General features: G+C 44.1%; 3 protein-coding genes across 4 annotated transcripts; all 3 read right to left on the reverse strand.

Moving 5' to 3' along the window:
• Positions 1-1,721: 1,721 nt before the first annotated feature.
• Positions 1,722-61,167, reverse strand: SPAG6 (sperm associated antigen 6). The gene is made up of 11 exons (XM_066628116.1): positions 60,881-61,167; positions 58,717-58,812; positions 41,076-41,242; positions 37,129-37,312; positions 32,466-32,671; positions 31,078-31,251; positions 26,918-27,070; positions 23,454-23,645; positions 12,407-12,523; positions 9,956-10,101; positions 1,722-2,622 (listed from the first exon to the last, which is right to left on the reverse strand). Exons 1-11 carry the CDS (start codon positions 60,903-60,905, stop codon positions 2,556-2,558), a joined length of 1,527 nt encoding a protein of 508 aa, XP_066484213.1. The 5' UTR covers positions 60,906-61,167; the 3' UTR covers positions 1,722-2,555.
• Positions 61,168-92,352: 31,185 nt separating this feature from the next.
• Positions 92,353-102,950, reverse strand: BMI1 (BMI1 proto-oncogene, polycomb ring finger). 2 transcript variants are annotated; one of them, XM_066631198.1, is made up of 10 exons: positions 102,395-102,950; positions 97,574-97,707; positions 97,141-97,237; positions 96,468-96,523; positions 96,319-96,369; positions 95,946-96,054; positions 95,821-95,866; positions 95,230-95,328; positions 94,542-94,622; positions 92,353-94,450 (listed from the first exon to the last, which is right to left on the reverse strand). In XM_066631198.1, exons 2-10 carry the CDS (start codon positions 97,683-97,685, stop codon positions 94,106-94,108), a joined length of 996 nt encoding a protein of 331 aa, XP_066487295.1. In that variant the 5' UTR covers positions 97,686-97,707; positions 102,395-102,950; the 3' UTR covers positions 92,353-94,105. The 2 variants fall into 2 exon arrangements, with proteins under 2 accessions (XP_066487295.1, XP_066487296.1); XM_066631199.1 differs by lacking the exon at positions 102,395-102,950 and adding an exon at positions 98,414-102,289.
• Positions 102,951-106,742: 3,792 nt separating this feature from the next.
• Positions 106,743-111,893, reverse strand: COMMD3 (COMM domain containing 3). Its single transcript, XM_066631201.1, has 8 exons — positions 111,727-111,893; positions 109,289-109,400; positions 109,135-109,198; positions 108,997-109,031; positions 108,681-108,741; positions 108,535-108,591; positions 108,377-108,436; positions 106,743-107,143 (listed from the first exon to the last, which is right to left on the reverse strand). Exons 1-8 carry the CDS (start codon positions 111,857-111,859, stop codon positions 107,084-107,086), a joined length of 582 nt encoding a protein of 193 aa, XP_066487298.1. The 5' UTR covers positions 111,860-111,893; the 3' UTR covers positions 106,743-107,083.
• Between the last annotated feature and the right edge of the window lie 32,286 nt (positions 111,894-144,179).

A 144,179-nucleotide genomic window follows, 5' to 3' on the forward strand; every position in this document is an offset into this window, starting at 1 on the left:
ACTGCACATATGCACCGATATTGCAGCATGTCTGAGCCCACAATTGGGCTCATGGTCTGTTGGAGCAGCAGGCCAGGAAGATGGGGTAGAATTGCATGACCATTCCAGGCTGTGCTACTCCACTGTCTGACCTCTCGTACAGGCCAAGGAGGTTACTCCCTGACCTCTTGTACACACCAGAGGCTAAAAGCAAGGATAGTGCCAATTCCTGAGCTCCAGCCAAAACCAGGACATGCAGAACTTTCACCAGCCAACACAGATCTCATCCTCTTCTCCCAGACTTGCTGTTCTGTTCTTTACATACATCCCCTCATGTGATCATCCCCAAAATTACATCCCCTAATTTTGTCAGGTTTACACAAACACTGTGCAACACTAATAGTCTAATTAGCATTCACACTAACCAAAATTATACAGCTGCCTGCAGCAGGCGATTTCTTATGCCAGCACCAATATTATTTTTCTTTTAAACAATACTTAAATAAGAAACTATTAATTTTTATACAATAGAGTGAACGCTGGCAGTGTCACTGGGATTCATGCTGGATTGACTTGCCTATGTAAATCTGAGCCTGCTTTCAGAATTTGTAAGCCAACAAAAAATGGGGCTGCTTCCACAAGCACTGGATCTGATTAAAATTCTCTCTTCAAAAACAAAAACAACCCAATAGCTAAATTCTCCCTCTCTGCCTTCCAAGTCATTAGTAATTTGCTGGTTTACCAAGATTTTATAGGACAGAATTTAATTGCTGGGAGTCAGAAAGAAACAGAAGGCTGAGGCAAAGCCAACTGATGTTCTGGTGAACAGGAGAAAGTATCAGAAAGACAGTCTACTCCCTCTTGTTGTTGTTGTCTCCCTCTCCCTCTCATTGGGGCAGGAGGTCTGGTCTAGAGGGTAGAGCCTCCGTTAGCCCGAAGATAACATCAGAAGGTCGCCAGTTCGAGGACACTGACAGCTCCCTGAATGGCTGAGAATGGCGAGAACTTGAAGCAGCTGACAAGCCGAGCTGACTGATTCAACCTGCTCTTGGTGTGAGCAAGAAGCGTCTTGGCTGCCCTCCATGTGAGAGATGGAGCTGCTTGAGAACTGGAGGCCAGAAGTGAGACCAAACCAGGAAGATCCATTCTGAAATGTTGTTGGTTCTTGAAAGAGAGAACTTCTATGATTGTAAAAATCCCCTTGAGGGATTTAGAAATGCCTGCCTATGTAAACTGCCTTGAATAAAGTCAGTGGAGTAATCCGATGACCAGAAAGGCGGTATATAAATACTGAGTTAATTATAATATTATTATTGTTGTTGTTGTTGTGTATAGTAAGTTCAGTGGTGAAGACCTTAAAAGGCATTCTTGGTGGGTGGTCCACATCTCTATAACTGCTGGATATTCATCAGAGTCCAAACATCTTTCAAAAGAAATATAAGACCTCATTACCAGGGATTCATTTCAATGCTCAGGGCTAAGTATAAATTTCTGACCAACTGGAGTAACCTATACTAGCCTAGAAGGCAGATGAGAATGAAAGGGTGTTCTGGATGTTAGCCCTGTTGAGTGATTTTTATACAGAGCCTGGTGGAAGTAACATCCCCCTTTCCAAATACCCTTTGACTCGCTCCGATCTGTTACAGGATGCTTAGGCAGGACTTGACACAGAGACAAAAGAAAAACAGCATAAGATGCTGGCTTAATAAACTGATCATACATTGTTTCTATTTTACACAGAGTTTTATTTTGTATTATCAGATGCCATTGGGTCGGGCAATCAGGAGTGTGTCAGGACTGTGATAAGTATTCTTTCTTTCAAGAACTGGGGAAACCAAAGCACTAAGCAATTTACAAGCAAGTTGCAATGCTATGCTTCCTTTCAGTTTCTCATTAACTACTTACCAACCCTTATAAACAGTCTGCTACCCAAATAACAAGTCTCCTGAAATCCATTCTTAAAAGCTATAAAGAGATTAATCTGTACCATCAAAACCCTAGATGCTAAAAGGTTGAACGCCCATCAATTTCCAGTCAGACATTCTTCTTCAAGGTGCGAGGGAAAGAAGGGGAGGTGGTGGCAAGGTTTGCCACTTATTTGCAATTCCATCTAGAATGAGGCAAGCTGCAAATTGTATCTCTGGGTCAGGCCCACTGAGGCTATACAGCTTCAATGCTTAGCATATGTATGGTTCCGTAATTGTTCATCACAGTAATATTTGTATTTGCTGGAACTCCTTTGCCTTAAAGGTCTGATGTCACAAGTGATCCAAAGACAGCTTGTATATCCAGGAAGAATGCTGGATCCTCTGTTCTTAGACCCTTATTCTGAGAAATTCCTCATTCTGACAAATTCTTTCCAAAGGTACATGGCAATTTTGGCTCATTGCATGAGTTTTCAGAGAACCAAGTATGGATTAAAGGTATGTCTTCCTGTTGTCCGAATTGATTGGTAACAGAAGAGAAGGTTAAATATCTCCCAAACTAGAACTTCCCAAACTCCATTTGCTTGCCACTCAAAAAAGAAAGATAGAAAATAGGGGAAAAAAATTACTCTTTCAGAAATGCTGAAGAGTTTATAGGACTGGCTGATAATGTTCGACCCTTTCCAGAAGTGCTTCAGAATATCCAGGGGAATAATACCTGAAAGAAAAACAAGCATTGATGAAAGACTCATTTGTGCAAAAGATTGAATGTATATGTTTTTTCTTTAGAACTACTGGTCTTCCTCATAATCAGATTTAACAGAGTAATCATTCCCAGCCCGATCCTATACATGTTTATTCAGAAGAAACAACACAAGTTCAGTGAGACTTACTTCCTAGAAAATGTGTGTACAACTGTAGCTGAAACTTACAAAAATGCATATGATAAATGTACTAAGATTAACTAAATAACAGCCGCAGCGATTACTCATCAACTGCGCTTTCCAGTTGCCTTTTGCCTTCTGTATTTGTGTCCTTATACCAAAAAAAAATTGCAGATTTAGGATCAGGATTCTCTGCATGGACAGGGTCTTCTCTCTCTCTCTCTCTCTCTCTCTCTCACTCACACACACACACACACACACACACACACACACTTTAACCTCATCACGAGTCAAACAATCAGACCTCTCTACTTGCAACTATTACAAATGGAACAGCCCATGGAGCAGCTTGTTATCTTTGCCAGATTTTTTTAATGCTTCCCTGGAGCCTCTTTCTCAATGAACTGAAACATACCAGGGGCAACAGGGCCCCACTCCTTCATTTTCCTCTGGGTACATACAATTTAAATGCCAAGTTAATTCCTAGTGCACTTTGAACCTGCAAGTTTTTCCTTAGGATAAATCAATGACAGGAAAACTAGTCTGACTTCTTGTCCTCCAAGTTATTCCACAAAAATCTGTCCACCAGTTACACAGAAAGGGAAACTGCATTTTTACTCAGGTTCTGCTATTCAGAGGGAATCTGCTATTGCAAGTGCTTGTCTTGGAGAACAAAACAGACCAAGCACATTTTTTTTCCGTTGTACCCATTTCCCCTGAGGAAAAACGTGCATGTTCAAAATGTGCCAGGGATCAAATTGCATTAAACACTGATCAGATATTCACTCATATTTCTGCATCTTTGCACTGTGTAGTGTGGGCCTGGTTGTCTACAGTTTGATGCTATTGCTTAGAAACAGAACCATTTGTGCAGGAAAGGCACCTGAAAACATTTTAAGTGGTGCATGCAGTGGTGTCGCTAGGGGGGTGCAGGCCGCACTGGATGACGCGTGCAGGGGGGTGACGCGCACGGGGGGGTGACACGCTAACATCGTAGTGGTTAGGAGTAACCCCATCATATTATAAACCGTTGGATGTGGAATTTTGAGCAGAATGCAATGCAAAAAACCAGAGTGAAATATCTCCTTTCAATCAAAAGCTATGGCCAAAAAACTGGAGAGAAAAAAATGCAGAGCCCTATGGAAAGTGGAAGTGAGCTGTATCTCGCGTTTACTTGCGAGTAAGCGAACATGCCTTAGTCTGTTGGAAAGGGCAGGTTGAGAGGAATCCAAGGACACCAGAATGGTCCTGATCCAATGAATGCAGCCCCCAAAAACACCTGAGAAAAAGTCCCTCCCTCCAAGCAGATGAATGTACCGAGTCCTGTGGAAAGCGAAACTAAGCCTCGCGGGTCACATTTACTCATGAGTAAGCAAACGTGCCTTGGCTGGTGTGGAAGAGCAGGTGAAGGCTACCAGAATGGTCCTGATCCTATGCACCTGCAGCTAAACAAGTGCTCCAGAAGGCAGCCTTCCTCCCCCACACACTAAAAAGGATCAAAACAGAAGCTTCAGCTGATAAGGTGAACTTTTTTGAGACCTACAAAGCCAGGTGGATCCTGACAGTGATCTGGTTTAAACAGAAGTTCTTAAATTGAACTGGGCACTGGGTAGGGCTGAAAACCTTACTGGTTTTAAAGGGGGGTGTTATTGCAAGCAGGCTACAGAGGAAATTCACTTGGTGGAACAGGGCTGGCTTCTACTTATTTAATTATTTGTTTAACTTTAATTATTTATACTTATTTATTTTAATTTGCCTGATGATGTCACTTCCACCATGACATCACTTCTGGTAGGTCTTGGACAGATTGTCATTCTAAAAAGTGGGTCCCAGTGCTAAATGTTTGAGAACTGCTGCAATAAGGTGTTAGTAAGGGGTGTGTGTGACACCACTAGTGACCTAAATCACTAAAATCACAGTCTGGAAGAATAATACCATCATGTTATGTATCCGTCAATGTGTAATTTCATGCAGAATGTGTTCTATCTTTGTTCTGTCAAAAGGTACAGCCAAAAAACCAGTGGGGATGGTGTGATGGTACATCACCACGCCCACCACCTGGGGTGTTGCCCCACCCACTGCATGGGGGGTGATGCGCTGGCATCCTGCACCGGCTGACGCGAACCCTAGTGACGCCACTGGATGCATGTGAGATGTTGATTGCCCGACCTGGCTTGCTTCTGCTAAGATATGTCAAGGAGATTTTCCCAGAATGAGGACGGTTGCACACTCTCCGTCATGAGGGTACTGGTTAGAGAGGGCAGGTGTGGGTCAAGGAAATTCTTCCAGAAGTAAACTCTGCCTGACAAACATGCAAGAATTGTAGCATTCATAATAGTTGCAAGCAGAGAGGTACTGTCCCTGAATTGGCTGGTTTTCCTCTCTCCCCCCTCCCATCCTTTTTGTATTGTTTCTGTTACAGTGTGAGCCTGTGGTCAAGGTGTGCCCGGCTGCTTTTCCAATCTACATACATTACCTGGAAAACTTTAGGAACAACAGTGTATTCCTCCAGAGCACCCATATTCCAGGTTATTATAAAGCTTACACAGTAAGCACAAGAAATGCTTATAAAATGTACAATGCTTTGCTTGTACTTTCATCTTGAATATATATCCAAGAATGGGCCTCTGACCCTTGCTGTGAAATGTGCTTCCCCCAGCTCTATCCTCACTGAATCCTGAAACGGCCTCCCTGCCTCCTTTCTGCTTTGCTGAGAAATGACGAAGGAAAACAAAACTGCCCCAAAACTTTTCCCCAGAGAATCTGCTCCATGTTAAGAAAATCCCTTAAAAATTTCACTTGGAGGAATTTACCGCTGTGTGACGATTCCTTCTTGGGCAGGAAATCAGGGTATAAAAATGTGTCCTAGCTTCCGTCAGAAGCCAGCATAAAGGACAGATCTAAGAGCAGTGCGTGGCTTATAACTAGGCGAGGAACTAGTTTCCGAATATTTCAGATCACATTACTGTATTATTTCCTTTACAAAAACATAAACACACTGTGAATGCAAAAATGAACAGTAGGCTTAGGGTCAAACTAGATGATATACAATTCTTTCCTGTGCTTGCTTTTTTAAATAGAAATAATTACTCTAGGGAGGGGGCAAGCCAGACTGGTACTTCAGTGTCTATGGAGGGGTGGTGAGAGTGACCCTTTCCTCCTGCAGTATTCTCCCACAAAAGATCCCCCCCCCCCCACTGCTCTTTGCTTGTGAAGGTGCCACTTGCTACAATAGGAGCTTTGGAATCAGTTTCAGTGGGAAAACAACAAGGAGGGAGTGTGAGACCTCCCTTCCCCCACTACAATCCTAACCCAAACTGCCCACCCCCCCCCCCGCAGTCGCTATATAAAAAAAAAACCACACAAACAACTTTTAAGTGTTTGTTCTTATCTTCTAGGAGGTGAAACTACAAGCAATGATATAAAATAAACAAGATGTTCTTTCATCACCTTTTGATATCAAAGTAGGCCAGCTTTTGAGTTACACAGGGTGTGATGCACATTAATATTGTTTAAGTGCTATGTAAATAGAAAGCTTGCATCATTTCACCTACTTTACTAGTAATTTCACCATCTGACTCACTAAGAATACAATTCTATGCATGCTTTCTTCAGAGTAAGTCCCACTGAATAGGATTCCCTTTGGGATAAATACAAATAGATTCAAACAACATGCTTAAGAAAAAAAATAAAAAACAAAATCCTCGGTGGTACCTTAAGGAGCACACACAAAGAAATAAGGTGGCATTTTGTGCAGTTTTGTGTGTGGTTTAGCAAGTACCTAAGGATGAAATCACACATCAATTTTATATGTAACATCTTGCGTAACTCCTTGCACAAGCACAAAGCCAAGTGAGGATTCTGTTTGAACCTGTCTGTGCAAGAACCCTGCACTATTTATTTACTACTTTTTCTAATATGCAAAGTAGTTTAAAACAAAGAATAAAACATACAAAAATAAAGACATCAGAATAAAAAACACTAGAACCATTAAAACAGTTTAAAAATGACAACAATACAGGATAAGATTAAAATATAACACAGCTGTAAAAAAACAAAAAGGCAGCAACAGAAATTAGGAAGGGATCACCAGAAAATACCTCCCTCCTTAAAGGCCAAGTAGAATAGATGGGTCTTCAAACCCTGCAGGAAACTACAACGAGGAAACCATCATCAGGTCTTGTGGCAGCTGATTCCAGAGGCATGGTGCCACAGCTGAGAACGCCCCACACCTTGCCTCCACCCCCTTGGCCTCAGATGGCAGAGGTACCCTGAGCAGGGTCCTCCAACAATCTCAGGGGATGTGCAGGATTATACAAGGGAAGGCAGTCTTTGAGGTATCCTGATCCTATGCTATATAGGGCTTTAAAGATAATCACCAACACCTTAAATTGGGCTTGGAAATAAATGGGCAGCCAGAGTAGCTATCGGCACAATGACATGGGCAATTTAGCATGGTGAACTCTGTTGACCAACTGGGCCACCGTATTCTACACTAACTTCTGAACCATTTTCAAGGGTAGCCCCATGTGGAATGCACTACAGTAGTCTAAATGAGATGTCACTAGGGCATAGACCACAGATCTGTCACCAGATCTGACTGATTCAGGTACGGCCTCAGCCAGTGCACCAGTTGAAGCTGGGCAAAAGTTCCCCTGGCCACAGATGCCACCTGAGCATCCAAGGACAGCTGTGGTCCAGGAGGCCCAATCGTAACTAAACTGTGCACCAGCAGAACATGTGTTCAACTGGCGCAGGCTGCTGTAAAGCAGCTGTAAATTGCTTTGCAGCAGCGCAAGTAGGCGTTATGCTGACATGGATCAACGTGGACATGTGCCAGCGATATCAGTACGTATGTCCCCTTAACCCAAGGAGACCTTCAAGCAGGCAAAACTCTTCAGCAAGATGCAGCAGAAACCACACCAGCATGGTTGCATTGCTGCTTGGGGAGTGACGTAGGATCGGAGAGAATCAGGCTGCCTGACTCCTTTGTGGGAAGGGTTCAGATTATGTTATTTTATTTGCTTAACAGGTTTCTCTTGGCAGAAGTAAAAAGAACTATGCTGAAATTTTTTTTCAATTCTAGGAGTGAGCTGCCACATGCACTGTGACTTCAGTGGACTTCTCACACAGATGACCAGCAGGGGGAGTGCAACCACTTAATATTCTTGTGATCCAGATGGAGCATTCCTTCCCCCTCCCCCCAGGAATGGCCAACATTTTCCCTTTGGTGAAATACCTGCTCCAAGAAGCAAGGCTGTGGGAATATGAAGAAAGGTTGGGTCGATCCACTTTAGGAACCTAGGACTTAGGTGAGTAAAAGCTAATATGAGCAATTTGGGGATGAAGACACAAAGCTAAGAAATATAGCCACATCTCCTTTGTCTCACCACTCTTCTCAGTTGGTTCTTACGAGTCACATAAGATCTTCCTGAAAGCTGAATGCTATCTCTTGGCCACTTGTTGGCCATCTAGACCTAGCAAACCTAGAATCCCGGAAGACCTCTCTCCTCTTTAGGGTTACAGTTGGAGACTCCTGATGGTCAGTCAGTTCTCTAACAAACACGTTAGGGTCAAAACCCACCCGCTGCATTGTTGTTGTCTTCCAACCCTCTGTGCTATAGTGGGTGTTGTACATAAAGTAATGTTTTTGTTTTCTTTTGTGCAATCATCCTGAACACTGTGGCTGAAGACACCTTCACAGTCCAGAAGTATCAGATACGTCATATGCACACAGGCCCTCTATTCCCACATGCTTGATTTGCAATTGGTTCTACGCAACTACAATAAAAATCTGTTTTGTTGTAATAAATGCTCTTTCAGTCTTACCCCAATATATGCTCTGTAATGTGGAGTGTATTGGCTGCTACACAAGAACTGTGCGTCTTGTGTGATGTTATACCAGCATTACAAGCAGACAAACCAAATAGGTACTTAGGATCAAGATGCAGCCAATTTATTAATTCATTTTTAAAAATCTTTTCTTTCTCTAGGGAGGGCAGGCTGGCATATGCATAGTTCTTCCCCTGTCCATTTAATCCTTATGTTAACTTTTTAAAGTAGGTTAGACAGATCGTGACTGGCCGAAGGTTTGTGGGAATTTGATCTCTGGTTGTAGTCTAACACTTTAAATACTATGCCACACTGGTTCTCAGCATCCCAGACAGTCAGTTCAGAGACAATCATAGATTTTAAATACTAGATCAGAGAGTCCCAAAGTGTGGGTCACAACCCACTGGTAGGTTGCAAGCCCATGTGTGGCGGATCACAAACTGGGCCCACAGAAGCATAGAGGCTGGGCCCGCCTGCACCTGTGTGTGTTTGGCTGCAAACTGGAGCCATTTCAGAAGGGAGAGTGCTGTCTAGCAATGCTGCTCACCGGAATGATTTACTGGGCACCTCCAGAGACTTCTTCAGGGTAAGTCACACACTATATTGGCCTCTGTAAGCCTCAAAATGGTCTGCAGAAGTGCCCAAAAGCTACTTCTGGTTTTTGGAGGTAACTTTTGATGTTACTGTGGGCCATTCTGAGGCCTGCAGAGGCCGATAGAGGAGTCGCTGGCCTGATGTGACCCAGAAGAGGCCTCTGGAGGTGCTTGGTAAGTCATTCTTACTGGTGGGTCGCGGCCCTGAAAAGTTGGGGAACCCATGCTCTAAACTGCATTCTTACTTTTGGTTTGGAAATGATGGCCAGGATCCAAAGGGACTTTTAGACCCACCTAGGTCTTGTATGTAGTTAATTGGATGTACAGTTCCTTCTCTTTGAACAACAGATCTCCATGCTGAGACACCAATCAGATTCAAAAGCAGCTTGCTATGTAGCATGGCTGAGATAGGATGGAGTTGCTGTTCAAGAAACACAAACCTGCCCACTCCCTTGTGTGCATGGAACTAGTTGCCCTTTGTTTCAGATCTTGGCTAGTGTTTCCTTTTAAGAAAGTAAATAATATAAATACCACAACCCAAGTCAAATGCTCTCTAAACAGTCAAATGCTTGTGTAACATTAACAGTTCTGTTCCTGTGTTGTGCTCCTAACTGCACACCATTGTTGTTGGACTGAAGAAGAAAGTCACCTAAGGAAATTAAATATAAGCCTCCCATGTTTTAGCAATGCTTTAAAGAAAATGTAAGTGAAACTTCAGCATCATTTCCCCCTCCCGCCTTACCTGACTATTTCCTCTGGATAACAATTGTTAATTGTATTGATGTACTCTTGAAGAAGTGATCCAGGGTCTGCTTTTATCTCTTGAATCTTTTTAAGACCGCCACTTGTGACAAAAAGACGCCGGGCTTTGGCATCATGAGGCAGAACCTGTTCAAAATGAAGCACATAACAAGACATTCAACCTTTCAAAGATTCATCTCTGCAGCAACCAATTAATATTAGAACAGAAGTTAGGAGGTACAGAGGGCACAATCCAGCAGGAATTTTTCCTGTGCAAACCTGAAATTAAATGGAGCAGGACAAGAAAACTTCAACAGGGCTTGTGTAGGAGAATTTTCCACTGAATTGTGCCCAGAGGGGGCACAAGAGGAAAAAGGTGCTATTCAGAGTATTTTCATACATGAGACTTAAAGCAGGTTTTGCTAAAAATCAATTTGTAATGTGAATACACAACCTACACTGGCCACAATGCATGTCTGCAGGATTGGCAACACTGATTTCATGTTCACATGACAGCACAAGACAGCCTCAAAGGCCATTCAAGCCGGGCATGTGCCAATGCCATCAGTCAAATACAAAACACTGTTGGGAAATGATTGTTGTTTTTAATTTGGCATTCCCTAGATACCATTTCTAAATCAGAACTGTGGGAATGCAACCCACTCTTGGGAAAGAGACTTCCCTAACCTGAACTGTTTCAGTCTGCTTAGCCTGCATTGCATAGTCGCTTTTCCACTTGATCCAATTCATGCCATAACCCAGGTAATAAAATCTTAAAGGCAGAAAGCTTATTCTTTATTTCACCTTGCCCTGTGTGATTATCTCTAGTAATTTAAGGTCCACTGAGCACTGACACCAACCTGTAGTACTCAGTGGAAAGACAGATTTCACTGAGGTTACTGAGGGTCAGTTAAGATGTAGAATAGAGTGAAAAAAATATACATCAGAGTTCCTTCAATATTCATCTTTCCTTCCCACCTCTCAAAACCATCTATGCAAGAACAGGCGCTAAGGAACTGGGAGAAGGAAAACCCCTTTCAAAATGGATGACCCTCAATGCATGAGATATTGGTAACACTTATACCACAAAACAAAGCCTCAGCAAACCCTACACAGGTGCTTTATTGAGTGAGAATTTTCCCACTGAGGGCTTGCTCAATTTAGGAAATAAGGTCTAAATTTATTCACTATACCTGGAGATAGAGGAATAGCCTTTATTTATAGCGCTCAGGTAAAAAACATATCAGAAGAGTTACCACTGGTTCTAACTATGAGATATTTATGCTTAGTTATGGAAATACCTTTTAAAAAAAAAAAGAACACTTATTCAAAAGCTTATGTGCTTTCAAAAGAAAAGTGACTTGTTTTGGAGTTTTGCAGGTTTTTCACTCCACAATGAAAGCATTCAATCCTAATCAGGTATTTTTATTTTTAAAAAAGTGTGTCCAATTTGTTGCTATTTTTACAAGCCTGTTAACAAAGCATGGGCATTGGTTGTCAGGAATTCTGAGCCCTGAACCAATGAACCTTACAACCGGAAACCAGAAACTAACCTCATGAGTGCCCAGAGACTATGGTATATTCAGACATCATACCAAACCATACCAATCTAACCATAATTTAGAGCTCAAACCATGATTCCAAGCCTACAAACAAAACATGGTTTAGAGCTGCTTGTTTGATTTTGTTTTCTATCTGCTTAGCACTCATGTTCATGAATTCTTATCTTTACTCCTATCTCTATCGTGTACCAGTCACTTGAAGTGAAAAAATGGCAACAGTTGTGATTTGCACAGCTTGCAATGTGCAATGGCTTGCAAATTCAGACATAAGCAGACTACAGCTGGTTTACAAAGCAGCTTCAAACCATGGTTCAATACCTTGGATTGACAGCTCCACAAAAACCTGGGTTTGTGAGATGACATAGATTCAGACGCAAACACAAAGCATGGTTTGGGTTTGACATGATGTGCAAATATAGTCACTGTGTTCTCAGGCCTTACAGTTCTCTTTAGGCACTGGAAGGAGCAAAGATTGATCCATGCAATGGACAGGTAGTGGAAAGTCTCTTAAATGGGAGCCAATATCAATACAAAACATGACCTTCTTCCCTCATCTGGTGCACAAAGCAGAACATTCTTCCTCCTGCACTCTCAACTGCCAGTTACTGATCTGAGAGACCCAGAGCTGGAGAGCAAACACTCCAGAACTGGATTCAAGGACAGCCATCCACAGGATCAAAGACAGCTGTAAGAATTCTTCAGCACAGAAAGAAAACAACTGCCTAGATTGATCTTTATTTATCAAAACACATTGGGAATAAAGACCAATCTAGGCAGCTGCTTTCTTTCTGTGTGCAACAGCTGTTTACAGCCCTGGCTATCCATATTGGTTTCAGAAGGGCTGGCCAACCGTGGAGCCCTAAAGGAGTAGAAAACCAATGCCCTTTTACCTTACTGAACTGCCCAACGACATGCTTCAAAATGTTGGGAGGAGCATCATGCAGCAGGGGCTCAAGAGCTGGCAGATGAGTGCATTTCTGTAGGATATTCTTTAATGCCTTCTTAGTCTATCAACACACAAAACATTCACTGTAAATTTTCAGATGACAATCATAATTAATTCATCAATAGACCAAAGCCCAAGTTAGAACAACAATGCAAAAAAAGGCAACATATCCTTTCCAGTCCTTTAAAGTAATTAGCAATGTTGAAAGTGCTTCTCGTATATCAAACAGCTTAATCCTAACCAGCTTTCCAGCACCGATGCAGCCACAATGCAGCCCTAGGTAAGGGAACAAAATTCCCTTACCTGGGGGAGGCATCCATAAGTGCTGTGGTATGCAGTGTGTGCCCCATTGGCATAGCTGCATCAGTGCTGGAAAGTTGGTTAGGATTGGGCTGAAAATTGTGAATAGGTAGTGTGCCCAGTTAGTGTTGGTGAGGATTCATCTTGAAACTAAGCTGAAGGCCCCAGGCAGGGAAAGAACTAAGTGAGTGTTATTCTGCTGTGTGTGTCTGGCATTGATTGATTAATTGACTGCCTGATTAAGCTCTTGCATAATCAGCAAAAGGGAAGAAGAAAGGCAGATTTCCCCCCTCTGGGAAGAGGAAAGAGGGGGGAGGCTTTCTCCGTTCACTTGTTTGCTTGTGTGAGAAGAAGCTTTGGAGGAGATTTGCCGAGCTTGTTATGGAAATATGAGAGCATAACTCTAACTTTACAAATCTAAAACTCATTGGATTACAAATTAATCATTTTGGAATATAAACTCTGCTTTGGAATGCTCAGTCTCATTTTCCTGTGGAGATCTTGGAGTGCCTGTGGAGAGGGCTGGAGATCTGCATTTCTTTGTTTTGCAAAAGTGGTTTATTGTTTTGAATTCCTCTCACTGTCTCCTGGAATGGAATGTGGTTGAAATAGCAACAAACGTAAGCAATAGAATCAAAACAATAGAATAAGAAGAATAGAACATTGGGGACATCTAGTGGATTTAAAAAGACATTGCAAGGACAAGAACAGGATTGACAAGTGAAGTAAGGAGGACGATACGCTGAGGACATCTAGCGGTGTTAAAAATATTGCAAGGCAAAGGTTTATTTGACTTAAAATTCCTTGTGTTGGTTTTTATGGGTGAACAGTTGATTTCTCGATGATGTGATGTGATATATGGGTAACTGATAGTGATAGCCAGGGATAGCCAGGGAGACAGACCAGGGACAGACTGCACTTGCTCCCGGTGTGGAAGGGATTGTCACTCCCGGATTGGTCTTTTCAGCCACACTAGACGCTGTGCCAGAACCACCTTTCAGAGCGCGATACCATAGTCTTCGAGACTGAAGGTTGCCAATACGATAGTGATATATGTGATAACAGATATTTGAGTTTTACAGGAAAGAAGACATAAGAAGGAAGAAAAAAGATGACAAGAAAAGGAGCGAAAGTTAGGGGCTCTCCCACCCTGGAGTCAAGCTTGGGAAAACTAACACAAGAGGAACCGAAAGGAAAAGATTGGAAGCAGACATTACAAGACAATATAGAAAAATTAGTGGTGATGGGACAGCAGCACAAAATTTCTGCAGGTTCAAGCTAGTCTGGATGTTTTAACTACATAACTAAATGATCTCAGTGTGCAACTGAAAGCTGCTAAAGGCCAAGCAGATGAGAATACACAAAAGATTAGAAAATTAGAAGAAAAGACAACAAAAGATCAATCTACAATACTGGAGATAAAACAGAACCAATATGATGGAGAGGCAACTTTAATGGAAATTCAGATGGAGAGTGCAGCTCAAGTGGTGAGAACACAAAATGTACCAGAACAGAAAGGAGAAGATACACGACTTCTGATTGGTGATTTAATATCAGAGTGGATCGACACACCAACAGAGGAGATACTCATGGATCTGGATTCAGCGAGAAGAGTGAGCACTTTTTATCTAAGAAAACATGAACTACCAAGAGAAACCCATGTGAAATTCATCTTTTTACAGAGATAAAATATTGAAGGCCTCACAGGAAAAGGAATGGATGGTGGAGGGTAGCAAAGTGAAAATTCTGAGACATGTCCCATGGAGAGTGAGAAAGAAAAAAGAATATGAAGAGCCAGCAAAATTCTTAAGAGGAAAGCAAATACCATATAGATGGCTTCTCCCAGAAGGTATGTTTTTTCAATTCCAGTCACAGAGATATAATATAAATTCAACAATGAAAGCAGAAAATTTTTTGAGTACAGTGATGAAAGGTGAGACGAGAAATGAAGAAACTGAGGAATTGAGAAGAAAAGAACTAGAAAGTGTAGAAATGGGAGCTGGAAGAAAAGAAATCAGATGATTCAGAGATAACTGAGGAATCAGAAAAGGAAGAAGCTAGAGAGGCAAGGAGGCATGCATGGATAGCAACAAGAAGACAAAAAAAGGTGAATAGTAAAAACAAACATGATGCTTAAGGGAGGATGGAGTATTTGACAACATAAATGGCTTAAATTCACCTCAAAAACAAAAGAAAGTTTTCCTTCAATTGTAAAAGTTAAATATGGATAGGTCATAATATTACATTAGAACAATGGGAATAGATTTGGAAATATAATATAAAATTTACTAGAGCAACAAATTTTAAAGAAAATGTATATAAAATGTTTTATAGATGGTACATGACACCAGTAAAACTGGTAAAAATGAATCAGAACTTATCAAAAAATTGTTGGAAGTGTAAATGTGTAGAAGGGACATTTTATTGTATGCGGTGGACGTGTAAAAAATGCAAGTATATTGGAAAATGGTAAGGAATCCAATACAAGAGATTGTTGGATTTACGATATCGCTGAAACCAGAGTTAATTTTGCTTAATATTACCTTAGATATTATAGATAAAGAAAATGTGTGTTTAGTTATTATGATATTAACTGCTGCAAGGATTTTATACGTTAGATACGAGAAAGATATTAAAATTCCAATGAAAGATGAATTAATAGAGAAAATAATGAATGTGGCTGAGATGGATAGGTTTACAGAGATTTTGGATCAATAGCGCAAACCGACACAGATAGAGCAATGGAGACCATTTTATGCTAGGTTGAAAATGAAGTTGTAGATGTATAAGATAGGGCATTTTGATGAATATATTGTATACATGATATACAGGATATGATATGATAGTTAAATGATATTAAGAGGCTAAACTAGAAGAGCAACAAGATTAGAAGATATGTATTGATTGATTAGATATATTGATATATGATTGCCTGCATCCCCCAACAGTGTGTTTCTGTGTTTTTGTGTATTGAGTTTGTGTTTGTTATGTGTTTGTTTATATTTGTTGTTTGTTTTTATTTTGGAAAATAATAAAAATTTTTAAAAAAAATAAAAAGATTTTATGGAATACAATGTGTGTTACAGCCCAATGAAATCAACAGGATTTGGGCTGCAATCTCATGCTCATTTATGTGAGAGTAAGCCTGACCAAACTCAAAGGTACCTACATCAGCACAGGCATGTGTTGGATTGCACTCTACAGTCTGCAGAACTCTATGCTGAATTGTGGCTATTACATTTTAGAACTCCAATGGAAATGGAGAAGGACAAAGCAACGGGTGAAATGGTGATCGGTCTGACTTCAGTTACTTTCAATATAATTAATAGGCTAATGTTTATTCCAGTGTTATTACATAAGTGGAACTACAATAAAAATGATCACCTATTTTACATTTTTAAAAATATTTTTACACTACCCTTATCCTCCCAGTGGAAGTACAGGCATCACTAGGTTTTGCTTCACCTGGTGTGAGAGCTCATTGTGTCATCCCCATGATGGACCTCGTCCCATACCAGACCTTGTAGAATAAATTACCAGACCTTCCAGAATAAATACTCACAGCCTAACTGCAATGGCATCACTAGGGTTCGTGGAACCCCCATTAACTTTATTTATTTTAATATATAACAGTACAGGTCACCCAATAAATCATTAACCAACAAAAAAAAAGTAGCCAACTTGATGACACTCACACAACTGACAGAGTTCTAGTACTAGCACTAAGACATTGAAATGACAGCTGACTCATACTAACACCTTATTGGTTCCCTGCTGTGTCATAATAACACTTCATTGGCCCTCAGAACAACCAGTCTCCTTGGTCAGTTCTGAGTTAAGAAATCCACTTTTTCTATATAAGCAGCTGTGTTTTCTTTTTCTGGTTATAGGGCTGTAGCGTCTGATCAAATACAGATATTTCTATGCTGTTTGTTTCATTGCATTCTGCATTAAATTACCCATCAAATGATATAACACATGATGGAATTTTTTGAAAATACCAGGATTTCACAATTTTGGCCAGCAGTGGTATCACACATACACCCCTGTGCTTCACCTGGTGCCAACTGCACCCCCTAGCAACACCACTGAGTGAAAGGCAGGGGATTGCAGACAAGTTAAAAGTGAATTCCAACAATAATCAAATTAAACCATAACAAAATAACAAAGGCAAAGAAGCAGCAATATACTACCTTTGCCCCTAATAAAGTCTGCATATGAAGCTATAGTGTTGAGTGGGCCTAGGATTAGACAGTCACTTCACAACCTCCTCAATGCAAACCACCCAGATACAGATATGACCTGACCTGTGTGCAGTGTGCTTTCAGGAGCAGTACACACATAGTTCGAAATATGGAATCTGGTGTCTGGTGAAGACATTTGGATTCCTGAAGACTTCAGACCCACCTATCAGCTCCCATTTAGGTTACTAGCCCTCACTGTAGACAGCTTGGGAACCACACAGACAGTTTCTGCAAAGCATTTCATTAGTCTAAAAAGCAGCTTCTGTATCCTGTGGGAATACCTGTCCCTCGCTCATGACCTCCTGAGCTCTCTCAACTTCAAATGTAATTAGATAATGGCATGATATTCTATCCCTCTGTACTAATGTTGCAAATGGGATTAAAACGCTACAGTGATTAACAGCATGTATCCAGCTTCTCTTTCAAGAACTTAAAGGCAGGCACAACTGAGCAACCCATGGCTGGTGTGGAAGGCCTTTGTTCACTACTCAGTATAACCAAACTGCTGTTCCTGGACTGAGAGATTAACAGTCCAATTCTATGGTTTTCCTTGCTATAGCATGCAGCAGCATGACAACTTATGGGAATGTAAGAGGTTGAAGACCATTGGACTAGAGCACCGCCAAATAAAGGGGGCAGCATCTGGTGTACTCCTTTAGGTGCCAAAAGATTGTGTTCCAGTTCAGCTTAGGTTCTTAGCAATGGTGCTAAAATAATGCCAGGCTCATAAAATACTGCCAGGCAATAGTGCCAGGCTTTATGGCAGCTTTTTCTGTTCTCTATAATAAGAATACTCCGTTATAGTGAATAGTGCTAGGAGGGCATTACAAGGGGAGATGGAGAGGGTCCTGGGAGGGAGTGGGGTCCCAAGTCTCATACTTTATATATTGGAGTTGTGGCACAAAAAGGGTTGAAGAGCAGCGGGCTAGACTTTAAATTCCTTAGTGGGGGTCAGTCACACTCTAGTTTACACCATATTCTGTCCATCTTTTTCTCAGGACATTCTTAATTTTGCCCTGGCTCTTACACAGATAAGAACATAAAAAGAGCCCTGCTGGATCAGGCTGAAGGCCCATCTAGTCCAGCTTCCTGGATCTCACAGTGGCCACCCAGATACCTGAGGCACACACGCATGCTGTAATGGAAATGCGCAAGATCCCTCGAGGAGAAAGGGTGTGGTATCAACAGAGGCCCCTTGCTCTGGCAGGCAAGCATGGGGTTAACATCAGGGCCTTAGATTGCACACCACCTACACTGCTCCCCCCCCCAGCACTACATGGTGCACAATGGTTTGATCTATGTGGTGTCATCAGCTATGTGCCACTCAGCAAAGGTGTCACTGTGGTCAAGCTGGACCCTCCCTAGCTGTATAACAGGGCAAGAAGATACGGACAGCAGCCCTACAGCCAATCCGTCATTAAAAGTTATTTCTCCCATGTGGTTCTCTTATGTTTCGCTTGAATTAGTATCTTGATTTCAGAGAGACATGATTTGGAGCTTCTTAGATGGATAACCATCTGGAAAGGGATGTGTGCTCAAGTCTACAGAGGCAAATGTTGTTTAAGGGAGGCATGATCAGGATACAGAAAGAAAAACACCTACCAAGAATGGGAGAGGGAAAACAGACCTGACCCTGTGCCTGGGTGGCTTTCACTGTTTCTTGTGGGCAGCACAACTTGTGCTCATTGTTACTTTCCATCTACTACTGCCTAGCCAGCACACTTCTAAATAAGCTGACTTACACATTACACTCTAGCTGCTATCCTCAAAAGGAAGCAAAATCAAGAGAGGCCCCCAAACTTTTCCATGACTCAGACAATATTGTGTCATATCCTGTGGAGCAGAAATGGCAAAAGCAAACACACTGAACTGAACTATAACTTCTTGGCAGTGGGTGAGGTTCAATTGATATGCTATTGCAACACTGGGGGGAGCCACTTCCTTAGAGCTCCTTCCCCTGCAATGGCTTGGTCTACGCATCAAACAAAATGAGGTGGTAGAATCCTGAGGTGGCAGAATGGGCTGGACCATTTCAGAGTACAAGTGGGGAGATCACTTGTAAAAAAATTCTCCCACATTAAAACACAAACAACAAGGCTAGCAGAAAATTAGCATAAGAGGAAAGCTGAACCTTTCTTCTTGCTGCACTAGTTTTTCTATTGAAAAAGGAGTTTTGTTTTCACAGGGACAGCTTTCAGTCTGAGATGGCGGCCTGCTCAGGATTCTTACCCCCCTCACTTTGATACATGGGTAGACCAGGAAAAGACAGCATCCCTGCTGAAGTCCTAAAGTGCTGCAAAGAGATCGTTGTCACTGAGCTACATGAAATCCTCTGTCTCTGCTGGAGAGAAGGTGGAGTACCTCAGGACATGAGGGATGCGAACATCATCACACTGAACAAGAACAAAGGCTACAGGGTGACTGCAACAACCACTGTGGCATCTCTCTCCTTAGCGTTGTAGGAAAGCTGTTTGCCCAAGTTGCACTAAAGAGGCTCCAGGTACTTGCAGAGAGCATCTATCCAGAATCACAGTGCGGATTCCGAGCCAACAGGTCCACCACTGATATGGTATTCTCCCTTAGACAACTGCAGGAGAAATGCAGGGAACGACAGCCACTCTTTATAGCCTTCATAGATCTCACAAAGGCTTTCGACCTGGTCAGCAGGGACGGCTTCTTCAAGATTCTCCCCAAGATCAGATGTCCGCCCAGGCTCCTCAGCATCATCAGGTTTTTCCACAAGGACATGAAGGGCACTGTTGTCTTTGATGGCTCCACATCAGACCCCTTTGACATCCGAAGCACAGTGAAGCAGGGCTGTGTTCTTTCGCTGACCTTGTTTGGGATTTTCTTCGCTGCCCTGCTGAAGCATGCCTTTGGAACTGCAACAGAAGGCATCTATCTCTGGACCAGATCAGACCGAAAGCTCTTCAACCTCTCCAGACTAAGAGCAAAGTCCAGCTGAAATGTCTGCGTGACTTCCTCTTTGCCGACGATGCAGCTGTCACCACCCACTATGCCAAAGATCTCCAGCAGCTCATGATTCGTTTTAGCAAGGCCTGCCAAAGGCCTTTAGCAAGGCCTTTTGGACTGACAATCAGCCTTAAGAAAACACAGGTCATGGTTCAGGATGTGGACTCACCTCCCTGCATTACAATCTCTGCACATGAACTGGAGGTTGTCCATGACTTTGTGTACCTTGGCTCAACGATCTCCGACACTCTTTCTCTCGATACCGAGCTAAACAAACACGTCGGTAAAGCAGCTACCACATTTTCCAGACTCACAAAGAGAGTCTGGTCCAACAAGAAGCTGACGGAACATACCAAGATCCAGGTCTACAGAGCTTGTGTCCTGAGTACACTTCTGTACTGCAGCGATTCATGGACTCTTTGCTCACAACAGGAGAGGAAACTGAACACTTTCCACATGCGCTGCCTCTGACGCATCCTCGGCATCACCTGGCAGGACAAAGTTCCAAACAACACAGTCCTGGGACGAGCTGGAATCCCTAGCATGTAGGCACTGCTGAAACAGAGACTCCTGCATTGGCTCGGTCATGTCATGAGAATGGATGATGGCCAGATCACAAAGGATCTCCTCTATGGAGAACTCGTGCAGGGAAAGCGCCCTACAGGTAGACCACAGCTGCAATACAAGGACATCTGCAAGAGGGATCTGAAGGCCTTAGGGATGGACCTCAACAGGTGGAAAACCCTGGCCTCTGAGCAGCCCGCTTGGAGGCAGGCTGTGCAGCATGGTCTCTCCTAGTTTGAAGAGATACTTGGCCAACAGACTGAGGCAAAGAAGGAAGGCCCATAGCCAGGGAGACAGACCAGGGACAGACTGCACTTGCTCCCGGTGTGGAAGGGATTGTCACTCCTGAATCGGCCTTTTCAGTCACACTAGATGCTGTTCCAGAACCACCATTCAGAGCACGATAACATAGTCTTTCGAGACTGAAGGCTGCCAACTATAGACCAGGTCGATGTCTAGATGGAGGAACCGCACATATTGGTCAGATGATGCAGTTCCTTTCCTTTGGAAGGTCATGTCGAGAGGAACTATACCATGTGGCTCACCCAAGTACATCCAATTCTTTCCAGAGTAGCATGGGTATAAGTCACAGGGAAGCAACCCACAGAAGGTTGCAGTAAGAGGTACATTGGTCCTGCCCCACTGATTTCAGTGGGACTTGTTTCCACATATTGAATCACAGTTCTATGGGGCAATTCACCAGGTCTCAAAATGCAAATACTGTTACAATAATCATCACAAAACATTTACCAAATATAGTTTGGTATGCAGTATACTTGTGAAAACGATATGCAAATTGCATTAATTACATGCAGCTAATTCATGCAATTTAGCTGCAGCCCTCTGGCTCACTATGTAGTTCCAGTGCAGCTGAGCAAGTTCACCAACCCATCCTGTCCTGCTGCCCCCCACTATAGCTTATCTTCGTGTCAGCATTAAATTACTCATCCCGATCCAATATTAATTTTGATGGATTTTTTTTTTGGCATACCTTGTCTCAAAGGATGGGTTAAAAGTATAGATTTTGTTTTTTTAAATTGCCAATTTTTCAGGTTTAATTTCTAACCTGCATTTCAACTCAAATCAGGCCACCAAAGTGACTTGGACATAATCATGGTGCATTAAAGTCACATAAAAAGTGATAAAAACAGCAGACATACAATCTTAAGATTGATTGTTTTAAAAAGCAGCACAGAGACCACAGAGATACTGCAACAAAATTCCTGAAAGTACAATTTAGGCTTTAAGTTCCCAGAGAAATCCACAGAAGGCCCAACAGAGCCCCATTTCTTCCCTACGCTTCTCTGCAGCTTGCATCGCTTCAATTGCACATGGATCTTAGAGGACCCACTGCTGCTCACTGGAGTTACTCCACTGATCCTTCCATGAGGTCACAGAGGTTGCTTCCAGACCAAGAGTCCTCAGCTGACCCCGCATAATTTGATCAAAAGAAAGGAGAGGGCTTGATAGGGATGCTGGGAATGGGAGAGGCTCACATGCATCCCATTTCTCGTTTTAGCCCATATGTGCACTGAAAAGGAGGCAGAGAAGAAACAGGGACCTGCAGATCATCAATTTTCAACCAGTGTGACACCTCAATTTGGTATGCCACGAATGATATACAGGTGTGCCATGGGAGTTTGGGGGAGAGTCATTTATTCGGAGGGCCATTGGGGGATGTGAGCTTCCCACCAACGGCATGGTGTGCCTTGTCAATTATCAAAAAACTGATGGTGTGCTTTGATGATTTTAGCACCTTGTCAGTGTGTTGTGAGATGAAAAGGTTGAAAATCATTGCTGTAGAGCTCTGGACATCCCTGAACACATGAATCTATCTTCTTCTGAGTTGGTCCACTGCTCCATCTAGCCCAGGGGTGCCCAAACTTTTTGGCAGGAGGGCCACATTATCTCTCTGGCACTATGTCAAGGACCCGTAAGAAAAAGGATTTACATTTAAAATTTGAATAAATTTACATAAATGAATATATTAGAGATGAAACATATGAATGAATGAATGTCTTGCAATAGCTCGAGGCCTATAAAAGGCCTTGCACAAAGCAAGGTTGGCCTTTCCTTCACTGCCACTGCTGCTTCACAGACGTGAAACAGCAAGCAGTGGAGGGAGTCCTCGGCTAGCAGCTCATGCAAGAGGTTGAACAGTTGCCCTCACGCTAAGAGCAGTTGTGTCAAGCCAGTGTGGGCTACAGCAAGTCTGGAGGGCCAGAGGCTCACTGGAGACTGGGGGGTCCTGTGGGCCAGATTGGAGGTCCCTGAAGGCTGCATATGCCCCAGGGCCGGGGTTTGGGCACCCCTGATCTAGCCCAATATACTCTGCCTGGAAATAGCTCTCTAATGACCAACTTTTTCCAGTCCCACTACAAACAAAATCCTTTTTTTAAGCAGAGATCTGAGGAACTAAACCTGGGACTTCCATCATGCAAAGCACATGCTGAGCTATGGCCACTCCACATCTTTTGGGAGGAATTGTGATCATGCAACAAACTGTCACACCCCAAATAAGAATGAAAGACACCATAAATTTACCATTACATATTCATTTGCCTCAATTCAGTAAGGGCTTAATAGATTCCAATCCCTAAATGGACAGGGAACTGAATGCGTTTCAAGCTCAGTGTGCCAGCTAAGGATTTTATGTTGGGTAGACCAGTTACTCTGAACACCTCTAATCAAGAAGGCTACATATGGTTCATCTTCTCTCACTGCAAAAATGCATTATTAAGAATCTGCAATGCACACTGCAGTCTTTTTATTCTTATTATCATTATTAAGTGCAGTCTTTTATTATTAAGAAGCAATGCACACTGCAGCCTTAACTGTTGCATATGAGCAGGTATGGATTGGGGCATAAGTGCTTGATCAGATTAAACAATAAATTGCAAATGGGCTTACTTTGACTTGAAGATCTTCTGAACTGTCATGTGCCATATATAGGCAAAGCAAGACAGGTAACACGTTTGCAACTGCAACTGCACGGGCATGTTCTGGAGTGTGCCTCCCAATCTGTCCCAAGGACCAGGCCGCTGCTGCCTTTATGTGATCTTCTGGTTCTTCTGACAAGCACACTGCCAGCTGTGGCACCCCCTGTGGTGTTAATAAAAAGCACAAGAGACTATGAATCCAGGCCATGGTCAGAGAAACTTAAAGAGATGTGCAAAATTAAAAATTAAAAAAAAAAATTTGGATATCACTTTGTTTCTTTGTTGGGTGGCCTGCTTCATTTCATTGGCTCATTTCAACAATTTGCTTCATTTAGTGCCCAGTTCAGATGGCTTTTCATTTCAGTGTTGATTCTTTTTCTTAAAAGTTTCTCATTTAATCCAACCAGCAAAATTCAATTTGCTGCAGTTTTATTACTATTCAGAATTGGATAAAATTTACAGGAATGAAAGTACTCCATAAGCAGACACAGCCCGCTAAATATTTAAAAAGTACGGTAAGTGCTGCAGTTTTCATATAATGATTGAAGTTTGATCATTTTAAATTCATTCCTGCTGGTCCTGCCATGCGTTCTATGGCCAACTTGCATCAAACAGATACAGATAATCTCCACAGATAATGGTAACCCTAGATAACCCTGCTAAATTTCACAAAGATAGATGCAGAGGTTTCCAAGTTATCCATAAAAGCTATAGTTGAAGTCTGAACTTATAATTATTTTGATTTGTGCTCACTCTGTATCAGTCACAGGAAGTGTAGAGCTGACCTGCAAACTTTCAAAAAGATAGATGCAGAAGCTCCCAAGGAATGTAATATTTCTGCTTAAGTACTGAGCCAAAGCAAAACTAATACCAGCACAGAAACTGGGGAATGTTTTGGGATGGTTGGACTAAATAAGCTATTGTAAGAATGGGTCTGGGTCCTGGGGACTAAGTGAACAAAAGAAAAAGGTAAATGAATCGCACCTGCAACAAGATCATTTTGGTGGGGAGAAGTGGATAATTTAGAAACAACGGAATGGAAGCGAACTCACTTTAGAAGCACACCAAAAGTTCCTGGAAACATTCACTCTATGAGATAACTCACACAGGACTGAGAAATAAGTTAGCCCAAAACACGTATGTTCTCCCATTTTCATAATTCCCTCTCAAGAATCACACTGATTGGAAGACAAAGCACCAATTAGTGGCTTTCAGTCAGCTGCGATGGGATCTGAGTCAGCTCAGAGCTGTCTATCACATTGGCCCTTGCCTAACTTGCCCCTCCTCCGCTTAACCACTGGGAAGTCACCTTCCACATTTGGGGGAAAAAAGGAAGACTCCAGGCAGCTCAAGATGAAGCCAAAGCAGCCAGTTTTCCAAAGCTGCTTTGGTTTGAGGTGCTTTGGAGGGACCTGGATCTGGGCTCTCTCTGAAGAAGCGCCAAAGCCAGGCACTTTGGTTGAGAACACAATTCTTTCTGAATTAAAGGCACATCCCTAGAACCCTTTAGAGACTGCTGGGAGGGAAAGACTAAAGAGAGAAATTCTCTTCCTCTGCATAGGCATTCTTAATTCAAGCACTGCTTACTCCCGTCGCTTATACAGTGAAGTTCAGGATTATGCCTGAACTCTACAAATTTATGCATCAGAAGAAGCATATTAAATCTGCCCATTTTCCTGAGATAAGGGCAGTTAGAGCCGACACATTTATCGCTTCAAAGGATTCAGAGAGCAGGTGCCACAGTTCAGGCCACCGCCACAGCAAGCAAAGCTGGCACTTGATCAGGCCTTGAAATTCCAGGGTTTCAGATTTCCTTCCCAGATTTCCTGGAAAGCAACCAAGCACTTATCTCAGTAAGACTCGCATGGGGCTTCTGCAGAACTGAAGTGAATGAAAGGGGTGCAGCAGGAGGACAGGAGCCTAGATGTTTAGGCTCTTTGCTTCTTTCATTCACAGCACACAGTAAATCCAAACATATCCAACAAGTTATTATTCATGCAGGCACTGACCCTTACAGAAGTATACTGGAACTTTCATCAGTCAGATTGCCTTTTAGTCCTGACAATTTTATAATTAGAATACTTAGCGGGGGGGGAAAAATCAATAAGATTCTACTATCCACCAGGAACCATCTGATACATTAAAAAAGGAATGCATAACACCATCAATACTTCCACTGCACATGTGGCATTGAAATATTAGAGTTCTCTCCTCAATGTGCTAGGTTATTCAGCGGAACTCATTTCAGGCTGAAAGCACCCAGACACAAAAGCTTCCTTAGCTGCCTGCCCATTTCAACAAAAGCAGTGCAGGCAAATCAAAATATATTTTGTGTTGTAGGAAGAGATTGTTCCACTCACATTCAAGAGGGCTCCACAACTGCAAGTTTTTTGTTGTTTTTTTAACTAACTGGTGTATAAATACTGAATTTTTTTTGGAGGGGGGGTCTTTTTTCCCCACAGCCTTCCTTGCTTTAAATGTACAACGGGAACAAGGCAAGACACTCCGATGTAACAAAAGATGGCCTATTTTATAAAATCTCCTTTTTAAAAAAGCCAATTAAAGCTAGACATCAAATATTTATTCTAAGGAGCTATTTGCCCATTTCCTTTCCACTGTTTGGAAAAATGCACCTCAACTGGCAGCTCATGAAAATGCAGAAATGGGCTAGCAAACAAATCCATAACCTTTTAAAAAAGCAGAACCAAGGCTCTGCTATTTCATTGAATTGTAGGCACAAAGAGTACAAACGTAACTAAGGTTGCAGGGTGCCATTTAATATAAGCAAGTGATATTTTTGTTTTGGAAAGAGAAGCAATTCTACCTTGGAGATATAGAGAGACACACACAAACCAATAGTATTTTAAACATGCAATTTTCTTCAGAACTCCTGTTTGCCCTCAAAACAACCACAGACAGCTGTTTTTAAAGGCCAGAAATAATGGGGGTTACTTAATAAACAACAAAAACAATTCAGTGAAATGTCAACACTTTAGGTCCCACTTATTTCAATAAGAGGGAATTAAACATGTGAGAAGTGCTTATGCTTATGTCTGGAATGACTGTGACTAAAATACCCTTTCTATACTGTCAATATACAAATTGTGGGAAATACAGATATGACTAGCTATTCTAAAGATTTTTTTTATACATAGAGAAATTATCTGAAGAGAAAGAAGCATTTTCTGAACAGCTGCCATGTCATGTGATCTCAAATTCACTCTTTCTGAAGAGCTACCAGAATCAACAAGACTGATACCTGAGGAATTGTGTTCAAGGATCAAAATGAAAAAAAATATTCACTACAAATTTAAAATTTTATATGCAGTTTCTTCATGGCAGTCGCTTTCAGCTTTGTCCAGCTGATCCATCATAAATGTGTGTCATCAGAATCTTTTAATGATTGCAGTAAGGAACTGGGAGGTCAGAACTAACCTTAGAGATTATCACTGCCATGGCTAAGTTCTCCGAATGAGCTGCCACATAGCCCAGCATCATGATACCGGGGAGTCTAACATTTCCTTTACAGCTGCCAATACAATCAATCACAGCCGCAACTCCCCCTGCATTCACTATAAGTTGTGAAAGCTGAAAGTAGATAAACCAGAAAAGTTAGAGGTGCCATCACTTAACGGTCAAATTGTACACACATGCAGCCTTTTGCCAAATTCCTCTACTTTTAAGATGGTGAAGACTAAAAGGAGCCAGGCCATTAATACAGATATAATTGAATTAGAGAAGACTCTAGCAGTCAATCGGCCCCATTATATAGTGAGCAGATGCTTACAAGGGAATACAAAATAGGAGAGCATAACACAAAACAATCTTCTTCTACTGGATGTTCTTGCATGAACTTGTTTTGCCCCATGGACAGCTCAGAGTGCAATGTTGCATGATGATCCTAAAAACATGGACCTTTCTTCTAAGCACAAGTTTTGAACTCCACAAGGACATTTGCTTCAGTGGAGAAGCAGCCATATACCTCAAAAGAAAGGGTATGCAGATTTGTCCTCACCACTAAAACAAATGGGCAAACCCACAAATACAGTGGTAGGATGGTGTGAGGAGTAAACCACTATACTAGACAGTTGCTCCTTTTCTTCAGAATATACAGATGCCCACAGTATACACACAAGACACATCCCAGTGCAAAGTTGGTGTGCTTAATTGGGCTTAAGTGGGCTTAATCACACCTAACTGTGCCTTGAATTGTGTCTATAAACTACATGCAGGCCTGTTCACATTCTGAATGCTGGCATACACACTGCGTAGCATGGGATACACCTCTGTCAAGCATTTTGCTTCCTAACCATCTCAGTCCTGATATTTTGAATTCATGGTTGAGAGTTCTCATCAAGAAAAGTTGGGCGTGAGCAGTGAAGGATTTTGTCCCAGGGCCCCAGCAACCAGGCACTGATTAGAACCCATGGATCCTCTGATGGCTCCTATTCTCTTTCCCCTAGCAACCTGATGGATATTTTCATCTCCTTTTTACTGCCACAAGCTCTATTCAAATGTCTCTATTCCTGCAAAAAGCCAAACATTCCCATCAGAAAATAAAACCAAATGTTTTGGATGGGTTTAAAATTGCACATTCCAGGAACAGAGTTTGCATACTTCCGTTTCAGAATTTAATTTTTTTTTTAAGTGCATGTTGCCAACAGCCCTGGTAAGGAAAGTTGCAGTAAATACCACTGCAATCACAATGAAGCTGAATGAGGATTCTCTAACCCTGATCCAGAAGGCTGTAAGTTAGCCTTTAGTTTATTTAGGCTATTTAGTGCAGTATATTCATTCTGCACTATCTCAAAGGCTGAGGGTAAACCCCAATATAGAACCCAGGAGAAAATCTGCCCGACAGCAGCTTTACCTTGGCCACTACAGTTGGGCCAAGGAGAAAACTGTAATCCATCCAGAAAAAAAAATATTCAGACTAGCTTTGGCATGTATACAAGGAGAGGGAATTGTGGAGAAGCCATCAAGAATGTGCCTTCATCACACAGATTGAATAAGGTAATTTTTGTAGCCTGCCCATCCTCCAAGAAGCTCATTATAATAAACATGGAGTTATCCCATTTCATCTTTACAACAACCCTGTGAAATAAGATAAACTGAAAGAGAGCTGCCTTTTTGAGTCACCTACACGAGGTGCAAGGCCAACTGGGAGTCTGAGCTCAGCTCTCCCCAGTTCTAAGTTCTATTTATAGACAAGGGAGTACTTAAATATTGTAATGCAGTTCAGAGAGGAAATAGACTCACAGAGATATCTGGAACTGTTTAGAACTTTAGGGCCCAAATCCTAACCAACTTTCCAGCACTGGCATTGCTGTGCCAGTGGGATGTGTGCTGCATCCTGCAGTTGGGTGGCACTCACGAAGGCCTCCTCAAAGTAAGGGAATGCTTGTTCCCTTACCTTGGAGCTGCATTGCCCTTATGTCAGTGGGCTGAAAAGTGGGTTAGGATTGTGCCCTTGGTCAAAATCAGCAGCTTTGAGATATGCTGGGAAAGAAACTGGAAGCCACTGGAGGGTTAGAACTGCTGGTACAATGGGCTCCCAAATGGTGACATTTGTACCTGCCTTTTCCGTCAAAAGCAGCACATCACAGACATTTTTAGTGATTACGCTGCACCAAAATGAACCAATATCAATAAAAAGTTTAGCCTTTCATGCTGCGGTACTGCACACATTTACTCAGTACATGAAGTCCTCCTGAAATCCACGGAACTTCTACACACATCACTACGTACCAAAGGACCACATCCTTAAATGTATTTTTTAAACGGTGCCTTTCCAAGACCCCACTTATCCTAGAATTCTAGGGCTTCTCTACACCACAGTCTCTTACTGTGAAGAAGTCTCCAAATAAGCACAGAGAGATAATCCTGTCTTATTTTGTGAACTCTTCCTATTTACTCAAGGCAAGCAATGATGGGGAGAGATTTTCAGTCTGGCTAGAACTATTTAACAGCCCAGTTTAGGAGGTTTAAGTGTGGTTAAAGTGTGGCTTTCCACCTCTGACAATATTAAGGGTCGCAGAGGCTGTGCAGTGATTTAATTTTTAACAAGACTAGCTAACCTGAGAAATGAATGTACAATAGTGTAACATAATATGGTGCGTTGCCTCAATTTAGCCTCATCACCTGAGACCAAACGAGTCTGCTGAAACAGCTTAGGAAAACCTTCTGTGTATACACGCTATCCTTTGAAAAGCAAGTATCAACAGGATTCCCTCAAGATCAAATCCTCCATCCAAGCATAGGCCTGGTGAGAAAGAAAGAAAAAAAACTCTCACACTGGAGTGCAACAGCAGATTCCCTCTGGAGAGGCTGCTGCAGCCTGCATGTCAACCAGCACCTCCCCCTTTCACTTCAAATGCATGAGCTTTCAGTAGCAGAGCGAGGACTCCTGTGGAGATTGTGCTCTGTGGCACAAAGGAAGTTTTGACTACAGCAAGGATTCCCCAAATCCTTCCTCCTCCCCCACCCCCAGCAGCTTTAGAGCTGCTAAAACAGCACCTCTTGCATTATCCTTGTGACATCTGGGGGGGGGGGGTTCCTAAAGCCCCAGAGCACCTGAAATAATGAGAATATCGGATTTCAGTATGGGGTTTTGTGGTTTAAATTAATAAAAAGCTCTCTATAATGAGACCCCAGCGTGCTCTAAATGTTCATGAACCACAAGAGAAAACCCTCCTCCGTTCCTTTTCATGCATTATGACCTTTTCAGCCTACTTGATGATTTGAGAACACTGTTGTTGTTGTTTTTTCCTCCCCTGTTTAATTTTGGAGTACTTGGAGATGTTGGGAGGTGCTAAGGTTCCACAATGTTTGCAGAAGAGTAAGGGATAACACCCCAAATCTCCCTAGGTCTGACACTTGGGAACTGCACATTTATTATAAAAGTCTGCAGGAGACAATTATGTGGTGTGTAATTCACTTTATTTAGTGTAGCTGGGTCTCCGACTCCATTTTCTGTTTCTTTCTGCTTTACTATCCTCCATAATCCAGTACTGAAAAAGAGCCTGCATCCTTTCAACAGTATGGTTTGGAATTTGGAGATTTTTACATAAATCCATAAAAGCATTCTGAAAGCAACACAGCCATCATTGCCTTGCTAAGGAATCAGATTCCAAAAATGATTTCAAATGTATTCACTGATTTGACATTCTGAGGAGTCCATGTAGCAAAAACCGAGGAGTCACCATCCAACATGCCACTAAATGTGCATAAACCCATTGACTTCAGTGGGCTTAAGCCAGTTTAACCATGTGTTAGACTGCAGCCTGAGAATTTGTTGCATGACATAATTGCCTTCCACGCACACTCCGCACCCCAGCTTCCAATTCTTAAGCATAGCCTCTGTATTGACACCCACCAACAGGGAAAGCTGATTTTGCCTATTTCCCTATTTGTATTCCAAGCACATCCAATAACTGCAACAAACATTTCCTTTTTTCTTCCATGCACCAATGGAAATTCCACAGAGCTTTTTGCTTTGCCTAATGACAGAAGAATACTGGGGATTTTTTTCTTAATTTATTTAAAGTATAAACACTAATAACCTGACCTTGTATTTGCATTCTCAAGGTTTTTACCTCAGGCGTATGCCTTGCTATCTCCCTAATTAGAGTTGCAGCGTTCTTCTTGACATATTCATCCGAGTCCTTCAGGCATGTGAGTACAACAGGAAAAATTTCTGCTTCCACCACCATTTCTGCCAGATCCACAGAATGCTTTGCTATCTGGCTGAGAGCTGAAAGCACCTGACGCTGGGAAACAGGAATGATTGTTTTATAAATGGCTTTCTGGGCAAACATTTTACAAGTACATACACACATTCAGAGCAATCAAGAAAAGAAGGGAAAACACCAACCTTCCCCTCCATCTGAAAAGTCACAAGATTCCCACAATGGTTACAAAATTCACAGTTCACCCACATTCTAATTTAACAGCAAAATATAATAAATGCATAACTTCTCCTGGATCAACATCTCTCCTCAGTAAAGAAAAACATATTTACTTGGCATAAAATTTCATTAAATTCAGTGGAGCTACTTCTGAATAAAGGGACTTCAGGGCAGAAGAATATGCACACATACTAAAACATATTCAAAGAGAAGGTATACAGTTTATTACTGTCTTTTAAAAGCATTAAAAATGAAATAATTGCTTGTTTCTTTTGAGTTACAAAGCACATACATCACAAATCTTCATCAGCTGTCATTTAAGTTTCAACATTTGAAGCAATTTTTTTAACCTATCACTAACTTAATTAAAACATGCATGCAGAAAATGCTGTTTGCTGTTAATTTTCACCATGTGCCACATTATTAAAAAAGACAAAGGGGGTTCTGGTATGATAAGTACTATCTAATTTAATGTGCCCTGACCTTCTGTAGGCAAAAGCCGAGGACATAAGGGGGAAAAAAGAAAACATGATATATAAAACATTATATTCTTTTTAAAAAAAAAATCACTGGAGACTTACAATCATTGTATCCAGATCCAAAACAGACTTACTAGACAGTAAGTGCCAGTGAAATTAACAGACCTACTTCAAAGTAAATCTGTTTGGGAAGGCAGAATTACTGTTTCAATAATTCAAAAATGTGCAATCACTACATTTTCACAGTGCACAGATTACGCACATTTGAACCCACTAAAACTATTTTAGGCAAGTTTCAAACATAAAGACTACTACACTCAGCCTTGGTTTGAGATCATTCTTACAAAAACCTGCCCCGTAACATTGTTCTAGAAACCAAGAAATCCAAACAGTGAAGTTTGTTTGCTCATTCCTTTTTACCAGTTTTTTCCACAGCAGTCTCATCGCAAATAGCCAAATCTCCCCATTGTTACCATCAGTCAAGTTATCAATGTGTGGTTGCAGAAAAGATCCCTTTAGATTAATGCGCTTTTTCAATATCCAATCACAACTAGAAGACTGGTTGTAACTCTTCTGGAAAGATAGTTTGAAAAGTACCTTCAGTTTGGCATCAGGGTTGAGGATCATCTGAGCCAAGTGAGCAATTGCCCCGGCGTCCACAACCGTCTGTGCTAACTCTGGAGAATGCTTTGAAACATCGCTGAGTGCAGAAGCTGCAATCCTTCTCAAAGCAATCTCTGGCTCCTGGATACAGAGCACTAAGAGAGGAATGGCTCCAGCATCCACCACAGCCTGTGACAGTTCTGTTGGTCCAATGAAAGTAATTAAGCGAGTATGGGTGACTGACCCTTGTGCAAGCCATTTTTCACTCTGACAGATACAGCGGGAGGGGGAGAGGGGAGGGTGTACTTCAGTGCCTTGACATCTGCATTTCAAATCAGCCCTCCTGGTTTCATAAACCATGTGGACCAATCCTTGCCTGAAAAGAATACAGGTCAATAGATGGACCTCCATTTACATGTACACATTTGAGGTAGATTAGGCCAAAATGGCTTGTTCCCCTGTGAGTGTGTGTGCTTCTGTGTGTGGGTGTGGGTGTTTAAAAAGAGTAAGCAGATGTCAGCTGTTTAAGCCCTGACAATGTTGTGCACTGATCAATAGGCAAGCAGTTTTTGCACAGCAAACAACAAAGAAAAGCCAAAATGCCAAAATGTGCCCCCTTTCCCCACAATGCTAATTTAGACAGACTTTATCCTGTTCATATGACAAGCAGAAAATAACATGCCTAAAAAGACATTATGTATATCTGTAAAGTTACACACTGTATATTATTGCAAAATCCAGCTTGCTTGTTTTTACATCAAAATCCACTTTTTTTTTTAAAAAAAAAGGACATTTTTCACTAATAAACCACCAATAATATTCTTTTCCTACATTAAATCACTGCAACACACCACTGCAATAAACCAGCATAGCAAGTTGCTTGCATTTTAACCCAACAACCCACAATTAACTGATACAGTCAGGGCACTCTTATAACAGAAATTCATTACCCTCCCTCCACATATTTGTCATTAGCTTCAGTACTGAAGTAGAAAATTATGGGATAGCAAATGCAAGGATTACAACAAGGTTATTTTTGAGATGATGAAAATGAACACAACCCCACTAATTTCAAATAGGCTATTATAGGTTCTTAGATAAGGTTTTGGTACCTCTTCTCCTTGTTAAACACAAACTCTTATCTTTTAACATTTACCCTGCCTTACACTGCCATGGCAACAAATAACCGTTGTAATTCAAGGACCCAACTTTGATTTTGTATTTGCAGTCCATCAATCAAAGCCTCCTGCAGAACTTCCTTAATCATTGTGCTAATAACCACAAACTCTGATTCTTCTCATGAGCAATCATGTGGTAACAGATATATTATTATTACTGTATATAGATGGCACCTAAAATGTATGGCTTTGCACCTATGTTGGTGTTGCACTACCTTGTTTACATTTGGCTTTTAACATTAGTGAACTGTTGATGCCATCCTGATGGGTTGAAGCTTTAGTGCCTAACATTCTATACTGAAGATTATACCCAATACACAAACATTCAAGTTTTTCAGGGCTACACACACACACACACCCTACATGAACTTGTACTTTATTCACAACAATATTTCTTTACTCAGCAAGTGGTTGGTCTGTGGAACTCCTTGCCGCAGGATGTGGTGACGGCATCTGGCCTGGATGCCTTTAAAAGGGGATTGGACAAGTTTCTGGAGGAAAAATCCATTATGGGTTACAAGCTACAATGTGTATGTACAACCTCCTGATTTTTGAAATGGGCTATGTCAGAATGCCAATGCAAGGGAGGGCACCAGGATGCAGGTCTCTTGTTATCTGGTGTGCTCCCTGGGGCATTTGGTGGGCTGCTGTGAGATACAGGAAGCTGGACTAGATGGGCCTATGGCCTGTTCTTATGTTCTTAACAAATTAACAAATTCTTAACAAATTTATTCACAACAAATTATAATAATTGTTACAGTAAATGCATATGTCATGATAACTGTACATTTGTCATTGACCGGAATACAGATACATTACTGCCATTTTTTAAACTTAAAAAATATGCCTGATCTTTCAATAGATGCACCATTTATTTACACAGTAATCTTACTGAAGAGTATCCAGAATAGCCCATCAATATAATAAAGTCCTGAGAGACAATGCTGAACAAGTATCCCAATGGACCAAAAGCTGCCAAGAAAATTGCTTTGAAAAAGTAAAAAAAAAAAAAAATCTACTGAATGATTATTGCAATGTCCCCAATTTTCTGGAAACTAAACTTACATATTTGCATAAAACAAAGAGAGGAAGTTCGATTAGAATTTAAAGATTATTTAAGTCAGAATACCTTAAAAAAGAAAGCTAACAGTCATTGCGAGAAAAAACATAAACAGATCATAAACTAACAGGCCACAGCCCTCCTATTAAGTGTTTTGACATGATTTATTACTTTCCTTTTTCATTGCTTCACAGTTTGGCATTCAGTTGTTAATATTTTTTGGCTGGATTTGGAGAAATGTCTAAATTTCCTCTGTTCCCTGTATCCAGCTAGCTCCTGATAAAAACGATCCCTAGTTGTATTATAAAATTAAACATTTTAAGAAGTGTTTAATTTTAAAGACTCCAAGGTACAAAGTTTAAGTACACACATGGGTATGTATAAAGCCAATTTCCCCTTCCTAAAACAGAAGTGATACAGCTTATTTTTGCATTACTTCTCATACTGTCGAAATTGCCTTTCTCACCCTCTACATCAACAATTTGGATTTAAAAACATTATAGTAAAAAAACTTTTAAACTACGAGCATTGGGCATAGGGAATGAAGTTTAGATTGAAAACAAGGAACATTTCTGCACAAAGAAGAATGACAAGTTTAAGTAAAGGGCACATAGGGGAGACTTCTTGTGAAGTTGATGGAGAAAGAAATCAGCTTTTAAAAAAAATTGCATTAGCAAAACTGTGGCCATCTTGAACAGGGTTTCCATCTTCCCTGGTAATCAGCATTAGGTCAGGAGGTTAGGAATGCAGGCTAAACTAGTCTAGATGTACACTGACACCACTTAACACCCATTGTGAAGGTCTTCCTTTGAACTCTAAGGTGTGCCTTATTGCTACACCAACTGAGCTGATCTGATTTCAGCTGGCTCTCCTGATTTGTTACCTGTAACAATTTGCATACTGATCGACCATTGTTAATTGGAGCACTTTAAACAAGTGCTTGGGATTGGCTGTGTCCCCAGTAAGTCTGATGTCACTCTGAATCAGTCATTCCTATGTGAAAGAGGATTCCCCAATTGGCTGTGTGGCCAATTTTGTGTGCTGCACATTACTGTTTCCATGGACACAAGTTCTCTGCGTGTCTGAATCCATGATTGCTTCATGAGGGTAGAAGAGACATTGCTCTCTAGCAGCATGTTCTGGTAATTTATGAACTCAGTGTAACAAGTACTTTTTCCTGTCTTCTAGTCTTCACCATCTAAAATTAGAAACCTATTCAATTTTTTTTCCTGATTTTCCTATATGCTTGAATTTACATCCTTTTTTCCACCTAAATAAATCTTACCTTTGCTTTAGTAATTCACTGTTTTGCCTACAGTTTATTCAGAAGCTTTGACATGCACAGAAACCTCCTAGCACTTGAAAAACAAGTTGTTTTTCAGATGAGAGTATAAACTCATACACCATGGCCAGAGCTGTATATTCATTTTAAAAAATATTACCACTAACTTGATCCTTTCTAGATTCTAATGTACCAAAAAGGAACTGAAAACAAGGGAACAACATTTAAAAGAGTGTTCCAGGACAGCTTCCCAAACACCCGTTTTTATGAATATTCTTAGCATGACAGTTAACATAATATGCGATCGTGTCTGTATGCCTGAAGTAACAAAGAATGAAAAACAGATATATAAACCAGAAAGACAGACAAACACAAAGGTGGCATTTAACTCCCTTCAAAATTACCAGCTAGGAACAATTTTTTTGTTTAAAAGTCCATGCAATGGTCTATCCAACTAGTAGCAGCCAAGAAATTAGGATTGGCATTGATATTGCCATTTTTGAATGTTCAAAGTGCTTCACATACTTTAACTCAGGAAAGCCATACAACAGCCCTATTAAGTAGATCAGTATTATTACCCTATGTTCATGGGTGAGGAGGTATTTGAAATATAATATAATATACATTTGTGTGTGTGTGTGTGTGTGTGTGTGTGTGTGTGTGTGTGTGTGTGTGTGTGTGTGTGTACACATAAAAATATAAAAATATAAAAAAAATTATATATAAATGACCATTTTATACACACACACAACACTATGAGGTATATCAGGCTCAGAGACAATGCTTGACCCAAGGTCACCAAAAATTCTAGTCTAACCACCACACCATATGGACTCAGAGCTTTCCCATTCCTCTTACCTGGCAATCCTATAGACACTTATCTGGGAATAAGTCCTATTGAACATGGTGGGAGTTACTTCTAAGGAGACATAGGATTGCACTGTTAGCCACTAGCTTTTCTCTGCTGTCGTGACTTGGGGCACACACCACTCCATGTTGCTATCATAGCTGTTGCACAGCCTGCAACATGTTTATTTGGTGGTGCAGAAGTGGAGACCATATTACATCTGCATTCTTGACAACATATATCACATGGTTGGCATGGCATAAATTCCGAAGCATTAGGAATGCTGTTACCTGCATTGTGTCTTGCTATATAGCCAAGAGCCCAGGACGCAGCTTCCTTTACTCCAGGGTCAAAATCTTCCAAGCAGATGACCAGCGTATCAAGGGCTCCACAGTCAACTATTGCCTGGGCTAGCTGCGGAGAATGCTTTCCAACTGCTCGTAATACAAATGCAGCTGCTTTCTTGTAGAAACGCTACAGAAATGGGGAGTGAAGGTAGAGAGAGAAGGTGATGGAGAACAAATTGCAGTGATCTGTGTTTTTTCACAAGTCAGAAAATAACGTATTTTACACAATTTGATTAATTCACTTCAGTTACACTAGGACAGGAGGTTCCAAAATGTCAAGGTATGCATTATGTTCTTCAGTGTTAAAATACATATAGAAAATTTTCCAGCCTGCTCGAGCAATCCATGGAGAAAATATTCTCATTTCTTAGAAGACTAGAAATAAATGGTTTAGACAAAGCAATCTTGCTCCCCTATGGGCTGGTAGTTGAAGAAGAGGCTGGGCAATGACTCTCCAGAAGAGATAGGTAGAACCCTCCCCATCCCATGAGAACCACAGCCATGCCCCTGTGATGCACTGCAGCCAAGTGTGTGACCTTGAAAGAGACCTTTCAGCAGCCTGCTTGCTCTTCAGTTCCCAGGTGCAGCCTACCTTCTGCAAAGAACAGCCTGTGAACACAGAGTACAGGGTAAGCAAGTGGCTAGATGGTCCAATACAAAGCATGGAAGGTATCCTACTTGAGGTAGTGTTTGCAGGTGGTGAGTTGTTTGCTTTTAAAGAGAAACCGAGATTCTCAGGAATCAGAGCCCCAGTTCAGACATCACCCAGCAGGTCAGTATTTTAACATAGGAACGAAATAAACCCTTCTACCATGCGTCTAAATGATGGGCAATGGAGGCCCACCACATGGCTTGCACAAACACCCACTCTTTGTTATCTTTCCTCCCCCCCCCCTTTTTTTTTTTTTTGAGAATGAAGAATCTCATATATACGGACTTCCACATGAAGCACTTTTGTCAATTGTCACTTTAGGTGTGTGGTAAAAAGGAGGGGTGCATGCCTGCTTCTCCACCACACAAAAGGATCAGCTAGCTGGGTAATTTGTAAACCCAAAGCAGAGTAACAGAGGACTTCCCCATCACATCCTTTCACCATTGTACAGAAAACCTGTGTGGGAAGGTGCAAAATACTTCTACCATCTCAATCATGCACGCAGTAGAGGTGGGATGATTGTGAAGGTATAACCTACATTACAGACTGAAAAGATAGAACCAGAGAATGGCTGTCCTCAGATTTAATTAAAAATGTGTGATTTGGCGTACTTGGTGTACGTGCCTTACGGCCTGATCCTGCTCCCTGGCAGTACTAGTCCTGCGTAAGCTGCAAGGGAGACAGCCATCACAACAGTGCCATAAAGCACTAAGTGGTGGCCAGAAGGAAGGAGGTACTGACATGGAGGCCAGCATGGGAGGGGGCCAATGAGCCTCCGTGCTGGTTGGAGAAGCCCTGGGAGTCATTGGTGGTATGCTGCCAAGTGATGCAGGGGCATTCTGGGGCTGGGGGAATGCGAGGCATGAAACTGGGCAGAGGGAGGGTGGGGAGGGTCGTGGTTCAGGCCCAGGAGGGGGCAGGGCAGCAAAGGAAGCCTCCATGAGATCCTAAGCCACCTCCCAGGGATGAAAGCCCTACACGGGGCTACTCGGTTCTGCACCAGCAATTGAGCTGGTCCAGACCCAAGTAGCCCCAGTAGGCAGGTTGGGGCTCAATACGAGATAAGTGAAAAAATGTTCCCTTACCTCGAGGAGACCTCCTGCTGCCTCCCTGTCCACACAGGATACCGCAGCAGCCATCTCGGCACCACTGTATCATGGCATGGGCAGGCCCGTTTGGATTGGGCTGCCCACAGGACAGTAGCAATGCTGCAGGGGTCCAACGGCTATCTAGCCACACAAGTTTGGAGGACGGTGCAAAACCCCCTTATAAGAGATAGCAGAAGGGTCTCCTTAAAGAAGAAGAAAAAGAATCCGCCAGAATGGTCAGTGTGAACTGTGAACAAACCTCGATACTGAAAGAGGAAAGCTGCAAGCAGTTGCTGTTTTCAGAACACCAATAATATGACTGACCATAAAATGTTGCAAAATGTTGATGCTTTTGCAAAGAACAATTTAAGAGCACTGGCACTAATATTAGCAAGTACTTGTATGCGCATCAGAGCATGCATATTATTACTTTCAAATAATTATGCTTTAAGCAGGAAGCCATATTTCGAAGGATTTTTAATATCAGTAGGTGAAATCCGCTGGGAGATTCCTCTATGCAATTCCCATTCATTTCACTGGTGCCTGCACAGCTAAATTCCCAATGGATTGTATCCATTATTATTATTCAAAATGAGCTACTTCTGAAATAACGCACATTACAAACAGTCACGGACCCAGGGGCTGATGTAGTTGAGCCGACATGCTTCACACACTCAGAGTTAGCTCTGGGGCGAATTTTAATACCTGAGAGAAAATAAGCTAACCAAGTTTCACATTAGCATCGAGACTAGTATAGCTGCTGCTTCTCTGCTATATGTTCTGTCTGGGGGAGTTCAGATATGCCTGTTACCACCAAAATGGGATGAACCAAGCCTCAAAAGAAATTAATGCAGCCCTTCTCCTTTTTTTGGTTTACTACAGAGTTCTTTTCTCACTGGATACTTTCTGACAGAAACAGTTATCCAAATAGCAAGCAAGCGGGTCATTCTCTCTCTAGTGGGTCAGAGTTTCTGAATAACTCAGGGCAAAAATTAACAAATCTTAAAACAAAGGAAAAAGGTTTTCTTCAGGGAAAGCTGCATAATACCAGGTCAAACGAGGAAATAAATACAAAAACTCAACAAAGCATGTTACAGTCAGTACTTGGCTAGCGACAGAAAATGCAATGTCAGAACCTTTAAGAAGCCCTTGCACGTTCCCTCTGCCACTCCCTTAAGCCGATCTTAAAACAAGCTGTGGCTGGAAGATTCCTCTGCACTTGCAATCTGGTATAAGACTAGCATTAGCCAGCTTAGTACATCTATTTTATTTAAACATTTATATATCACACTTCAAGCAAGCCTCAAAAAGTGTGAATGCTATGCATTTTTATTTACATATATAACTCCATCTCTAGAGGGGCAGCTGTGCTTGTAATTTCTGCCGTTACAGTCTTAAGAGTCTTGTAGCACCTTGAAGTTTACATAATGCATTGCTGTAGTAAGTATTGCCCAAACACAAAGAGTTACAGAGAAAAAGGGGGGAAAAGTGCTTACAATTTCTTTACCTTTTTGCTTACACCCATGTAAACCACAAAGGTTTATGCTACAATTAACTTGTCTTTAAGGTGGCACAAGACTCTCTGTTATAATAGCTCATGCCACAGAGCAAACAAGTGAATCAACAACTTTAATATATGACTCATGTACACACTTCTTTTATATCTCACTGTGCAAGCACCAATACATTTGATATTTTAGTGGTTATAAACTTCTAGATTTTCATGCCCTAGAGTATGATTTATGGGCTAACAGAAGTTTCGTTTATATATGCATTTTACAGTCAATGCTAACGACTGCTTCTAGCTAATTACTGACGGAGCATCTCTGATTATTTCATTTATAAAGTAGCCTCCTCCAAACCATCATTTCATTAAACAGTCCTGGAAATAAAATTACCAGTAATATACTTCAGTTAATGAAGTAAGAATAAAATCATTTTTTTTATAAAAAGACTCATTAAATCACAATTATGGATACCTTCTATCAAGAGAGTTTCTACAGAGAGATCAATGCACTTACCGTACACAATGAAGCAATAACAATACATGAATCTAAAGAGACTTATTAAATATCTAATTAAGACAGGAGATTTTTAAACTCATTTGGCAGCTAGAAAAGACTTGTTTTAAGAAAATAATAGTTCCTCACATTCTGTTCGGCCAGTGAATACACAAGCTGCGGAAGAATATCTCCCTTTACTACGGCTTCCGCCAGGTCATCGTTATAATTGGCAAGTCTCCCAAGGGCCAGAGCAGCCGTCTGTTGAATATTTGGAACCACATCCAATAGAAGCGGCCTCAGCAGAGCCATTACACCTAAGTTATGAGAAAGGAGGAGAGAGAGAGAAAGAGCCAACAAAGTAATCAGAGAAACAATCCAAAGGCTACTTTTCAAAAGAAAAATAAAAGCACAGTAAACACTAACTAAGAAACCCAGAGGAAATCTGGGCAGGTCTGGGGGCAGGAGGTCTGGTCTAGAGCAGGGGTGCCCAAACCCCGGCCCTGGGGCCACATGCGGCCCTCGAAGCCTCTCAATGTGGCCCTCAGGGAGCCTCCAGCCTCCAATGAGACTCTGGCCCTCCAGAGATTTGTTGCAGCCCACACTGGCCCGACACAACTGCTCTCAGTGTGAAGGCAACAGTTTGACCTTTTTGCATGAGCTGTGGGATGAGGGCTTCCTCCACTGCTTGCTGTTTCATGTCTGTGATGCAGTAGCGGCAGCAAAGGAAAGGCTGGTCTTGCTTTGTGCAAGGCCTTTTATAGGCCTTGAGCTATTGCAAGACCTTCATTCATTCATATAAGTTCATTTTTAATATATTGATTTATGTAAACTTATGTAAATTTATTCAAATTTTAAATATAAATGGATTCTTTCTTTCCCCGGCCCCCGAAGCCATGTCAGAGAGATGATGTGGCCCTCCTGCCAAAAACTTTGGACACCCCTGGTCTAGAGGGTAGAGCCTCCCTTAGCCAGAAAATAATATCAGAAGGTTGCCAGTTCAAGGACACCGGCAGCTCCCTGAACAGCTGAGAATGGTGAGACCTTGAAGCAGCTGACAAGCCGAGCTGAGTGATTCCACCTACTCTTGGTGTGAACAAGAAGTGTCTTGGCTGCCCTCCATGTGAGAGATGGGGCTGCTTGTCAGCATGCATGGGAGAACCAGAAGTGAGACCAGACCAGGAGGATCCATTCTGAAATGTTGTTGGTTCTTGAAAGAGAGAACCTCTATGATTGTAAAAATCCCCTTGAGGGATTTAGAAATGCCTGCCTATGTAAACCGCCTTGAATAAAGTCAGAGGAGTAATCCAATGACCAGAAAGGCGGTATATAAATACCTAGTTATTATTATTAAATCTGAAAGTTAACTTTGGCTGCATGCATTCCAAAGCATTTGGCTGCATGAGACTCATCCTGGCAGTTGCTGGAATATACACTGTTGAATACATTTTTTAGAAGTTAAAGAAGTGCTGAATTTTGATTTCATGCTGAGCACAGAATGTAGCATTCTAGGAGTCCCAGATTTCATTTTTTCAAATGTTTGCACGACTGAATGTTTACCGGCCATTGTTTTTAACCAATCGTAAGAGACTGAGGGCCCAACCCTATTCAACTTTCCAGCACCGGTGCAGGCGCAATGCAGCCCCAAGGTAAGGGAACAAATGTTCCCTTACCTTGAGGAGACCTCCGTGACTGCCTCCTCACCAAAGGATGCAGTGTACACCCTATTGGCACGGCTACACCGTGCCAATAGGAAAATTGGATAGGACTGGGCCCTGACACATCAAATTAAATATTGCAATCAAACATTTTGATACTGCAGTTCCAAACCCAGTATTAAACTCAGTTCCAAACTAAAAAGTTTAAGCTGCCAAATAACTCAATTTAAAAATATCAGCCAAATCATACCATCCAATGTTTCGCAAATGAAAACAGAAACATGCTTATAGGCTCTTCACAATCTGCCTGGATGTTGTATTCATTTATTGTGCAATACCCCTGTCTCAACTGACTTAACAGCCAAGAAGATGATACTTTTTTCAGTTAAAGATATACTAGGAAAAAGATGTAATTGCCCTACAATTGATTATCAACAGTTCAAAATATACCTCAGCAATGAATGCCTGGGAAATGACAGGCAGTGCACCACACATTTTAGAAATGGGCTATGTCAGAATGCCAGATACAAGGGAGGGCACCAGGATGAGGTCTCTTGTTATCTGGTGTGCTCCTTGGGGCATTTGGTTGGCCGCTGTGAGATATAGGAAGCTGGACTAGATGGGCCTATGGCCTGATCCAGTGGGGCTGTTCTTATGTTCTTATGTTCACACAAAGCCTTACACATCAGAACTATCAGAATGAAACATCTGTATTTGTTGTGGCTCTTGAAAGATAGAGCCTTCTTTCAATTGTAAAAATCCCTCCGGGGATTTAAATTAGCCTGCCTATGTAAACCGCCTTGAATAAAGTCTTGAATAAAGACCAAGAAAGGCGGTATATAAATACCTGTTGTTATTATTATTATTATTATTATTATTATTATTATTATTATTATTATTATTATTTACACATGAACACTACATTTGCGTACATGAGAGGTAAGATGCATCCACCCACCATTTGTAGATGTAACTCCTAAAGAACCTAAGAACTTAAATCCAAAGAAAGACAACGTGAGTAAATCACACTAGCAAAATGTTAATATTAGTATTTATTGCATTAAGCCAGTGATTTTCAACCTTTTCACCTCATGTTATGGAACACTGACAAGGTGCTAAAATTGTCAAGGCACATTGCACTGCTAGCAGGGGGCGCTCCCATCCCCCAATGGCCTTATTAATAAATTACCCTTCCTCAACTCCCGTGGCACACCTGTGGATCATTTACGGCACTGGTTGAAAATCACTGCATTAAGCTAATATCTTGAAATTACTGGATTCATAGAATGGAATGGAAAAGGCATGGTTCTACAAGCCTAATTTCCTATAACTCACTGGGGAAAGGCTGTGGCTCAGAGACAGAGCACATGCTTTGAATGAAGAAAGTTCCAAATTCCATTTCTGGTATCTCATGGTAGCATGGAAAACAATTCCTACCCAAGAACCACTGCTAGTCTGGTTGACTGTACTGATCTAGATGGACCAGTATAAGGCAGCTTTCTATTATCCTCTACTTTTGCCCTTCATCATTGGGGGGGGGGTCAAAGCCCATTGAACTATTCGCTTGCTCCAACAACAATAATCAACCAATCATATTCCTAAGAAAACAGTCATAATGTATTTGAATATACAGTTTTGGATCTTAGAATGTTAAGGGAGCCATCTCCTTTATCTTATTGTCCCCACAGAGCTTAATCATAGTACATTCCTGTGCTGAGCCATGCTTGGGAATATGAACTTCTTCATGAGATGGTTCTTTCCAAAAAATGACAGGCAACTGGTTCAGATGCCTACAAGCAGACAGACAATGGCCAACACCATGACTATCGGAAGCAGAAAAATTATGCAAAATAAGCAAATACTGTATATGCAAATGTGCTTAGTACACATCTTTTATATAGGTCACAGGATTCTTCTTTTCTTGGCACAGAACTTTGATTAGCTTGGCACACAAATTCTTTTTTTTTCTTTTAGCACAAATACACACAGCCCTGAATAAACAATTAAAAATAAACACAACCTATGCCAAGTTCTTCAAATCCAGCAAAGCTTCCAGTTACTTTTCAGACAATAAGTGCACTTTTTCAACACAAACACACATGACATTCTGTTTGAAGTTATTCAATGGCCAGTGATTCATTTCTAAATGAGATGTACCAGATCTAATCTCTTCCTGTAAGTCTCATTCTGAGACACAGAAGCCTGTCTCAGATACAGCTGGAACTACAAGCCCAGGCCCAGCTCATACATGTAACTGCTATGTGTTCTCAGAAAGAACTATACAGTTATTACAGTATAGTAAGGATTTGCTAAACTAAAGCATAGGTAAGCAGCTAAAGGTCGATGGGCCAAACTATGGCATTGAAGAAAGCCTGCACTGCTGACTGCAGACTCTGTGCCGCGCTGTTGCCCACTCTCCTACTCAGTACACTACAGGCAAAAAGACGCCTACACACCATAGTGCACACTGTGTTATTTATATCCTACCCTCCCTTCAAGGAGTGCATGGTAGTGGTTTATCTATATACCACTGTTTATTTATATACTTAATTACAATAGTGCCCACAGATTTGTGTGGAGTAAAAGCTAGACAATGGTATCACCTCTTTGTGAGAGATTCCATGCATGCCTACTGCAGGATGCTTTTGTCAAGCAATATGTTCTATCACTAAGCGAAACTGTCCAGAGAGATTACCCAAATTACTCAGCAGCAGCTTTCAGCCACTTTTTGCTACATGTATTTTTGACATGAAAAAAATCCCTAATGAGCAGAGAAAAATAAACCATACGCACGGGAAGAACAAACTTGAACGTTAAATGAATAATCAACGCCATTTTAGAGAGTATGAAATGATGGGTGGTGCGGAAAGAAAAATAGAGACTCACAATTTCATTTCCTCTGTCAGAATACAACAGCTTAGGATCACCCAGTGAAGAGGATTTGCAGAAGGAATAGAACAGACAAAACAAAATTCTTCATCACAGCATGCATAGTTAACCTATGGAATTCACTGCCCCAAAATATGCTGACAATCACTAGCTAAAGTAGCTTTTAGAAAGCCATTGCATCCCTTCCATTTACCAATGCCAAATTCCCCTCCCCATTTGCCGGAAAGCTTTGCTGTGGTTCTCACACATTTAGCACCGGGACCCACTTTTTAGAATGAGAATCTTTCAGAACCCACCGGAAGTGATGTCATGATCAGAAGTGACAACATCATTTTTAAACAATCCTAGGCTGCAATCCTATCCACACTTACCCAGGAGTAAGTCCCATTTACTATAATTGTTAAAAGGATATACAGAGTAGCTTGTTAAAAGTACAGGTCTGTAACATTTCCCTAAATGCAGTCACATACTATGGTATCATCAAGTCTAATATATTAAAAATAAAATATTGAAATGAATGGGGACCCACCTAAAATTGGCTTGCTACCCACCTAGTGGATCCTGACCCACAGTTTGAGAAACACTGCAGAGGAATGCATCATAGCAGAATCAAACATGACACTGGGTCCCAATGCAAGGCATTGCCCCACAGTACCCTCAACTGGTGCAGGCAGAACTCATCCAGTATTCTGTGTCTAGTCAGATGCTTACAAACTAGGCATGAAGGTAATGGTAATGTTGCTGGTTCCTAGCACCTGTATTGTAGGCCGCTATATGTGCAAATGAACAACAAATGGGGCATACACCCCAAAGAAAGCTTTGGACTAATGAAAATAAGACAACCCAACACCACAATGATACAGCCCTCTATAAGACACCCTTGTATTATGTCCAGCACAATGCTTCATTTTTGTCCAAGACATTAACAAGTATGCTTCCTCACACCAATATATGCACAGTATAAACAAAGACAATGAGTATGGGCTTTGGGCCACCTTGCTAAGAGTCCCCCACACATTTTATTCCTCAAAAGAACTTTACAGGGTAGGTTATGCTATGAGATAGTGCTTTGTCCAAGACTGCCCAGTGGTTATGACTGAGCAGGGATCTGAACCCGATATTCTAGCCAGTGCACTGCACTGCTGATATTTGTGGATCCAAATAGACCTGTTCCGTCCCCCCAAAAATATTCTATCACCAAAACGAGTATCTACAGATATTGGTTTATGAGTTTAGCACATGACCATATTTCCATCTCTGCCATCTTGGAAAACAGTAGCCACAGTATTAATGCCACAGACTGAGCATGCTGCTCAAGTCATTTTGGTACTGACATGGTCCAACAACACATTAAGATCCTCTGCAGACATACTTTTTGTGGGCGTTTGGCAGGTATGGGCTTATAGCACTACTGTGCCTCTTAGAGCAGCTAAAGCAATGAGAAAAACCTATTCAATTTTTGTATAAGGCTCCTAAACAGCAGCAAAAACAACTTTGCAAGCCTAAGAATTAGCAATTGCTAAATTGTCCTTATTGCCTCTGTTCTATACCAGGAAAATCTTTTAACTGCTAAGTTCCTATGCATTCGGTGGATTTAATAGGTCCAGGAGCTCTGGCAGAACAAGTGTTGGCAATCTTAATACTAAGTCACATGGGATTGTGAGGTTCTCTCTAATTACTAATGGGAAAAGCAGTCTTCACCCATTCATTTCAAAATGAATTTGCAGACAGCATAAAGAGCCTTCAGGTAGAGGAGTCATTCCTGGCACAATGCGTGTACCCCCCACAAGAGCATTATTCATATTCCCCAGCTCACCCTTGTTATATTTGGGTACACACAGAAGCACCCAGGGCAGCTGGAGCTGCTGAAAGCATTCAGATAGCTGAAGTTTTCAATAATGAGAGGAACTTTCAACCTAATTAACAGGCCCTCTTTGGGATAACAGGCAGTTTGCAGTAATTGAGGTTTGTTTAATCTCTGTAGTGGCTCTTGTTTGTCAGCAGGATCAGCAGAGCCAGAAGATGTTGGCCGCTGCCTCTCCAGAGTTATGCCCCCCTCCAGCAGTTTCACAGGGCAAAGAAAAAATGTGACAAAGTAACATAAACTCTGACAACCAAAACCCAACACAGATTTTCTCTGCCTGGGGCACAGAGAAAGAACCGGAACCAGAGCTGAGGGCAGGGCTAAGCAGGCTGATGGGTGCAATTCTCAGTGGCTCCCAATGAATTCTGTGAGACAACACGAATGGGACCCATTGAGTAGGTAAAAGCGACTTCTCTAGATTTAGCTCCATTTCCAATGACATTTTTATTAGCATTCCGTTGCGTGCTTTCACATAAGTTAGCATTTCTCAAACTATGGGTCAGGACCCACTAGGTGGGTCGTGAGCTAATTTCAGGTGGGTCCCCATTCATTTCAATATTTTTAATATAGGCTTGATGCTACCATGGTATGTGACTGCATTTGGGGAAATGTTACAGATCTGTACTTTTAGCAAGCTACTATGCGTGTTCTTTTAAAAATGTTAGTAAATGGGACTTACTCCTGGGTAAGTGTGGGTAGGATTGTTAAAAATGTTCCTACTTGGTGATGTCACTTCCGATGGGTCCTGACAGATTCTCATTCTAAAAAGTGGGTCCCAGTGATAAGTGCATGAGAACCACTGACATAAGTTAATGACCGATATTCACTTGTAGGATGAAAAACAAAAAGCCTACACTTGAGGGCAATGTTGTAGCTAGAACAAAACTTCCCTAACCCACCTGGAAACTGGGTATACCCCTTACCCCACCTAGGAGCTGGGTTGAGGATAGGCAGAAAGGAGATGATGCTTGAAGGCATCCTTGTTCGAAATGAAGCTACTGGGTTTGAGGCCTGGAAGCTGTGGTGTTTGGTCTGGAGGGGAAATGGACTGTAGGCCTGGGCCCCTGTCCCATCTTCAGCAAGAGCCTTCAATGAAGGAAGGAGAGTTGTGGTGAAGAAGTTGGAGAACGGGACAAGAGAGAGGGCTGAAATTCTCCATCCTATCCTCCTCACCAAGCTTGAGGGGGCTTTAGGTAATCTGATTCACTCAGGTGGAGCATAGAGATCCCACCTGCATTTGCAGGTTCCAGAATCAAAGGAGCTTGAAATCCCCCAGTGATAGAATGGGAGCAGAAGGGAACTATTTCTGAAAGATGCAAGTGCAGACAGTGTCTGAAATATGCCAGCAATTGGTGTTGACTGGCCCACAAAAGACACTACACTGCTGCTCAAAGCAGCCCTTTGCATGAGGCCTGGTCACCAGCTGCCTATAATGATGCATATTGAGACCAAACCTCCCAGGCTACAAGTGCCAAGAGAATACTGATACTCTTAAAAGGCCAGGCCTAAAAATACAAACACTGAAACAGACTTGATCCATAAATCACAGCACAGCAGAAATAAAAAATTGATGGGAAAATTGCTTGCCAATATCCCAACCACATTTTCATCTGCAGAAGTACTTCTCTCCCCCAGCCGCACCCCCCTCCATATATCTGGGCCTTAGGTATGAATTAACAGGCCAGCATCTCCAATCTTTCCGTGGACCAAGCAGGATCACTCCCAGGAGCATACAGAGAAAGACTGCAAGGTGCGGCACTGTGGGAAAGGTGCTCAGAAGAAAGAAGAAGTCTTTCTTCTTCCCAGTCAGATACAATGTTATGCACTACATACCAGGAGCTGTTGCCTTGAGAGGTGCATTTTTAAACTTTATATATTATTAAGAACAAAAAAAGAAAATGAAAAAGCCACAGAGACGTCATAACATTGCAATTCACTACAATCCAAGAGTTTCAAACAGAACAAAAGATTATTGTAATTAACATTTTGTTCTGTGTGAATATCTTGGATTGTAGAAAGGACCTAATAATATACCTAACAGAGAGAACCTAATAATATACCTAGGGCACAATCCTAACCCGGTCTACTCAGAAGTAAATCCCATTTTGTTCAGTGGGGCTTACTCTCAGGAAACCGTGGTTAGGATTGCAGCCTTAGCTTAATAATACTTAGCTTTGCCTTCTATAAATCCTGGAGAAAGCCAATCTAGCAACAGTTGCTGCAGTCAGGTTGCTATCCTTTGCTTCTAGAGCAGGGGTTGGCAAACCTCAGCCCGCGGCCATTTGTGACTGTTGGGGACCCCCAATCAGGCCTGCAAGGAGCCCTAAGTCTCTGATGAGCCTCTGGCCCGTCAGAGACTGTTGGAGCCCATGCTGGCCTGCAACTTATGCCTCCATGCGTTTCTGGCTTGGTCTGTATGTTTTCACTGTGCAAGAGGTATGTTGCAAACAGTTCATAGTTCTCATGTGGTTCTACATGCCTGTATTATAGTTTCATGTATATTATAAATAAGCTCAGTAAAACTGATTCATACATATAAGTTCTGTCTCTAATGTATTCATTTATGTAAATTTATTCAAATTTAAAATGTTAATTCTTTTTTCCCCCAGCCCCCAACACTGTGTCAGAGAGATGATGTGGCCCTCCTGCCAAAAAGTTTGCCTACTCCTGTTCTAGAGCATATCATCCCCAGTATTGTACAAATTGGCTTGTTCCGAGGTCTAGTTTAAGATGCTGGTTATGATCTTTATAGCCCTAAACAGCTTGAGTCCCGGGTACCTGAAGGACAGCTTTACTTCATGCAAGACTGCCCATTCACTAAAACAACAATTTTCAACCATTGTGCCATAGCACAATGCAGGTGTGTTACAGAAGTCTGGGACTCAATGGTTGAAAATGGCTGAAAAACTCCTCCAGGTTCTGTTTCTTGGGCAACTGTCTGTGATAACGAATTAGTTATCCCTCTTCCTCCACCTGTGGAGCTGGTGGAGGAAGAGGGACAGACAATTTCTTAGAACAAGCAACTGCCCTAGAAACAGCACCACAGAACCTGGAAACGTCACCTGGAGAGGCTGGGCTTATGGCCTGGTTTGTGGCTTCTTTGAGTTGCAAAGGGCTGCTCAGTCTGTTCCACATTTTGTGCTGTGGTCCATGGGGTCACGAAGAGTCGGACACGACTTCATAAAACCAACAACATGTTTGGTGGATGTTCCAAAAAAGAGGGTCTCCCTTCCCCTGAATACCTGCCAAAGCCCAGGCCTGAACATTTTCTGCTGGGAAAACGCTACACAACATTTTTTTAACCATCAGGGCTAGCTCTTAATTGCTATGGTAAAGACAGCATGGAGTGATTTTAATACCCATACTGCATTTCAGCATATTAATCAGTGTTTTATTTACCAATTTGGATTTTTGCTTTAGTATTGTTAACTACCCAACGCCCCAGGTTAAAAGTCCAGATGGCTAGATAAAGATAATAATCCTCCTAATCTTCACACACAGACACCCCCAACACACACCTCTTACTATTCTAAGATGAAATCCAAACCTCACAGAAAGGACTCCATACAAGTTCCCATTCACTGTCAAAGTGCAGAGATCAGCCTGTGCACAGCAGTGGGAGGCAGCCTGGGCCGTTCTATTTTTAAACTCAGTTATGCTCTTAGTCCCATATATCTGTTATCACAACCGCCAACTGGTCCTGAGAGGGGAGCAGGAACTCACAGCAAGATTCAAAGTTAGTATCCCAAGAAATGTAGTGGAGAATGCAATTGCATATGCAGTACAACTGAAAATAATATTGCTGCAGTGCACAGTATAAATGGGCTAATGTCTCATCCCAACATTTCACCATCAGGGCTGGGGATGGAATCATGGCCAGACTTAACTCAAAGGGAGGACTTGTACTCTTGCGGTGGGAACCTCAGTTCATATGCTTCATGGTGAAATATGGACTGAGATTCAAATCCACACATGTCAAATTACAGACTTTTGTATATATCTCATATTAAGTTAGCAAATCACTTGAATAAATTCCCAAAAATATATCTGTATTAAATTAAAAATTATTAAAGTTAATGTTTTATAATCTAAATCAACACTGGTTTTAGATGGTGCTTTTCCCTATGTTAATATAGATTCATATAATTCAGAATATAAAAACACTGCTGAGAAAAATATGGTTTTTTTCTTCAAAAATATAAAGGCATTTTAAAAACCTTTTCTCAAAATGCAAGCCTTGTTCTGAGCTCTTCGGATGGAGACAGGATGGACAGACAATTATAAAAATCTATTTATCTATCTGCCTCAATTATATCCTTTGGTGATGCAAGGGACAATACAAGAAATTAAAAGCAATTTAACAGACACTGCCAGATGGGCTGCTGGTAATCAGAGATATTGTTTTGATAAAGATCAAGAAACTCTCAAAATTGTAATTACCAGAAACCCTCATTTCTTCAACACGGTCAGGGCTATGTATATCATGCTGACAAATTATGAAACCCCAGAGTAGCCTATTCACCCTTTGGGGTACATTACACACAAAGACTGGAACAATCATGGCATGAAAATATAGCCTTAAAGCTTCCATCATGATGGGGTCATTGCTCAGTGACTCAGCATGTGCTTTGAATGGAGAAGGGGCCCGATCCATGGCATCTCTAGACGCAACCAGTCAATGTAGATAATACCTAGCCTTAGCTGGATCAGAGGTTTAGACTTAGTATAAGACAGCCTCAAACCTGATCACATTGAATTCTATTACAATAGTGCTATTAACAATAATGGGAAAACTAGATTCTTTTGCTTACTCACATGCAGTTTGATCCTATGTATATTTACTCATAGTCAACTCCCATAAATGTCAATAAGACTTGCTTCTAGGTAAATGTACTTAGGATTGCAGCCTTAATGTAAGGGCTCTGTTTAAGAAACTTACTAAAAATCTATCTCTCTTTGAACATAAAAGAAACCCAGAGCACTTGGATCCTTTCAGGATAAGGCTGTAATTCTAAACAGACTCACTTGGAAGACAATGAAATTTACTTTTCAGCCATAGATTTACAGCATAATACTATGCATATTTACTCAGAAGTAAATCCTACTGTATGCAATGGTGCTTCTTTCCAGGTAAGCATTTAAAGGATTGTAGCCTTAGTAGGGTAAGTTAGGCTACAATCCTATACACACTTACCAGGGAGGAAGCCCCACTGAATTCAATGAGATTTCCTATTAATAAACCTGCATAGGATTGAGCTGCCAAATATCCCAACAAGCACAGTGAAATGTTAAGAGTGTAGAACTATGATTTGTACTGCGATCTTCTTAAAAACAGAAATCATCATCTGTTTAGAAAACAATAAACTTTTCTTGGCAGAAGGTACTAATCTCAGTTCATTTGCTTCCCAATGCTATAGTGATACCTCTGCTCCAGTCTTGGCTGTTGTTTTTTTAGAAACAGGAGACGCAGTATAAGAGATTTGTCTGTCATCAACTACACAACTGCAACACAAACCGTTCTTCATATTTCTTTCTGGAAACCATTAATGACCATCAGTTTCTGCATTAAGAATTTCTAACGGAGACTGCAGTTAGGAGCACAACATTACAAATAAGACACCGACAGGCAAATCATATTTTCAAATTGGGGGGGGGGGGGTAGTTCAATGATTTAGTCATGAATCATCATGATGGAAGAAACTGATTGTGATGTTTTCCATTTCTTGGTAAATCAGCTTAGCCCCTGAGCAACAAATTAACAGCACTTGAACAAGCCATGTGCAGAAGGGTTGAGGGTTGGGCAGTTAATGCCAAGCTACAAATTTGGGGACAGAACAGGTCTTCCTTGAATCCACTTTGGTTGAAGACAGAGGTCTTGGAATTATCTTTTCTACTATTCCATGCCCGGGCCAATTTTGAACAGAGTCTGCAGAATAAGAGGCTGAAATGAGATATTTTTCATTTTGTGACAAGATTGCAATTTTGATCCTTTTATACATTGTGAACCACCTTGTTAAATTTTTTGGGTTAAGAGGTAGGATAAGAATATGTTTTTAAAAAGAAAGTAGGTATTCCAGCTTTCTTGGTCTATACCAGGGGTCTCCAACCCCAGCCCGGGGGCCAGATGCAGCCCGTAGCAAGCCTCTTTCCGGCCTGCGGCCAACCTCTTGTCCCCTGAAAGCCTCTGGCCCACTCAACTGAACATGACCAGAACTGTGCTCTGATTGTGTCTGGAGGATGTTCTGAGGGCCAGAGAGGTTGAATGAATGAGCCCATTCATTCATTTACTCACTCATCTAAGTTCCATTTCTAATTTATTTATTTAAATTTTATATTTGAATTTTTTTTCCGGCCCTCCACACCACGCCAAATATTTGTTGCGGCCCTCTGGCCAAAAGGTTTGGAGACCCCTGGTCTATACAATGCAAAACAAAATGTCGCAAAGTCCACAAGCCACTTTTGTGCAGCTTTTAAATCCAAGATATCATTGTTCTACTGCTCCTAAAATGACTACAGAATTTATGAATTAAGGCCTTTTTGTAATTTCTATCCAAATGTGCCATCTGAGATCAAGCTGCTTTCTGCAGTATATGAAACCCATTTCCTATTTTGACAAGCTGCATTGCTCAGAGTCCTTATGGTTCCTATCTTAAACACCACTCCTTCTGCACTACATTATCATGAATTTGGCCTGTATAACTAAGCCGAATGCACTCTACCGGCCACAAATTGTAGCCTGCCAGGTGCTTGACCCCTATTTTCACATTCCTAATCCGCAGCAGACAAAAAGGAGATTTATCAAGCCCCTGGTAAGACATTATATACAGCTCGTGGGCTATGTCAATCTTGGTGGATCATAACTGTGCACTAAACTCTTTATTTCAGTTCCACACTACAACTCTACAACAACCCCAAGAAGAGAAACCATAGGAGATGAAAGCTCTTCAAGAAACACTGGTCCCATAGAATGAGAAATACAACCCAAAGAGATATTTCATGGGACCATCACGTGGTTTAAAAATAATTATTCATTTTTGAACTACACATTTTTTCATGAAGCACAGCAGCACAATGAATGTCATTTACAGTCCGTTTTTTCCCCCAGCTTTAGGAACCATATTGCATTTCCGTTACTTAAAAGAAAAACTAGCTGCAATCCTAAATGAATTTCCTCTCTTGCAACACTGATTCAAATCAGATTTACTGCTCTCTTCTGTTAGTAAGATCAAACAAAAATAAAACCCATTTTAGAAATCTTTTGGAAGTGAGATATCCTGAGGTTTACTACAGTTTAACTTAAATATTCACTTTTTAAAAAAAAAACACCATCATGTTTCATTGTCAATAATAACTTCTGCAGTAAAATCAGGAGGTTTTCTGCAAGTCAACTGTTTGCAGGTTTCAGCTCAGAGACACATTTTTCCATTTTTAAATTATATTTCTATATTAAACTAGTTCTTGTAGCCTTAATTTGTGATTGGCCATTAATGAAGGTAATCTCAACATGTACATCTCATCCTTTTGTGAATATCTTGCAGAAAACAGACATCTCAATCCTGAGCTGCCCGGTGTGTGGGGCTGCCAAGGCGCCAAATGCCTGCTGCGGCATCCTAAGCATGCCAGGCAGCCAACACTGGCTACTCAGGAGAAGGGGATATTCATCCTCTGGATAAGGGAAGTAGCCCTACAATGGGGTTACACGATTCTGCGGCACCTCTTTAGCAAATACAGAATCAAGGAGTCCCGGGCCACCCCGCTCCCTCCCCACCATGCCTTCTCCCCACCCTCCACCTGTCCCAGAATGCCTCCTCCCTGCCTACCCCCACCTGTAGTGGAATAGCGGAAGATCTGGCGAGGAGGTAGAATGTGGTGTCTGCAGTGGCCCCTTTAAGAATTAAGGCCTGGGCTTTCAGCAAAGGGTGTGCTGCACAGCTGCAGCCACTGAAGGCAATAAGGCTCTCAGGCATAAAAGCACCTGCTGAAGGGAGCGTTTGGTGTGGGTAACAGAAGGAGGAAAGGGAGACTGGATTAATGGACTTTGGACACTGAGATTAGTGTTTGGCTGCTGTACCCAAGACCTGCTGAGGACCAAGGGGCTGCTGTAGTGGCGGGAGCTGCTGGCAGGAGAGAGGACCTCTGCAGGTTGAACAGGCGAGCTACCCTGGAGATGGGGTCCAGCAGGACTGCAAGGCAGAACTAGGGCCATTCTTGGGTTAAAAAAGGGGTGCTACTAAGCTAAAAATGGGCATAATTCTCCAGGCAGAGCTTGGACTGGGAATCTGGCAGAACACCACCCCATCTTACCTCTTTGCCACCCAGAGCATCGGGCAGTGGACCATAGGCCCAGCACTGGAGTTGGCCCAACATGGGCTTGTGTTGGGCTAGCTCCAGCTCTGGAACGCAGAAAAGCTTGCAAACATGCCTTATAGCATGTTGCAACAGTGTGCACTGGTGGTGAGCTCTGGATCAATCATCATCATCATCATCAACAACAACAACAGTATTTATATACTGCTTTTCTACAAAAAGTTCACAAAATGGTTTACCAAGAAAAATCAAATAACTAATGGCTTCCTGTCCCAAAAGGACTCAAATCTAAAAAGATTAAAAAGAATACCAGCAGACAGCCACTAGAAAAGACACTGCTGGGGTGAAGTGGGCTGGTTACTCTCCCCCTATTAAATAAAAGAGGAGCACCCACTAGAAAAACTGCTTCTTACCCAGTGTGCAGGGTTACTAGCAGTTCTTCTTGGTGTTACCTTTACAACCAACAAGATTTTTTTTTAAAGACACAATTCTAAGACAAAGCCCATTAATATAAAAATGTATTAGTTTCCTTAATTCCAGGACACTTTGAGATAACAGCTCATCAAATGTACCTACTAAGAATATTTAAGATAAATGTTACTGCCTGAGGAAATTTCATGGCCATTCAATCCTGTCAAACAGATCAAGCCAAATAAATCCATGCCTTGTTTTTGTAGTCTAAATTTGGGTCTTGGGTAAAAAGGGGGTGCTACTTAGCTAAAAGTGGGCATAATTCTCCAGGCAGAGCTTCGACTGGGAATCTGGCAGAACACCACCACATCTTACCTCTTTGCCACCCAGAAAAAATTTGCACCCCCCCCCCAAATTTAAAAATCTGCCTCTGCCTGCCTTTTATGCCTGTGCTCTTAGTGCAAGTAAGTGCTCTTAGTGCAACTTAAATTTTCAAAAAATTCAAACTGATGCAAATCTTCCTGGAGAGGCTAGAAAACAGATATCTATTTTAAGAGACTCTCGGTAATGTTAATGTCATTGCTATTTATTAAATTCTGTTGCCACAATATGATGATGGATTTCTTCATGGGGGAAAAAAACTCATTGACTACTTGGAATTATTTAAATGCCTTGACTTTCTCTGAATACAATCCACTGGATTCTTGTACACACCTGCTGAAATGAATTCAAGTTGATGCATTGGTTGCTCCTATATCTCGACCATTCATTTTAAGGGAACTTATACAAAACTTCCCAATAGCTCCTGCCCCTTGTCTGGTATGCGAGCAACTTGATTCCAAATCCTTTTACTTGGAACAATTTCCACCAATATCAACAGGTACAACTTAGCCTTTGTCACTTTTTAAGATGCCACAAATGTGATATGATCTAAACTTTCCTAGGCTCTTCAGAAGAATGGAATGGACATAGAGTGTCAAGATGTTCATTCTACTGTTCTGGACTCTATGGCTTCTACAGCTGAGGCCTCACATGACACACAGCCTCTGCCCCCCCCCCCCAAAAAAAAAATTCCTTTTCACAGAAGACTAGCATGTCAGGGAAAGGGGCTAGGATAGACTACTTCTCCCTGACATTTAGTTTTCTATGTGCAAAGATTTTTTTTCTACTTTTTATGAGATTGTTTATTTTTATATTGAATACCATGACCCTTCATCTGCAGTCTAAGGTAGAATAAACCCAGGTTTAGAACCTCTGCTGCTGTTTGTAAGAACTGAGTCTAGTCTTCACAAACAGTTCCAAAATAAATCAATCAGATACAGAGATCTTTTCTATACATTAAGGGCAAATCATTTCCTAGGGAAAAACCTGTACATATTCTCAATCAGAGGCACACATCTTCTTAAATTTGGTTAAATTATAACTTCCTTAATTATTTTGTATGACTAGTAAAGCCACATTAGATTAAAAATAAACTGTGCTCCCAGTAATTCTCAGTTCCATAACCTTTAATAAAGTATTGGATTGTAATTGCATTTTAATATTATACAATTTTAAAAAGCAAAAAAAAATCATTCATCCTATCATCAGTGTATTTTTCTCCCATTACATCTAATTTACACAATATTTAAACAACATTGGTTTTTCCAGAGAAAAACTGTATTTAGACCACATCTCATAGGTAGCTGGAAGGACCTTGTTCCTTTGCTTCTCTTCCAATAATTGAATTGAGATATTGTAACTTGTGTGTTTTAACTGGGACCAACATAGTACAGTCAAAACTAAAGCAGCACATGTCAAATCTAACAGCTTTGAGTAGTACAACAGCCTAAATTAACGCCATCCCTTATATCAGTGGTTCTCAAACTCTCTGGGAGAGTTTGAGAGCCACTAAATTCTTGCGTGGGCAGGAGGGGGGAGGCAGCAGGGGCGGGGGAAGGCAGCAGCACGATCCCCAGGATTGCACCACTCAGGGTGCGGGGAGCCACTCCCGGGGGTGCTGGGAGCCTGGTGCAACCTTTGGCAGGGCTCCCCGCAGCAGTGAAAGTAGATGCAGAGCAATCGCGCTCCACTTCTGCTTTATCGGAGAAGGGGCGCAATTGCTCTGCATCTACTTTCACTGGTGCGGGGAGCCCTGCCAAAGGTCGCACCAGACTCCCCGCACCCCCAGGAGGCTGCAGGGGCTTGGGTACATGCCGCTGCCTCCTCCATGCCTCCAGGCTGCCCCCGCCCCTTAAGGGGGCGGGGGCCAGGGCCCACAGGCTGGGGCGTCACAACGCCCCAGTTTGAAAAGCCCTGCCTTATATGTTTACAGTGAATTCCTGTGCTACACTGTGACCTACCAATAGCAGTATACAGAAATGCAGAAAGACCTAGCATAGAATGGCAAGTTGCAGCCCTGACTTTAAGTTATTTGAAATACTCTGCAAACAGCCTGTAAATATTCACACATGTTGGGAGTTCCTTTGGTGCCGTGTGTGGTTATGTGAAACAAATACACTAAGCTGACTAGCATATGCCTTACACCCAATAGTTTGCTCAAGTCATTTTTCTCTTTCTGACAAAAAGGAAGGTGTTCAAAATACCAAACAAAACTCTTCATTTTATTACAAGAGAAATGGATAAGCAAGCAAACAAACAAAAAGTTGATTTTTTTTTTTACCTGCATTCTGGAGGGTCTCGATGTTTTGAGGTCTAGTTGCGAGTTCTGCAACCGTTTGAACAAACTGCGTCCTGGCCCTCTGGTACTGTTCAAAGACTGCAAAACAGGAAAGAAGGCAGTATGAGTTGTTTCAGAGAGGCCCTGAAAAGCCTTCTTCACATGACAGAAGCACATTGGGAGAGGACTGCAGGACCCCTTTGCTGTGCAATCCACATGAGGAACTGCAACAAGCGGAGTTCACCCTATAAGTGGCAGCAAAAACCAATGAAGCCCCCATGGGGTAGGGTGACCAGATACAAAGGGGGACAGCAGTGGCATAGCTAGGGGGCTGCAGGCTGCACCGGGTGACACATACAGAGGAAGTGACACCATTACTCACCAAAAAATTTTAAATCATATTTTCATATAATACAATCATGTTATATATGAATCAATGGCCTCAAGCAGAATGCAATGAAACAAACTAAAAGTCTTTTCTATCAAAAGTTATAGCCAAAAAAGCATCCACACCCACTGCCCAGGATGTTGCCCTACCCACTGCATGGGAGGAAGTACATCATAGGGGCGATGCACTGGCCTCCTGCATCCAGTGAAACAAAACCTAGTGACACCACTGGGGAAAAGAGCACCTGTTCCTTTAACCACTGTATAGCGGAGGAAATTTTGGAAGGAGTAGCTCAACATGGAAGGTTTTAATATGAGGGGTACAATTTATGGAACTGGGTTGCCAAAGGGGTACATTGGGAACCACTGAGTCAGGGTGACCCAATTTCCTCTTTTTCCAGGACATGTTCTCTTTTTTAGTCTCATGTCCTAGAAAATAACTTAAATATTCTCCTTTTCCCTATGAGTGGGCTCCTGCAGGCAGTGAATAGCCTTCTTGTAATTAATAAATTATATGTAATATAGTTTTAAATTTAGTGTTTAATTAACCCAGTGGATCTCAAACTTTTCGTCACTGCAACCCACTTTTTAGAATGATAATCTGTCAGGACCCACTGGAAATTATATCATTAACCTGAAAATGATGTCATGGCCCGAAGTAACATCATCAAGCAGAAAATTTAACACCCCCAAATGATTAGATCAAATCAGATCAATGAAATTAAAAGTTTACAATATGTGTAAGTTTATAAATGTACTCAAAATAGAGAACCATACCAACTCTCCCAAGCAGTTGCTGATCTGTTTAAAAATAATTCCCCCAACATCCCAAAGGCTGCAATCCTATCCACACTTACCCAGGAGTAAACCGCATTGACTGTCATGGCTAACCAATTTCTGCTCAGCCCACAGGGGTTTATTATCCCTGTTGCATATATGCACCATTGGGAAGAAATGGCTTAAAAGCATATACATAGTAGCCTGTTAAAAGTACAGATCTGTAACATTTCCCCAAATGCAGTCTTATACCCTGGTAGCATCAAATCTATGTTAAAAGTAAAATACACATTGAAATGAATGGGGACTCACCTAAAATTGGCTTGCAACTCTCCTAGTGGGTCTGGATCCACAGTTTGAGAAACACTGACAATCACTTGAAATCAATATAGGAGTGCTTTTAGCTTTTATTTTGTCACATCCTACATTTTTCTTGGATGTCCTACATTTTGGGGTGCCTGGTCCTCTTCTGCGGTTATAATATCTGGTCACCCTGAACAGAGAGGCCACTTCATCAGGTGCTACTGACCCCAAAACAGGCTGCTGCCAGGATTGATCTTTAAAGTGCCACCGCAAAACTCTTGTTGTTTAAGGCCCCAATCCTATGCATGTCTACTCAGAAGTACTTCCAGGTATAATCAATGGGAGTTACTCCCAGGTAAGCATGGACAGGATTGTAGCCTCGGAGCCCAATCCTATGCATGTCTACTCAGAAGTATGTTCAGGTATAGTCAATGGGATTTACTCCCAGGTAAGTGTGGGTAGGATTGCAGCCTCAGAGCCCAATCCTATGCATGTCTACTCAGAAGTAAGTCCAGGTATAATCAATGGGACTTACTCCCAGGTAAGTGTGGATAGGATTGTAGCCTCAGAGCCCAATCCTATGCATGTCTACTCAGAAGTATGTTCAGGTATAATCAATGGGACTTACTCCCAGGTAAGTGTGGACAGGGTTGCAGCCTCACTCCCCCGCAGACAGGATGCAGCCTGGCCACCCCCTTACCTTGCAAGACCTGCCTTTGACTCATGGCTCCTGCTGGGGGTGCTCCAACCGCTGCAGGGAAGGAAGCCTGGAGCCCCCTCCACAGGTGGCTCCACAGGTGGCTTCAGGGAGCGGTGCCTCTCTCTGGGGCGCCCTGGTCTCCCCGCCTCTTGGGGCCCTTCCTTGACTCGGCCGCTGCTGCCTCTCTCACTCACTCCTCGCCCAGCCGAGGCGCAGGCTGCTGCCTCTCTCCGCGGGCCTCTTCAGTTTGGGCTGCCGTGTGTATCCTTCTCCAAGGTAACCAAACGGAAGCGGGCGCCATCAAGGGGGCGGGCGGGAGGCGGCTGCCTCCGCCCATTGTGACATCAGCGGCATCCACCAGCCCTGGCTGCCAGCCTAGGACCAGCGCTGGCTGGCCGCAGGGTCACTCAGGCTCTGCAATCCTATGCACACTTACCTGGGAGAAAGCCCCATTGACTTTAATGGGACTTGCTTCTGAGTAGACCTGGGATGTCTCCCGACCTTTTTCTCTCCCTCATATGCTGCAATCCTATGCACACTTACCTGAGAGTAAGCCCCATTGACTTTAATGGGACTTACTTCTGAGTAGACCTGGGGTGTGAGTCTCCACAGACTTTTTTTTCCCTTAAGGCTGCTTCTTACTATGAACACTTGCCCGGGAGTAAGTCCCACTGACTTTAATGGGACTTACTTCTGAGTAGACATGCATAGGCCTGTAATGTGAGTCTCCACAGTCTAGTTTCTCTCCTTAAGCTGCAATCCTAATGTACACTTTCCTGGGAGTAAGCCTCATTGACTATAGTGGGACTTACTTCTGAGTAGACATGCATAGGCTTGGGCTGTAAGTCTTCGCAGACTTTTTTCTCTTTCCTTAAGGCGGTTTCTTACTGTACACACTTGTCTGGGAGTAAGTCTCATGATCTTTAATGGAACTTACTTCTGAGTAGACACGCATAGGCCTGAGATGTGAGACTCAAGACTTTTCTTTCCTTCTTAGGCTGCAATCCTATGCGTACTTTCCTGGGAGTAAGCCCCACTGAGTTTAACAGGACTTCTGAATAGCCATGCCTAGGATTGGGCTGTGAGTCTCCACAGGATTTTTTTCCTTTCCTTAAGGCGGTTTCTTAGGCTAAGCTTTGCACACTTTCCTAGGAATAAGCCCCACTGAGCAAAACGGGACATGTAGACATGCTTAGGGTTGCTTTGTTAATCTGTTGCACGGGACAAACTCTCCAGCGCGCATCCCAGCTGGCTGAAGCAGGCGCAAGGCGCTTGTGTGCAGAGACGGACAACGGGGGTCTCTCGAAAGGCGTCTCAGCATGACCTACCATCACATCCAGAGAACGTCGGTGCACTTGGATGCAAGGCAAGGTGTGCTTTACGGTCCCGGGCATACTTCCCTCGGAACCGAAACAATGGGACTTACTCCCGAGTAAACAGGTTCAGGCTCACCGATGCGAGTTCTACCACTGTGGGAGCAAACCGCATCATCACAGTTCAGTTTACTTGGACACTGTGTGTGCGGTGCGATCCTAAGCCTATTTACTCAGAAGTAAGTCCTCCGTCTTCAATGAGATCTCACGTATTTAGCAGCATTGCGTAACAATGGTCCCCAGTAGTGTATCTCTCCCATTCCATTCGGTCCTATAGTTCACACGTCTGGCTCCACCTGTTTGGGCTCTACAAGAAACCATCCTTCCTATCTCCACTCTGTGAAAGGATGGAATACCGCTTGGGCTCCTATTACTGCTGTTGTGAATCTTCAATGAACTTTAAACCAGGATGGCCAACCTTTCAACTTGAGGGCTCCTGGACCTTGCAGCAACTGCTGAAATTTCCTCCTCTACACAATTGTTAACGGTCCAGGAGCACTCAAGTTGAAAGGCTGGCCACCCCTGATTTATGCAATAATTGTCACTGACTGTTTTAGTGCCCTTTCAGATAGATATCCTTTTAACCTCCATTTTTACGTGTGCGCTCTCTCTCTCTCTCTCTCTCTCTCTGTCCTGCCAACTGATACACTCCATGCATCTAATGGATTGTAGTCGATATGAAAGTTAATTCTGGGGCGGGTGTGTGTGTGTGTGTGTTGTGTTGTTCTTTAGAATGCCACAAGAGCCTTTGTTGAGTTCATTGGAACCTTTATTTTATTTATTTATTCACATTTTTATACCACCCTTCCTCCAAGGAGCTCAGGGGCGTGTACACTGTTCGTCCCCTCCTTTTATCCTCACAACAACCCTGTGAGGTAGAGAGATAGTGACTGGCCCAAGATCACCCAGGAAGCTTCATGGCTGAGCAGAGATTTGAACTTGAATCTTCCCAAACCACTACAGCATCCTGGCTCTCATCCTGACCTTCTCCCTAGCTGGAGGGTTTAAGAAGGCAGTCCTAAGTTCCAAAGTATGTCACTGCCTTAAATTAATAGCTTGTCCTTGCATAATTTCTGGAAGACTCATTCTTAAATCGCTCTTATTCTTAAAAGACTGCAAGGCTTAAAAGATGAAAGGCAGACACTTACTCAAAGCCACACACAAACCAGCTCCCTACACGCCTGAAACTTTCCAATCGCTGGACTACATACTGGTTAAGCGAAGCACCTCAATTGAAGCCATTTGAACCCCACAGAAATTCAGCTCGACTTACTCCCTCATGTTCCAGCTTCATTGAGATCCTCACGCAAATAAATCCGAGGCACTTGGCTTTGATCCGTGTCACATGCGTGTCAAGGGATTAGGCGGACAAGCTCACTCTAAAACTGCTCTAAAATGATAAAACAAATATTACACATCGAATTTGTTTTCCTTGTTCCATTATTTTCTTCTGCCATCTCTCCAAAAGACAAACAACCCAACCCAGCTCTGTCACAATATTCAGCCACCGGTTCTTTCTACACGGGTGTATTCAATGAATTCAACCGACGTGTTTCACACTTTAAATAGGTAAGCGTGTATGTGTCAAGACATTGAAACGCACGTTTTATAGTACATATATTGGTCCATGTTGGGCTCAATCTATACAACTGGTTTAATGTCAGTTTTGTTGCAGAGAATCCACTTGGAGAGCCCCTGAAGCTTCCCTGAAAGTCTCTTTCAGACACTTCAGATTCGCCCCTCCTCTTCTCAGCCACGAAATCATTTTTATTAATAGCAGAATTTCATTAATAGCAAATGAATAACTTTCCATTCCTACCAAGTTCGCACAAATTGGTTGTCTGTTTTCTTTTATTTTTTTAATTTTCCATTACTTCCCCCCCCCCATACTTGACAGGAAAGAAAGAGAATAACAGCCCAATCCCCTGCATGTCTACTCAGAAGTAAGTAGTATTCAATGGATCTTACTCCAGGAAAGTGTGGATAGGATTGCAGCCTAACAGCCCAATCCTGTTTCCTGGGAAAAAGTCCCATTGACTCTGATGGGACTTACTTCTGAGTAGACATGCAGAGGATTGGGCTGTAAGACAGCTCATAAAAGTGCTGAAACTGCAGGCGCAACCAGCCCTACACACTCCTGGAATGGCACTCTGGAGCCCCTTCACACGTTACGAAATTCCCGGTGTAGGCACGTGCGTGCAGACCAGCCCGCCTACACGGGGACATTTGCCTTGGGAAGAACCCCGCCTCCTTCCCCGCTTGGCAGGTGAGCCGTAGTCTTCCTTCCAGCTTAGCTGGATCCCGTGGCGTTCACACGCGCTTCCAAAAGCGGGATCAGATTCCGCTTTACACTTGGCCAAGCGCTCTGGCAAGGAATGGCTCTACTGCCCATCCCAGCCTCAAGTGGCCTTGGTGTCCGTCCATCTCCACGCATCTTTGATGGTAGAGGCAGTCATTCTCTCCTTGCCCATTGATTCCACTCAGGAGTACATGATCGCTTTATTTGTCAGAAGCCCAACCTCTCATTAGCATAACCGGTCTTTAGTTGTGTGATGTGCCTATAAAATTTTATTATTATTATTGCACCATCAAAGCACATGGCAGAGTGCAAAGACAAGTCTCTGCACCAAGGAGTTTACAATCTAGGATCTAGGCCAGTGTTTCTCAAACTGTGGGTCGGGACCAACTAGGTGGGTTGTGAGCCAATTTCAGGTGGGTTCCCATTCATTTCAATATTTTATTTTTAATATATTAGACATGATGCTACCATTGTATGTTGAATGCATTTGGGGAAATATTACAGACCTGTACTTTTAACAACCTCTCTGCATATTCTTTTAACAATGATAGTAAATGGGACTTATTCCTGGGTAAGTGTGGATAGGATTACAGCCTAGGATGGTTAAAAATTTTCCTGCTTGATGATGTCACTTCCAGTCATGACATCACTTCCGGTGGGTCCTGACAAATTCTCATTCTAAAAAGTAGGTCCCAGTGCGAAATGTGTGAGAACTACTGATTCTAGGCACAAGGGGAGGTGGTGAATGTAAGGATGAACTGGAAGCATTTGTGATTGTTTCAGTCACACCTACTTACAGAAAGGAATGTGGACAATCATACCACGCTTCTCCCATACTTCTGTCGTCTCCCCAGAGACAGGATCTGACGCCAATCCTGGCTCCGTAGCAACCCAGGAAAAATAAAACACTCCCTGTGGACCTGTCCTTTTTTTGTTTTGTTTTGACAATTGCTGTTCGACCTTTACAATATGTCTGTAAATATATAGATATAGAACTGTAAAGAATGTTTGACATGAATCTCTTTGACCTTGCCAGTGGCTCCCACTGCACCCAATGGGGCTCACGTCTAAGCAGTTAGGGATGGGGGTGGCTACAGCCCAGGAGGTAGGTCACTCTTTCTCCCATATTTCAGATAGGGGAACTGAGGCCAGGAGTATGTTAAATAAAGCCTTGTCCAAAGCTGAGAGTTGGATTTGAACTTTGGACTTCAAATCAAAGTCAAGCATTCAGTGATTCAGCTCACATTGGCTCGCTCTATCTGTCTGTGGAAGAATTTCAAGTTATTTGTTCCTTCCTTAAGAAAGCATTAAAAAAAAACCATTAGTACCTCACAACCCAGAACCCCTTGATTTTGCTGAAATCTAAACTTCAGAACGTAGTGGGAAGGATGTTTCCCCCCATAATAAAGAACTTTTTAAAAAACGGGGGGAGGACTTCTTGCTGGAGAGGAGGATCTCAGGTTATCCCTGCACAGGGCTACTACTTCAGTACCTTTGTTCTACCAGGATTTCCTACTGCTCTATTGGCAAGTAGCCCGACTTTTTAATGCTCTTTTTGCCAATTAGAAAGTAAGGGGATTTATTCCGGTTCTGCCCCAAAGTTAGGAGAAGAGGTGGCGCCTTTAGCATATCAGCCCAACCCGATCCACACTTTCCTTGGGAGTAAGCCCCATTGACTATAATGGGACTTACTGCTGAGTAGACATACTCTCGATCCAGGAGAGAGATCGTGGGGGGGGGGCGACACCTTTAATCCTGAGGATCCCAGATGCAAAGTTAGACCTGAAAGAAAGCAACCTGCCCGGAGCCTTCTCTTTCTTAAGGCTTCGTCCGGGTGACACACACAGACACACACTCTCGCAGGAATCCTATCTACGCTTTCCTGGAAGCAAGCCCCATTGACTCTAAAGGAGCTTACTTCTGAGTAGACATGCAAGAAGCTCGGGTTCAGAAGTGGATCCCACTGAGATAGGCTCCCCAGTGCCAGCCTAGCCCCCTGCAGCATCGCAGCTCCGGCAATGGCGTTCAGCAAACTGCACCCAGCACAGCCCCCTCTTCTTCCAGCCTGGGAGGGAAGAGGATCGCTGCCTACTTGGCGTTTCCCAGAAGAGATCTCGCCTTTCGGACCTGCTCTCCGGGACTCCCCGGCCGGCTGGGGCTTTTGCAAGGGGAAAAGCCCGGCGTGGTTTCTGGGCAAGCGGTGAAATTCCGCCAAGCCCGGAGGGGGCGGCCTGATGATGGGACCGGCGGGTGTCGGGACTCGAGGCCTCGCCCTTGCAAAGCCTCTGCCAGCTCAGCCCTGCTCGACCCACCCAGGCGAGGCCCCTGCAGGCGGCAGACGAGGCTGAGCCTCCCCGCTGGGCTCTGATTCGCAGAAAAAGCCCCCAACCCCCCCCCAGAAGCGTCCCCCACTCGATCCTGGTGGGGCAGCCCCAGCCTGTCCATGTTTACTCGGGAGTCGGCAGCCCCGAGGCTTGGGGCACAATCCTCTGCTACTCAGGAGCAAGTCTACTCAGGAGCAAGTCCCATGGTGTTCCATGGGGCTTACTCCCAGGAAAGTGCGTGCATCGGATTGCAGGCTTGATCCCGGGCAGGCAGGCGTGCAGAGAATGGCAGCAGCAGCATTGGCAATCAAGCAGCGCAGGGGGACCTTGGAGGACGTCTGCAAAGCCCAGCCAGGCCGCGATCGCTCTCAAGCCGCCGGGAAGCAAAGGGGCAGGCTGGAAGGAAGAGCAGCCAGCCAGCCCTGCAGCTCGGAGTCCGGCAGGCTTACGTGTGCTGCCGTCTGCTCCCCTTTGCAACGGGAGTTGCAAGCAAGACCGTTTGGGAAGGAAGGAACCGCACAAACAAGGAGGCCTCTGAGCCCGCACAAGCCAAACACTCTGGGAATCCGGCCCGCAGCAGAAGTGATTCCGGATCGGCGCCGCGCAGTAGCAAAATAAAAGTCCTTGCAAAGTGTAAAAAAAAAAACAACCCTCTCCAGCCGCAAGCCTGTGGGGCGCGCAATGCGCATGTGCAGTGCAAAACTTAGCCTTTCCATTAAAAAAATGCCTTTGCTTCCTGGAGCGCTGGAGACGTCACGCCGCAGCGATCTGGTGGTCCCAGCGCTTCTGAACTTGTCCTTGGGTCTGTTTACTCACGTTGCACTGAGAGGAAGTGCATGAGTCCTTTAAAAAAAAGAAAAAGAAAAGACTTGTTTGCTATTACACCCTTCTAAGAATAATCTCTTTACCCAGCGTGTGGTTCTTCTGTGGAACCCCTTGTCACAGGATGCTGTGATGGTGTTTTGCATACAGGGACATGCGCAGGCAGGGGAGGCAGAACCACCCAGTCCTTGTCCATGGAAAAGCATCACAGCTGCCCCGCCTGCTTACATCCAAGGAGGTTCTCCTTACACCCACTTTCTCAGGGGTAAGGAGGGCCTCCTCAGGTGTAAGACGGCGGGGCAGCTGCGGTACTTTTCCATGGACTATAATGGGGGGGAAGGTTCTGCCTCACCTGCTGCCCCTGCACCGAATGCCTTTAAAAGGGGACTGCACGGATTTCTAGAGGAAAAGTCCATCACAGGTTACAAGCCTTGATTGGCATAATCCTCCTGGATTTAGAATTAGGCTATCTCAGAATGCCATATACAAGGGAGTGGCAAGATGCAGGTATCCTGTTGTCTAGAATGCTCCCAGAAGCATTTGGTGGGCCACTGTGAGATACAGGAAGTTGGACTAGATGGGCCTATGGCCTGATCCAGCGGGGATTTCTTACGTTCTTATAGGAAGAGCTTTCAGATGAACCCCCCAAGAATGTTATGGAGAAATAGTCAACATAACCCCTGCTAATTGGGTAAGAGGCATTTTTTCAAGTGGGTGCTCCTTTTTTTAGCAGGGGGAGAGTAACTGGCCCACCTCACCCCAGCACTGTCTGTTCTAGTGGCTGTCTGCTTGTATTCCTTGGCATCTTTTTAGATTGTGAGCCCTTTTGGGTCAGGGAGCCATTTAGTTATTTGATTTTTCTCTGCAAACCGCTTTGTGAACCTTTAGTTGAAAGGCAGTATATAAATACTGTTAATAATAATAATAATAATTAAAAGAGGAGGTTTGTTAAGGATACTGATGGCTTCCATGAGGTTCATTCCAAATGTGAGGATGTTGGAGACCACCCATTTAAAGCAATTGAAGACTGAGAGATCTGATGCACTTTTTCTTTCAAGTAATAGAAGCTGTCATGGGCAGCAAATATCAAAACACTTGTTTAGCAGCCTGTTGAAGTTTAATGATGTTTTATTCCCAAATAACTCCTCCTGAAATACCCCATTAGCTCACAGAACAGATTAAATCAGTCTGAAGGCTTTTAAAGTTAAATTCACAAGAGGATTAGGCAGAAGTTTATGATCCTGTTAGTTGGATTTCCAGGTTTCAGTGGGACTCACTTCAGGGTGGGATTGATTTAAATCCAAGTCCACCTGTTCAACTCCTCTGGGAATAGGTCAGTTAGGGTCATTTGTTAGCCATACAGTCCAAAGTACAACTAAAGACAATTGATTGATGGATTGTACAAAAATCTGTGCTGGTGAGCAAATCCAAAATCAGCAACCAATGGGAGGTGCTTGAAAGTAAAATCTGTTGATTTTAATGCCAATCAACCAAAAGCAAGACACAACATTTTTATTCAACTGACACCCTGTCCCCAAATCATGCTGACAGAGTCTCTCTCAGCTTCTCTCTCCACTGAAGAAAACTTTTAAAATGAAACATGTACATTATAGACCCTCTTTAATGCACTAACTAGCTGCAATCCCATGCATGTTTACCTAGGAATAAGTTGACACAGTGAACCTTACTTCCCAGTAAACCTGCATAGGATCGCATTCTACACATGGAAGTAAAACAATTCAAGGTTATGGAACATTTCCACATAGTATGATTATTATTCTAATGTAAACATATTTTTAACTCTCCCTTTGCAATGAGAGGGCCTGCAGAGTAATCCTATGCTAATTATTTAGATATTTTTTATACTCCCCCTTTCTTCCATGGTGGGGTTCATTCATTACACTGTACATAGGATTCCCACCCAGGCGATCACCCATCCAGGTGCAGATATCCTGAATTCTTACAGCTTCAACAGTATCATATGCCCTGGTTACCCATAATAAAGTTACATTGTGTTCAATTGGACATTCTCCCGTTTAAGAGTATGTAATGCTCAACTTTGCCTGTATGCTTAGAACAGGGAAGGTCCTGGGACAGAGGAGGTCTTAGGACGCGGAAGGGAAACCCTTGCTATGGACGGGTGGAATCTTAATGCTATTATTCTGCTCCATACCCAAATGCATGTGTTGGGAAATAGTATTATTTTCTTTATTCAGAAGTAAGCCCATTGTGTTCAGTAAGACTTAGGCTGTAATCCTGTTTTACTCCCCGCAAACAAACACCTCTCTAGATAAGGTAACATAACCAAAGTTATCCCTGTGCAGCATCTAATTAAAAGTGGAGTAGAATCACAGTGGGAAGGTATCCAGCACCAGCACTCTCTTCCCCCCCCCCCCAAGTTGCATTTTGCTTTTTTGTTGGTGCCAAATACATTCTGAATTGAAGAATATTTTTTAAAGCATATCTTCAGTTTTTAACCCTAGTGAAGCCTATGAATATTTCAAACTACCACAACGTAAAGGTGTGGGTGACTTTTATTTTTAATTGCATGTGTTAGCTATATACACATATAGCTCAGGTTTTTAAGATCTCAGGTTTTCAAAAGACTTACCCCAGTAGGGTCTTTTATTTTTTTTAAGCCCACGGACTAGACGTGCGTGGCAGACAGAGATGCTTCTGCGATGAGACTGAACATCGTTTCTTTTTCCCCAGCAACACTGCGGAGTTAGGAAAAAGTGGAGGCGATTCTCACCCTCGGTTCTTCAGTACTGGAGGTGGCAGTCAGGATTCCTCACTCACCCCTAACAGGAAGACAGACAGCGTCACAAGATGGGAATAGAAACCCCGTGTGTGACGGCGAGGCTCCCACGAGTGTTGGTCTCGGCCACAAGGCAGGAGCCGTTTCAGTTCTTTTTGCTGATCTGTTCATCCAAACACGCGGTCTCCCTGTCTGTCTGGAACCTGAAATAACGGAGGGGGGGGGCGGGTCGTCTAATTCGGGCTGTTGCATGCAGATTTGCGTGTGGGCACTTCTGGGTGCGCCCTGCGGGGGGACAAAGATTGATCACTTGGTTCTCGCTAGAGGGGGTGCAAAGCACTAAGTTTTGCAGGGAGCCTCACCATAGCGTGCAAGAGGCCCCCCCTTCCCATTCGGAGCCATTCCGGAGCAAAACGGAGGCCAGCGCTCCATAGGAGGGGGATCCCTGAGGACTGCCCTGAGGATCCCAACAAAACTTAGTGCTTTGCACCCCCCTCTAGCTATGCCATTAGAGTTGAGAAAGTATAAACTGGTGATGTGAGTTTCTCATGGGTCTCTCCTCCTTGCTTGAAATTCCTCAGTTAATAATTTTAATGGCTTTTAACAGGGACATCTAAAATTCCAAAAGGAGTGACTTGCGGATTAAGCCAATCCTATGCATGTCTAAATCCCTTTATAGTTATTGTCTCTTACTCACAGATAAGTGTGGATAGGATTATAACGTAAGGGTACAATACTAACCAGGTCTACTCAGAAGTCCTATTTTGTTCAGTGGGGCTTACTGTCAGGAAAGTGTGATCAGGATTGCAGCCCAAGTCTCTTCGTCCCATTCCCTGCACTGGAAACCACAGATTGATTGGAGGTTATTTGTGATCACTGGTCGCTCAGAAAGAGGCCCTCTCAGAGCACTTCCCAACTATCAGTTTAGAAAACGGTGTTATTTATTTTACTCAGAAGTAAGCCCATTGTGTTCAGTAAGCCTTAGGCTGCAATCCTATCTTATTCACCGGAATCAAACACTTCTCATTATTTGAACCAGCTCAATTTGAAACACCAGCTCAATTTGAAAAGTGTTTATTCGAGAGTAAGCACCACTGATTTCGAGGAGACTCACAGCCCAATCCTATCCACACTTTCCTGGGAGTAAGCCCCATTGACTCAAATGGGACTCATTTCTGAGTAGACATGCACAGGATTGGGCTGTCAGAGTCCAATCCTATGCCTGTCTACTCAGAAGTAAGTTTCATTATAATTAATAGAGCATACTCCCGGGAAAGTGTGGATAGCATTGCAGCCTCACTCCCAAAGAAACACCTTTAGGACTGCAGCAAATTTAGACAGTATTTCAAATTTGATATTATACCTGGTGTTAAAAATATACTCAGGGGCTAACAAGCCCTGGCAGTCCTGAAACCCAGCTAGCAAACATGTTATTAGTACGATGCACTTGAATTAAATTTAAGCATGTGAAGAAAGTCTCATTAATTTCAACAGACCCATGTAACGTGTGCACAATCGGATACGAGTCTGATCTGAAACCCTGTTTAGGATGTTTAAAATGGAGAGGTTAAGAAAACATGGCTTATACCTCCTTCTCCTCCCCCCCCCCCCAAATTCCCACAGGCGTACACACACGTTTTTTTGAAGCATTTGACCTATACAAGTCCACTTCGGAATTAGACTAATTCAGAAAACAGAATCACCACAACTTTTACAACCACTTTGTAAAAATAGACCGGTATGAGGCTGATATTGCAGAAGGAGAGTTGGATTTAGTGGCTTCTTGAAGAGCGCCTAGTGAGCATCATGGTCAGGGTGACATCTGAACGCCTTAACAGCACAAGCCTATGCCTGCCTACTCCAAGGTAAGTCTCAATTATTGCAATAGAACTTACTCCCAGGTGTACAGTGTGTATAGGACTGCAGCCTTAGCCACGCACGACTTACAAAGGCACTGACTTACAAGAGCAATTTACAACCCAAGCCTATGCATGTCTACTCAGAAGTAAGATCCACTGCGCTCAATGGGACCTACTTCCAGGTCAGCACCCGAGATTGCAAGCTTAAAAGACTGACGGAGGTGGGTGGGGGCGTAATACACATACTTCATTTTAAGTGACTCCTGGACCGATAGACTAGTCCCACTGGTGCCTGCGGGATCAATTCGATTTCATGGGCTCTTGAGGCAGTCCTAGGCGGCTGTTGACCACGGCCCGAGAGACGCAGACCCGGCAAAGCTAACGTCCAGGTTTCTTCGTTGGCCGTGCTCGCTTTCAGTCACATCCGATCCCGCGTCCACAAGGCAGGCACAACCCTTGTACTGGGTTTTGGTGAATCCTGGGGTTAAACAATCGCAAACACAAAGGACAGTCCACCCAGAACTAGAAGGAGCCTGTCATCCACGAAGTTTGGTGGTAAATGGGTTCTCCTTTAAGCTTTTCAGTATTTTACTGTAGTCTTCCTCCATAAGTATACAATTAAAAAAAAAACCCACCGTTAACCCCCTATGATTGCATTTATAGGGCTAGTCCATACCTTATCCAGAATAATGGGGTTTGCACACCCCTTTGGGTCCTTCAGATTTTGTATGGAGTTCTCCATTTAATTTGGGGGGGGGATGTTCATGTTCTGCCTACCTGGGATGGACACATTGACCTTATAAGCATTTATATCAGGGCTAGCCAATCTTTCAACTTTAGGGCTCCTGGCCTTTTAACAATTGCGTAGAGGAGAGAATTTCACCAGGTGCAGCTTCTCCTCTGTGAGAGGACAAGCTGCGCCTGATGGAATTCCCTCTTCTACACATTTGTTAAAGGTCCAGGAGCCCTAAAGTTGAAAGGTTGGCCGCCCCTGGTTTTATATAGATCATGAGAGCATTCCAAGCACCCCATGATAGTATCTCAGTCATCCTCACAACAGCCTTGTAAGGTGGGCCATACTGTTGTCCGGTCGCTCAAGCTGAAAGAACAGAAGCAAGCTGGCTGGCTGAAGGGAAAGACTTCAGTCTCTTAGTGTGTGAGCACCATACCACGAAGCTCAAAGGGGAAACTCTCTGTGACAATGGTTCTTTGGCTTGGTCTCCTCCAAAGGGATCTCTGGAAGGAGGAAGCGGAGGAGACCTTTTCTTCTGAGCGGCCTTCAGAGAAACTGAAACTTGACTTTTATTGTGCCCACTTCTGCAGGGACGTGCAAAGTAAAAGGTTGCTACAATCCCCGGTTGATCAAGCTCCATAATTCTTTCTTTCTCTACCATAAGGGCATTTAGAGAGATAAGACTTCGTGACCTCAACAAGTTTCAACTGACCTGTAGAGGAACTGCTAGATTTTGTATGTTCTGCACATGGAGGGTTATCCAGGCTCTTCATCTCAGAAGCTCTGGATGTGTAGGTTAAGATCATGTCTAGCCCCTACAGAGATTGTCACACCAGTCTTGTATAAACTCCCTCGGATAAGAGGGAGAAAAAAAGCTTTGAGGTCGATCTCACCCAGCTTGAGGAGAAGTTTTAGAGAGCTTGATAACTTGTTTAGGATTTTAAGAGCCCAATCCTAAGCACGTCTACTCAGACTACAATCCTATCCACGCTTTCCAGAGAGTAATCACCACTGACTATAGTGAGACTTACTTATGAGTAGACATGCATAGGATTTCACCTTAAGTCTTTTTGTGTGGTCCTAATAAAGATATGATGAGATGGTGGTTTTGATCCTGCCTCTATAAAGCTCCCTCACTTTGAGTAGCTGCATGGAATAGTCACAGATGGAGCTGAGCAGATCTAGGTCTGACCGGTACCTCAACCTTAATTTATATTGGAATCGCGGAAGATCTGGCGAGGAGGTAGATGTGGTGTCAGCAGTGGCCCCTTTAAGGGTAAGGTCTGGGCATCCAGCAGAGTGTGCTGCACAGCTGCAGCCACTTGAAGGCAATAGGGCCCTCAGGGATATAAGGAGCACCTGAGGCAGGAAGGGTTTGTGGGTTGTAGAAGGAGTGCAGGTTGGAGAGGAGACTGAGTTGGCTTATTGAATTTGGACTCTGCCTGTGGACTGTGACTTGGCTTAATGACTTTGTACTTTGACTTGGATACCCTGACTGATTTGACTGACTTACCTGGAACCTGACCTTGGACTGTAATTCGGCTTATGGGCTCTGGACTCTGATTTGGCAACTCATTGATTGGACTGGTTTACTTGGAATCTGTGGACTGGAACTGGACTCTGACTTTTGCTTGCTGTACTGGTGAGTTTCACAAGGGAAGCTAATCAGCCTTAATCGGGCACGAGGCCCAGTGGGGGAGAAGCTGTGGCAAGACATAACTGGGCTGGGAACCCCCTGTAAGTCGCCTTGAGCTCTAGGATGGGATCTAGAACTCATCTGTAATCCCTAAATATAGCACTCAGAGACTCTATAGTATTTTTGAACTCCTGCTGGCCCTGCATGCCTACCCCACTCCAACGCATTTTAAGCACCCTCTCTCGCCCCCCTTCGAGTCTAAATGGGACTGTCTCCCAGGAAAATAAGCTTTATTTATTGCAAGTGCAAGTCATGGCGCGTGATGCTGGGAACTGTCTTGGAAGTCAGTTCTACAGAGATCAAAAGGTTTTGGGCAGGCTACCCATAATTGACTTTCAGCCAAGACTTTTCTTCTTCCCTTAAAACATTAATATGCTGCTTCTCGGCAATATTGGCCATTTGAGCCCAATCCTATGCCTGTCTACTTAGAAGTATGCCCCATTATTGTCAGTGAGGCTTACTCCCAGGAAAGTATGAATAGTGTTGTAGCCTTATCACACCTGGGGGACGAGGGATGACCACGAAGACACAACGCTGGAGAAGGAAGGCGAGATCAGTGCTCTGAATAAATCAGTTCTTGAATGGAAGCCCGTTGTCACTGCTTGGATACATTATTGCAGGGGTGCTCAAACTTTCAACTTTAGGGATACTGGACCTTTAACAAGTGTATAGAAGCGAGAATTGCAGCAGGTGCAACTTGTCATCCCACAGATGACATCCCTCAGCCTCATCCCTCAGCGTGCACGCTGCGGTGAGGCTCCTTGCAAAACTTAGTGCTTTGCACCGCGTCTAGCTACACCACTGGCACCAGCCACTTGCCCGCTCTGAATAATGGTTGACCGGGTGTGTGCAAGGATCCAAACCGACATCTTCCCCTGGGGTCGGTTTTTACATAATCATAGGGCTGGGGTTCTTTAATTACTATTATTGAGGTCGGACTTTTTTTTGTATACCAAGGCGTTTAGCCGACATCCTCCTCCTCATCACAACCACCACCACAGTACGGCAAGGAAGGGGAACCTTAAGGTGCCTGGGGGCATCAAGTGAGACCATGACCGACTTAGTGGGGTCTGGTAGAGCCCAACGCAAAACCCTCTTTCCTACGGGGTCTCCCAAATGGTGATGCTTAAGGGCCCAATCCTATCCAACTTTCCAGTTCCGGTGCAGCCACAATGCAGTCCCGCGGTCAGGGAACAAATGTTCCCATACCTTGAGAAGACCCCAGTGACTGTCCCTCCACCCCAGAACGCAGCACACACCCCACTGACGCAACTGCACAGGCACTGGAAAATGGGATAGGATTGGGCCCTAAATGGTCCTACATAAAATCTAATCTAACTGGGTTAGAGTGAGCACTTCTGTTTTGACTGCGGGGCAATGAACTTTATACATCCATAACCAAGGGGTATACTATGTGGGAGGGGAGGAGAATGGAGCTCCAGGGCTTCTCCTAGAAGAGGGGATGTCACCAGCATGAGCTGATGCTCAGCAGGAGAAACGCTGAGACATTTGCCTGGGTTAAAGTCTCTTGACCATCGACTTTCCCAAGGACTGCCAGAGAGGCAGCATGTAGCTGCAAGGCTACAATCCTACAAATTTACCTAGGTGTCAGTCCTGTTGAGCACAGTAGGACTTACTCGTGTGTAAACAAGCAGGGCCCTGTACGCTAATTTTGCATTTATCTAGGATATTTTGGATTCAATTTTTCCATCTTAATACATATAATTTTGTTTAGCCTGGGATGCAATGCTGGGTCTTGAACTGAAGGACAAGGAAGGAAGTGGCCACTGACGAAAACAGTCTAATGGAGAAATTTCGAGGTTTTTGTTGCTGCTGCTACTGCCCAGTGGCGTAGCTAGAGCGGGTGCAAAGCACTAAGTTTTGCAGGGAACCTCACCCTGGCGTGCAAGCGGACGCCTCCGTTCTGCTCCCACTGCCCGGAATGGCTCCGAAGGGGAGGAGCCCCTTGCATGCAGTGGCGAGGCTTCCTGCAAAACTTAGTGCTTTGCACGCACGCACACACCCCCAGCTACTGCCACATCATCTTAGTGGGGTCCGGCTAGAGGGGGAGTGTCATGGTGAGCTCCCGCACTTCAGCTTTCCCAGCACATCCCATCCCCTTCCCCTGCAAAGCCAGAGGCAAGGAGGGTGAAATTGGATAGCACAAGGAAGCAAGTTCGGTTTATTTCAACGGGAGTCCCCGTTCTGTGTGTGTTCTGAATCAGGTCGTCTGGGGCTTAATTGTTGCCCCACGTTGCATACACGCAATAGGGATCAAATGTGTACACCTGTGGGCTGGGCAGAAATGGGTTTAAATCCAAAAGTTTTGGCTGCACTGAACTGGGTGTTTTCCAAACCTGCCTGCCACTACTCGGTTTACAGCCCTGTTAAGCCGATTTACAGCCAAATCCTGTCCACACTTTCCAGGGAGTAAGCCCCATTGACTCTAATGGGACTTACTTCTGAGTAAACATGCATAGGATTGGGCTGTCACTTGGACTGAAAAACCAGCATCAAGCCTTAAGCTCCACTGATTTTCAGTGGGACTTACTCTCTTGTAAGCGTGCATAGGATTGCCACCTCAGGGCACAAGCCTAGGCGTGTCTACTCAGAAGTAAGTCCCATTAGAGTCAATGGGGCTTACTCCCAGGAAAGTGTGGAACTGTGTTCAGTGGGGCTTACTTCCAGGAGTGTGTCTAGGATTGCAGCCTCAGTCTCTGCCATTTCAGCCAACTGAGGAAGTCAACCTGGCTGCAAAGTCCGGTTCCACTAAACGAAGGGGGACTTCCTTGCCTGCCAGACCTGTGGCGTCAGCCGGTCCTGGTGGTTTCGCTGGTGCACACGGGGAGCATCTACCTTGGCAGAGGCCGGTTTCTGCAGGGGCAGAGCTCTTTTCCGCGGATCAACTCCTTCTGGGGAGGAAAATGCTCCTCCTGGGATGGGGGGGGGGAGATGAGATGGGCTAAGCAACGATAGTGCTGGAGCGGAGGACGAGAGAGGCACTGAGGGAGCCTCCACGGCGAGGCAGCGTTTCCCCCCCAGAACCTGCTACCAGCACATCCTACTGCAGCTCCGGCGCCCAGTTCTCAAGAGGTCGCTCCCGCCCAGTTCCCGCAGCAGGATGACGTTTCCAGCGGAGGTGACGGCAAAGGGGTGTGCCCGGGGAGAGAGACCCGGGACTGGTACTGCCGGGGTGCTGCAGAGACTAAAGCTGCAATGCTATCCATGCTTTCCTGGGAGTAAGCCCCATTCACTATACTAGGGCTTACTTCTGAGTAGACATACATAGGCTTGGGCTCTAAAGCTTCAGTCCTAGGCATGTCTACTCAGAACTAAGCCCCATTATAGTCAGTGGGGCTTACTCCCAGTTAAGTGTGGATAAGATTACAGTCTCAGGCTGCAGTCCTATGCATGTTTACTCAGAAGGAAACCCCATTAGTCAATGGGGCTTACTCCCTGGTAAATGTGAATTGCAGCCTAGGTTGCCTTGTTTTTAGCATGGGTTCAGGACTTGGTGCTCCCTCCCCACCCCCCATGTAACTCTCAGCTACCCGATGACATGGGTTAAGGACAGAGAGAGAGAGAGTCCCAAGATCACTCAGTGAACTGATAAACCCACGATGAGTCTACAGTGGTCCGACACAGTGGCGTAGCTAGAGGGGAGTGCAAAATACTAAGTTTTGCAGGGAGCCTCACCGCAGCTCGCAAGACGCTCTTCTCCCTGACTTTCGGAGCCATTTTGAGCAGAGGGAGCAAAACGGAGGCATTCGCCGGCAAAACTTAGTTCTTTGAAACCTATGCATGCCTGCTCATAAGTAAGTCTCAGTGAATTCTGCAGTCCTGTCATCCAGGTAAATGTGTACAGTATGGTACACAAATAAATGTGCCCCAGAGTGATGCTTTGGAGCCCTAAATCCACGAGCTTGACAGGAAGCGGAATTTTCTTCCAAGTACAGAGGCTTTGGGTATGCAGGCTGCGGTTCTTTCCCTAAACAGAATTCCGAAGAGCAGGGACCTCATTCCCACTGGAGTCAAGGTGACCCCAAAGGTTCCGTGACTTTGCAGGGGACTTTATTTCGAGCTCAGGCCGAAAGTCTACGAGTTACTCCTTAACTAGCCCAGAATGGCTTTTGCCAACCCCAGGAGGCCAGATGGCTTCAGGAAGGATTTCAGTGGCTAGAAGCCCGCAGGTTGACAGTCAGCCCACCCTCAACCCTTTCCACGTTTTATCTTATGCACACAACCGCCTGAACACCCAGAAGAGCATTTATATCTGAATGAATGGGCCTGCATAGGACTGTACCGCAAGACATATTCCCAGACATGGCGTAGCTGGGGGGGTGCAAAGCATTCAGTTTTGCAGGGAGCCTCACTGCAGCGTGCAAGCAGACCCTCCCCTTAGGAGCAATTTGTGAGGCTCCTTGCAAATCTTAGTGCTTTGCACCCCCTCTAGCTACGCCACTGCGTGTTCCCGATCTGAAATAACACCTGGGTAACGCCTGGTTCCCAAGCACGCTCATTCTAGCTATTTCACGAAGCCCAGACCTCTGCATCTTTACTCGGAAGTAAGCCCCGTTGTGTGTTCAATGGAGCCAGCACCCTAGGGTTTAGGATTCCAGCTTTTCTTCCCAATGATAGTGTTCAGGATCGCAGCCTGACTTAGCAGTAAGCCCCCTTGAACTCAGTGGGTCTTCCATCCCGGTCAGACGTATTTTTGTCAAGTAGTCGAGCCACTGGCGTAGCTAGAGGGGACGGAGCCCTAAGTTTTGCAGGGAGCCTCCCCACAGCGTGCAAGCGGCCCCTCTACCTCCCCATGAGAGCCATTCGCCTGCGTTTTGCCCCCCCCCAATAGCTCCCAAGGGAAGGTGGAGGGGCCGCTTGCACGCTGCGGGGAGGCTCCCTGCAAAACGTAGTCTAGCTACGCCAGTGGGCCGAGCACTTCGCTGTGTGAAGGGATCGCGGACGGAGCTGTTACCCCTGAGACTGGGGAAAGAGGAGGCGATCGCGTTCCCAAGCAGTGCATGTCTTCATTCCAGTCCTCCAAGCTCTGACTGGGACCATCGTGATCAATTCAGCTCAATTCTTCCAGCGCAAATGAAAGCGAGAGAATGGGTGCCTGCTGCCTCCCAAATCCTGTATGCAGATCGATACCGTCACAGCACTGATTTCTGGGGGACACCCACCGCTCCTTAATGGAGTGAGAAACGTTGACGGACTCATGTTTCCCAGATGACCGAGCTGCCAGCACAATCCTAGGCACACCTACTTAGAAATAAGACCCAGTGTGTTAAATGGAACTTACTTCCAGGAAAGTGTGCATAGGATTGCAGCTGAGAGCCCAACCCTATGCCTGTCTACTCAGAAGTCAGTCTCATTATAGTCTCATTATAGCTTACTCCCAAGTAAGGGCCCAATTCTATCCAATTTTCCAGCACCTGTGCAGTTGCAATGCCACCCCAATTAAAGGAACAAATGTTCCCATACCTTACAGAGGCCTCTGTGACTGCTGTCCCACCACAAGATGCAGTGCACGCCCCATTGGCACAGCTGCGCTGACACTGGAAAACTGGATAGGGTTGGGCCCTAAGTGTGCACAGAATTGCAGCCTGAGAGCCAATTCCTATCCGCACTTTCCAGGGAGTAAGTGCCATGTACTATGACTTACTTCTGAGTAGACATGCATCGGCTTGTGCTCTGGGTGAGGAGAGGAAGGGATCCATTGCTCAGGGGATGTGCAAGGAGGCAGGCTCGCCGGTGGCTATTCCCCCTGCCTGCCTCTCACGTACACCAGAGCGGGAGATCATTTCCATGAGAATCCATACGTGGAAACGGTTCTCTCTCTCTCTCGGGGATCTGGAGAAGCGAGAGTCGGCCACAGACGCCCAGTTCCAGCTCCCCTGTTTGGAGCGGTGGGGTGGCTGGGGAACAATGAGAGGGAGGCAGCCGCTGCAGCAGCGCTGGGCTGGGGCAGGGGGAGCAGGAGCTTCGGCTGCAAATCTCTGGTGTGGTTGCTACTGGCAACAAAGCGGTCCGGTGCACCTAAGCGGGGAGCTGGGGGGGGGGAGCCCAGCGGGGCAGGGAAGCGGAGCGAGGGGAAGGGGAGGCGGCCGGCCCAGAGGGGTACCCGATCGCCCTTGAGGATCTCCCCACCCTAGGAGGGCTGCGAGGTGGCGATCTCTCCTGGTGGAGCCGGAATCTCTCCTTCTCCGCCGCGGAGGAGACAATGAGAATCAAGATGGCAGAAGGGGGGGGGGCCGCCGGTCGTGGCTCCAGTGGCGTAACTAGAGGGGGTGCAAAGCACTCTTGCAGGGAGCCTCCCCGCAGCGTGCAAGCGGCCCCTCTCCTTCGGTGCCATTCTCAGTGGGAGGGGAACAAAAAGAAGGAGCACGCCTGGCTCCGAAGGGGAGGGCCCTTTGCACACTGTGGTGTGGCTCCCTTCAAGACTTTGCCCCCATACCTCCCTCTAGCTACCCCAATGCCCCGAGGGGGCTTCTCACGCCTCGTTCTCCGGCTGTGCAAATCGGAGACCGGAGATAGACCGGAGATAGACCAGAGATAAACAGTTTGCTCGTTCCTTGGGGACAAATGTAGCGCAGGATCTCATAGACTGGTCTGCAACTCTCTCCTTCCTCTTAGCCGCGGACACTGGTGCGGTTTATTCCAGAGTAGGAATAATTCACCCTAGAGCCCAATCATAGGCATGTCTACTCTGATGTCTACTCTGAGCCCTATTGTGTTCAGTGAGGGGGGGAGGTGCTTACTTCCAGGAAACCAGACCTTTCCCCTGTTCCATGTCACCAACACCTGCTGCTACTTAGTTGTATACTGCCCCTGTATATGGAGGTTCTACTTCGGCTACAATTCTATCCATATTTTCCTGGGAGTAAGTCTCATTGAACACAATGGGACTTACTTCTGAACAGACACGCATAGGACTGGGCTGTTCTTTAGCTAATCGCCACTTGCTAACCTTCTCTTGCCTGCAGTTCATCGCGCTACATTACAGGCAGAAACAGCACAAGGAGGGTTTGGTTTCGTATTGTATTGTATTGTATCTATCTATATATAAATAGATAGATCACTGTGCTTTTATAGTTATTCTTTTATTCTGCCTCAAGCTGCTTTGGAGGCCTTTGGTCGAAAAGAGGCCTAGAAGTAAAAAAATATTCAATCAATTAATTTAAATATTAAATGCTTTATTTTTCCAACCAACCCCAATCTCCCGTTCTGTTCCTCTCCCGCACATGAGCGCACCCTGAGGAAGAGGGAACGTGATCCGGATCAAGGAAGGCCTCTCTCGGTTTTGTACCTGGATCGAGAATTCTAACCAGAGTGACTCTTCTGCACTGATTAGACCAAGACCCCCGAGCTTCTTAGGTGGCCCTGGGCAAGTTACTCCTCTCTCAGCCCCCCCCCCCGCTTCCCCCATGGGGAGAAGACAATATTAGCTTATCATACAAGACTGGGGCATAGATTTTGAACGATTAGAAGTCCTTAAAGGTGCAGGAGAGAAGTACAAATCCCAACCCAAATCCCACTTGCTGGGTAGCAGAAGGTTTTAAAAAACATTGTCTCAGTCAAGTCATTGAGAGGAGGTGGAAAATAAGGAGATTTTTTTTTCCTTCTTCCAGAAAATGTGGTCGATCTTTTTTTTTCTCCTTATTGAGAGACTTGGTGAGGCCTTGAATGAACTTACTCCTAAGCAAGTGTGTAGAGGCTAGCAGCCTCCAGTAGAACTGGAAAGGCAGGCCCTATTACACGTGTGCGGAGCAACCAGGCTGAGAGTCTGGGAGCCTTTCTGGAAGTCCTGGGGTGCCTCTCCTGCTCCCCCAGAGGTCCCCAAAAGCAGGGCCTCTGAGAGGAATTTTATCAGAGGGTACAGAGTTTCTTTTGGGCCCCTTCCCAAACGGGGGGGGGGGGTGAAACAAAATGGGGGGGTGGCAATGGGGGCAAAACAGGCAGGGGGAAATGTAATGGAAGATCAGAAGATCATCAGGTGGATGATGTGGTGTTGACAGTGATCCCATGTTTTGACAGCTGTTTGACAGCTCTGGGAAGGGCAGGGCTGGCTCCACAGCTGTAATCAATCAAGGCCAATGGAGACTCTGATGGACACCTGAGCTTCATTTGACCTTGATGAAACTTTGAATGACTCATGGACTGAAGAGATGGCTCAGCTGAGCCTAACTTGGACTTAAAAAGGTAGCTCACAGCTGAGCTGAATTTGGATTTAACAAGGGGCTGCAGGATAAAAGGCAGCTTCAGAAGGCGCAAAGTGCTGGCCAAGCAGGACGCTGACCTAGCCGGAAGCTGGACACTGACCAAGAGGGCTACCTGACCCAGACCTACAGGAAGAGAGGACTGCCAGGACCCTGCTGGAAGAGAGACACTGCTGGAGAGGAGGAACTCTACTGCAGAAGACTGGACTGTGTTTTGGAGACCCGATTGGACTTGGACTGGAGGCTTCAGACGTTACCCCCAGAGTTAAGTGGAGTTTTGGGGAGGGAAAGCCTCTGGACAAGAGGACTTGCAGGGGGTGTCTGTGTTTGTAGCAATAAATTCTTGTTATTTGCTATAGATAAGGAGTTCTGTGTTCATTCCATTGCACGCTGCAGCTGTTGTTCCTGGAAAAGGAGGGTGTTAATCAGCCAAAAAGCGGGCATTAGAAGGGAGTTGGGATATTTGGCAGAACAGGAAAGTGGCACCATCTGGACTAGCCTTTGGAGTTCAGGTCTACTAGTCTTCCCAATGCAGAGCTCAGGTCTACCTACCCGCCTAGTGTTGGCAGGTAGGTACAGTAATACAGAAAACCAAACATACTCCTACCCCTCTCTAAAATCTTTCAAATATAGAAAATCATTGCAGGAGGTTAGCACCATTGTATTCATGCTCCTACTAGAATGGAAAGTGTCCTGTGTACACCAAAACCGACTTCTGCAGTAGCTACAGTCCTGCAGCTGTGTTGCTGGACTCCAATACACTCCTTCATGATTAGCAAATCCACAAACCAAAGAGCTACGGTAGTAGGTCAGTTTCCTCCCAGATGTGACACTGTTAAGGAATGTATGCAATCCTGGGCCTGGTGCGTATGGCAGTAGTCGTGGCCATGTGCCCACGGTATTGCCCCCAGCATCCTGTGTGGGTAGTGAAATTGGAGAATGTCAGATCCCAGGAAATTTCTGGGCCCCATCCTTTGGCTCCTGGGCCCCCTTCCTGACCACCTGGGTACCACCCGGGTACAAATTACCCCCTTTACCGCCCTCTCCTAGGCCCTGCCCAAAAGGAAGCGTTTCCTCAGAGTCCTATGAGCCCGCCTGGAAGAAAATATCACTCGTGTCTCTTCCCCGTAAACATGGGGGAGCAGAGCCTTTCTCGCCGTTTCGGGACCTTCTCTCGCAGCCTCTTTCAAAGCTGCCGAAGTGGCTCTTCTGGGCTGCGTCCACACACCCTGCCATGCTGACCTTCCTGTTAATTACACTAATTGCCTCTCTTTCCTTTCCTTCATGGACTCCGAGAGGGCGTAGGACAAGGTAGTCCTCACACACACCCCTTTGAGTCTCTCACAACAACCCTGTGAGGTCGGTTAGGTTGAATTTGCAGGCTGGCCCAAGCTCCCTAGAGGGCGTGTGTACGGGGCTGGCATTTGAACCCAGGCCAGTCTACTGTAAGCAGATCCCCTACACTGCGCCAGAGCGCTCTAGATATCCACCTACAAATGGGGGGGGGTAGACAAACAAACATAATGAAAACAATGACAATGTGCTGCTGGGGGGGGGCACACGTGCTATTTTTTTTTTCCTGGGAAGATTTAATATATTGCTGTTGCCCCCCCCCCCAATTCTCACCCAAGACTTTTGTTTTCCCTCCTGGGAGTCTTTAACAACCGCATACCAGGTCGAAATGCAACCTCCCAAAGCTTTCCCCATCGCTGCCGGGAAGGGGCTTGTCCTGTTGAGCGTCTGCCTGTCCTACAGCCCAGGGAAGGGGCCAGAAAGCAACCCCCTGGTTCGCTGTAGCACACTGAGCCAGAGGCTTTAACTGGACTGCCTTGGGAGCCCTCCCTCCCCTCCATCCCAGAAGTGTGGGGCTGGAAGGATGAATTACTCTGGAAGAAACCAACTGAGGAGGACCCCAGGGGGCCCAGTCCTGCAGCACGGAGGGCAGCTTTGGGGGTCAGCGAAAAACCAGTGTTGATTTGTAAGTGTATTTCCACGAGCTCGAGATGAACGTGTTTATTTTTACGAGCGTTCGCACGATCACACCTTTGGTTATTAGTAGAAGATAGTTCCCCCACCGGAGAGAAGAGCCCGCCCAGCATTGCAACGATGTTGGATAGAATCGAGGCAGACCTGGGGGGCGCAAACCAGCCTTTTGACACCTCCTCTCCCCACCCCCCACGAAATAAGACATTTGGGAGCCCAGGCTGGCGTTCCAAAGGTTGTTTTCAAGGCGCCCACTGGTTCCCACGGTGGGAAGTAGTTTAGAGTTGCTTTCTTTGGGCCCCTCCCTGGGTTGGGTGAGGCAGGTATTAACGGGAGTAGGCGACCATGGAGAGAACTTCGGAGTACCCAGAGAATAAATTATTCCGCTTTTCCTGGGGAGTGTGCGTGTATTTTAAAGCACGATTTCTCCAGGCTGGAGCTGGAGGGCAAGGCGAGTTCTAGCTCGTCCCTATTGCCAAAGCGAATTAAAGCAGAAGGCCAGGCTATGAGTTCAGTATAAGAATTTGGTCATCCTCAGAGCGAATTCATCGAATAACTTCCTACATGGAGCAGCAGGGCCAGGGATTTAGAACTGGATGCCACGAGGGTGGGTTTCATTCTTCCCACCCCTCCCCCACAACCTGTGATCTGATATAGTGGACTGAGTTTTTGGAAGAGACAGAGAGCAATTTTTAAAAAAAGTATTTCTGGGCATGTGCAAAGTGCCTTCTTCTCTGAGTCATATGGGCAACTTCAGATTGTCGCTCAGGGGTAAGGAACAGACTTCTTCTGGGCTCAGCATCTCCAGAGAGATCAGACTGGGAAAATATATTTAACTTTGTGTCTTGCCTGCTTTTTGGTCTCTACTGGGGAACGGTTGCAGGAGACGTTCTGCCTCGATGGCACCTACTACCCTTCAGCGTCACTAATATGGCTCTAGGGGAGGAAGGGCGAGTCATATATGATTTCATTTTATTGTTCGCCAGTGCTAAAATGTAATGCAATCCTGCACATGCCTGCTGCATGCTCAGACTGCAATCCTCCTATGCATCTTTTCCTGGGAATAAGGAAAGGGGGGAGGCCTATAGCCAAATATTAGCATTGGGCCCAATGCCAAATATTATTAAGGCAGCAATCCTAACCACACTTACCTGGGAGTAAGCTCCATTGACTATAATGAGATTTATTTCAGAGTAGACATGCATAGGCTTGAGTTCTAAGGTTGCCAGAGGCCAGTGAGGTGCATTGGATAGTTCATTGAGGCTGCAATCCTTCATACTCACTAACCTGAGAGTAAGCCCCCTTGAACTCAGCGGGACTTACTTCTGAGTAGACATGCATGTTCTGTAAGGGAAGGGGCTGCTTGGGGAAAAAACTCTTTGAATTATGTTTCAGCACTGCAGCCACGGGGTCACGCTGAAGACTTACAGGAAGATCCTCTGCCCATTGACTGAAGAACTAGGGCTACAGTTCTATCCACACTTTTCTGGGAGTAAGCCCCCCCCCCAACTGAACACAATAGGGCTTACTTCAGAGTAGAAAGCCTAGGATTGGGCTCCAAATCCAGCTAATTTCAACGGGGTTTATTCTTAGACTTAAAAGAAAAAAAAAGGATTGCTAAATCTGCTCCCTGGTGTTCGCTCAAGGATGAAAGTCACCGCGTGATCTTGAAGGGTCCTTATGTTCTCAACCTAATTTCTTTCTTGGGCAGCCCCTATCCACGGAATGGAGGAAATGGTTGCCAACCTGTCTTGCAACTGTTGAAACGGGTGCAAGTTGCAATCCTATTCATACTTACCTGATATTAAGTCCCATTGACTTTAATTGGGTTTACTTCGGAGTAGACATGCCTAAGATTTGATTCATAGGTGGGTTCTGGTGGGGGAAGGGATCACCTTTTCCACCCAAATGTGACATTGATCAAATTCAAAGGGACCTCTTTTTAGGAACAGTGTCGCTTGCAAGAAGCCCGGGAAGACTCGTTTTCCCAAGGGAAGCTGACAACTCCAGTTTTTGCAATCCTTCACCTGCCTTCCAAATGAAACCGAATTAAAAAGAAAGAAAGAAAGAAAGAAAGAAAGAAAGAAAGAAAGAAAGAAAGAAAGAACTAACTTATCGGTTTGAATTAGAGCCCAACCCTATGCGTGTTTACTCAGAAGTAAATCCTGTTATTGTCAATGCGGATTATTCCCAGGAAAGTGTGGCTAGGATTGTAGCCTGAGAGCACAATCCTATGCATGTCTTCTCATCCCATTATAAATCCCATTGTCGTCAATGGAGCTTACTCCCAGGAAAGTGTGGATAGGATTGCAGCCTGAGAGCCCAATCCTATGCATATCTACTCAGAAGTATGTCCCATTAGAGTCAATGGGGCTTACTCCCAGGAAAATGTGGATAGGATTGTAGCTTTCGTCTCTCCTTGCGCCAGCCTCTCTTTGGTGATGCCCTTGGAGGCACTGTATGGAGGAGATGCGATGCATGCCAGTTCTCTCCACTTGTACATCTCTCCCCCCCCCCATCTCTTAATCCGGGTTTAAGAAGTCGGAACTGTGGATGGTAACCTTGCCAAGAAAAGCCACCGGCTCTAGAGGGGCTTCCACAGGAAGGCAGGCAGACAGGCTCCTCCTCCCACTTTCCCACGAACTCCCGTCCTTCGCCTCCTGGGAGCTGCCCCTCTTCAGCAGCCCATCAATCCGCTTTCGAAAGTGGCGCGGGAGCGAGTGGAGAGCCAGGCTGGCGAGCTGGGAGGAGGCGGACTGCGCAGGCGCAAGATGGCTTCGACTTCGCTCCGAGCCGGAATGCAGCCAGGAAAAGGGCTTGCGACGGGCGCTCAGTCTGCGGGGAGCTCGCGCTGATCGCGGCGCGCAGGCGAGAGCGGCTGCGCCTGGTGCCCGGTTGCTGCTCTCCATCAAGAGGAGCCGGAGCCAGAGCCAGTGGCGTAGCTGGAGGGGCTGCAAAGCACTAAGTGCAAGGGCCCCTACCCTTACCCCTCCTCTTCGGAGCCATTCCAGGCGGGGGGAGCAAAACTGAGGCTGGGGGGGGTCTCTTGTACGCAGCGGTGAGGCTCCCTGCAAAATGTAGTGCTCTGCACCCCCTCTAGCTACGCCACTGGCTAAAGACTCTGTCCACCACGGGGTGGGATTGAAGCCCTTCCACATTCCCCCCCCCCAGCACCCAGTTGGCACCTTCCCGAGACCCCAAGGACACCCTGCTGGTTAGCTTTGCCTGCAAGAAACCACTCGGTCCCTGTCAGCAATGGGAGCCGTGGAAAGGCAGTTGGAGGATGGAGAAAGGCTACAGAAGTTCAGAGACCCCAGTCTCCCATTTCAAATTAACCCTCTTTGGAATGGAGGTTCACTCCCAGCTGCGTGAAAGAAAGCAAGCAAGCAAGCTAGGGACCCACTCTTTGCAGTACCGATGCAACCCCTTGGCAGGGGCACAAACGTTCCTTTACCTGGAGGAGGTCTCCATGACTGCCCACCACCACCACAGGTTGCAGCAGCACATGCCCCACTGGCAGGGCTGCATCAGTGCGGGGATGTTGGGTAGGAAAGGGCCCTGGATGTCCTTCCTTCTTCTTTTCTTTCATTCTCCCCCCCCCATCCTTCCCTCCCCTGTTTTTCTCCACGCGTGGATTCTCCCCGCCTCCTTTGCGCGTTCTTGTGGTACTCTGATGGGGGTCTGAAATGACTTCTGTCGGTGGTGTCTCCAGAAAGAGTCCTCCTTTGCAGTGGCCTACCTACAGCTTTGCTAGTCTTACTTAAGCCTCCATTTTGCTCCCCCCCCCCGCTTGGAACGGTTCCGAGGGGGAGGGGCAGCTTGCAGGCCGCGGTGGGGGCTCCCTGCAAAACCGCTTTGCACCCCCTCTAGCTACGCCACTGCTTCTTTGTTCTCTCCTGTTTTCTGATCGGCGCGGTCCAGGAGTCCCAGTCAGGGGCTCCACGTGTCCTGAGGTGCCCAAGAAGGGCTGGCTGGTGGGGGGGGTACTTATTAAGAGTCCTGGAGCCCCCTTGAAGCCCCCTTTTTCAGTGCTTGCAAAAGAAAACCGGTCCAACTTGTTGAAAAGGGAGTCGCTTCTTGGACATGGCGGGGGGTGGGGGAAGAAGCAGAACAGAGGAAGTTCGTTTCAAGTACCCAACGAAGCCAGAAGGTCGCGAATCAACGGCGAAAACAGGAAACCCGCTCGTCTGCACGGAAACAGCCTCCCAGGTGCCGCAGGATCCACCTTGAAGGTTCCCGGTCTCGGGTTCAAAGCTCCCCACTCTTCGCCCAGAGAGCCCACAGGGCGAGCAAAGTCCGACTGGTGCCCCAAAGCCGGGTTGGAGACTGGCGCCAGGTTGCGAGGAGCCCAGCTGGTGCTTCGGGGTGGTGGCTGGCAGGGGTGGGCATTGCAAGGGGGCTGCGAAGCGAGTCACAGGTGAGGATTTGGAGGGGACAGGGAAGGTTCCAAGAAGCGCCTGCAGGAGTCCGTGCGATCGGGTGCCGGATCTCCAAGGGTCCACACTTAGTCCCGTGTGGAACACAACACCGTTGTCTGCCTCCGGATGTCCTGTGTGGGGTGACAATCCTATCCACACTTTCCTGGGAGTAAGCCCCATCGACTTTAATGGTACTTCTGAGTAGACATGCCTAGACGGACTCTGAAAACGCCAACCTGGCTGGAGGAGTGGGGGTGGGGACATGCTTGGACATCTCGAATTGGCCAAGACTGCACAGATCCTTGCAAGAAGAGAGAAGAATAGGAATGGAAGAAGGGAAAAAGCCCACGGACTGTGTTCCCTGCAGTGTCTGCCTCCTCGCCATTCATTTCCTCTCCAGCCCGATTTTAATCAGCGCCAGCCTCACTTTTACAACCTCCCCTCATTACTTCTGGCATATTCTCTGTGGAAAACCCACTGGCACCCACGCCTTGAACGTGCTCGCCTGTTGAAACCCAGTGCCAGGGAGGGCACAACCGCAGATCCGAGAAAGAAGCCCATTCTCTTCCTTGGATCGTGGTTATTTGGACTTCCCAGTATTCAAAGTCCTTCACCATAGCAGTGGCGTAGTTAGAGCACTAAGTTTTGCAGGGAGCCTCACCGCAGTGTGCAAGTGGACCCTCCCCCTCCCCTTCGGAGCCAGGCGTTCGCCTCTGTTTTCCTGGGGGGGGGGGGGGAGGACACGCTTGCACGCTGCGATGAGGCTGCCTGAAAAACTTAGTGCTTTGCACCCCCTCTAGCTACGCTACCGTTTCAAATATATATTGCTGTCACAACAGTTTCTCTGGGCAAGTGTCTGTGGCTCCCATTTTACAGACAGGAAACTAGAGCTGAGAAACGGAGAGTTACTCGAGCCACTGAGCTGGCTGAATGCAGTTTCGACCGAACCAGGGCCACTATCTCTGGGCTCTTTGCCTGCAAATCAGGTCCTCTGAACAGGAAGTTTTTTTCGAACCCCCTGGAGATGTGAGTCCTGGTTGTGGTCTTCAGTGGTGAAGACAAACTTACCCTCAGCATGTTCAGATGCAGCTTGTCTTCCCTTTTCAACCGCTCACCCCTCCCATTCCCCAAAATGTCCCTGTTAATTGCAGACAGCGATGACACTACCATTGTATTCATGTCTTTGGGCCCTTCCAAAAATGGTCCCGTCATCCTCGTCATCCTCATTAATTCACATAATTTAGCGCCGATTGAAACGGGATTAAGGCTTCACTTTGTGGCACAGGACCTGAGGAACGGTCCTCTGGAACTCAGCGGGGCTAACTTTTTAGTAGACCTACCAAGAAGTGGACTGCATGTCTAGTTGCATGGAGATCAGATTTCCAATTCACAACAGCAGCCTCGCATGATACTCTTCTTCCTCTCGAGTAACCCGCAATTTAGGCTTCCTGAGACAACCTTCTTGAAACCCGTGAGATTTAATCAAGGGTATTGATATGAATCAGGCCGATTAAGGTCATTCTGAACACACCTAGCCTCGCTGCTACCAGCCAGTGGGACTTGAAAGGGAATCCCAACTATTTAAATCAAAGGATTTTATTTCCATGTGAACGTGTTTAGGATCCATGGGGCAGTCACATCACTACACACTAGCAACAGCAGCCCGTTTGTCTTAGGCAGGACATGCACGGGCTAATATTCTGAAAGGTGATGATCCCCTCATAAATAGACCTCTGGATAAAAGGAGGACAAGACGTCACCACAGGCTTAATAAATCAGCAAGCAAGCAGACACTTTAAGCTGTAATACTGCACTCCATGGGAATGGAGGGGACAACTTACTTTCACCATGGGGGATGCAATTCATAATATAGGTTGTAAATGCCAATATTAGCTCAGTTTTTAAATGGCATTATTGAACCGGGTTCAAAAGAAACAGACTTAGTTTGATTTACCTGCATTCCTGAGTTTTGGGTTCAGTGTTGGTCTTTGGGTGAATTATTTCATATTTTTTATAGTAGGAGGAAGATGGCCAAGACACACAGCTCAGTCACACTTAGAAGTTTATCTTTACAGCGTTTTTGCCTTAAAAAAAAATCCCCTGAGGATTTTTCCAGAAGGAATCCAAAACAGGAGAGTCTTATTTATTACGACCCAACAGGGTTAATTCCTTTCACTGCTAGTGGGATGAAGCTTCACAGCTATGGCTGAAAATAAATAGATATACTTGGGTTTATCTCAGGGTGTTTCTGAGTTAAAACAAGATACCCTTGCTCAGTTTGCATTAATGGAAGGGTCCATCCATCACTGATTCTGGTGTCACAATCAGGCAAGGGTGGGTGAGGGTTTTCTACCCTCAGATCTTGTTCTGACACAGAAATGCCATTTCCCAAACTTCTTTCAAGACTGACAATTCCAACTCCTTCACTTTTAAAAAATGAAAATCCCTATTTATTTGTTTTGATTAAGCATAAAGATAAATTAACATAAAATGCCTTTTTAAAATGGCAGTAAGTACCAGAAGGAAAAAGGGTAGCAGCATCATGGTCAAAGAGCCATTATTTGCAGCAAGTACTTTTTTTAATTCCAAGTTCCACTGCATTCAGGAGGTCTGCCATTCAAGTAAGTAGGCATAGAACTATAACTCTGTGTCAGTCCAATCTTATCCACACTTTCCTGGAGTAAGGCCCATCGACTCTAATGGAACTCACTTCTGAGTTGACATGCATAGGATTGGGCTCTTTGTCAGTTAACTCCATTTGTTTCTGAGCAAATTCCTTCATAGCAGCGTTTAAAAGCAAGAACAAGAAAATCACGGTGACATCTTTAAAACCTACTGAGAAACTCAGAGCCCATCGGAAAGGCTTGTTTACTCAAGAGCAAATTCCTGTGTTACTCTCTTGTAAGCGTGCAGGGGATCGCAGCCCTAAATAGTGTTTGGGCGGTTACAAGGAGCAAAGAAGGAGTACATATAAGGAGCAACGAAACATATGCAAAAGTAATGATTTAATGACAGTAAGCAAGACAAAACCATAGAATTTGTGCTTCTTTTGCCGACTGGAGACACTGAAATAAATGTGTAGCTACAATTTTCCCGCACAAACGTGGAACTCTAGTCATATAGAATAAAACACCCTCCCGAGTGTGCGACTGGGGGGGTGACACACAGAGTTCGACCAAAGCAAAAGCACCGGTGGAAAAGTCTCAGGGGGCTCGTCGTGGGGCGCTTCCTTTTCAGACTGTCCCATCTTGTTTCCAGAATCAGTTGCTTTCAGAAGTCCATTTCGCAGAAGGGGTTTCCTACAGCTTATCAGAGTACCGGTTACTCTTTGACCCAGTTAGTACTGTACCATATTACATACATACATACATACATACATACATACATACATAAACACAAATTTAGATTAAAAGCCTTCTTGCAACGAGTTGCTGATCTCTTAAGAAAGAAAGAAAGAAAGAAAGAAAGAAAGAAAGAAAGAAAGAAAGAAAGAAAGAAAGAAAGAAAGAAAGAGTTTTATGGCTTATTGTTTGATTTCCTGTGCTTTTTTTTTAAAAAGAACAACCACAAGCCCAGCAACCAAATCATAAAACTAATGAAACAGTTAAATCCCTGCCCTGTCCCTTCCTCCACCTTCTTCAGCTCCTCCTCGCCCTCTCACTGCCCCCCCTTCTCCCCACTGCATCATGTAAAAAATAGTATACGACTTGGAACAAGACAAAGCCTGTAAAGTCCTTTCGAGATTGCCAATGGCTTCCAGGTTCTGTTATGAGTGTGTGGAACACTATTTTTTTTTAATAGTATAAATATATCATACAATACTGCTTCCTGTTTCGTCATATACCAACGTGCCATTATACAAGTGTAAAATGCCATCAGAGACTTATCCCCCCCCCCCCCAAAAAAAGGATGTGTGGTTTTATTTTTAAAGTCTGTAATATAAACAGCTACTATATGCTCCTTTAGACATATGGACTGTACAACTGGAAAAAAAACATCATTTTTCTTTATCCTTCCTCCCCCTTCCTCCTCCTCCCATAATTAGTCCTGTGTAGCAGTACAGAAGTTTAAGGATACAAGTTACAAAATTTAAATGGCCGACACGCAAGAAATTGTTATTCACAGTGGCATGGCTATACACACACAGACACACATGTATGTGTGTGTGTGTATTTATACATAGATACATATGCACAGTTCTAGGCATATTTTATCATGTTTGGTTGATGAATCTCAAGATTAAAAAACCCCACTTTTCTACAGGTACACAAAACAGCTTAATAACAATTAATTCAAGAAAAGGTAAGAAGTTAGTCTGGATTAGCAAAACTGTGCCCCATTCGATATGTATTCATTTCCAGGGTCTCCGGAGTCCAAAGAAAGCTGGAGGGAGGGAGGAGGTGGAGCTGAAGGTGCTCCTCTTTTCCCCCCATCCAAATGTATTCTGCACCCCACCTTTAAGAAACAGCTCTTCTTCCAATTCGGACCATAGGAAAGGTTCACCCTCCACATCCCACCTTTGCAGTTTCCAAGTAGGAAGGGCCTGAGCGCGGGTGTGTGTGTCTGTGTCACTCCTCATTCCTCTTGTTAAAGCAACTTGGGTAATAGTCACACGTGGTATTAGCATCTCTAAAGCTTAATGGCATGGAGAGAAAGAGAATGAGACAGAAAAGAGTTCTAAGAATCGGTGGGTGTTAGCTTTTTTTTTTGCTTCAGTCTGAGGGACGAAGGTGTCCTTGGGTCAACCCGAAGAAGTGGCCAAGGAGCCATTGAGAGATGCTGCTTTCCGTGCTCTGTTGGTGAAGGAGGGGTGGTGGTTACTGTTGGGGCTGCCCGTTGTGGTTCCGTTCATAGTACTAGAAATGTGCGGGAACTGAGGGTGTGGAGACTGCTGCACTGGTGTGCTGGGGCTGAGCAAACACAGGGATGATGTGGAGGGGGTGCCTCTTGCAGGGTTGCTGGCCTTCTCGCTCCCAGAGTCACTTTCCAGCTCACCCCTATTATTCAAGCTGCCTTGCTGGTGGCTGCTGATTTTCATCCTCTTGCAAGTAGGTCGGACTCGGTACTTCAAAGGGAGGGGGCCATTCTGCAAAAGAAGGAACCCAAAACACACTGGTCAGTGCCTCCTTTGGAACAAGTAGGCTCCAGATTACAGGCCAAGAGATTCATGGATTTACCCTTCTCCAAGTGTAAATGTAGGCAATGTCCATAAGCGTATAGTAGTCCTTTAATGGCTCCTCTTCATACATGACATCGATCTTAGAAAGAAATGAACAAAACCTTCATTTAATAGGGGTCAAAGAAGACAGAGATGGACCATTCGTTGTATGATTCATCACTAAGGTTGAAATGGTAGGATTTAAGTCAGGGGACTCCAAAGACTAATTCTACTTTAAACCTAACTACTGTGATCTGTGCAGCTTCCTAAATATTTAGGTAGGTTCAGTAGGAGTATTACAAGCCTTTTGAGGATAATGGGTTGGCTCTTAATTTTAGGTTACTGGGTTGTTTTTTTAAAGCCAGAAGCAAAAGCCATTAACAATCTTAGCATGAGAAAGACTTCAAACATTTTACTCCAAAGCTGTCTTGTTGACTATGGTCTTCAGCAAAGTAAGATCTGATTGCACAGAACCAAATAGTTGGATATTATCTGATCCTTTACATTTCTGAATATAATGACTGTAGTACATTAACACAGAAATGTTTATAAACAGATTGGCACCTACTACTGTATACAATATTGTACACTGTCTTCTTAGCAGCTTTTAGAAAAAAAATTCTTTTTATACAACAAGCCTGTCATTTAAAACACCTCTAGTCAATAAAAACTGCATAGGATTTTTTTTTTCTTTTGAGTGAGAGTACCTGAAAAGTGTTGGGTATATCCATCTTACTTCGGAGAAACTTTCTCAGATGCATGACAGTCATTGCTGCTGGGCAGCGCAAATATCTTTTGTCATTCACCTGGCAAAGGTATGGATGGAAAAATAAATGCATTAACCCAAAAGTTGGCATGGGCGCCTCAGTCTATCTCATACAAGAAGACTTACACAGTTCACTTTAAAACTGCTTAAAATTAAATGCCTTCTGCTGAACTACGGTCAACTGACCTGAGATGCAAAACAGTGAATAAGGAGAATAAAAAGGATTCATGCTTTTTAGTTGCTTCCCAGTGTTTATTATTAATAAGAATGATATACAACAAAACTTTTTTTTTGTCAGGCAAGGGAGAATAGGAGACAATTCCATAATGCTGAACATGCTTAGATAATAATCAGATCTCATTTTAAAATTTTAGTTACCAAGAAGGTCCTCAAGTCTGTAGAAGAGCTGACTTTGGTGTTACTTTGCCCAGAAAAATAAAAAATACTGTACTAATCTCACTGGCCCAACTGAAATGATCTCAACTATGTTATTTTCTGAAGATCTCATCTCAGAAAAGTGAGATTTCTTTACCTCCTCTTTGGATTTCTCTTTCTCTTTATTTCCTTTCCGTTCCAGCCTGGAAAGAGGAATTAGATAATTATAACCAAGAATAGCTAGCTAAGAGTAAAAGGTCAAATATTGCCTTTAGAACTTGCCTATTTTGGTCAAAGAACTCAATGGATAAGCTTATTATCTCGTCATCTGTTATAATCCTTTTGTCTTCATCTGCAACTTCGCCTCTGTCTTCATTAGAGCCATTGGCAGCTGCACAGAAATTTCCACAGTCATTTACATTTTGAAATTCAAATCAGAAAGAATGAGGGCAAACCTCAGTAAGAGGGGAAACCTCTCACTACTAAGATTTTCTTTGCCAGTACTCTGATAGTTCATAGCACAAACCTCGGAAATGATTTGTACCATATGGAATTATTGTACAGGTGGTATTTGAAAAAAATGTTTTGGCCACCTTAGCTTTTGAACAAAATAACAGCTTTATCTCCATAAAAAGAATAATCTGGAAGTGTTTACCATCCGCTGTTGGGTGTGCTGCATAGAAGTCTCTCCTTCTCTTCATTTCATCTGAGTGAGAAGATATATTGGGTTTACTCTCAGTGTAAACACATGCATTATAATACTTGTGACACAAGGAGTTGGATTTAAGTTGCTTGCTTACTTACTTTTGAAAAGGCCTGGTACTAACTTGTACACAATGTCTTGAAGAGTTTTGTCTGATCTGAAATATAGAATTCCAAGACACTCAGTGTACAGAAGTGTCAACATTCAAATTCAGGTTGCATCTCACACTTTCCCAAGCCAAAGGGTACCTTCTACCAAGTCCTGGTCTCCCACCAAACTGAAATACAGTTTCGTAGGAAGTTTTTGTTTTTTAAAATGTTATCTGCTATGCACAAAATTTATTTTCTTTCTAACACAAACCCATCAGGTGTCATGTTACTGTACTGTCTGAAATGGCTACAATAAATGATGGATGGATGCAAAAAAAAAAAAAGGACTTCTAAAAGGATTTCACTTATTTATAAATGACAGCACATTGCATGGGAGTAAAGCTGGGAATGAAACATATAGACTGGCAGTATGGTGGAGAAAATGGACAATAATTTGCAGATGGTCAACATCAGCAGCAAAGAAAACAACCAGATGATTATGATGCTGAAAAAAGAAATCAGTTCCTGTCTAACACATCCTCTTACATGAACTTCAGCTTGGCAACTAAGTTCTCCACTTGGATCATCACGAGAGGGCTTCTAAAGAAGCACAAGTAAATCCATAGAAGCACAAGAAGGTCTCAGACACAGTGAAAGGAAGGCATTGCAATGGCTCTCCCCCTACCTTATGTTCAGAAGAGGCCTGGTTTTGTGAACTTGGACGTCACAAATGGGACAATACTTGCTGGTCTCTAAGTAGTGCACGATGCAAGTCTTGCAGACTGCAAGAGGACAAAGGAACACAGAGGCAAGATCTCAGAAGAATGTCCTCCGCTGTTCAGAATCAGATTGTTTTTCCAACATCAGGCAAAATGAAACATCCTTGCCCCAAAGAAAGGAGAGTGGAGAATGACTGCGAGGATCTGAAGAGCGCCTGGAGACCAAGAGCAGTGGGAGCAAGATCCAGGGCAGGGTGACCAAGATCAAGAGCTGCTGGCCACTGCACGGGCAAGGGGAGCAGACCCTCCTTGGCCTGGGGGGTGTCGAGGCTGATCGATCTCTCTCTCCCCGGGCTGGCTTGGGCAGCGACCAGGTGGGGAGGCCCCCCGGGTACTTACAGGAGTGCAGGCACTCGATGATGGTGGTGGCGTCGATGAAGTACCCCCCGCAGATCACGCACATGAGGTGGGGGTTGAGCTCGGTGATTTTGATGCGGGTGGTGCGGTGCATTTTTGCGCGAGAGGAGGCGGCCCTGCAAGACACACACACGGGGGGGGGGAGTTGGAGTGTCAGGGGAAAGGCGGGATCCCGGGCGCACAAGAGGGGGGAGTATAGGAAATGCAACCGGGGGAGGGAGGGGAGCTGCCAGGCAAGGCCAAGGGAGATGCGTTGGGTGGGGGGTGCCTGCGAGGGGGACACCCTCCTGCCTGGGTGGACGGGGCTGCCGCTGCCGCCCGGTGCCCTCCTGCCCGCCTCTCTCAGGCACAGCCGGCGCGGAGAATGTGGCGGCGGGACGATCGGCCCAAGGCAGGCTCCTGGGCCCCTGCAGGGTCGAGCAGCACCCGGTGGCGTCTGCCAGAGCTGGGGGGCTGGCGTCGGAGGGGGGCGCCTAATCCCGGTGCAGCTGCGGAGGCTGCCCTGGGCATTTCCGGCGAGGAGGGAGGGGGCAGCGGCGGTGGCTGTAGCGGCGGCGACGGAGGAGGAGGAGGAGGGGAGGAAGGAAGGAAGAAGCGAGCGAGCGAGCGAGCGAGGGCGGGCTGGCTCGATTGGGGCCCGCACCTCGGAGCAGGGCATCGGAGGGCTGACCAGGGAGGAGAAGGAGGAGAGGATCGGGCCGCCGCTGCCTCCTCGCCCCTGGCTGAAGCTCGCCTGCCTGCCTGGCCGCCTCCAACCCACCAGGCTCGGGACAGAGGCGCCTTCGGAACCGCGCTATCGAGGGGGTTGCTATAGCAACTTACACTTACACTTGGCATCCTGCCACCGCCCGGAGCGCACCGGGGAGGAGGGGGAGGCGGGGCCCCGATGGGGCGGGGGGCGCAGAGAGGGGGAGAGGAAAGGGAGGGGGTGGAGTGCAGAGGGAGGGTGCCGCCTGGGAAGGGGCAGGGCAGTCCTGGGAGGGGGCAGCCGCCAGCTGGGGGCTCATTCCGGCGCCCAGGAGCGGGTCCTGCAAAGGGAGGGTGTTGCTGCCTGCGGGACCAGGAGAGCCGAGGGAGGGGGCGCAGCTGCAGGCAGGCAGGCAGGCAGGGAAGGCACTGGGGGAGGGGCGGGGTGGGGGCGGGGCCGGGAAGGACGGTTCCTCTGCTGGGCGCTGGGGGGGCCCAGAGCGGACACACTTCGTGCCTCTCCCCCTGCAGTGCCGCGGGAGTCGGAGAGCCAAGGGCATGGCTGGGTGGGTGGGTGGACGGACTGGGGGAGTGAGAAGGCCAGCGCGGCGCTGGCTGGCGGTGGGAGGCCTCCGGGGCGGCCCGAGCCAGCCTGGGGTCTGCGCCAAGCCGACAGCGAGAGGCTCCTCCCGAGCCAGCCCTCCTCTCGGCCATTTCGGATCCTCTCGGGGGCCTCCATCCACGTCGACTCGGGGCAAGGGCAGCCCAGCCCTCTACCCTGCCTGCCTGCCTGCCTGCCTCTCCCCCGGAGTAGCCTGCTGGACGGAGTGGGCTCTCCCTTGTCCGCTCCGCCAGCCAAGAGGGGAGAGGTCGGGCCGGCTTGATGCCCCAACCGGGAAAGCGGGTTACTCGTGGAGGGGGGGCCACGGAGCGCCAGTCAGGCAGCCTTGGCCCAGCCCGCAGGGGTCGTGCCGGGCGCCCGGGGCCAGCTGCCCAGCCCGTCCCGCAGCGGAACCCACCACTATTCCACCACCAGCACTATTAAGGACAGACACCAAACCGACCCCGCATAGCACCCGGGCACCCCCGGAGGTGGGCTGGCACCTCGGCGGAGGGAGGGAGGGAAACTCCACCAGGTCCCACCTGAGGCAGGCAGTGCCCGGGCAGAAACTGAAGATACAGCGGGATGGGACGGAGGGGGGCACGCGTCTCCCCTTCTCCAAGAGCACAGGTGGAGTTTCCAGCTTCAGGAGCTGGGCAGACACCCTCCACCCCAAGCCACTCCGGGGCAGGCAAAACACTTCGCGGCTTCCCACCCCACAGTTCGGAATCCCATCGAAACTCACCTTAGAGCCCAAGGAGAAAGGGCACGGCGGGGCTGGCAGTGCCCGCAGACCCTTCCTAAGCCAGGTCCACTTGTCCCCCTGTCTTTGCACCCTTGCTCTTCCAAAGGGGCGGGGAGGGAGAGGGAGAAGGTCTGGGGCAGAGGTGGGAGGCGATCTCCTTGGCCTTCGATCCAAGCCTGTCCGGGTCTGGACACCAAATATCATCCCAGGCTGGCTCCCAAAACCTCCCCAGCAGTAGCCCCCAAAGAGCCGCCCAGCCTCTTGGATCTAGCCAGTTCCTGGCTGCTCGCTGGCTTTCCCAGCCATCCACTCCACCAGGAGGACAATTTCTGAAGTTACTCTGACATGAATAACCGGCTCTGGCTTCCTTCGGGAAAGCCCAGAGAGACCACAATAAATCCTCAGTATCCCACAAGTGGAAAACAAACAGCGCGGGGAGGGAGGTCACGTTCCTCGGTGAACGCTGGGACCTCTTCAACCCGGAGGCCATCCTAACAAGATCCCCACACGGGTTTTGTTTCACGGAAAAGGAGCCCTTCCCAGCGTGGAAAGAAAACTCGAATCCATCCTGAAGCTGGTCTGGTCGGAGCCATCCCTGAACCGAGGGTTATTTATTGCCGAGGTTAGCCCTCTCTCTCCTCCAGGAGCTATCTCGGAAATCCAGGACCTGAAACCACACACTGAATCGAAGCGACAAGCCACTCCCCCCCCCCCCCCGGAAGGAAGCACATGGGCACATCTCTCTAGATTGCACATATAAACATAAAGAGCATCGCATCACCAAACACACCCACTCTCGTGTCGGTAGTGCAGCCTGACCTTCCCTTCCCACCCGATTTTTGTGCTCCTTCTGTTGACATCCCTGCATCCTCAGTCTTGATTCACTGGCCCTGACCATGAGCTCATCCACGGGTTGTTTTTTTTTAAGGTTTCTTAAAACCCACGCAGGTTTTCAGCCGTGAGAAGGTAAAACTCTCTGTGACATTGGCGAGAAAGCTTGGAGGCCTTCAGGCGCTCTGTCAAAATGAAGACAAGCCTAGCCCTGTAGCATCTTGACCACCCGCTGTTGGAGTTCATGGCATCCAAAGCTACCCAGATCCTCTAGAATGGAACAGAAGCTCCTACTGCCACGCAGGTATCTGGATGCTCCAACAACAAAAGGACCTGCCACGGATGGCAATCAGTGCGCTTTAAAATGTATGAGAAGAGCTGGCAGATTCCATGCCCACCTATATACGATCAGGAATTACACCGCAGGCGAATTGGTGGAAACAAACGCACGAACACACATTTCAACAAAGAAAGAAATGGATGAGAACCCTGTCAGCCTGAGGTCCTCTTTCCTAACCAAAATTCCTAGAAGACACTGATGGAATTGTCCAGCTGCTCTCCTGCAAGGAAGTACCTAAAAGAGAGGAGGACTAGCACTAGCCCTGTGTGCAACGTGTCCCTGTTCAAGAGTCAACATCAACAACCAGTCCCCCCACAAATCTTCTTAGAGAGAAGTTGTAAGAGGGGATGGGGAGTCCAACAACAACAACAGCCCCAAACACACATATCAACAAGGTGATAGTTGAGAACCTCTCTTGCCCTGGGAGGATCCATTCAAACAGACTGGCTTCAACCACAAAACTGTTTCTCCAACATGAAGCTTAAAGAAAAACCCCCAAAGTATAACCAGCCCCACGAAGCTGGCATGACCACTTGCCTAAGTGTCCAGGTTTTGGGGGAAATGGGGGAGGAAGACTTCTGCTTTGGTTCCACCAACGGATTTCCTTCCAAATCCTGAACAGTTGAAGAGCTGAGACTCTGAGAGGCGGCAGCTCTGTCAAGGCCGAGAGATCTTCTGAAGATGCACAACATCAGCAACTTCCTTGTGCCACACACACAACACACAACACACACGCCCTGAGAGCCAGGAGCAAAGCCCACATTGCAGAGAAGAGCAGGACGTCGCAGCCAAGCTGCCTTTGCCCAGCTGGAAGAAAAGGAGAGAGAGAGTCTCCTGCAAGTCAGATCCCCTCTGCTCGCGCACGTGGCGACGGGGCGGGAGGATCAGGCGCACGCGGAGCCACTTCTCTGCCCCAAGCCTGGTGGAAACTTCGCCCTGCCCTCCACAGAGCCCGGGGGAGACCCCAGCGCTTGGGGCACCAACCAGGGCACAAGGAGAGGCACATGGAGAGTGGGAACCGCCATCTTACGAGCCACTGCGCTCCGCCAGGGCGCCCGCCGAACTTAAGTTAAGAACCTTCCCGGGAGGGCCCCCTCCGGGCCGGGCGGCCACCCAGCGGCGTCGCCACCCCCCGCCGGACCCATCCCTATAAACTGGGTGCGCCAGCTGCCCCCTGAGGGCTCCTCCGACCCGCTTCTTCGGAGGCCCCGGCCATCCCGCGACGCGGGCAGCTTCGGATCGCAGGCAGGGCGGCCCTTCCAGCCCGGCCTGCGCGGAAACAAAGGGGGCTGCGCAAGAAGCGGGAGCGGAGGCGCAACAGAGAGGCGTCCGCGCGGGGGGCCAGGTGCCTGGCAGGGCTGCAGCAGCCTGCGGGAGGCGGGCAGGAACTCAACCCGGGGAGCCCGGCTGGGAAGCGGAGCGAGCGCGGTGTGCGAGCCAGCCAGCCTCTGTGCGTGCGCCCTGGAGCAGGCTGTCAGCGCCGCTCTCCCCCCGCAGGGGACACCCAGGCTCCCCTCCGCAGCCTCCCCAGCCCCTGGAAAGCCCTCCCCAGCCCCGCCGCCCCCTCCCCCGCCGCCAGGCGCGCCCCGGGGTACCTACCCGCAGGAAAGGAGCCGGTGGGGGACCGTCGGAGCCTCCAGCAGAGACAATGAAAGTTAAAAGTCGCTCAGCAGAAAATGAATGTGAGCCAAGCGGCCATCTTGAAATGAACTGCAGACGCTGTCAATTGCAAGCAGCCTGCGCTGCCGCCGCCGCCGCCCCCGCCGCTCTCGGCGCAGTTCGGCTCCAAAACCCCCGGGGTCCTCCCCGCGCTGACCCCCTCCGGCGCCCCGCGCCTCCCGCGGAGTTGGCGCTCCCTCCTGCTTCTCCCGGTCCTCCTCCTCCTGCTGCGCTGGTCTCCTCTTTCCCCTGCCCGGTGCCAGTGCCGGGCTGGATCTCAAAATCTCTCTGCTCCGGAGGGCTCTGCTCTCCTCCGCCAGCCCATTGTCTCCCTCCCAGTCCAGTCTCTTCCCCTCGGGCACTTTCGGGGCCTCTGGGGAGGCTCTGGGATATTCCCCTCTTCCCTGCGCAGGGAATGGAAGCGCTGCGGCTCTCTCCCGGGGCGCGGAGCGCGGGGCTGGTGGCCGAGGGGGCAGGAACGCGCAGGGCTGGAGGAGGCACACTGGAAACTGACACCGTCCCCAAAATGGCTCAGAGTTCGCCCGCCCCGCCAGCGTCACGTGGGGCTCCTCATTCCTTAAGGGTGGCCTGGGAATTAGTGTCGGTGGAGTCGGAGCCCGGCAGCTCGCCCGCCTGTGACCCAATCCTGAGGCTCGGCCGCCTCCTCCCCCTCGCGCGCCTCCCTCCCTCCCTCCCCTCCCCGCACTCCGCCTCGTCCTCCCCACTCCCCCCTCCACACACACTTCGCCGAGTCCTCCTTTTCTCCACGGCACTCACGCCGCTGCTGCCTGTTCCACCTCCTCCAGCGCGCGCGCTCTCTCTCTCGCACACAAGCACACACAGCCTTCTCTCTCACACACAAACACACACACAGAGCCGTCTCTCTCTCTCTCTCTGTGACACACACAAACACACAGAACCGTCTCTTTCTCACACACACAGAGAACCATCTCTCTCTCACACACACGCACACACAGAGCTCTCCGTCACACACATACAAACAGAACCTTCTCTCACACACACACGCACAGCCTGCTCTCTCACTCTCTCTCACACACACACAAAGCTCTCCCTCTCTCTGTCTGTCACACACACAGAGCCCCCCTCACACACACACAGCTCTCTCTGTCACACGCACGCACAGAGCCAGCACTATTCCCGCTGCCCCCTCGCCACACACCCTCTGCGCTCCTTCCCTCTCCAGGTTTTCCCAGCCGCCCCTCCCCCCCACGCATCCTCCCGCCGCCTCTTTTTGTCTCTGCGTGCAGGGATGCTGCGTCTGTCTGCCTGGCCGCGCTTTCCCGCAGACACACAAAAAGGCAGCCTCCCTCTTTTCCCGGTCCCTCAAGGAGTGGGACGGGACCCCGCAGGCCGGCGGCCCGTCCCTGCCCTCCCGCGAACCCCACCCCGTGGCCCGGGATGGGGGTCGGAAGGTTGCTCCCTCCGGCACGTGCCCCCCAGCCTGCCGCGCGCTCCCTCCCCTCCAGCGCTTCCCCGGCCCCCTGGAGATGCCCACCAAGCACTTTCGGGGCGCGCGCGAGCCTCGTCTCTGCGCTCCCGCCCTCGCCCCACGCGCGCCGGGCTCTTTCCCGCCTTGGCACTGGCGCCCCGCACTCCCAGCCCGGGGTCTTCGCCCCCTTCTCTGCCCGCCTGCTTTTCGCGCGCCCCTCCCGACCCTCTTTGCCACCCTCCCCGCCAGGCTGTGGGGCGCTTGGGGAGCCCGCGAGATGCTTGCCAGCCTCCCGTGGCCCTCCGCGGTTCCTCTTCCCTCCCTTTAGCGCAGGGCCCGCAGCCCGCCTTCCTCTGCTGGTTCCTCCGGCCCCAGAGGGTGCCCCTTTTCTCCCCAGCTCTGGGCGCGCATCCTTCCCGCCTCCACCACGCGAGGGCCGGGGCCGCCAGCCTGCTCCGCTCGCGGCTAGCGACGTGGGGCTCCCGGGCCCGCAGGCCGCACCTCCACTGCGCATTTTGACAGTCCCAGCAGGGCGCGAGCCGCTCCGGGGGGCCCAGTGCTCGCTGCAGGGGGGCTTCCCCGTTGAGGCCGGCGGAACCTCTCCCGGGAGGCGGCCACGTGCTGGGCATTCCCGCCCTGGCGCCGACGGGCTCCTGCTCCCGCCTCCATTCAGGCCGCTCTGGAGGTTGGCGCTGCGCCTGGGCTGGAGGGGGAGGTCGGGGGGGGGCTCCTGCCTGCCACCACCGTCGGAACCCCCCAGAACAGTCCTCGAAGCAGCCTGGCTGGGAAGGGAAGGCCAGCCGCAGAGGCGCCAAAGCCAGGGCTGCGCGCCATCCGCTGAAGCCTGGGCTCGTGCGAAGGGCTACAATTCTAGTCACGCTTTCCGGGAAGTCAGCCCCACTGACTATCATGGGACTTACCTCTGAGTAGACAAGCATAGGATTGGGCTCCCAAACGGGGAGGCTCTTGGTGGCGCTTCATGGGGGTGCCAAGAGTCCGGCCCCAAAAGGAACCCCGGGGAGGAGAGCTCCTGCGACGTGGGTCCACCCGAGAGGCCCCCTTTCGCTTCCCTCGTGGCTTCACAGGACGACGGGGTCAAAGGCGCTGGCTGGAGGCCCCGATCTTCCAAGCAGAGAAAGCCCGCGCTCCCCGTGGAAGGTATTCAGAGGAGAAAGCGCCCTCCATCGATGTAAGCAGTGGCGAAGCTAGGCGGGGGTGCAAAGCCCTAAGTTTTGCAGGGAGCCTCATCGCAGTGTGCAGAGCACTGAGTTTTGCAGTGCTCCCCAAGGGGAGGAAACGCAGTGAAGCTCCCTGCAAAACTTAGGGCTTTGCACCCCCTCTAGCTATGCCACTGGATGTAAGAGATGAGGATCGGGATGTGGCCAAAGCCCCGGGCTGTTCTTACGCTGATAACCCCGAAGCACCGGACTCAGCAGGCTGGAGTCCCACTGATTCCATCCCCACGCCCAAGCTCAGGAGCCCCAGCAGGTATCTTAGGGTCAGGGTGTACCACGGATGGCAACAGAAGAGCTTTGGCTTCACTGGGTGATGGATCGGGATATTGCCACCGGAGCCTCGCCTACGGAGAACCGGCCCCCTCCCCGCTGTCGTGTGAACCCAACGTGATGGGAGTGGAGTTGCCTGGCTTCCGGAGCGACCATCTCGTCTCAAATGAAGGCAATTCCGAGACAGAGGAAGCCTTACGCTGCCAAAGAGGTGTCCACCTTCTCGGGGTCCACGTCCCTCAGCTCCTCTGTCACCAGTTTGGAAGACAGGAAGCTCACTCTTTCCCCCACTACCAACTCCGAAGTTGCACTCCGAAGATGAGCTACCACGGATTCATTCAGGGCAGTGGCGCTTTTAAGGGCACCCCTGGCTTTTATTTGGAGAAATGGGGGGGGGGGGGATGGACATGCACAAGCAGTGTTTAGCTTGCAAAAAGTGCCATTTTGTAGCAGCAATCAGGAGTCAATGGCTGGTTCCCTTCCCAACCCTCAGTCTGTCTTATATGTGGATGGGGGCAGGCATGTGAAATTGCATTTCACAGTTGTGAGCTCTGATCCTCACAGTGTAGTGTGGCTTGACTTTGCTATAGTAAATGGACACTTTCCTGTAGTGTCTAGCCTCCCCAAAGATACCACTACAAGCCCACACCACAGAAAGTTGGTCTTTTGCGGCAGGTAGAGACTTTCTCTTGTCCCCTGTCTGGCATGTCATGAAGGAGGTTGAAAGGAAAAGGGGAACTTGGAGAACAGGTCTGCATGTAAATGGGAGTCACATCACCACCCTTTTCCCATAGCGGGTTTGTAATTGCTAAGTGGGAAACCAGTCTCTGCCCACATTGGGAGATGGAAAGGGGACTTTTTTGTTTGTTTGTTTTAAGTTGCGGAAACAACCAAGGCTGGTCACATTCCATTTATAGCCATTTGACTGCATTGAAGCGAAAAAGGGCCGACTGGTGCAATTAAGGACACTCCAGCTATTGTCTGTCTACATTAACTGAATATTTAGTGAGCAAATCTGGGTAGAAACAGATGAAGGGCAGCTTCAGCTCGACCTCTGCTGTGAATCACTTTTTTAAAAACAAAAACAAAACATGACTTGACCAAAGCTAGATAGAAGCAAGATGACTACTGTACTTTCATTACAATACAAGGAGTCAGTCCTTCTGTTCAGCATTCCATAGCCCTTGAAAATGATTTTTGTTAGGTAGGTTAATCTTGGAATGTTCTCCACAATGTGGGGGTGGGGTGGAGAAGAGTCTCTTGTGAATCCATCCTCTCAAGGAGCCCAGTTGCAGACAAATATACCACACAAAACAGATTCATGCTCTTTTTTTTAATTATTATTATTATTAGAAATGGGCAATGAAGAAATCAAGGATTTGTTTCAAGACTGAACAGCAGCCAATTATTTAAAAGGAGAAAGAACAAAGGGGAAAATCAGTAATCTGGTCCTCCAACAAATAAATATTTACGGTAAGACTTGGTAGAAACTAATGCTTCAAACAAAACTTGCAGTATTGCCTGGAATGTAGAAATATAATTTGTCACACTAAATAAAGTTGACCCAAAAGTTATCAAGCCTCCATCAGATAAAAGAGTAATGATCTGATATTCAAAGAACAACTTCAATTTTTCTTCATCTCAGATCCTGTAGTCACAGCCAATGGTCTGCAGTTACAGCTGAGTTGTTCTCTCTAGGCTTTTGGCTGCATCTTTTAGTTTTCCAACTAAATCCTAAAATAAGGAGTAACAACTTTAGACAAAATTTTGAACTCTGTTAAGCCACTTGGATATATGAGAATTGCAATGAAACTCTATTGTTCTGCAAATGCAAAAAACTCAGCATCTAGTAAAAGAAAAATGTACCTTTTGGTCTATAGTTCCACTCTGGACATTTATATCTTTCAGGCTGTAATGCTATGCACATTTAATTGGGAGTAAGTCTCACTGAATTAAGTGAAATGTCCTTTTAAGTAAGACAAGCATTGGACACTATGCTGTAAGAATCAAACATCCTCATCTTTCAGTGCATGCTGAATAACATGCTGAATGTTCTGCTAGTAACACTGATGGAATTTAAAAGATATTAAGTTAGCCAAAAGCCAATACAACTTTTGACATTTCTCTTACTAGTTAATGGAAAATAAACAATTCAATTGACCCAACACACTTCTTAGTTTACAATCCTGAAATATCTATTGGAAAGTATTTTCTCTGAAATGGATGGAATTTTCAGCTGAAAGTGGTATGAGGAAATGGCATATAATTCTGAACAATTTAAATATAAAATTGTACTTTCTATCTGCTCTTTCTCTTTCACACTTTTCCCTTCACACTGCTCTTCCCCTTCACACTTTCTCAAACTTAATTTTGCAGCTTAGTTATTTGCACACTTTATATATATATGCAAATAACTTTATATATGCACTTTATATATATATATACATATTACAAGCTGTGGACAATATAAATAATATATATATATATATTTTACAAGCTGTAGACAATGTAGACAATGTAAACTCCCCAAAGTAGTACAAACAGTTTCATTAGCAATCCTTCAGTAATTTAAGAAAACTTCTATGCCATTTATATATACTTATAAATTTATATATAAGTATACTTATACTACTGTAAAAATGAATTTTGTTTCAAATGTTCCTTTTGGAAGCAGGAGACTCCCCCCCTCCCCAAAGGAGGAAAATCAGATATTAAATTTCATATTGGTAAGCTGCCCACTATGATTTTTACAGTCAAAGAAGAATCTGTGAGGTATCTGGACATTTTTCCCATCTTGCATCGCTTTAATGTAAAATTATATTTAAAAAGGCAGACATAGGTTTACCACTTGTACATTTCCTTGGTACTTTTTTTTTTGCAAATTTGACTTTTAGTAAATTCTTGGTAGATAATTTTATTCTGATGACACAGAAGACTGACACATACAAGGATGAAATGTAGAAATACCTGTAGCTGCTCCATAGAACAACTAAAATTAATATCCGGGTGAGATCTTGAGTCATTGTTCTAAAGGAACAAAACCCCAAAGGTTAGATGTTCAATTTATGGCAAAACTTAATGCAACCTTTAATAATGATGGAGAACAACAACAATGAAAACAGTACCTCTACATTTAAGGTCACCAGATAGGCAGGCTGATAATTTTTATGAAGTTGATTGGTCTAAAGTGATAAGCAGGGGGGAAAAAAATCAGAACTTAGCAAAAAAAAAAGCAAGTAGAATCAAGCAATGCCAACATGTCCCAAGTTACCTTGATCTGATATTCCAGACGCCAGCAAACATCCGTTATATGCAATGGACATCTGCCTATACTAAAGAACACAATAGGTTATGCTTTGCTACATAGCACAACTGTTGCACGCATCTTTCAGACTCTGAATAAAGATTGCTGGCCCATAGATCAATATACTATATTTCAAATCCATGTTAAGGGCAAGGCACTGATGACTTCAATTCATGGAAGTGCAGATGTTTTCTTTCTTGTAGCCAATCAGTAGTCTCTCATATTATTACTTTTTAAAAAGCACTGGAAATCATGAATAACAAAAAGTCTTCCCTTAACATACCTTCCCAATAGGATTTCCAAGGCATCTTTATTTTTCTGCAAAAAGTGGGGGAAGAAAAAAAACAACGAGTTGACCTAATGTATAGATTTAACAGAATGTGAACAGGGGAATCAAAGAGGATAAAATGGGCTTGAAAACCTGGTATTCCGAACAGAACTGTTCAATCCTTTCCCTGTCAAACTTACAATCTTCTAGGAAGGTGCTAAAAGGAAAAAAAATCAAAAAGCTGCATTAGACATGATGCCAAACAGTTGGGGGGGGGGGAAATGGCAAGGCCTGGAAAAGAGAATACCTTATGACCGATTTGTCAGCCTTTTGCTTCCCAGCTTCCACTATACAAGTTGCAGCAGCTGCATGGCAATATTTTAATACTGCTGGGTCAATATGCCCCAAGTCTGGGTGATCTAAAAACAAATGAGTTGATGATCATATACTAAGTAAGGAGGTTCTTTTTATTTTTCCTCCAATACATGCTTCCAGAAACTTTCCCTCTGTGATGCAAGAACACCAAGCAGAGTACAATTATAGGAACCAAGCAAATAGAAAATATATTACATTAGCAAGAGTTGACTTTTCCAATCCTAAAGTTGACTTCAGGGTTTGTTCCTCCAAGGCTGTGACCCTGAACACACTTATTAGGGAAGAAGTTCCACTGAACTCAGTTCGGCTTCCTTCTGAGTAAATATACATCCGAGTGGGCTGTTGCACACCTTTCCCAGAAGGAGTTGCAAGCAATGCGGGTTCCACTACTCAGAACTTGACCTCCACTGCTTCCAGTATCGAGCAACCTGGACCAATTCCATTCAACATCAGAATTTGGCAGCATAAATCAATGGATCTCCTGTTTTTTTTCCTCCCCAAACGATGTCCTGATTTCCCCCTCTTCTTCCCATTCCTTTTCATAATCAATCAATTCCTGGAACCGACTGGCAGGCTGGCAAAGCATCGAAACCAAAACGAAACCAAAAATCAGACTGCCATGTAAAAATGGCAAGAATGGTCGAGGCTCTGAGAAATGAGAAGAGAGCTACTTTGCATCACTTTTTCTCTGAGGGATCTCGCCCCCCCCCTCTTCAGGAGTGGAGGGGACTTTGCCAAAGGAGTGTGGTGCAACGTGGAGGCCTCTTTAAAAACATAGCAATCAAGCTGGTTTTCCTCACTCTCCTCTTGCCAACTCCTTCAGAGCTAAGCTAAGAAACCTCCTAGGTTGCAATCCTATTCACGCTTTCTGGGAGTAAACCCCATTGACTATCGTGGAACTTGCTTCTGAGTAAACATGTACAGGATTGGGCTCTCAGACTGCAATCCTATCCACACTTTCAGAGAGTAAGTCCTATTGACATAATGGGACTTGCTTCTGAGTAGACATGCTTAGGATTGGGGTCTCAGGCTACAATCCTATGCACACTTTCCTGGGAGTAAGCCCCACTGACTACAATGGGACTTGCTTTTGAGTAGACATGCCTAGGATTGGGCTCCCAGGCGGGTGGGGGGGGAGGGGAAGAAGAGCGTCAGAACATTTCGCGAGGCCCATCTGAGTAGACACAGAACGACTGCAGCTCCACCAGCCCTGCTCGTCCCTTTCCCCAGCGAGCTGCTGCCGGCTACGTTGCGGGGAAAGGCGAGCGCGGCAGCAGCTTCCTCCACCCAGCTCTTCCTCCATCGCTAGAAGCGACCCGGCCCCGGCCCCAAGCGAGAGATCGCTCTTGCTGGCGTTGCAACCAAACCCCCATCTATATCCCCCCCCCCAAATCTATATTTCCCATGGAAGGACCCGGGGATCGGAAGCCTCCACCCAGGGGAAGAAGGAACAAGATTTGCAGAGCTGAAATGAAAGCAGCAGCTGGAGCAGCCACCCTCCCCCCCCCCAACCACGCATCCTGCCTTGCTCACTGCAAGCCTGGGACAAGCCACTCCACCGATGCAAACGTGGGACAAGCCTGCCCTGCGCTGGATCCACTCCACCGATGCAAGCTTCCAAGCCTGCCCTTGGCTCAGCCTCCCCCACCCCCCCGATCCTGGGGATGGTCAGGAAGGAACAACTCTCCAGGGCAAGGAGGGAGTGAGAGCTCAATCCTCAGCTTTTCTACTCAGGAGTAAATCCCACTGGATTGCCTTGGAGCTGACTCCCAGGAAAGGGTGCATGGGCTTACATAGAGAGAATGAGAGTTCAATCCTCTGCCTGTCTACTCAGGAGTAAGCCCCACTGGCTTGCCCTGGGGCTGACTCCCAGGAAAGGGTGCATGGGATTGCAGGGAGGAAATGAGAGCCCGTCTACTCAGGAGTAAGGCCCGCTGGCTTGCCCTGACGCTGACTCCCAGGAAAGGGTTGCAAGGAGGAAATGAGAGCCTGTCTACTCAGGAGTAAGGCCCGCTGGCTTGCCCTGGGGCTGACTCCGAGGAAAGGGTGCACAGACAGCATTGCAGCCTGAACCCTATGGAAGGGGAACCACAACAACAACACAACGACGGCCCTGGGCTTCTCGGAAGCGGCTGCAGGCTCTGCAATGGCTCTCGGGCCCGACGCAAGCCAGGAAATGACAACGGCGAGCAATGGAGGAGCGGAGCGGGGAGAGGGAGAGGCGGGGGTGGCGGCTGCCTGCAGGGCGAGGGGGCTACAGTATTTCCTGCCTTCCAGGGAGGCGACTGCGGCAGCTCGGAGGGGAAACAGGCAGGCGGCTTCAGCAACAATGTCGCAAGGCGGGGAGAGGGCGGCGGCAGCAGCACTTACCCAGCGCGGCCTGATCGCCGCCCAGCAGGCTCTGGAAGGCCGCCTGCACCGCGGCCGCGTAGGCTCTGGGGGAGAAGCAGCCCCGATCAGCCAGGAGCTGCAAGCCGCTCAGCACTGCCTCCGACAGCTCCATAGTGCAGCGCCTGACCTTCGACACGCCGCCCACGTGACGCCGCGCTCAGCTGACCCTGCAGAGGCTGCGGCGGAGCTCCGGGGCTGCTCGCTGCCGCCCAGGGCTGGGGAAGGGAGCCCTGCTGCCGCCGCTGGGGCTGCTCCCACCTCCCTGGTTGCTCTGGCAGCTGCAAAGACCACCGCCGCCACCCCTTTCCTTCCTGCTCCGGGCTCTGAATCCTTCGCTCCTGGTGCAAGAGCTTTGCATTTCTTGCACAGCACAGGGGTTTCAGAACAAGAGTGAAAAGGAATAAATGCAGTGATACGAACATTAATAATAATCACAGGGGCCCCAGAAATTACCATCAATCAACTGCATAAAGCAGCTTACATTTTGCAGCGGTATCTATACGATAACAACTAGGCACCCTGGGTCCTTGGGAAGGACTCCATGTCTGGATAAAACAAACCAGTCAATCACACTTACCTGTCTGTGCAAAAATATAATAATAATAATATAAAGAAGAAATACAACTATTTCTTTTAATAATAAATAAAGCTAACCATATAACCTCCTTGATTACATTTTGTGAACACATGAGACACACACACACACCCCTTTTTCAGTGTTTTGGAATCCAAATGCCATCTTTGATTTATTTCATGGGGACCTTCTTTGGCTGGGCTTTGAACGTTCAGTGAGTTCCCAGGCACCTCCTATGTCTGTCTGTCTGTCTGTCTGTCTGTCTCCTTGTTATATTTTATAGACAAGGTATACAAAACAGCCAACTCTAGCTAGGAATTCTGCTGCCATTTCCCTTAAACTGTGAGCAAATGGATTCAGATACGAGGCCTCCATCTGTGTTTTTAAATATCTGAAAGCAGCAGAGAAATTGTAAGGTGGTTAGATAGTCCTGTTTATTTTCCCTTCTACAGCCTGGCTTGAAAGCAGTCCTGTTTGTTTCTTTCAAAATAGCTGTCATTGCTTTCTCTTTTGCTTATGCTGGGGCATTTTCACAGTCTGCAGGAAAAGCGTTTCATGATCACCTTCCAAAATGCTCCTCTGAAGATGTACATATTAATAGTGGAAGTGCCACTGATATTATTTGATAGTATATTCCAGGATTTCTGCAGAGCACATTTTTAAGGATGGAGAACAATGTGCCTCTATTTGTAGGTCTGGAAAAATTGCTTGAGCTGGGCCACAGGAGGTTATGAACCAAAAACATTTTCTTACATGTATCTCCTCTCCCCCTCCCCTTTCTACTGAAGGAGTCTTGCTCTACAAGTGATCTCATTTTGCCCATAGGCTCATATTATTCTCCCAAGCTCATTCTGGGTGATCTTTTAGCAACCAGTTTTAAAATGTGCTTGTGTATTTATGTCTATAACAGAAATAGAAATTCCTTGTGATGTTAAATTCAGAGTCTCAAGGTTCATGTTTAAGTCAAGGTTGAATAATAGCTACAATTAATGCAGATTATGAGGAAACACAGCCCCTAACTAAATTTTTATGGCTGACTGATTTGGGATAGTTTCATCATATAATTCTGGAAACATCCACCAAGGTTGATAGGTGAATTAAGATGTTACAGTATATCAGGGAAAGAAGTTGTGATCTAGTTTCACAGTGGAAATATTAATTCTGTCTCTTGTTGGAAGCTTCAGTCAGTGGGCAACTGGCTGTTAACCTTCAGTGTAGTCATCTGAGGATTTTATTTCATGCTTATGCTCCAATAAATGTATTGATCTTCAAGGTGCCACAAGATTCTTTGTTGTGCTTGCTGTACAGGCTAACATGATAACCCCTAAGGAAGTTGAGCCAGGCTGATACTCTGACTTTCAAAACCTGGATTTTGTGAGTGATTTCTTGTGGATTACTCAGTCGGCTACATTAGAGCTTTATGAAGGTAACTGACTTACAGCCCAATCCTATGCATTTCTACTCAGAAGTAAGTGCACTGTGTTCAATGGGGCCTAAGGCTGCAATCCTATCCACACTTACCTGGGAGGAAGATGCATTGACTGTGACTTACCTTCTGAGGAGACATGCATAGGATTGGGATCTTAGGCTTAGGAGTCTTAGGACTGGGATCTTAGGCAGCAATCCTATACACTTTCCTGAAAATAAGTCCCATGAAATTCAGTTAGACTTACTTCTGGGTAGACCTGTATAGCTTCATGAACAGTTTATTGAGGAATATTGGTGAAACAACCTATTAGAGAAAGCTGTTTGGAAAATGAAAGCAAAAATAAGTCAGCTTTGTCTATTGTTCAAAGCCCACATATTGTCTGACTTGCTTTTCTATATATTTATGCTTGCAACTATGTGTGTAAGAGAGGGGCATAAGCATAATATTAACCAAGCTGGTTTGCAAAAAATTCATGGTTACTTAGGAGTAAGTCCCACTGGAATTTCCATATGCATGGAATTTGGCTATCAGGGTGGAGCTGACATTGCATCTGAGGGCCAAATCCTACTCATCTTTCTAGCACTGATGTAGGCGTACCAAAGGGGGTGTGTGTTACATCCTGCAGAGGGGAGACAGTCACCAAGACCTCTTCATGGTAAGGAAATTTTTGTTCCCTGACTTCACGGAAGCATTGCGGCTTCACCAGCACTGGAAAGTTGGATAGGATTGGGCCCTAAGTCAGTGGCAATCTACCAACTGGTCAATACAGTGCCACTGGTATGGTTCCCATGGTGCAACAGGGTTTTTAAAAGTCTAGTATTATGCACATAGTGCTGCATAAATAATAATTAATAGTAGTACGTGCAATTTGTACTGATACTGCCTTACACTGGCCAATGAATAATCTGTCCATACAACCTTGATTACACTCATGCTTATTTGTGGTTTTAAAAATATAAATGCAACACCAACAAATCACTGCTACTTTCAGCAGGTTGCTGGAGCAAAAGTGACCTGTAGGTGTACATCTCTTGAACATCTCCATAGAGAATCATGATTGATGGAATCCTAATGCAGACCTCAATATAATCTTTAGTGGAAATAGGCCTACCTGTCTTTACTTTAAAGATTTTACAGTCTCCCTGAGAAGTTTATTCCTTTGTTGAAAACTCCTGTAGTTAGGATGTTGTACATTATTTGATTGCTATTTATTTTCAGTTCCTTGTTGTAACTATTTACCTGCATCTTAAGAAATGACACTGTATATATCCAATGGTTAAGCAAGTTCAAGGCTCTTTCATGTTTTAATGGGCTGTCCCCACAGAAGGAAAACTGCAAACACAGTGTGGAACATTGCATGGAAATCCCCTCCACAACCTATGCAATGTTAGTTTCATTTAGAACTTGAGTCAAGATGTAGCATTCTATCACTCTTTCAGTCAACCCTGCAATAAGAATGAAAATGTAATTATGTAGAAAATTTAACTATGAAGATATACGTAATTTTTTTTTTTATTCAACCAACAACTCCTTTCTGTTTCTATTCACATGTTGCAATTTGAGTAGTTTTATGAGTGTACTGTGTTGTGCAGCAAATTATTGAAAGAGGCTATGGAACAGTATAAGGTGTGTGTGCTTGTGTGTGTTTCATTGTTCACTGTTTCATTTTTTGGTTCATTGTATATCCCTCTTCTCTCTTCAGTCTAGTTTACCTGTTCAGGTTTTCTTAGGAGGTCTCATATTATTGTCCAAAAACCGTGCTGAAGATAAAATATCTGTGCTGACGTATCTATGCAAAATATGCTGAAGTCAAAATATATTCCAATTAATCCTGCTCATTATAAAACCAGTCACCCCTTTAAAAAAAAGGATGACTATTCTTATATAAATTATTATATAAGTTATAAATTATAACTTATATAATTATAAGTTATAATTATATATATTTATAATTTATATATTATATAATTTATATATATTATATAATTTATAATTTATATAATTATGAATTATAACTTATAAATTATTCTTAATAATTGAAAATGGGCTTTCAATTGACACGCTTTCCCCCTCTACACTAGATATTGGAAGTATGTGAATAATTGACTGTTAGAAGAGTTGCAAACTTTAGTTGATTAGTCAATGGTATGAAGACTTAAGGGGACAATTGAGGTTTTTTTCATGTTGTTTTGATTCTAGTGTATTCCTTTGAATAGAGAATAAAGAAGTCTTGTAAATGATCCTTCATTGAAACAGTGAGTGGTAGTTTTTCATTTGTTACTAAAAGCACTTACACTGAGTTTTTGGTAACACATATCATTTTCATTTGACCCATCTATTTATTAACTGGTTAAAAGAAAGCTGGTTAATCAGCTAAACATTATTAAACTTGCTTCAAGAATTAGAAAATTTTAATTCTTCTTTTATTATAGGGAGGGAAACCCACCTTACCTTACCTTGCATTTTCTCTTTGTTTCTGCATGAGTTCTGAAATGAATAGTTAATGAGATTTCTCCAACTCACTTGCAGACTTTTGGAAGAATGAACCACCACTGACTTTTATTCATGCCAGTTATCTAAGGAGTCTTTGATCTGCCTTTTGATTTTCTTTGTAGTGAAGAATTAATATAAATTTAAAATACTTTAACTTTCGAATACCTTAGAAATGACAGGCATCATATATATGGATTGAGATCCAAAGAGTTGTTTTGGCTCCTACCAGGGCCTTATTGCTAGTCTATGATTTCCATGATTGCTTTGGAAATTCCCATTGCTTTCAAAAGCAGCTTCACCAAGTGGTATGGAGAGGAGTCCCCTGTTGGAGGCAAGTCCTCTTGGGCTGTGGAACAAGCTCCATGCTTCTTTGGATCCTGGCCTTACAGCGCAATCCTGTGTGTGTCTACTCAAAAGTAAGTCCAACTGAGTTCAGTGGGACTTGATACTAAGTAAATGTATATAGGAATGAGACCTTAGTCATTGACATGAGACATCCAAATGTCTGCACTGTGACTTGAGCTCTTGTTATACAGAAGTAAAATCAGAACCCGTACTTACTCCAAAGAAGCTTCACAGTCTTCAGTGGCAGTACTAAAGAATTAATGATTCTGGGTGAGAATCTCACCTTTCAAATTGTAAAATGCATTAATGACTGAAACATCATTCTACAAAGTGTCTACAAACCACTGATGTTGTTGACAAAGAGTGGCAGATATCAATCAACATGTGTGTTGGGATGGGTCCACATTTCTTCAATTGCTTCCCTTGGTTGTTTGAGTGTGGCAGGCTTTCTGCAATGAAGTATGTATCACTCAGAGTTCATCAGAATGTTTATACATTTTTTGGAGACACCCTGTATGTTAACTTAAAACTTCTTCTTGCAGGCAACAAAGGGTTCTTGGTTTGGAAAGGGTTATCTTACTAAGAGACAAGAGTTCTAACTTGTACCATGAATTTCTTTAAGTTTAAGTGAGGAAGTAAAAATACGAGCTGTGGGTATTTCCCATGCACAAGAAATGAAGAGTTGTGGTGTGGTGACTACTGTGTATTAGTCAGTGAAAACACCAGATCACTACTCAGCCATGATCTCAAGAGGTGACCTTGAGGAAGGCATCATCTTTTAGTCTTGTTTACCACACAGAGCTGCCTTGACGGTAACTTGCTGCTCTGTAATGCTGAGCTCCTTCATGCAAGTATCAAGTCCCACCAAACTCAGTTGGACTTATTTTTGAGTAGACACACACAGGATTGCACTGTAAGGCCAGGATCCAAAGAAGCATGTAGCTTGTTCCACAGCCCAAGAGGACTTGCCTCCAACAGGAGGCTCCTCGCCATACCACTTGGGGAAGCTGCTCTTAAAACCAATGGGAATTTTCAAAGCAGTCATGGGAATCATAGACTAGCAATAAGGCCCTGGTAGGAGCCAAAACAACTCTTTGGATCTCAATCCATATTTATGATGCCTGCCTCACACCAATGATGAATTCAGTGATACTGTTGGTATTGAAATTATATTTTGTATCAAAACTCACTTTTCTTTTACAAGGAATGAAAAGAAAGGCTTTAGAAAAAGCATACTAATTGAATATCATGGTGGCAAGAATAAAGTACTGTCCTGGACATCTGTGTATTGTAGAGGTCATATGATAACCATCAATAATAGTTCTATTCAGAATCTGTTGCCATGAAAATTGGCAAGACGGCATTATCTGAATGCCGATTTTATCACTGCGTCATCTTAAACTTAGCATGACCAAAGTTAACAGTGTATGTGAATGTGAGTGCCCTAAGTATTCCGTACAGAGGCCTTTCCTGTATTCATGCATTTATCTTGCCAAGAAATAGCTCCACTGGGTGTTCTCTGCTTTAGGATACAGTTATTGAATGCATATGAAAAATGCCCATCCATGAATGCAAACTGAAATATGAAACTAGACTGTAACTCTTTGTTACTGAGTGACGTTAATTGTTTTAAATACAATCCAGCAGCGGTTTTTCCAGAACGGAGCTTTGCTTCAAGGCACTAGATCATCTTGAAATGTGGTTGCGTTAAAAAAAATTTTACTTTCAGTTTACTCATTCTGTGACGTTTCACAAAAACCATTTCCATTATTTTCTCCTCCCTTGATAATCTTCGGAGGCAAAGCCACACCCAACCAGAACAAGGTATAAACGCACTGGCCTTGCAAAGGTATGCAGATAACTCACATTTATTACTCTAGTGGGGCATATACTCCTGGCAGTAAAGAATGTTTGTTTTTGCATGATTGGACTTTAATTGTGGAAGAGTGGAAATAAGAACACTGCTGAAAAGAGCAGAAAAGGAAAGAAAGACGTTTCTGTGCAAATATCAGTCACTGCAATCATTTTACAGAACATGGGGGGGGGGAAATAAAGAATAATGCCCAGAAGGCACAATCTGCTAGAAAGTTCACCTCTACAAATTGTATTTTTATACAAATTCTCATTTCAGAAGAGCTCATGCAAGGGAACATTCTGTTGAACTGAGCCCTGTTTTTTTTCCCCCCAGTTCATTACTTGGCCTTAATGCTGTTTGATAGAGCATAATTATGTTCATTACCCTTCTAAAGGTATTATTTCTACATGTTAAAATAGATGCTTTGGTTTCAGCAACCCATAACAATGCTGGAATTCCCCTCCACCATCACCATGTTGGAGACTTCATTCATGAGCAAGAAACAGTGCAAACCACATGGATGCTAATATTCAAAAGGGTATGGGCTAATTTGCTCAATTCAAACTCCACATGGCATGTGTTTAATAATTGGCCTTTTATACCAGACTAAATTACAAACTGCATTTGGTTAGTAGTCCTAGATTTACATGGTGAATGACTTCTTTGACCATATGAAAAACAGATCCAAACCTGCAGACAAGAGCTATGTGAGACTACCCAAGGAACCATTGGCATGTAATATACAGGCAATAGAGCTGTCTAAATATCTTCTCCAGTACGTCTTCAAATTATTCATATTTTTTCCTGTATGAATTAAGTTGAACAATAATGAAGCAGCAGTCTTGATACAAATCTATTAATTTGTTAGAGAGGAAAACACTAAAGTACAGTATTTTAAAGTCTAAAAAGCATTTAGTTTTGAAAAGATTGGTGCTTGTACACAAGGAAGCTTGTACATTGCAAGTGGAATCAAGTTAAAGTATTGCCAGGATGCTTAAAATGGTTCATTTATGAATGAACAGCACCTGATCCTGAGACTTGGGGCTTCTGTAGCTGTTTAGTTGTAGTTGTTGTGTAGATATGCTGTGAGCATCTTTGAGGTGTAGCTCCAAAGAACTGAGAAGAGTTTCTTCCTTTCTTTTGGCAATATTAATAATATTTTTTTATTAATTTAATACTTTTTATTATTAATATTAATATTAATAATCCCTTTTCACTATTAATATTATTGTCCGGCAAAAAAAATTGGAGCCTTATTTACATAAGCAGGAAAGAAAAATAAAGAGTAGTTGAGGAAAATTGTCAAAACAGAACAATCTTGTTTTTGCTTTTCATCAACCAGGTTCACAGTTTTAAAGGCTTGCGTAGGATCTTTGCCTTGAATAGTAAACTGGATTACATTATATAACACCTATTTTCAGAAATAATTAATATTACACAGGGGTACAATATCCTATATAGTTCAGTTCTTTTACAAGCATCTCTGCTAACTATGCACTGATGTGCACAGGCCAAGGTTGAGGCATTGCAAGGACCTTGCTGCATTTCCTGAAGTGTAGATCACTCATTCTGTGCCTTGATAAGAAGCTAACTAGAAGTGGAGTTAAGGAAAACATGTTTCTGTTTGTTATATAAACACAAGGTATTTTACCAGCTTGGACTCATGTTAAATCACATTTTAGTACCTTGACAAACACTCAAGCATGTTGCTTTGTTTCCTTTGAGGTTTGTCTGTTTTTTCTCTTATGGGTACTTAATGTTATCTTCTCAAATGTTGTCCTTTTTTCCCTGCCTGGTCTTATGTGTACATGCCTCCTATTTATGGGACAAACCGTATGGCTCTTCATCATGACCCATCAGAGGACAGAATAACTTTGCATACCCTTCCAAGGGGGACGGTACAATCTGGGAGTGAGGAATTACAGCTGTGTAACACAACATTATCTTAAAACAATAGCAACTTTAAACATGCTTCCCTATAAAACTAAATCTTAAATGAAGACCATCTTAAACATCAATATTTTGAACCTGAACTGAGAATCGCTTCTAGATGTAGAAAGTATTTTTGATGGGTGTCTGGATTATTTCAGGGTTGTATTCTGAATGCAAATAAAACTGGTCAGATGACTGTGTTGTGCTGGTTATTATTTGTTGCACTGTATTATTTGGTGCATTGTGACATTTGTAGGAATGCCTATTTAAATTGTACTGATGAATACAGACATCATATGCAATTTAAATGCATTACAAGTCTGGTTTATCTGTTTGTTTACAGCAAACTTAAGACGTGTATAAAGTGTAAACAGTAGGATTCGTTTTGGGTGCTTTTCTCCTGGCAGTTTAAGCCAGGTGCCATTTGCAGGCCTCACTTGATATTCTCTTCATGGACATGTGCCACATATTTTTTCTGTCTTCAATAAATGCTAAATACAAGAAATACTTTAAATAACCAAGAGAGGTGGAGCAAGCATTATTGGGGATGCCACCTAATTAACAATGATTCTATAGATTTGCAGAAATTATATTTAAATTGACATAAAAATTGATTTGTTATTCTGTGAGGTGTACTACTTTACTAGAAAATACAGTCTCAGGACTGTAGATTTGAGTGCAGGGCACTAGTGAGCATTAAAATGTCTTGTTTCTGACTTTTCAGTGAATCTTGGAATGCATTTGTGCTCATTTTCAACTCTCTGTTTGCTGTGGAAGTAACTTTACAGTGTTGATATCCCTTTATGACAGTTAGGCTCAAACACCTTTAAATGTAATCTTATTTTAATAGTTCCCACTAAAACAACTAATAATGTATTTTACATTAACCATATTTAAAACAAATGAGCTGTACACTCTCTTTTCTCACTCCCTGGAATTAATGTTTAAAAAGGATCTTTTTTTAGAATTGACCTGACACTGTTTAAGTCAAACAAAGAAAAAGGTAGAACTTCTATTATTTGGAACAGTCAATTTTGTTGCTTTCTGTCAAAAATGTGTTTAGTATTTTCAAAGTATATCATTCCCCAGGGAAGAGTATAGAAATCAAAGTGTACCAGCTGAATGCAAAGATTAACCAATATGGGCCCTTTCTGTTTTTGTTTCTATTGTCCAAGAATATGGGCCTTCTTCAAAGAAAGAAATGCAGTAGATCCATATTCCAAATTCCTTGACATAGAGGAATACACTGAGGGATCACTAAGGTGAAATATATCATTAGTAAATAAGTAATACATTCTTCATGCCTTTTTATTGCTGTATAGATATTCCCCCGAATTCTCAAATAATTATCTTATAGGAAATTTGATTTCATACAATGAAAGAATGAAATGTATAGTTTACCAGTCTTCGCAGATGAGACATATTTTTCTGAAATATTGAAGCACAGTCAGTAATTTGGAATATTTTATCTAGTTAAATAAAACAAATTACATTTGAAAATTTTAAAACCTTGTCCTTTCTACAGTTGTACAAAAGTAAAAAAGACCGAAAAATTATTGATAGACAATGGATTTTACATTCTAAGCTTGGGAAAAGCTTCTCAAAGCTATTCAATAATAATGATGTTATCGGTAATGCAGTGTTTGATGGTAAACAGAAATATTTCTATACTGCATACAGGTTGTGAAGAAAAAGCTGAAGGCAGGTCATTCTCTAGGCCATTTTTTTGTTTGTGGGTTCTGAGTTTTTGTTTAGTTCTGCTGTTTTTGGGGTCATTAGGAGACTGACATGTAACAGTCTCCTATTTTTCATGCATTCTTCTTTACAATTAAAAGACAGAGAAAAGAATTTCCTATTAGACAGGAGAGGCAGTTCGGCATTCTGTCTAGTTTAAAGATAGTATATGCAAAACTCTTAGTAAATGTAAAGGGAAATTAAACTCCCTTTACTATTACTAAGAGTTTTGCATAGACTATCTTTAAGACATGTTCCTCTTTCTCTCCTTTCATATTCTGTCCCTGTTTAAAAAGAGACGTACATCACCTTTTATAAGGTTTTAATTCCGATTTCCTAACTTTGCTGCCATCTTCTTTGAGCAGTTTTCAGAGTTATTTTTGAATGTGATTTCGAGTTAATGAGACCTGCCCATCTGTATCTAGTTAATAAGCTAAAATGCCTCCTTGTGTTGTGCCACTTAGTTGAATTGATTAATGCTTAAATTGTACAGTACTGTGCAGTATTACTTTTGTGAGTTTTTCCTCTTTGTATGCCCTGTAGGCTTTCCTTGCAAAAACCTAAGAAATGGGTGTGGATTTTTAAGGAGTGTGGATTATTAGGAATGTGATCTTTTATTTAAATAAAGAGGATCTCAAATTGAAGAATTGGATCTGACCACATTTTAAATGGGCCTCATGAAAGACAATATAAGAAAAACAAGGAGGTTTTAATTTAGAGGGCTTCTGCATCTCTCCATTTAAATTGCTTTATAGCTGTACCCTTCCTTCTCTTTGTTTTTTCTCTCTCTCCTAAAGTTTACTATTTTTGTTCTATTTGTGCACAATAGAGATACAGTATTTAGAGAGAGAGATGCAAAGTTAGCGATGTTTTGATTTTTTCCTGTCTGATGGTCCCTCTAATCTCTTGTAAGTCTTTTCTGGCAGGGTGAAAAATAAAATTGGCCGGATGTGTGGGCTGGAGCTTCAGAGGGTCATTACCCTTCTGACTTTCACTTTGATGACACAGTATCAAAACAAAAATACTGCTTCAAGACACATGGTCAATCTTTGCCTTTTGAAATTATTGTTAGCAAAGCATGGTACTGTGTGCTTTTTGCACAGAAATTTAAGGGCCTGATCCTGCAACTAAGAGGTGTTTCCTTATTGATATGGTGGGGAGTAGGACTAGGCCTTTTTGACAGCACTCCCTTTGATACATTGGAGACTGTTAGCCATACTATGTGGGAACTAAACTTCATTGTTAACCTGTAAGAGATGCAGAGGAAGTGAAACCATATTGTTTAGTGGGCCCACTAGTTAAAAATGTTGTGAGCTTTGAAACCCACAGATCTTTCATGGGTGATTGGAACAACAAGAAAAGATTTTGTTATATGTCTGGGCTGAAGCATCTGTTCTCTTCTGAGTTCAAAGGACTTGGCAAAACAGTCATAGTGTTCATAGTGCATTAAGATTTGTTGGGCCTTGTCTAGAAAAATGTTGATGAAGTTTGGGTCTCCTTCAGTCTTTCAGGAAAAAAAGGTAGCAAATAAAAATACAACTTCTCAATGAACCTCTCCAACAATTGCTGACAGAGGATTCATCTGTGCTTAATGAAGTGATATTCACAATACATTTATATTTTTCCATACATGATAAATAGGTGTTTTTTAGTATCAGTATTATTGGTATAGTTTAACTAGAAAACACCGTTTTTAAAGGGCAAACACTGACAGTATTAATTGTTACTTTTCAATGGAGTAAACCTCTCACCAGTTTCCATCATAAATTCAAGATGCAGCACATGCACATAAAATGCATATTATGTGTGTACATGTGTGATAGAAAAATACAATTTCCAATCTATCTGAGGTAATTCTGTTAGCTTAACGCCTTGATACTTATGAAATATTCTCTCCAGTATTGTGGTGGAACCTGTCACATTCCAGCCACTTCCCAGCAAGACAACCAGTCTGCTAAAAGGCCACAACCTGTTATCAATAGTTGGCAAGTGAAAATGATAGCAGCATGTGTCAACTGACAAGCAAAATGGCAGCTGCTGTTTATTTACTAATGGTTAATTTTAAATATTATGTTTTAGGTGAAATGCAATGTGTGCATGTTTCAGCTATCATTATTACTGGGGAAAGAGATCCAGAATTATTAAAAGAATATTAACAAGGGATAGTTATAATTTTGTATGGAAATCAAATTACAAATATACATAAGACAATGTACCAAAAAAAAAAAGCAATTGGTAACTTGACTGCTATTATATATTCAGGTTGCTGGAGAGAGATTGCAGAGTAACATATTAAAATGTGATTGTCGTTTATTAACAAAAATGCATTATGATTTTGTGGGTTAAGTGACAGAACACAGCACAACAGGGTACCAAGGAAGACAGATTTGCAAAATTAAAAATTCCCACATTCTGGACTTGGAATTCTCAGACTTTTTTTACAGAAGTCTGAGCACAGAAGGAAAAAAATTGGAAAAGTCACTACTAAATATGGAGGCCTGTTTTTATAACAGTTCTTTTTCTAAAGTCTAATTGTTTTCAGTTTAAGTCATCTAAGGAACTGTTCATTGTACTGTGTTTAAAAAAAAAGCTGTTCAAAATGATATATATTTAGCAATGTATTTCTCTTTGTAATTTTATTTCACTCATGCAGTCCTCTCTTTTTCAACATGCTGTTATGAAAAAGGTGACATATAAGCAGTTTTTATGTGTGCTTCTGCAGTATCTGAATATTTTGCTTTGTTTCACCAGTCAGTTTTTGTATATTGTTGAACTCACTGCATCAGTTTTAACACAATTATTATGTCATCAGATTTTTAAAATCTGTGGATCTTGTTTCAAGTCAGTGTTGAAGCAACACAATAACATTAGGTCTGTACACCATCAAAAATTAATCTTACCCTGAGCAAATCTTACCCAGGAACAGATTTTATTATAGTGAAGTTTTCAATTTTTTCTTCTTTTTAGCTCAGTATACAAAAAAATAAGCAAGTTAGAATGTTTGAATTATGAGAGCTACACCAGCATAATACAATGTGAAATTATAAAGTATTCCCCAGATTAATGATCTAAGGCATTAAAATATTTCTATAAAGTCCAGGACATAGAGTAGGTCTATTGGAAAAACGCATCTAAATGTTCAAACAAAGTTTTCCATGATTCTATCCAAATAATGTCCTTGGGAAATTCAAAAGCTATATGCAGGGACTAATGGATTTGTCTTCAGATTTTGAGGCAAAGATGGATATTTTTGTGTCCAGGGTATTCTACAATAAGAAATTGAGATTAAGCCTCCCAGTTGAAATTGCTAATTAGAAACTAATCCCAAATTGCTGGTTAGAAACATATCCTTCAGTTGCAAGGTTTATTGTAGCTACCAATAAGATCAGAAGCAATACTGATAATGTTGATCGTGTAAATTAATGTTTCATTATATTCTTTTTTGCTTTATATATTTTGCATACTATCTTTGCTTATTGTTGTAGAGGGTCTTTTGCTTTCCACTGATTAAACCTGTGATCTTTTAAAGATACTTTAATCAGAACTGTTTTTATAACACTTTATTATAACTAATAATTATAAATAATATCTACATCTCTCTGGGTGCATACAAAATATTTTAAATTTGAATAACAATAAATTGTCTGTGTTCTTAAGCCAGTGGACTTTTATCTTTATTCAAGAAATTTATACGATATCATCTATGTTAAAATATGGGTGAAATCCAAGGCAGAGCACAGCTAGTTACCTATTTGTAAGGAGACTTTGGGCTTATTCTTCAGCCCCCTGACCCAAACCACTTTTGAAATTAAGAAGATTTTAAAAAGCAGTTTCTTATATGGCATAAGGGATCTCGTTCAAAGCTGAAACAAAACAAAACTCCATGGGGCACACCTAAGCTCAGTCGAAAGCAGTGCTTTGGATTCAGGCCTGTAACATTTACTCTAATCAGTTTAGGGTTAAAAGCCAGGCAATTAATCGTGTACTAACCCAATCTGAAATGCATTACTCTTAGTTCAGGGAACTCCCATTGAGTTTAATGGAGTTTACCTTCACATAATGATTTTAGGAGTGAAGTGTAAAAATCATTAACAGTTTGACAGCCCTAATTCAGACTAGGATTTGCATACTGGATCAGAGAGTAACTTTAGAATGTTGAAACAAACCATCTCAGAATGTCATTTGAAGTTGACGAACCTGTTCACAGTGTCATGTATGATATGATATACGTGAAGGCACAAACGCCACATATACTATGGATGAATTATTGCTGTTGTTTCCCCCCCCCCCCGCAAAAAAATGCCCACTGGGTTTCAAGCAGAGCATTCAGAATGTAAAAAAAAAAAATTCACAAAATTTGTCATCATAATCACTCTACAATATTATAAAGCATATCAAAGCAGCTTATTAAAAGAAAGTCCTATGCAAAATAAACACAGTGGCTCTGATTCAGCTAAATTTAGCCTTGACTAAGCTTCCCTAAGCAATGGAACCAAAGCAATGGAACCAAAGTTGGTGTTTACTAACTTGGTCCATTTGTTTCAATGGGATATAAGTTATGACCAACATTAAGTGGATTGGGGCCAAGTTTAAAGACGAGTGATGCTTCAAGAAACTTGTTCAAACATAAGGTATACACATTATTTTCCTTAACTGGAAACAGTGCTGCCAAGGTGAATTCCTTCCCTGTGCCAAAGTTGACATTGTTAACCTTTAACAGTAAAGGTAACTCTGGAGGCAAAATTCATCTACGCAGGCACACACACTGAACTGAGGGAACACCCAAAGCACCTCTATTGCAAAATAAGAATGCCACCATCTCATAAATAGCTTGGGATCCTTGAGTTGCGTCCAATGGCCTGGATATGTTCCATGGGATTTTTCTTTGAACAATAAATCCCTATGATATATGTATTGCGAACTGCTTCTGAAGGGAGCATTGGCTTCAGAAGTGTCTTGCATGTGGTGCTGTGCAGTTTGAGAAATGCAAGCCTCAAACTCTCTTAGGTTGCAGAACCAACTATATCGGGATCCCCACTAAAGCAAATGCAAGACCTTTCACACACCTTGGTAGCAGGGTCACACTAGAAATTCTTTTTTCCCAAAAGGTGGCAACTATAAAGGAAAAACACTTATAGTGTTATCTTAGGCATGTTTACTCTGGAGAATTTGCAAGGAGGGGGAAGAGCCACTCGGACTCCCAATGAAGCCTACATGTTCTTTTAAAATCCATAATGCAACTGTGAGCAAAGCCCTCACTAGACAATCATTTTTTTGCTTCAATTGGAAGATTTACTCCAGCATTCAATAATTATTCTTTTACATACTGGTGTTCCTATCTAGACTTGCATGGTCATTAAATAGCATAAACAAACATGTAATTGCAATTGATAAGCTTATATAGTTTACTATTTGATGACTCACAAAAGAAAACCATCTTTTTTTGTCTGTCAATAGCATATGACTTCACGCATCGCAAGGGGAAAGTCTTGTTGGGAGTGCTGCTCCTGATATAATGCAGAGCTCAGATTTTATTTATTTTGCATTTTGGACATATGTTGAGTATCTCTGTACATGAGAAAGACAATTTAATATTAATTGCCTTGGAAGAGAAGATAGAATTAAATGTATCTGTGTCACGTCTCTCTAATTTTGCTAGCCAAAGCTATGAGTTTTTGACAGTACAAAAATGAAAAAATAAATTACTTGCAACAGTAAAAGACTGGTAATGTTAAGCTAGGACAATATTACGGTTGTTAAAACTAACTGTTATTCAGTTCAAGGAGATGGAAGCATATGGTGCTTCTTTCACAATCAGAGTTTAGGTTGTTCGCCCAGTATAATTGAACTGAAACGAATGTTTGGGTGAAAACAGCATTTCCTGTGTGATTGATTGATTTGGTGTGCATATAAATTTCTTGCTCTGTTGTATTTAATTGCATAGACTGGTTTACTTTTATAAATTAAACCAAATAATGAAGGCTATGTACTTATCTTTTCATAGTATGCTTCAGTGTAGGAGTGAGTAATTCTTCTAGGTTGGACCAGTGCTCCTGTGTGTGTGAATCTTTGAGAACATCCTTTAGAGATCAGTCTTTCCCCACTTGGGTAACTTCCTGAAGAAAATTATGTGCAAGAGAAGTAGGACTACGAGCTTTAATCTACAGATTGATCAATTAAAATTCTAATTGATTAATGGATGGCACTAAGACTGAAGGCACACTTTTGTTTTTTGAAGTGATTGTATCTCTGGCATGTTTTTGTCAAAAGGAATTAACTAGAGATGACATTTCCTCTACCAGTGAGTGGGAGCTCTTATTAATTTGGAAGGTCTTGCATTTTTCCAGTGACCGCAAAAAAAAAAAAAGCTTACTTTCAAATTTTGGTAAATTCAAAAATATTTAAACATAATGGAATACTTAGTGAATAGGTTTTAGTTCATTAGATAAAATAGATTGTAATTAGTTACAATCTTCAGTTATTGACAGAAGAATATATTTTCATCAGTGTGAGGGGCTAATGTCATGTGATGCACTGGCAAATCTGTGTCATCTCCCAAATATATATTTTTTTCTCGGCTTGTAACTTATTGCACTGTATGTTTCTCCCCCTAGTGAGGCTTCCGGACTAGTAGCATAGTAGGCCGGCCCTGCCAGAAAAAAAAAAAGCTGTTGTATTTAGAAGGAGGCAGTTGGGAAAGGGTTCATGAACCGGGAAAGAATGCAGAACCCGTACTCACCCACCCTTTCTCTGCTTTATATTGCCCCAACGAATCACACCTCACTTTGCTCACAGTTTGTATTCTAACACACTGATTGCGCCCCCGTTGCATGTAGGTAGCTGGTTAAGAAGATGAAAATGCAGGGTGTCATCATTCATGTGCTGTAGGTGCAGGCAATTTGTAATTAGGAATGGCTGGTTTTCTACAGATGGTAATAAATGAGCAGCAGCAGCCTTCTCTTGTCTCTAAATGTGTCCAGATCATTTTCTCCCTCATCATCATAGGTGATCTTTGTTGCTGTAGCTGCTTAATTGATAGATTGTGCCTCCATGACAGAGTGACATTGTTTTATACATAACTTTAAAGGAGATTTATTTCTGTCTTGGTTTTTGTATGCTTTGAATGAATCGGAGAATGAATTTTGTGGAAAATATAGTTTTCCCCTGAAAACTTATTGTGTTTTTTTATAGATTCTGTCCCAGAGAAAGGGCTTTCTGTTAATAATGTTCAGGCTTCAGATAGCTTGAACAACAAACTAGGTTTTGGACTTGTGGTTTGTTTTTTTTTCTGTCAATAGTCCTTGCAAGTGGTAGCATTGGGCCTTTCTTGAGATTGCAACACCCAGCCATAGAAACTAAGAGCCCAATCCTATCCAATTTTCCAGTCCTGGTGCAACTGTGCCAATGGAGCGTGCACTGTATCCTGTGGTGGGGAGGCACTCATAGAGACCTTCTCAAGGTATGGGAACATTCCCTTACCATGGGCCTGCATTGCTGCTGCACTGATGCTGGGAAGTTGGATAGGATTCGGCCCTAAGCCTAAAATCAGAACAACTTCCTTTATTTTATCAAGCCAATGCTGATCAAAATATATGACGATTTGGCAGCATTAAAAAAAAATGTTGCCCTGTGTCTATACATCTGCTTGTATGCCTGCCTATTATAAAACAGGCTGTGTGCTCTTGTTTGGACCATGGCCTCCAAATGAAGCATTGTACCAGGAAGGCCATAACTTAACTGTTTACATTATCAGCATGCAATGGTGCCATCTACTGAACTGACTTTTGAAGAAAATCTAGATATAATTGTATTGATTGATTGAATTTTAATCCTGCTTTTCTCCCAAATGGGGACCCAAAGCAGCTAAAAGACATGGGTTGCCCTATGCCTTCTTTTACTTGATTGTGCTTTTGTTGTTTGGGAAGGAAGGAAGGAAGGAAGGAAGGAAGGAAGGAAGGAGCATGGTCATGAAAAACAATTGTCACAGTATGTCTCAGGGCATGGTCTGAAGGCACATGATCAGTGATCCTGCTGAAGCTAATGTGACATGGGTCTGATTGGTGCCTGGATGCAAGACCAGCTAGGAACTATACATACCGCAACTGCCTAAGATTTCCAACTCTTCAGGACTGACATGAGGTTTCAAGGAACTGTCATCCATCTCCAGCAACCTTGGAGATTTCAACAGAGACTCCTTGACTTACTGACATCATCTCTTGTTGGAGAAAATAGTTTTCAGGAATAACTTACATCACAGTAGGAAATTCTAACACTACCTGGTATTCATGATGGAAATGGGATATAATCATAATCTATATACCATAACTTAGAAGACTTAACATAGAATTATTTAAGTTTATGGAAGCTTGGTCAACAATGACTATTCACCATGATGGCAGTACAAAAACTTATTGAATGGATGACTTTCTTAGAAGGTTTCTCAGAGGTCACCGCTAGGATCAGAATCCTGGCTCTAATAGGGTTCTTTTGTTCCTACAAATCCAGATTTTATTACTGACACTGCCCACAACATATGCTGTATTTCTTCTATATGTTTCTGCAGAAGTTCAGTTATTTGGCCACGGAGGAAGAGAGAATTTTTGCAACCCCACCTTACTAAAGATAGATTTATTGACTTGAAATTAGGAAGCAGGTAAATAATTGCAGTTCAAAGGCTGATATAATATATTGTTTCTCCTGGTGTGTGATTGTTCTAGTACATGAACTACAAGTGAGACTGAATATCAGAGCATATGTGTCCCAGAGCACTATTGGAACACTTCAGAAATAATGAACTGACTGAGGAAGATAACACCTTGCGACACAGTTATTTACTTCAAAAGATTTATGTCCCGCCATTCTCCTTACTGAAAAGGAACCAAGGCAGCTTACGAAATCAATAAAACATTAAACAAAACTAATACAATTGATATATAGTTATATATAAAATACAGAAACATATAAGAGAACAAAAAGTAATAAACAAAAACTAACAAGCAGCATATGTAATATTCAGGGAGCAAATGCAATATGAAACAAACAAAAAAAAATCTTAAGCCCCCATTAGAAGGCTAATAAGGTGGATTTAGTCCTTTCAATAGGGAGGTAGTTCCACAGTTGGGGTGTCACTACAAAGTAGGCCCTTTCTCTCACCTGCACCACTGGCCAGGTCTCAGAGATTGTTGGTACTTGTAGAAGGGCCCCCAGAATGACCTCAAAGGGCAGGCTGCCCCATGTGGAAGAAGGCAGTCTTTGAGAAACCTTATCTAAGTCATAATGGGCTTTAAACCAAACAAGCATTTCGAATTGTGCCCAAAATCAACTATGGCTGTGACCCAAAGACCCTCTTCTGCATGTGGAACCACTATTTTATATTGCATAAAGTGTCTTGCAAAAGAATCTTATATAAGGAAAACAACTGTATGTATTCTGCAGATATGACATCCAAATTCTGCACTATGAAATGCAGAATTTTGTAACTTGTAGTGATCATGAAATATGGAGGAAATTTGTATATATTTTGCATAGTCCTGCTAATCATGGGGAAGTGGCAAGAAGTGTGAGTCTTGAGGTGTCATCCCTTCACTAAGATCTTCTTCAGCTAGCTTTCTAGCTTAAGAGATTAGCAGGATACTGGTCACACATTACTCAAAATTGGCTCAAGACATTTTGATATTCAGAATAGCAAGTGCTGCCCCATATGCAGATTAAAAAAAATACATAATTGACTGTTCTATAATGATTCTTCAAAATCTGCTACCTCTGGCAAAGCTATGTGTTTTTTTACAGTGTTATTAGATGGGTGTAGTTTTTCTTCAGTGAACAGCAGTCAAATCAGGCCACCCCCACAGACTGAGACAATGGTCAGAGTAACAGGGGACTTTGACCCTATCTCACACTATGCTCTTGATCCAGCTTTTGGTTACTCCAGGAAAATAAAAACTCTATTGCCACCAATGGGATCTTTTCCCCAGGTAAATTGTAGATTGACTGGGGGCTTTACACTGAACAGGATAATGGTTGCAGTAGGGTTAGAGCTCCCTAGCCCCTTGCTATGGTGTTAATGCACAGAAAGGCCTAATCCAGCTGCTATTCTGCAATGACAAAAAACAAATCTCGCCAATGAACATGTGATGTTTAGATTGACCTGCAGATTGTCTTGCCCTGCCTACAGTCATAAGAGCAAGAAACTTATTTTCTTAAAGAAAAAGCAGAGATTCTAAGAATGCTAAATTCTGTTATCCACCAAATTCCATATTTTTCCCCCTGCAAAAATCTGCCTGCATCCATTTTGTAGGCTGAAGTTAAGTGTATACATAGCTTGTGTTTGGGCTCTGACATCAGCATGCAGAAGTATATTAGCCATTTCCCTCTCTTCTGCTTGTGGCCCATGTTGAAGCAAATGCCTTGGGACTGCAGCTGAGAAGGGATAAAAATGGGCAAACAGTTCGAAAATATTTGCTGTTGCATTAGGCAACAGAAATATGCTAATAAGGGGTGTGTTGAAGAGCCTCTGTCAAAACCTGCAGGTACAGGATGAAGATGTATCTGCAGATAGCCAGCAACAGAGTAATGAGTGATGATACCCCAGCAGCTATTCTCCAAATGGGTGTCTCTCCTGCTTAGATTTAATTGTGCTCTGCTAGTCGGAGAGAACAAGTGCAAGGTTTAAAGCCGTACAAACCTCTAATGGCTTAAAACTCCCTCGAGGTGGGGAAGGAACATTAGACAAAAACAGGCAGGCTTCTCCAAAATGTAATCAGCAAATGCAGCACCCAGTGAAGCGGTGCACATACAAGGGCAGACGGAGAAATAAAGGAGAAAGGGATGGCTAGAATAGGAAAGGAATAGGTAGGCAGGTGGAAAAGAGTGAGCAAGAGCAAAGAACAAAGAAATGAGGAATGCTGAAGCCAGAGACAAAGAAACGGGAAATCTGTGAGCAGGGAGTGTGCAGGAGATGGAGGCGGGGGTGGGGTGGGGTGGCGGGCGACGACACACAGCACACACGAGAAAAGGTGATAGACAAGCAAGGAGACACAAATACATGAAAGAGAGACAAGCAGAAGAGAACTGGATATGCACACACAATTTGCATTAGAAAAAGGTCATATTTATTAGACATGCATATGTATAATTTTTTTCTAGCTGGTGAGGTTTAATCACAAAGCCAGGGAAGGTGCTATTTTGGATGGCTCCTGTTGTTCTTTATTGCCTGTCTCTTTGTTTCTGCAGTGAGCTGGGCACATTCTCCTGCCTACACAGACAAAAGGCACCCTTTCCTTTCCGTATGTAACATATTTCTGTTTCAGGAATTCGAAATGAGCCACGGCCCTTGAGCCTCTGAAGGCTGCAATCCTGTACCCACTTACCTGAGAGTAAGCTCTAGGCACCACATTGGGATTGCCTTCCAAGTTAAAGGGCACAGGCTTGCTCTGCTTATTGTGATATGCAACCAGCCTTCTCTGACAGTTTGTAGCGAAGAAGTCATCATTCTCTAGGGACTGGCCCCCTCACTACTCCCTAGCACCTTACGTGCCCAGCTGCTGCCAACAGGGAAAAAAACTGCCAATAGTTTTCCAGCAATGGTATCACTCTTTTGCACTGATGTGTCCCATTAGGAGGAGAAGAGGTCTTTGTGTGTATTGACTATTTTAACTAATTATGTTGCTCTGAACCCTTGGAAGTTCCACAGGACTGAAGTGTAATTAAAAAAAAATCCTGCACTCCCCCAGTGCAACCCCCTCACCCACTTAGCAGGTATATTCTTGTTATTGCACACAGTGCCAATTTCTGGAATTTCAGGGGGAAAGTGTACTTTGACCATAGGGGTCCATTTGACGAGACCAGGATAGCAACACTAAATTTATTTCTATTTATTTCTCACGCTTTTATACTGCTCTTCCTCCAAGGAGCTCATGGTGGGGTACATAGTTCCTTCCCTACTTTTGTCCTCACAGCAACCCTGTGAGTATGCAGGACAGGGCATTTTCAACGGTGGCACCTTAGCTTTGGAACCCACTCCCCCAGGAGGCCTGTCTAGCTCCTTGTCTAGCTCCAACTTTAAGAAGACTATAAAAGGTAAAGAAACAAAATCCAGACAAAACAGAGGTCCTCTTGGTTCAGAAGCCAACAACTTAGGTAACTGACTCCTAGCCAGCTCTGAATGGCATTGCACTCCCTCTATAGGAGCAAGTTTGGAGCTTGGCCCTCCTCCTGAATTCCTTACTCCTCCAAGATCATCTCCAGGTGGTAGTGGTGGCAGGGGGGGGGGTTTAATCAGCTTAGGTTGATGCACCAGTGGTGGCCATACTTGAGTTGGTTGGACCTAACAACAGTGGTCTGTGCCTTGGTGACCTCAAGAATCAGCTACTGTAACATGCTTTATTTGGGGCCACCCCTGAAGCCTTGCAAGAAACTACAGCTGTTACAGAACATGGTGGTGTGGTGGCTAGGGCTTGGCAGTTTGATTTGGTCAAGCTGCTGCTCTGGTGGCTGCCCTGGTTACTGGTTTGTTTCGGACTACAATTCAAGTTGCTGGTCTTGACTTTTTAAAAACCCTTTATGTACCTAAAGGACTGCCTTCTTCCATACCAATTGGTTCAACTAAGGCAATGATTTTCAACTGGTGAGCCATGAAAGGTCCAGAGGTGTACTGCAAGAGTTTGGAACACAACCATTGAAAACTGCTGAGAAACTCTTCTGGGGCACTGTTCAGGGCAACTGTCTGTTACAACGAATTGTCTGTCCTTCCTCCTCCACCAGCTCTGCAGACAATTCATTGCTATAGACGGTTGCCCTAGAAACTCAACTGCAGAACCCATAAGAGTCTTCTGGAAGCTGGAAGTGACATAGTGAGAGGTAAAGACCACAGAGGTCAGGGTGCTATAAGAAGAAAAATGTTCAAAATTGCCGGTCTCAGGTCATCCAAAGGGGCGGCTTTGCTGCATGTGTCATCCCTAACCAAAGCCACATTGATTGCCACAAGGAGTAGGGCCTTCTCCTTAATGGTGCCTTAACTTTGGAACTCCCTCCTTTTTAAATTAAGATTAGCACCCTCCCTCTTAGCCTTCCAGAGGGGGCTAAAAACATTCCTTTTCCATATAGCGTTATTCCTGCCCCTTTCTATTGTTTCAGTTGCTCCTCAGTTACTGTAAACTGGGTTGCTATGTTTTTATCATTTACTGCTGTTTTTTTACTGCTCTGCTATTTTTACTGTTTGTTTTACTTATTTTTCTGCTTTTGTAAAGCTATTATGACTTTTCTCTTATAATTTTTATATTTTAACCTTTATTAGCCACCTGAGGTGTCCTGTTTGTAATGGGAAGAAAGATAGGATATAAATGTCTTAAATAAATATATAAAATAAATAAAATGTCTACCCTTCTTAGGCCACTCTCAAATGCAGAATGCCTGCTTCAACCTAATGGAGTGTTTTATTCTGCTGTCTCTTAGGTTTAATGTTACTGCTTTGTATATTATGTGTTATGCTTCAATTGCATTGTATCTTGACTTTTTGGGGAATCTTTTGGCAGAAAAGTGATATATAAATGTTAATAAAATATATATATTTCACAGTGGTATCTGCCTGATATTGAATCAGACCGTTAGTCAATCAAGCTTGGGCTGCAATCCTAAACACATGTTCCCGGGAGTTAACTCCATTGAACACAATGGGATTTACTTCTGGGTAAACAAACACAGGATTGACATTGCCTCTTCAAGGTTTTAGGCAGAAATATTTTCTCTGCCATGCTTGGAGATATTGGGGATCAAACCTGGAACCTTTTGCATTCAAAGCAGATGCTTTTTCATTCATTAGAAGGCAACTTCTGTATGTTCACAAAAAAAAAAAAAATTTGTTTCTCCTTTTCAGCTTATTTCCAAGTCAGATGAATGATGGAATTTGTCTGTATTGCTTGTCTTCCCAAAGCTGAGAGTCTGGAGTGAAAAAAAACCCCTCACAAACTAGAATTCCCTTCCACAGCTCTTGCTGTGCCAAGCTGCTGAATTGGGACAGTTTACATACCTACCCAGGTCTTGAAAGCTTCATCCTCAGATTCAATATTACAATAGCATATCAGGTTATTTGAGGGCATTAGTACCTCTTTGTATCGGCTTCATATTTGATAGATGGTACAATGTATTCCTTTTGGGGAGTATTTTGTCACAGGTTATGCTTTGCTTCTGCACAGCTGTTAAATAGCTCTAGAGAGATTGATTATGGTACTCTGAACTACTTTATCATTAACCATTTTAAAGGCCTGAGCCCAGAATATAAACAGATTTCACAGCCGTGGTGTTCTTTATTACATTCTCTGTGCTTGCAGCTAAATGTGGGAACCACTAGTACAACCACAATTCCTTTAGATTCCTGTTGTGTCAGAGCAAGACTATTGTTCTGTGTTCATCCCTTCCCTGAGGGGCAGTGTCAGAGTCCAGCTATCAGGCGTGAGGGTTTAGGAGGAGACAGCTGTCAGTCTGACAGGGCCAAAGATGCATGGTCCAAAGCAAGCCAAGCAACATAGCAATGTCTTCTGCAGCTTGAGGCTATGACTTGTGGCATCACCACCAAACACCCCCCCCCCCCGGCCTGAGCATGCAGACATGGAAGTAATTGGTGGTGATGTGATGACATCACCACCAATGATTTCTGCGTTGTGAGCCACTGAATGGAGTGGAATGGAGAGGAGCAAAAACACTGCCCTCCAAAGGAAGAGCAAGGGGGCAGCACACCACTGCCTTTCCTCCTTTTTCATGCCACACCTTAGTGTTTGTAATGGGAATGCACAAGATCTCACAAGGAGAGAGGGTGTTATGTGGGGTGAACTGACTGATGGAATGAACAGAGACTGCTGAAACAGAGACTGCTGGAGATTGATGTGTGCCTGCCACACCCAGGAGCTGCTGGGAACCAAGGTGCAGCAGCAGCAGCAGCAGCAGCAGCAGGAGAAACTGCTGGTGGGAGAGTGGAGGAAGGAAGAACTCTGCAGGCTGAACAGGTGAGCTACCCTAGTGGCGGAGTAGCAATGCTTTCTGCAGAATGAGGGTTATTTTGAGTGAAGAGGGGAATGAATTCGCTTGAAGTGGGCATAAGTTCTCTAGGCCAAGTTTGGAAAGGGAATTTGGCAAAACAGTGTTCTAATCCCGATCAAAACACTATGGCAGCAATGTGAGGAAAGGGCTGATGAGGAAGGAGGGGCAAGGGAGTGGTGGGGCAAACTGGCTGCCCCCCATGAACCTCCTGATGTGACACTCCAACATGGAACCAGGGACATACTGCCCCCTGCCCCCTAAGCCACTGCATTAGCCAATTTTTGGAAGAGCCAGAAAAGGGTAAAATAGTCCAAGACCCAGAAGTTGAGGTCCAAGGGGATTTCATATTGGCTCTCTGTAGCACCTGTCTCCTCCTGAACTATTTTATGCAACACCACCTTTTGTCAAGCTATTGTGATGGCACAGCAAACCACTTTTGCAAGGGTTCCTTGTTTGATACCCCCAGCATGTTACAATGGACCAGGTCTCAACATTGCATGAAATGATTGAGTATGTTTTAGGATGCCTTACTTTAAAACCATTATCATCTATAAATAAGTTTACAGCACAACCCTATGCACTTCTGTTCAAAAATAAGTTCCATTGTGTTCAACGGAGCTTACTCCTGGGAGGGTATGTATAGGATGGCAGCCTTGAACATGAGTTTTAGAAGAGAATGAACCATCTTCTGGGACATATTAATTGAGCCTTTGGGACATGTTTATTGAAGCCTGGATACATTCCTTGGTTACTGAGCTGTTGTCTAGAAGGGTGAGGACAAGAATCTTTTCTTCAGATGAAAGACAAAGTGGGGTGGAGTGTGAACAGGGCCAGCTTTAGGGCAATTTGGCCCAACTGGGGCCTTCACTTGGAGGGGCCCTGCACTGGGGCAGTTAGAGGAGCACTCACAACCACAGCTGGCACCGCTTTGTAGCTGATGCTCTGGCATGCAGTGGTGTCACAAGGAGAGCATGGCAAGTGGATCATTGCTTCTGAATGACTTTCCTGCCCACCCATGGGTCCTGTTGACTTGAAATCAGCTCCCTGAAAGCAGTTGCCAGTGTCACCGCTGCCAGGTGCCTCACCACTGTCACTAATCCTCATGTTTGCAAATGTCAAAAATGTTTTGCATTCGGCCCCACAGCTCCTAAGGCCAGCCCTGAGTGAGCAGGAAGACTCTACAGTGGAGTTGCCCCAGTATACTGCACTATCAGTCTGATCCTTCATGAGCTGTCTGCTTTTGGCCTGCTAAATTTATCTCTACTTTTTGTGCAGGCAGGCTAGCATAACTTATTACAACACTGTACTTTGAAAGGCTATATTAACTTCCTGACTCGCTGTAGTAATACCTTACAGCTGGTTCAAATAAACATTCCACGCTGATGCATTTTTCAGCTTAAAAAAAAAAAAAGCAATGAAAAAGACATTTTGTATTTGTATAATGCCTACCGTCACTGCATTTGACACCAAATACAAAAGAATACCTTAAAAATGATTAATTACTTTTAAAGGCATTGATTTCATTTTCCTGTTGGGTTGCATTTTTTTTTAAGGGGGGGAGAAAAAGGGACAAGGTAATCACTTTACATTATTAATTTTCATGAGTTATTGCATAGTTCAGTCTCACTAAAACTTCACTGTTATTTTTCCATATTTCAAATAAAATATGTCTCTTTTTTAATCCAAAGCAGGATCTGTTTATGGAACTTGCATTACTCCTGACATTATCATGCTGATATAAAAATGTGGAGCTGATGATGCAGAGGCTAACTAAAAAAACAATATCGTATATGACAGCTTTTTGTGGACTAGTGGAAACATATTGCTCTGGGTATCATCAGCATTTTGAGTGACAGCTAATTTGTTTTTTAATACCCCTTCTACAAAAGAAGCAGACCTAAGTTAAAAGTTACTGTCTAAGGTACAACCACATTGGTAGTACCATAAAGGACTGGTCCCCAGAAAACTCCTTGGATATTACACTATTTCAGTTAACAATGATATGAACCTAAGAGAATTGTGTTGACATATTAGGGGGTAGTATAACACTTGAAAAGGACTGGTTTCATGGAAACTTGGAAATAGGTATGATTTTTCAGGAGAGCCTGATCTTCACAATTCTGCTATACTGTAAGAACTCAAAGGTTCCCTATGTCTCTAATTGGTGTTTTGCTTGTTTTGTTTTTGTTTTTAATTTAACGTTTCTATTTTCACCAAAGATGAAAAAAGAACAGAACCGGCAAGAATAGAAACAATGGCATAATCTATATGAGGTCTAACAAATACTGGCAAAATAAAGAATTTACATACCAACTCATCAATCAACATCTTAACTAGAAGCCTTATAAATCCAGCCAAGGCCTAAGATTAAAGTTAAGTATTAAAAACAAAAACAAAAAAACCCCCAGGATTATATACAGCCACAAAAATATAAAATTTAAATTACTTATAATGGTACACAGAAACTTTAATGGACAAAAAAGAATCTTGTAAAACATGCTGTTTGTGTCAAAAAGAAAATTCTGTAAGTCTAGCCAAAATGCAAGGTTTAAATTATTTTAAAAATAAAGATTTGTCACTTCAACCAAAATGTGAAATTTAAGTTATCTACCAACCTAATACAGATTTCAATAATGTGAGATTTAAATTAGTCTAAGAACAATTTTAACAAAGAAAAAAGCAGATCTTTATAAAGGTTATATCAAGGTTTGAAATATCTTTATTAATTAGGAGTAGAACAGCGTCCAAGTATACAGTCCATAGAATACAGTCCAAGCTAACCAAATCATGCCAAGCATAGCAGAGGAAGCAGGTTTCTTGAAATTAGTCCTCATTTTGTCTTCCAGGAGACTCTAAATTCCTCTCGGTTCACCCTATTAACTATGAATGAATTATTATTAGTTCTTCTATACTAGGTTAATTTGTTCATTATTGCCATGTCCCACAATTTAATTAACCACTCTCTGGGTTTTGGAAAGTCTGCAGTTTTCCACAAGTACATAATCATGCCACAAAAATCATATGAAATAATAATCTTCTTAAACCTAGGGACCATTTCACCTGCGTGAACAGGAAATTAGTAGACTCAAGCGCAAATTCTTTTTATAATAAAATCTAGTATTTGAGTCAAAATATATTTAATTTTTACAAGTCGTCCTGCAATGCAAAAAGTCTGCTTTCATTTGCCCAAATGCCCAGCAGACCTTACTGAAATCCAAATAGATTTTTGAAACCTATATGGAGACAGATATTTGAAATTGAGAACTTTGTAGCTATTTTCCTTTGAAGCTGAAGACATAGGGTACTTGGAAATATCATGCCAAATATGACTCCATTCCTGTGGGAATAAGTCTATTTCCAATAAATTCCTCCACATTTATATAGTTAACCTTGAATTTTATTTTAATGTAATAGAATCTGGTAAATTACTGGCAAAACAAGATCCAGTTTATGCCCAATTACTTTTTCAAATACTGTTATTGATCTTGTTAACCTGTCATCACATGAACCCAGGTAGTGAGACAATGCCTTAGAAAAATATTCATGTGGTAGGAGACCATCCATATCTTAATCATACAGTAATATTTGTTTGTATACAATTGACCCTTGGTATAATTCCTTACCTGTCCTTACCAAAGTTGGGAACAGACTTAAATGGAGCTTCTCAGAGAAAAGCTAATGGAAATCTATGTAAACAATGTCTTATAACTACTCCATACCACCAAGAGTACCATCAATCCCTAGCATGTATGCACTGCTGAAACAGAGACGCCTGCATTGGCTCAGTCATGTCATGAGAATGGATGATGGCCGGATCCCAAAGGATCTCCTCTATGGAGAACTCGTGCAGAGAAAGCGACCTACAGGTAGACCACAGCTACGATACAAGGACATCTGCAAGAGGGATCTGAAGGCCTTAGGAATGGACCTCAACAGGTGGGAAACCCTGGCCTCTGAGCGGCCCGCTTGGAGGCAGGCTGTGCAGCATGGCCTTTCCCAGTTTGAAGAGACACTTGGCCAACAGCCTGAGGCAAAGAGGTAAAGAAGGAAGGCCCATAGTCAGGGAGACAGACCAGGGACAGACTGCACTTGCTCCCAGTGTGGAAGGGATTGTCACTCCCGAGTCGGCCTTTTCAGTCACACTAGATGCTGTTCCAGAACCACCATTCAGAGTGTGATACCATAGTCTTTCGAGACTGAAGGTTGCCAACAACAACCACCAAGAGTGGCATAATAGCTGAATGTTCTCCTGGTCATTTAAAAAAAAATATCCATAAGTTTTAGCCTTTCACTGAGATTTTAAACAAAGAGTAACTTTAGTAACTTCTTTGTGGCCCAGTCCTGAACTCTCTCAGTGGGTGTCACAAACTGGGTGTCTGAACTCCAGTCCTGAACTCTCTCAGTGGGTGTCACAAACTGGGTGTCACAAACATGCAGTAAGGTACATCTGCAGCACCCAGAGAGGAGGGGCTGCCGACACGGGGCAAGTACCAGTTGGCACTGAGCCTCAGTGGCAGATGGAGGGCCTGTTGGCACTCAAGCAGCACCGGCCAGCGGTAAGTAGTTTTGGGATGGGGGAGGCAGGGTGCGAGTCAATGGCGTAGCTAGAGGTGGGGCATACTAAGTTTTGCAGGGAGCCTCCCTGCAATGTGCAAGCAGCCCTTCCCCCTCCCCTTGGGAGCTATTTGGGGGGGGGAAATGGAGGGGAGTAGCTCCCAAGGGGAGGGGCCGCTTGCATTCTGCGGGGAGGCTCCCTGCAAAACTTAGTGCTCCACCCACCTCTAGCTATGCCAGTAGTGTGGGTGGAAACAGGTGGGGAAGGGTGCGGTGGAGTGAGGAACCAGGGTGGGAAGGAAGTGGGAGCTCTGCCAGATTCTGAAATCTGTATCAGGCCGGAAGACCCGACATGGATCTCTCAAGTCTTCGCCGGCAAAATAGCAAAATAAGAACATAAGAACAGCCCCACTGGATCAGGCCATAGGCCCATCTAGTCCAGCTTTCTGTATCTCACAGCGGCCCACCAAATGCCCCAGGGAGCACACCAGATAACAAGAGACCTCATCCTGGTGCCCTCCCTTGCATCTCCCTAATGGTTCAGGAGATGATGACAATTGTAATGTTTTTGAAGCTCCTTATGTCAGAGGATTGGAGTGCATGCCAATGTAAGAGTCTCAGGGCCCAATCCTATCCAATTTTCCAGTGCTGGTGCAGCCATGCCAATGGGGCATGCACTGCATCCTATGGTGGGGAGGCAATCACAGAGGCCTCCTTAAGGTATGGCAACATTTGTTGCCTTACCTTGGGGTTATATATGGCTGCACTGGTGCTGGAAAATTGGATAGGATTGGGCCCTCAGCTGACACAAGGGCCAATGTTAATGTTTCTTGGGTACTTACCCAAGCTGGAGATCAGGATGCTGGTGAAAGGAACAAATTCATTTCTGTTTTTAGGCTGAGTTGTTGCGTATATTCTTAAATTTGTCTCAGGTCACATTTTCCCTACCTTCAAACTAATAAAAGGCATTTCTTACTTACGTTAATTCAATTCCAGTACTTAAGCACAAATAATGATGATCGACTCCTTACCGTGTGTCACTCCAAATGAAAAGATAATGTGGTCTTCGGACCTGAGCTGCCCCCTTCTTCCTTTCCAACGATCTCAATGGGATATTTTTATTGTTACCTTTTTATTTTCCCTATGGTGATCTGGCATGACAGCATCTCCCCTGCAGACAGGTGCATACAAAGTTAATTGTTAAATGGTCTACTATTATGTATAATAATCGCATCACTGAATAGATTCTAATAGTGTACTTTGTTTTCTAATATTTTTCTTGCCTTTTCAGTATGCCAGGTTTTTTTTTCCCCCCTTAGCCAAAGTAGATCACACTTGAAGACAATTATCCTAAGAACTGCAGGATGAAAATTTAATTTTTGGTTTCAAATGAATTAGTCATTTTTTACACACGCATCTTTTTCTATACAAGATTGTGCTCTAAGCACATTTACTAGGGTGTGAGTCCCATTGAACACAGTGGGACTTATGATTAAACATGCTTAGGACTGCATTTTTAATCACCTAGATTATTTATTTATAACTCACAACAACCTTGTGAAGTAGGTTTGGGCTGAGAGATAATGACTGGCTCAAGGGCACCCAGGGAGCTTCACGACTGAGCAGGGATTTGAAATTATACCACAGTGGCTCTCAAGATTAATTGTGATATTTTACGACACAATCCTATGCATGAGTACTTGGAAGTAAGTCCTATTGTGCTCAAGGAGACCCACTCCCATAGAAGGGTGCATAGGACTGCAGCATTAAAAGATCTTGGGGTAATGACACTTCATAATATAACTGAATACTGAACATTGGTCTAGTTGCTTCTCCTGATGTTAGTATCAACCTCCATTTTTGCAACTGAAGCAGGGTTAGACAACAGCCAGGGAAAAAGGGAACCAATATTTGAGGGGCACAACTTAATTTATGTGAGGCAGCACAAACTGTGGGTAATATTGATACATTACAGTTAACGTGATTTTTATGCCTGAAGCATTATCTTTCATTCGCAGCCCATAAAGTATTTTGTATTTAAAATGCTAAAGTGGTTAAGAGGCTTTTGAAGTTGCTGTACTAGTGAATAAATACATCTTTTTCTTGCAATAGAAGCAGTTTTATTCTTCTCTAAAGTCATTTTCATTTGCTGTTTTGATTGGTGATAACAGAATACAGATTTAGTTTCCATGTACATCCTGATATTGTTATTTTTCTGAAGGCTTGGGTTTTATTGCAAACTGGATCAAAAGTGCAGTTTCAGTATGGTACATCTGTTAAACTTTTGCATTGGATCTCTCCAGTTCTCACAGGATTCACCAGCAAAATGTCAGCACAGCTGCTTAGGATGCTTTCATAGTACTTTCTCTATTGCAGGGTAGATTCCAATACTGCTTAGTCTCAGGGGCTTCCCAGGGCCTCCTTATGCCTTATAAGGCATTAAAAAGTCACTTTCATGGAGAAACTAGAAGTTGTGTGTGTGT

This window comes from Tiliqua scincoides, chromosome 5 (assembly GCF_035046505.1).
Source record: "Tiliqua scincoides isolate rTilSci1 chromosome 5, rTilSci1.hap2, whole genome shotgun sequence".
Taxonomy (NCBI): domain Eukaryota; kingdom Metazoa; phylum Chordata; class Lepidosauria; order Squamata; family Scincidae; genus Tiliqua; species Tiliqua scincoides.

What these genes read in the sequence shown, in the direction of transcription:
- BMI1 (XM_066631198.1), bottom strand. Translation starts at nt 97,685, where the DNA reads ATGCACCGCACCACCCGCATCAAAATCACCGAGCTCAACCCCCACCTC. An exon ending in AGCACACCCAACAGCGGATG is followed by an intron (nt 96,055 to 96,318) that starts GTAAACACTTCC and finishes ATTTCTGTGCAG; the next exon opens with CTGCCAATGGCTCTAATGAA. An exon ending in ACATTTACACTTGGAGAAGG is followed by an intron (nt 94,451 to 94,541) that starts GTAAATCCATGA and finishes CTTCTTTTGCAG; the next exon opens with AATGGCCCCCTCCCTTTGAA.
- COMMD3 (XM_066631201.1), bottom strand. Translation starts at nt 111,859, where the DNA reads ATGGAGCTGTCGGAGGCAGTGCTGAGCGGCTTGCAGCTCCTGGCTGAT. An exon ending in AGTTCTGTTCGGAATACCAG is followed by an intron (nt 109,032 to 109,134) that starts GTTTTCAAGCCC and finishes CACTTTTTGCAG; the next exon opens with AAAAATAAAGATGCCTTGGA. An exon ending in GTTCTATGGAGCAGCTACAG is followed by an intron (nt 107,144 to 108,376) that starts GTATTTCTACAT and finishes TCCTTATTTTAG; the next exon opens with GATTTAGTTGGAAAACTAAA.
- SPAG6 (XM_066628116.1), bottom strand. Translation starts at nt 60,905, where the DNA reads ATGAGTCAAAGGCAGGTCTTGCAAG. An exon ending in ACCCTGATGCCAAACTGAAG is followed by an intron (nt 31,252 to 32,465) that starts GTACTTTTCAAA and finishes CCTGTTTCCCAG; the next exon opens with CGTCAGGTGCTTTCAGCTCT. An exon ending in TAGCAAGGCATACGCCTGAG is followed by an intron (nt 27,071 to 31,077) that starts GTAAAAACCTTG and finishes ATCTACTTTCAG; the next exon opens with CTTTCACAACTTATAGTGAA.